This window comes from Diadema antillarum, unplaced genomic scaffold (assembly GCF_040938485.1).
Source record: "Diadema antillarum isolate AM-2024a unplaced genomic scaffold, OU_Dant_1.0 seq00001655_RagTag, whole genome shotgun sequence".
Lineage (NCBI taxonomy): Eukaryota > Metazoa > Echinodermata > Echinoidea > Diadematoida > Diadematidae > Diadema > Diadema antillarum.
The window spans coordinates 101,202-245,380 of record NW_027272356.1 but is presented as its reverse complement, the minus strand read 5'-3'; the positions used below and the strand labels follow the sequence as shown (position 1 = coordinate 245,380).

The 144,179-nt window shown below is 38.3% G+C and overlaps 1 protein-coding gene and 1 non-coding gene across 2 annotated transcripts; one reads left to right on the top strand and one right to left on the bottom strand.

Moving 5' to 3' along the window:
• Positions 1 to 1,849: 1,849 nt before the first annotated feature.
• On the bottom strand, positions 1,850 to 1,922 carry Trnas-gga (transfer RNA serine (anticodon GGA)). The gene has a single exon. It is a non-coding gene; the product is annotated as a tRNA-Ser (tRNA).
• Positions 1,923 to 27,491: 25,569 nt separating this feature from the next.
• On the top strand, positions 27,492 to 105,776 carry LOC139711406 (uncharacterized). Its single transcript, XM_071623291.1, has 3 exons — positions 27,492 to 27,979; positions 103,092 to 103,461; positions 104,266 to 105,776. The coding sequence occupies exons 1-3, from the start codon at positions 27,860 to 27,862 to the stop codon at positions 105,405 to 105,407; spliced, it is 1,632 nt and encodes a 543-aa protein (XP_071479392.1). The 5' UTR covers positions 27,492 to 27,859; the 3' UTR covers positions 105,408 to 105,776.
• Positions 105,777 to 144,179: the final 38,403 nt, after the last annotated feature.

Here is a 144,179-nt window from a genome sequence, read left to right as displayed (position 1 = left end):
TGTCTGTTCCGACTCTGTTAAGGACTTAGGAATGGTTAGGGTTAACGTCGTGAAAGGGTTTTAGGTTCAATTTGATGTGAGGTATAGGACTAGGGTTAGGGCTATGCTAGTGGGTAGAATTTATGTTTGGCTTTTCGTGCAGATATTTCACGGGGGCAATTATCGCAGGAGCAAATGGCATGGAACCAAGGCGTGTCACATTAAAAGTCCCATTTGGATTGCGTACATCTCCATTTGTTACGTCATGTAAACAAAAAACTACTTACTGCGAAATGCTACATCAACTTCACGCCATCACATTGAATTTGTCCCCCCCCCCTTCATTTTCGATGCTTAACAACGGAAAAGAGGAGGAGCATTTGATGTGCGAAGAACGGAGCAAACTCCTTATGCGAAGAGAGAAAGAAAAAGTAAGGTTGAAACACTTACTGATAGTATATTGGCATACACTATACTTTACCCTTGTCAAATAATGCATCCAAATAAAATGTCTGGATAGATTATCATGAATCTTAACATGTTTATCCTTCTCTTTCTTTCCCAGTCTTTATGCATGTTTGTGTGTATACAATGTGTGTGCGTGATTGTGCTTGTGTCCGTGCGTGCGTGTGTGCGAATTTGCGTGTGTGCGTGTGTGTTGGAGTGTGTATGTGTGTTTGTTAATGTACACAATTAAACAGGATTATTTTTCTCCACTTCAAGGTTTTAAATTATTGCAACTACAGATGTATATTGTACACACATCTTCTGAAGATGGAAATGTAGGCATGTTAGGTACGCCAGACGTTTACAAAGCATTAAACATTAACGAGAAGATACTCGATGAAAGAAATTACCGGTAAATTATGCATTTTCTCAATTACATACTGCCAGCTTTGGCATTGTGTGAAGGTCGACCATGACATTCTAACTCCCTTCTCCGAAGTGACTTCTACCCGGCTTACCGTCCGCTTCACGCGGAGGACCTGGAAACATCAAGCGTTCTTCAAGGTTGTAAAGAATTATTTATGAAGAAAAAAAAACGAACAAACGCGAGAGATGGAAACACAATGACGTAATAGTGACTGAATGAAAGAATGTTAAACTTGCACGTTGCCTTTCATCATTTTTCTTTTCTGATTGCCATATTATACATGTACCTTATATCCATCATGTTAATAGCGAGGTACATATTGTCAGGATGTGCTTAACATGACGAAAAATCTTTGTACGCGAGCAAGCGATTGATGGATCTTGCGTGTGTGATAATTTCTTGTCTTTTTTTTTTTTTTGCTTTGCAGAAATAAGATTACGGAGTATCCAAAATGGATACCTGATACAATGTCGTTATGAACTAATCTTGATCTCTGTAAGCCGGGCGGTGTACATTTCAGTAAGTGGGTTATTTCTTTACACCTAACACCGGTGGTTAAACAGCCCGAGGGAACAATAATTTATCCCTAGAAATATAGGAGAGGGAAAAAATATGACAACATGTATCACCTTTCATTTGAGCTGTAAGGATGACCAGTGGTAAAGAGTATAGGGAGGGAAGGGAATAACGTAAAAGAAGGCAACTGAAATGGGGCATGGCAGGAGGGACTTTTCAGGAATTTTCACTTTCCCGTTGGTCAAATGACCAATGACTCCCAGTGGAAGACTTAGTCTTGGATAAAGGAGACTTCTTTCCCTCGCATCTCACCTCTTAAAAACACCCACAACAACACCCCCATTCTATCCCCTCCAACAACTTGTCACAAATGCACTCACGAAGTTGCAACTGATTGACAAATTGCACTACATCGACGTAAATAAGCACTGAATTGATCAGTGTGTTAGTAGTAGCCATGATAAAAAATAATGGGCGTACATACTCGAGCAGGATTTGAACCTACGACCTCCTGATCTCCGGACAGGCGTCATCTCCACTAGACCACCGAGCTTCCGCCCGACAGCAAGTGTTGGTTCTATTCTTTATAGCATGAAGCGGGTACTGCGTAATTATGGTTCTATTCCTTATAGCATGAAGCGGGTACTGCGTAATTGCTGTCGGACGGAAGCTCGGTGGTCTATTGGAGATGATGCAAAACCAACCAGCTGACAAACCAGTGAACCAACGAACGGACAAACCAATCCACCACGCAAGCAATCAACTAACCAACCAACCAACCAACCAACCAATCAACAAACCAATCAATTAAATAACCAATCAAGCATCTGGCCAACTAATCAAGTAAGCAAAAAAACAACAAAAAACAACAACAAAAAAACAAAAACAAAAATCAACCAATCAGTCAACCAACTAACCACACAACCAACCAGCCAACAAGCCAATCAATCAATCAATCAATCAATCAATCAATCAATCAATCAATCAATCAATCAATCAATCAATCAATCAATCAATCAATCAATTAATATCAATCAATCAATCAATCAATCAATCAATCAATCAATCAATCAAGCAAGCAAGCAAGCAAGGAAGCAAACGTGCAAGCAAGCGACCGACCAACCAGACAGCTAATAACCAGGTAACTGAGGCAACTAGTCAACCAACCAGACAACTGCTCAACCAATCAGCCAACCAGGTATCTAGCCAGACAACCAACCAACAAAGCAGCCAGCCAGCCATCCAATCAGCCAGTTTGCCAACCAACCAGCAAACCAACCAGCCAATTAACTGACCTACCTACTAATTATCCAGACAACCAAGCAAGCAAGCAACCAGCCGACACACCAATTCACCAAGCAACCAACCAAACAAACAACCAACCAACCAACCAGCCACCCATCCAACCAAACAACCAACCAACCAACCAGCCACCCATCCAACCAAACGACCAACCAACCAACCAGCCAACCAACCAATCAATCAACCAACCAGATAGCCAACAACCAGGTAACCAGGCAACAAGGCAATCAACCAGACGACCAATTAACCAACCAGGCATACAACCAGACAGCAAACCAACCAAGTAGTAGCCAGCGAACCAACCAACTAGACCCCCCCCCAAAAAAAAAAAAAACAACAACAACAACAACAAAAACAACGTCAGCTAATCTACTAACCAACTAGCCATCCATCTAACAAACCAACCAGCCACTCAATTAATCTACAAACTAATCAACCAGACAAGCAACCACTCAGCCAACCAACCCACCCCCCAAAAAAAAAGCCCACTACCAATCAACCAACTAACCAATCAACCAAGCATCAAAATAGCCAACCAACCACTAAACCACTCAACCAGCCAGTTAACCAACCAACCAGCTAAGCAGCCAGCCATATCCTTGTATATGACATTTTTGAATTAGTATTTGTTATCTGACGACCAATGGAAAGTATTATATGATAAAATGTCTCTACCATTGTGCCAAGTGCATATATAGCATGAATGGACCACAAATACATGTTCAGTCAATGCATAGTCATTAATGCGACACATTAGTGAAATTTGATGAATATGTAGTAATCCGTTTATAGGTGTTGGGTTATTAACCTTTTGGTTAAATTCGTGTGCCGTCATGCACCGCTGGATATAATGAAGTCTAAAACAATTCGCGACCTCACACTTAGGCAACGATATGAAGAACATGTTATTGCAACGAATATTCAAAATAATTATCTTCTACCATAATGAAAGAGCACGTGATTTGCCTCTTCCGGAAGGTGGGATGAATGATATTACCCTTAACATAATTTGTATATCAGTAACAAGTTGAAGGTATACATTTTCTTTTCTTTAACCCATTCCTTACAGGAACCTGGTGACCTGCGTATTAAGTCTATGGGTATTTTGAGAACTAAGTATGGAACGGATTAGATAAAAGGAAACTTTATAGTAATCTGAATATATCATTTCTTTTGTACAGCGACATTCGGTCCTAAGGAATTGTAGGAGTAGTCTTCTTCTTCAGCCTTCTTTTTCTCTCGGTCTACAGTAATGTGAATGGAACAAGCGATCTTCCTCATCGAGAAATGTGACAAACGTAGCTTTTAATACTAATGCACCCGTTTCGTGCAAAATAACCCTTTACTCAACCTTTTTATATTCTTCTTTGTGTTTCCTAGATTTTAGGCTGCTCTACACAAACACACACACATGCACACGAACACACACACAAGCGAACGAACAAACACACACAGTACACAAATACACCACAAGAAAGGCACACCTTAACAGGGTCATACAAGACTACGCCGTGACGCAGTGAGGCAATGGGAAATGAACCCCCTTCTTCTGATTCTTCTTTTTCTTCTTCATCACTTTTTTTTTGTGAAGCGAAATCTTTTAAAGCAAAGCAATTTCGTACCTGCATTTACACATCTAGATTGCATTCGCAGCAGAATATACCAATCCCTTTCTAATCACGCCGTCGATTCTATTCGTCTATATGCTCTCACCTTACATGCTCTCTAGCTATCGTGTTTAATTTTCTCCCTGCACTATCGTCTTACTGCTCGTGGCCCTAACATGATGCTAGAGTCAGCATGCATTTCCCCCGTCCCGCCGGGGAAGAGAGGGGCATGTAAAGACCCACTCAGCCGTTCAGCTCCAAGCGATGGTTGGGGATGTAATCATTGTTTGTTTTCGATTCCCACTGTGACAATAAAGTGGAAAGTCATACGCCATCCGAAATATCTCCAGTAAAAGAATTACCGCTAAAATTAGTATGAGGGGGGAATGATAGATTTGAATTTGATTCTTTCCCTGGAAAGGTCTCTCAGGAATATAGTTTCGTTGAGTAGGACACGGAGTAGTACGAAGAGAAGAAATACAGAGAGAGAAAGAGAAGAAGAAGCGAGAGAAAAGGGACAAATATAGAGAGAAATGTATTTTCACTGCGAGAATCGCAGCTAGTGAACTTGAACTGGGGAGCGTAGAATGAAAAAAAAACAACAATATGTAAGTATATCTACACACACAGACACACACACACATATGTAATTTATATATTATATAAATGCTTATACATATGTTTGTGTGTGTTTGTGTGATATGTATCTAATGTGTATATATTCATATATATATATCTTTAGTCACTCTATCTACATGTGCTATTATATTGTATAATGGTGCATGATCTTCAATGCACTATATCAGATTATATGCACTACAAATACACGATTAGACCAAGTTCACTTTTATCTTACCAAGATGAAACATAATTGGAGGTGGGCTAGTTGTACATTGGGAGTGCATAGGATTTAGAAAAATAATGCATTTCAGGACCATTCAGGGCCGTTAACTACAACGAAATCAGTGAATGTCACACGGCACCAATTCGACCAATGACAAATCTAGTTATAAATATGTTACATATTATACATGAATTATTGTTTGAATATGATATATATTATATATTATATATAATATATATATATATATATATATATATATATATATATATATATATTGTTATTATTATTATCATTTTCATTATTATTATCATTATTATTATTATTACTATTATCATTATATATGTATGTACAAAGAAACACGTCATACGTAAGAGTAAATATCAAGACACAAATTGTAAGTGACAGGGGCTTGAGTAGCAGTACAGAACACAAGACCAAAGTAGACAAAGGAGGTAAAACCGAAAAGAGAAAACTCATATTGCCCAAGGTCAGGTTTTTTTTTCGACTGCTACAGTTTCTCTTTTTATTTATTACAGAGCTACACAAAAGATTGTCAATATCTCTATGTAATCGTCCTTGTTTCTCATCGAAAAACTGAAATAGGCAAAGATGAGTTCGTGTGTGTGTGGAAGGAGAGATGGCCAAGAGATGTCCTTATGATGAATTGATTCTAGCTTCAAGCGATGAAGAAGAATACACGGACAAATAAAAAACAACAACAACAACAACCCGAAATCCAGATTATTCCCTGGAGACCATCGGACATTCTCTTGAAGTTAAAAGATATCATGCTTTCCTGGCTCGTGAAAGTCTGCTGCGATATCTTTTTTTTTTTTTAGCTGTATTGAGATTACAACTTTGAACAACAAGATATGTGAGATGTCATTTCCATCATTTCTTTTAAACCTTCAAAGCTAGAACACCTCCCGTTTGAAGTGCAAGAAGAATGTACCTCCTTCCCAGCACGAAATGACTTTTACCAAGACAGAGACAGGCACACAAACTGAAGGTGAACATATTTCATGTTTCAAAATTTTGACAGGCAAATTCAAGCATGGTAGATGTTATACGACCATGCATGCAAACATAAACGATTAATGTTTATACAAGAAAATAATGGGAAGGCGTAAGAAATTGCCCCCATAAAATATTTTCTCTTTTTTTTCTTTCGTCTCATTTCAGGAACATGCGTCATGTCCATCCTGTGTGGACATCAGTGTATAAAGCTGCCACAAATTTCCCCAACACATTAGAGCACAGGCCGCAAAGTGGACGTCGTGTGGACGTCGTGCTATGCATGACGATGTTTATATTAGCTGCAACATTAATGGAAGAAAGACACATACATACGAGTAGATCACAAAACATTTGACAACGTGCATCATAAAGTTAATTAATCATAATCATCGTACACTAATCTAAGTTCTCGAAGGAGACATAAGGAAAATTAAAACAGCCGAGGTCAAACTGTAAGCAAGAAAAACAAGAACGTGACATGTGATGTTAATCTATAGTCGAGAATATGTACAAAGGAATTTTACCGCAAAATACGCTCATCTCTCCGAAACGTCAGAGCCTGAGGACCTTCAAAAATGTGAGGCATTTGTGCTAATTCGTTCCCTAGTATCATTTAGTAAAGTAATATATTTTTATTGAGGTTACTGAGAATTTTCTTTTTGACTTTATTGAGTTTGAATCGTGTTAGATGCCAAAGGAGGTTACGATGTATTTTGAATTGACCTTTTAGTGTTTGAAAATTGTTAGATGCTCAAGCTTCTGCTCCATGCCTGCCTGTCCGTCTCTCAATTCTCATACCGATTTCTTTATCTTTGGGTTTTTTTTTTCAGTGAAAGGTTTGGAGAGTGTTTAGTAAGTATGTGCATGTTTGCATCATTTTACCGTATCATCACTCGTGTGACACCTGTTGATATGATATTTAACCCATTGAGCGATTATAGTTCGTTATTACGAATGTTCTTTAAAACTTAAAATGAAAAAGGGTCGTCAATCCGAAAACGAAATAAGGTTCGTAATTGTGGAGGTTCGTTAGTTATACATTCTGTTTTCTTTTTTTTCTTTACTGATAAGCAAACCTTTGGAATAACGATTCTTATTTTTTTTTTTCAGATTAAAGAACCTTCAGAATAAAGATCCCTGTTTCATTTTTCGTCAGGAAATACGGAATTCATGAAGGAATATCGAACGTTTGGGATAACGAATCTTAATTCAATTTCGGATTAACAATCCTTTGGAATAACGAGCATCATCCGGTTGTACAAATAGTCAACAACAACAACAACAACAACAACAGCAACAACAATACTACTACTACTAATAATAATAATGATAATAATAATAACAACAATAGCAACAACCACAACCACAACCACAGGCTCTTCTGGCTATAAAGGTGTTTGTATAAGAGTTTTTCTACCTTTAAACTTGTCTTGCGCTTTCCCACGTGATTCCCTGACCATGAGGTCTTTGATTTGAGGTACCATGAGATTTAGGTGACGTCAGTCAACCATCTGCTCCGGTGTTCATTTTCCGGAAGGAACGGTATTGGCTGAAGGCAACGAAACTCTTTCTTTGTTTCAATATGTGTGTCTGTTTCCTTTATATTATGTCTTGATCGCTCAAAGCTCAAAAAGCATTTGATAAAATCTTCTTCCTTTGCCCTGGTTTTATGTTTCTCTGCACGTGTTTTCCAGGGTCACATCATAATTATATTCTATGAATTATGTATTCATATTTGTATGTAAGAATGTATTATTGATAGTGTGTTTGTAAGATATTGATATGTGTGTGCAAGTGTGTGCGTGTATGTGTGTGTGGGTGCGTCTGAGTGAGTTGTGTATATGTTTGCATCCTCCTAGCAGAAGGATATTTTGTTTAATTTGTATTTGCCCGTCATATTTCCTAGAAAATCAGTAAAGAAGCAGATGTCAGTGCTATGTGCTCTACCATCTCTGTAGATAATGATGGTAATAATCAGTCGCTTTGTCATCCCCGATATTCCCTAATTTTTAGACACACAAATGGGCTAACAGCAAAGTCAATTACCCTTTCTTCGTGTGTTTGCTTTTCCTAGAACTGTCGGGAAACTTACACTCGAAGAATTTCTTGCTATGCACACTCTGTTTTTTCCCCTAACATCTCTTGCGCAAGGAAACGGTGCTTATTTTGTTCAGTATCGAGTCATTGTTTTTCGTATTTCGTATGCGAGATGGTATATTCAAAGTTTTTAAGATTCTTGATTTTAATGCCATCATATCGGATTTTTTGACATGCATTTCATGAAATCAAGCGTTTATCGATTATGACAATGAATTTTACAAATTTGAATATCATTATAATATCATATTCATTGAACTAATGTCTGCTTTCATTTTAGGTGGTCCAAATACTGTACAAACATTATGATCAGATAAGTTTTTAATCTATGTATCACAAACCAATCTTTTTAAAGTTAATTTAACACAATTTAGGACATGAAAATAAGTTTGTGTTATCGGCGAAAATAAATGTAAAGAAAATAGCACTCACAAAGTATACATCATTTACATACAGAGAAGGGCTCCTAATACAGAACCTCCGTGAACACCACAACATTTTATAGAGTTATATTCAGAACAATAATCATCGATGGATACTATTGTTCTCTGCTTGTTTCAAACCACATTTAAACATTTCTCCTGATTTCATAATCGTACATCTCCCGACAATGATAATAATATTGATAGGATTGAATATCTTCTATAAATCTAACAGACCAACAACTTCCTCTTCTTCATACGCTATGGATGCATTATTTACAAATTCTAAAAGTGCCATATCTGCATTAAAACCTTTTCTAAAACCATTTCTTATTACAGCGCTATTCGTATCCAAAAAAGCTAAAGATATTTTATGAGCAACTTTTTCAAATGTTTAGAAAAAAACTAACAAAATTGAAATGGGTCTATGATTATACGGTTAAATAACATATCTTGAGAATTATCATATTTCATGAGATACCAATAGTCAAAATATCATTGATACAAAATATTCACTGAGTTCGAATGTTATTAGAATAATCTTTGCATAATCTCATCATACAAAACTCTATTTTCCTTTTCTTTTAGTTTTCCCTTCCTTCCTTGGCCTTACCTTTGAAGAAACTCTAAAGTCCATCTTAATTATGTCTTTATGATTGAAGAAAGAAAGCCAATCGATGCTAGAGTTCTGAATGTAAGTTTAAAGAATACCATTTACCCTCTGTGATTAAGATCTGTGATCCCATGATTCCGACCTTGAATATCTGCTTCGTTCTCTCTATCTCCCGCCCCTCTCTCTTTGTGTGTGTTTTACCGCCGTGATAATATTTCGCATTTATGCTTGTTTGATAATATCGACATTGATGGCAACTTTTAGATAACGACATTACACCGACATAAATGAAGGTCAATGATTTGGCTCAGTCGGAAGTGCGTCTGCCTTTACAACATAAAGACCCGGGTTCGATTCTAACTGAAGAATGTTGTGTGGGATCATACCGTCCCCTCTATAGTAAGAGGCAAAACTCTCAGCCTGTCCCTTCGATAGGACATATAGAATGGAGGTCTCGCGTGTGAGAGACTCACAACTCATGCACGTTTAAAACGAAACCTGCTTCATTCATTCATCGAAAAGAGCAGGGTTAATAACCCAGTGAAGTGGTCCCGCCTTACATGCAACTTGACCCCATGGAACACCAGCTAGTGCCGCTGAATAGGACTGTCTATCAACCATCTTCTCGGATGGAAATATGAAACAAAAACAAAACAAAAACAAAACAAAACTTATAACGACAGAAATTAAAGGCAATCAACAGACAAATTTGCGGAGAAAAATTGATGCAAATATTCATTTGTTGCCTCGTTTAAGTCTTTGGTTTCATAAAAATGCAATCCATATGAGCATTTTCTCAGTATAAAGTAAGCCCTAACTGTCATCACGATTATCAAAGAGAAAGAGCATGAGGACGTATTGTGTCAATAATGCGTCCAAAAAGGATCAATATTCTTGCAAGGAATACAGGTGGAATCTCTTCTTGACAGCAAATGAGACGCAGAGGCAATGGAAATAAACACAAATCCAAGTAAGGACTATCAGTGCTATATACGGACGTAAGTAACAATCTTCCCTCAACCAAAATAGTTCTTTGAGGGGGGACTTTTCTTTGCCTGAAGTGGTAGTATAATCTCAACTTGATTAGATTGCTATATCAAATCAAATCTTTCCCTCCTTTTTCGCTCTTCAAAAAGCACTCGTTCATTTTCTGAAAAGATTGAGAAATATTCAATGGATAGGAAAAAAGCAGATGATGTAATCAGGAAAACTTGCTGACAAGACATACATCCTGTGAACTACGAAAAAATGCAGTGTTCTTGGCAATGTCTAAGTGTGTCTTATGAAGTCTGAAATTCACTCTGTGCTTATAGTTTCCATCGTATGTGGTAAACATATGTGAAAATACCCAAGTTCTATTTAAAAAGTTATCAGAATGGCATACGTTTTTGTTTTCCTGTGAAATAGATGTTCTAAATAAAAGGAGAATATCTATGCAAGAAAGGTATAATTCTTGACATTACAAAAACAAATCAAACAGCACAATTTTCTAGGCTATTCAGTCTCCCTCCATGTATATTCTCCCAGCACAATTGAATAGTTTCAAACGCTTGTTTTTTTTTCACTTTTTTATTGTTCGCATTATTTATTAAGATAAAATCTGTGAAAAAAAAGAACCTGTAGATAGTTCGTTCGTTCGCATTTATTGTGCTTCTCAAATCAAATCAAAATAGTATTACACGGTTATGAAAATTTTAAATAAAACATAACCAAATGACAAATGAGAAGTACAAAGGAGTTGTGTACACTAAAAAATAATGATTATAAAGCTTTAAACATATGGTTGGATATAGATAAAAAAGGCATAACATTTGATTTAATAAGGAAGCAGGGAATGTAGGTCAAGTTTGACTCTCACAAAAGGTAGGTATTTTTAAAATTGCAAAAGTATGCTATAGTGCATAGAAGAAAGATGTTCATCAGTGAACATCATCAAAAGCAAAAAGAAACACGGTTATGAATAAATCATGAAAACAATGGAGTAAAAAAGAAAAGAAACACACCACACAAGTGCTTGACATGTTAGGATTCTGGATAGATACCTTAATTTTGCCGTATAATCCAATTTTCACGCAAAAAGACATTGTGGGTGGTATTCTTATTGGATCATATGAACTGTCCCCACGGACTATTAGGATTCTATCTAGCCTCTTTACAAGCGCGTTGAAATGACAACCAAACTTTAAATTCACGCAGAGAAGGATTTTCCGAGGTGGTTCTCGATCCCCTCACTGCTTATAAAACATAGAATAAATCGTGGGAGCGAATCTATGAATTCTCAATCTTCATTATCAGCTCTTGATCCGTTGAAGAGAAAATTTGTAAATTTGATAGAAATTTTCATATTACTTACATGCTAACGGTGTTTTTTTTTTTGTAATTGAATTCGGATGCTCTAATCCGAGATATCCAGAACAGAGCAATTAGAATAAAATATGGGACCCACCTTTTATTAGGATCGCTTTGTTTTACTTTGTTTTTGGATATCTCAGCCATTCAAAAACCGGTTTTCATCTAATAAACTTTAAATTCGTCTCAGAATGGTATGCTCTGTATTAAATGGTTTCTTGGTATCTCGCAAAAAGTTATAAGCCTAATTCTCATCCCCACCAATACTACACCATCAATTTCATAAAGCATATATTGTACATGTATAAACCTATTTGAAAATAACTAACGGAAAAATTATACACAACGAAGGACTGTCACTATAAGCGGATGCTTGAACACGCGGCAGCCCAGAAAACTTACCTATGGGGGTGGCATGTGTGGGGGTTAGGGAGGGTAGAAACATAGGGATACATATTTTGCTTAGCAGAATGGGGAAAATACCTAAACATAATGCATTAGGCCTTATATATATTCTAGTGCATAGATACTAATAAAAATATGGTAAATAATGATTATGATGATAACAGAGTGATGATGAAAAAAACGGCGATAATGAAGATGATAGTGATGATGGTGATGATGAAGGTGATGGTGATACAATTAAATGATAGGCACAGGAACAGTGTGTATATTTGCAGTAGTTTTAAAATTTTTAAATCTAATTCACAGAAAAAAAAATCTGATCAAAACAAATGTCTTTTTGGAATGAGCTAGCATAATTCGGTATAGAAATTCGGTATAGAAACCCATGCACGTAAAAGATCCCACTTTATTCATACATCTCAAAGAGCAGGGTGCTAACCCAGTGAAGTGGCCATCATCGACCAATACAAGAAAGTGACAGAATGATCTGCAAGCTTATTTTGGTCACTGTCATGGAAGAAAAAAAAAGACCTCTTTCATCAATTGTGACCCTGCATCTCAAAACAAACAAAAAGTCGGCAGACATGGATTTTTAGTTAAGGGCAGATTCTGAAAGAGCAGACTCTAAGCTTTAAAATGATGTATAACTCAAATCAAATGACTCTCCCAACCTATTTAGATATTGGAAAGAAAGCGCAAAATCTGAAAAAGGGTGAACCGAGAAAAGAGGCTCTGACGTACAGGGTCTATCTGTCTATTCAAGCGCTTAATCTTTACCAAACCGTGCTGGCTGTGCGATGAATGGGACAAAAAACAGGATGTAAATCATTGGAGTAACAACAATGAAGTGATTATTAGATTTAATTGAAATTGAGCATGCTCTATTGACACATTCTGTCCACTTACATGATAAGCGTGGTTAGACCCGAACTCGAGTTATCAGGGCCCTGTTTCATAAAGCTGTTCGTAAAGTTACGAAAGACTTACGAGCGACTGGTGATCAGTTCTGATGTGCTATACTTATCAGAATTTCAGTAATTCAGCACAAGAACTGATCACCAGTCGCTCGTAAGTCGTTCGTAACTTTACGAACAGCTTTATGAAACACCCCCCAGGACTGGTATTTAGTAAATTTACCATCGGCGGGTGTTTCATTGCAGCACTTAAAGTTTTGTAAACAGCAAACGTCGTGGCTAGTTATCATCCTTTCAGTATTACATGAGGAATCAGTGTATAGACCTTTTGGTCAACGTGCCGGTAATTTACTCACGATTTTATCAGTATGCGACTTGACATAGGAATAAAGTTGAAGCGACTGTAACTGAGAATAGTCATTCCTAAAGTGACTTTCATACTGGACCTGCGCAGTGTTGCGTAGTGTTGCGTACCGACTTCGCCGAAATAGTCAGCGTACACAATCATGAGAACAGAAAGCAAAATGAAGGAAGCAAACGATCCTATTAGAATGAAAAAAAAGAAGAATTTTTAGGGGCTTTCTCAGCGGGCTTGCGTAAAATTGCATAGCGTTGCACAGTTACTACGCCGAGCTTACGTTGCCCTACGCTGTGCCTACGCCGGCCTACGTAACAATACGGCCATTGGCGCAAAGGGGGTACGCGAGGTATATGCAAAAGAAAATCTCATTTTTTTTTTCGCGTACTTTCGGTGTAGAGGGCAGGACCACAAAATACGCATTTTATATGCAGTAATAATACGCAACACTACGCTACAATATCGCCATGCTTACGCACTAGTAGGTGCCTACACAACCCTACCCTAGTATACGCTAATGCTTAGCACGCAGCTACCCTACACCAGACCCACTAAAATTCATTCGATGCTGGGTCCAAGGAACTAACTACACACATCCAAAGTACCCATTAAAGCATAGAAATCTTGATTGGTGTACTCATGTGGGTGTGATTATACCCTCTTGATCTAAAATATAGCAAACATTGCCATGTGACAATCAAATGAGGTTCATAAGAAATTCGTGAGGAAATTCATAGATATTGTTTTCTTTTCCGTGTGTGATATATTCGAATTGTTCTTATCCTTTGTATGCAATGCCAAGTAATGGATGTCATTCCTTCTTTTTTTCTTTTAACCTAACATCAGCCCATCTGGCCCTATGCATAATATAAAGAGACGGAGGCTAGAACTTACGAATTGGTTAACTCTTAAAGGTGACACTGCTCCTGTATTCCGCGTCGCGGTGCGACTAAATTTTCGATGAAAAAAAAAAGGTTTCTCGAACCATTTCAAATAGGAGGAAAAAACATAGCGCAGATATCTTACAAGACAAGAACAACAAAAGTGCAGGCAGGCAAAATGAAAGCAAACGAGTGGACTACTGTGTTCAATATCCGTATGGATAAGCAAATATTTCACTGATTCGTAGTCCCTTGCCGAAATCCAAACCTATAACAGCAAAAACTCTTGCTCAATTTACGTCACAAATTTTGAGCGACTTCTAGGGAATTCAGACGCTGCCCAAGAACCAGATATTTGGCCCTTCGGTTGCTTATTCTCCAGTTGTCTCCGCGGATTTGATTCTGCGCTAGTTCGATTCGTGAAGGAAGAAGAAAAAGTCATGTTTCGTCATTCGTATATCCTGAATGCAATTGTCCTATCAGGTTGGCAACCCCTCCTGAAACAACAACAACAACCACTATATAAAATCATATAACAGAGAAAAAGATCATGATATCTTTCTCATCAAGGCGAACGAAATATATCTCCTATCGTAAAATTGAAAAGTATAGAGAGAAAGGGGGGCGCACTAAACCAAATATCGTGCAAGTTAAGTGCATGCCGAAAGAAGAGAGGTAAGGACCATGCAGACCAAAAGGGGGAAGAAGATTCATATCGGCTAGCTGTATCTGATGTTGCACGTATGTTTCATGTGATAAATTGCCGCCTTAGTGGTGTAGGGCATTGACACAAATGTTCTTCATTTAGACACTAATCAATGTCCCAATATGCTTGCCCCTTGTGAACCCCATTAAGAGAGAAAGTCAATTTTCCTTCGTCTAGGAGTACGACCCAGACTACATGGAATCCTTGGGGGCCGATTCATTTAGTGAAGCCTTACTGTTCACCGAGCCACGGCCTCATGTGATTGCACTATGCACCGAGAGCGAATTGACTCGCTGGCCTATAGGCTCTGGCAGTGTTTGAACGGCATGGACATCGAAAGAGACTAGACGTTCTACGAAGATTCGAATCTTGACTCCCACCCAACGTTTTACAGTGCTAAATGACGTCATGATCCCACGACATATCCAAAATCAATCACAAAGCAGGGAGAATGCTGTCTTTTAGTAGACAAGGATCAGGATTTTTCAACCAAGAGGTCCTAGGTTATAGACCTGCTTGGTGCTTGCACCCTTAGACAAAGGGATTGACCAACAACTTTTCCCTTCTCAACTAAAGACGTAAAAAGAAGCTACCTAACAACGCTTGAGCAATAATGGTGACAGGACCCTCTTGATTAGATATGTTAATTATAAAATGCTAACTCTGGGTTTAAAAAAAGAGGATATCTATCGTAAGCACTCTGTTGATGACAGATCGGTGGATAAGCTGGTATTCTGTGTCTGATGGTTTAAATCATATGACTTAGTATAATATTTGGCGGTAAGGAGTCATTGACATGACATTGAGACAGTGAGATGTTTTTTTTTGGTGCACGTCACTACTCTTCTTCTCTAATAATAGGATGATTGACGGTAATTAATGTATTGTTTTCCCGGTTTATGAGATTTTATAACATAAAAGATATAAGATTTTAGGTATTTGACACGGACTGAGCGTAATTAATTGATTTTTCTGCCTTTCTTTACCATTTGCCTCTTTTGAGTTGCTTGTACGTGGGTTTTGGCCAATATATCCTTGCAAGGGAAATTCTCTGCTTCTCTTCTCTGTGATTATAGGTTCTTTTTGTTATGTGCGATCTACTCGAAATAAAATAATTTGTCACCAAAATACACTGTTTGACAATCTCATTACAGTCTGAACTATTTCTTTGCCAATTTCGTCCCTCTTTCATAACATGCCATATGAGCAGAATACAAAATGAAGACTCACATAAGTATATAGCGCTTGTCCCAAATCCAGTATCCGTTTGAGAAGTCGTGTTTGTACCATGTTTCAGCGCGAATTACGTGATGAAGTCTACTGGTAATTAGCACCTTCTCTGTCGCTGGCAACTTGGAAGTATAAATGGGTATGTGGGTCAGTTATGAAAGCAATAAGGGTGTAGTAATGGGCAGCTCGCTGAGGCAAATTTAGACTTTGGAGCATGACGCCGGTTATTGGCATGAAAGAAGACGAAGAAAGAAGGTGACCGAGAAGAAAATTGAACAAAAACAAGATTCTCGACTCATATGCATTACGGATAATGGATGTTCAACATAACGAACTGACGCTTGCCGAAAACATCGCCGCGACATCGAAACCGCACATACATTACATACATCTCAACTTTCGGCACAATGTATATTGCTACCCCCCCCCCCCCCCCCCATCTCACCTCCCCTCCCCCACCACTTACCTTTTTTTTTCTCCTTCTTCTTCTTCATCTTTTTCTTACCGGATAGTATTAACCTAATGTAACGGACATTTTGAGTCGTGCATCGAGTGCTGCCATATAGAAGTATACACACTCACGGATATTCCCACATGGGCACACGAATATGGACCCAGGTACTTCTCAGTGGGAGAAGAAGGGTTTGCACTTTTTTCGCCGATTTCTTAAGTGCTTTTTCTTCTTCAACATCTGCGGTTCGCCGTCCTCTGTGGAAGCTAAATGGGTTTTAAAGACATTTGTCACTGTTTGTTGTCTTTGCATGTATATATACATAATCTATACATTGTTTGTATGTGACAGACTTCAAACAAAATGTGATGCATATTGCACGCATTAAACTTTTTTTTTTAATCTTTATTTGATTGCATACGGATAACACATGCTGCGTAGCACGCGGAACATCGTCATGATAAACACAGCACGACGATGCGTTGTGGCTGGATTAGCGTGATTAAAGCGCTCTCCTTACTTGTTAACTGAAATTGGCATAAAAATATATAAATTGCTTTATAAAATGAATATCGGGAGCATTGATAAAGCTTACTGTTCTATTACGTCAGAGTCTGTGATTTAGAAGGATTTGTCCTCTTATACAAAGCACTGCGGAGTCCTGCAGTACTTTATATTGCAGATATAAAGTATTACACATTATATTGCAAACTCCTTGGCATGTAGTGAGTTTCTTGAGATATACCATTCCTGTGACTGTCCTGTAATAAGCAAAGAAACAACAACAACTACAACGATGTTTTGAATGTTTGCCAGCAAGAGCTTGAAATGGAGCAAGCCAGCCAGTAGTCTGCATACCTCCTGTGATCTCTGCTTAACCCTTTGATGTGCCCAGTCCGCCGAGTTGTTATGCTTGACAAGCTGAGATGCACGAGCTGGCACTCATGGTCTAGTTCTCATGACTTTTTCCGTAATAAAAATCTGACAATTTTATCTCGGATCGGACAACGAAATATTACCACACGAAGTTCATTGCACCACCGGACAAATTGATGAAAATGGCATCATAGCACTGCCTTAACCCAAATAGATTCAGGATTGAGAAATAATTGATGGTGCTTCGATGGAAAGAGTAAGTCTGTGGGCGTGCCAAGTATCGTCAGCCGATCTGAACACTCGAAGGGTTAAGTGAGCAAAGCTCGATGACAAAGATTGTGAGGACGAGATGCTTACACAGATAGTCTTCGTAGAAATAACAGCCTGACATTTGCTCGTGTGCGGGAAATAATTCATTTGATTGGAAGTAATCCACGAAGGATATTGACTCGGGTTATCTACGGCCGTGATCGCGGGGCTTTGACGGGGTTGTGCCGGCTGAAAGCCACGGGATGTCCGTTGGGCTGTTTGAAGACATCCGACGGAAAGAGCTTCGCTACGTTCGTACGAACGATTCGGTCAAAGACTTGAAGAGGTTAATTGCTAGTTGATCCAAAATAAGAATTTCTAATAAGAAATTCGTCTGCCAACTCTACAAGAAAGCTTTTAACGACAAATCATTTGAAATCCCTTCAATATTAATACTTACGTGATTGAAGTCTTCTTACGAGCTGAACATGCAAATTAGGTACACCTGTGCAAATAAAATCAAGGCGTTGGCACTATTTTGCTCTTGTGTGCCATTTAAACCTATTAAAATGCTTAGTTACATTTTCATGTTCATATCGCTCTAGTGGATAGTTCACAAACACTCAGTCTGAGGTCTGAGGTTCAAGACCCTATTGATAATAGTACAAAGTGGCGGTGTGCCTATGAGTAGCATTATAGGCAAGACACTTTTCTTCCTACTTCCTGATCTGTTTGACCTTAAGCTGACGGTATCGTAGTTGCTTGCTTGCAAGTATGAGATCAGATTCCTGATAGTCATCATGGTAATGTTGATTTAACTGGATACAGTAGGACCTCGATTATCCGGCCACGTCGAGACCGCCGAGCAGCCGGTTAATCGATTTGGCCGGATAAAAGAGATATGCTCAAATACAGCACTTTCTATCAAAATCATGCTAGGGGTATCACATATGTTATTACAAATTCGCGAATTATTATGATTATCTGCATGCCATCGTCATGTTTCATACTTCAGAAATTGATACGAAAATATAAGTAAAATATTCCTTCATGCATTGTTTGTTTGATTGATATCGATCGACAATGGGATCGACATTGTGACTCGTATAATACTGCCGCTGCATTGTACTGTAGTAAGTGCTGTACACTCAGTGGCAGTAACGAGCGCGGCACCAACCTTTGACATCCTCTCACAAACTGACTTAAAAGTTAGAGTCCACTGCCATTATTTGAATTTGTCTCGTCGTGTACTCGCACGATAATGGTTGGACTAGTGTTTATTTTGAAAGAGATTTATGGCACTGAAAATACATGAAAACACACACACACAAAAAAAATTATCAGCAAGTCGACATCCGGATAACAGAGAATCCGGATAATCGATGGCCTGATAATCGAAATCGTACTGTAATTCACTCCAACAGACGCCCAAATACACGAAGAGTTTCCTTAACATGAGTAATCATGCGACTTCTTTTGCTTGTTTTATATTTCTGTTATATATCAAATGTATCCTTTCGCAGCTGATCACGTTTCCAAGAAAAGTGATTGTCTGTACCGCAGTGGTATACTGTCCATAAGAAACGAAAGCGGTTGTAGACAACATAGAATAAGCAGAATGCACGGGGTCAAAAGCACTTGGTAGTTCTGAGTGACCAACACTAGTAATTAGCGTATTGATTTACCTGTCATCTCCTAACTATAAGATTATATCATTCCCGTCGATATCATGCGTATTGCTCCAAGCATTGAGTAGTGGGTTTCTTGGAACTATCACAACTTAGAAACAAGAGTGTGGGTGTCAACGACCGTAAAAATGTTCCGTGGTAGTCATTTCTAGGTTTGTATATTTATAAACCTGCATGCATACATCTAATGATGTAGAGTCTGGAAATTTAAAGAAAAAAAATCTGATATTGTACTGAATGATAAAAAGAATGATTAATGACTGTCAGAAATGCATACTAGCTCAAATTATATTGCTTGTGTCATGAATATGCATTTATGTAAAGTAAGTATAACCTGTTCAGCCCGCGTGGGGCAGAGGAAGATTGGACACTCTTGGGACTATGGCGCTCGAGGGGAGGAATGAAGCTTCTTTGTTACTTTAAGAAAGTCTGGTATGGTCTTGATTGGTTTGGTGTCAGTGACGACATGTGTGACATGTTGAATTACCATAATCTTTTACTCACCTCCGTAATACTAGCACATGTTTTAAGAAAAAAATTTCATAGGTTATGCATAATGTATTATTTGCTGAATGGAATAGTATTACCAAAGATATTGCTAACAATATCACAGATGATAACCATCTGGGACTTGATATTGCAAGAATGATCTTATTAAACCTCATGCAGAACAATGTCAGATTCTGACCTTGTAATATCACGGTAAGCACTACGATTGCAAACCAACTTGAGATTTCATGATACAAAGAGAAATAGATCCAGAACAAGATAAAACACTCTAATAAATGGAAATACTTTTTTTTCATAGTGCACTGACCTGACCTAAACGCAAATGGAGGATGCCACGCTAGAAGTATTTGGAGTAGTGGGAGCGGAATTTTGACGCCACGATGTCAGCGGTGGCTTGGGTAGAGGTGGGGGGGGGGGAAGGAAAGGAACGAATATATATATATATATATATATATATATATATATATATATATATATGCCTACAGATTGATAGATAGATAGATAGATAGATAGAGAGAGAGAGAGAGAGAGAGAGAGAGAGACGGAGAGAGAGAGGAAACTGGTTGACTGAAATTATAGACCTACATACTTTGTACAAACGCAAAAAAAAAAAATGTATATTATATACACAGATAACAGATGCAAATGAAAATGTCAAGATCATTTTCGTTTACATCTCAAATCGGGAATTATTGAAATGAGGTATAGGCCGAGTCGATTTTGCCGTATTCATTGCAAAACCACCTCGCCCACGAAAAAGCAATCTGTTTTACATTAGTTTAGCCACACTGTATTATTCCCTCCCTTGGTCTGCCTGTGTATATGGATATCATTTACTTCTATATCTTTTCGTTCATCTTTTTGTGTATACTATACCAACTACATTTGCTCTTATCAGTATGTCTACTCGTCTGTTCACGTTCAATATCAAATTGTTATTGATATTCAAACACTTTCTGGCGTTCAATGATAAATTTTAACTACTGATATTTCTTATCGACAAGCGTTTACATTTCATTTGTTCATTTTTGCATTTATTTTGATTCATCATCATATCATTGAAAGTTAATTAACTTAGTGGATGCCATTGATTATGTAACTGACTGACGTGATGGAGTAGAAACATGAAACATGTGAAACTGTCGCAGTATCTCCTTTTTCTTGCATTGGGTGAGGCACAGATGTACCTCCCCAAGTTTGCTGAATATCCATTTTATAGATATCCTTTTTTTTTCTCCTCCCTAGCTTTGTAGTCGTATCAAAGTGAACCACAATATGCCCGTCGTTGTAACAATAATCATCATCATTAACATCGTCAGTTGTTTGCAAACCACGTTTGTTTTCATTTCTATTCTATTCAACTGCTGACCAAAGCTGAGAAATATCAGGACTGAGTCTTGTTACAATGGTATTAATAGCAAGTTTGATTTGACATTGACATGGTAGTGCCCTATATTTCAAAAGGGCAGTCACTTCAGTTTTATCCATGATCTTCAATGACCTTCTACAGGGAGTGTTGTTCGCCCAAATACTGCCAAGCGGGTACAAGATATGAATCTGATTGGCCGTGCTTGGGCGAACAATATTCTTTAGTAGATCATAAGTATAATTAGATTATAACATTTAATAGTACTACTATTTCCACTATTACAACTACTGATAATAATGATAGTAAAAAGGATAATGATGATGATGACAATAACAATTATAATAATATCAATAATGATAATAATAATAATAATGATAATAATAATGATAATAATAATAATAATAATAATAATAATAATAACTATTATTATTATTATTATTATCATTATTATTATTATTATTATTTTATTATTATTACTATTGTTATTACAATAATAATAAGAATGATAGAAATACTCCATTATAATAATGAAATTATATAAATGATTTAGATACGCCTGTGTAAAGAGAGATATGGATGAGCACTCTTGTCGGGGAGGGGGTGGCTAGAATTCAGGGTCAGATCCTCAACCACTATACCACAGTAGCACTCTAAGTCTTGATTTCTTCACTACTTAATTAACACCTTTACTGCCACGATTTGTCCGGGTTACGCCACTCCATCTGATCCCGACATCCACCAAAACTTAATCGTTTTTTTTCTCTCTCTCCGATAATAAATCCACTGCCTCGCGAGGATGCTGCGACACCTACACTGCCTTTACTTTCCATCAATCTCTTAAGGCTAGATTTTGAGATAATTTTGACCCCTGTCTTTTGATAAAATATGCAAATAACCGCATGAATCTCCACCACATTTCCAAGCGAGGCATCTCACCTAACTTGCCAAAAATGAAAAAATGTGTTTGCGACCAATATCGCTACCGGGTAAATTAAGACATCAATATAGCTTAGTTCTGCTGTCATCTCGTCCTTCTCCTTTCCCCCCGCAAACACACCAGCATACAAACACACCATCATACAAACACACCCACACGCAAACACGCACACACACACCCACACAAACACGCAAGCGCAGGATCTCCAAATAACTGTTATGTTGGGCAGAGCGATGGCACCTCGTTTCGCTTTGGGATACTGACGCTCATATCATGGCGCGGAGGAAGGCTCTCCGCGTCAGAAGAAAAACGGGGGAAAAACCGTGTAACTAGGCAACTTTATAAATGGCGCTGGGGATATATATCCGTCAGACAGCATCACCTCCTCTGCTCAAAGTGTGCCATTGATTTTCTGTCACTCCTCTTGGCTATCTGCTAATATTAATGGAGAGACTTGGCCAGAATATCCCTATTCATCGATTCGAAAATCGAGCCCGCGTTCGGAAACCGCCTGAGATAGCGACTTGAATAGTGGGAGAAACAATTGATACGTTATTCCATCTATTCCAGATACATACCCGTCTCGCTATAAGGTTATTCGGTCAAACAGCGGCTGGTCTTTTTCTGTGTCGTTTGACATTTAGGCACAAACTTGTGAGCAATGTGTCCCCCAAAAGGCACAAAAGTTTAATGTGCTCACTTTCATTTTGTTTAACACTACTTTCTAATGTTGACCGGGATTGCAAATCGTAGGTTTGCGGAGGGAGAGATATACTCAAGTCTCATTACTTTTAAGATTTTCAGTTTTATTGTTCGCAGCTGTTGCTTTAAAAAGGATTGCTGACATGACGTAACAATACATAAACAAACAAACACATACACACAAGCGCGCGAACACACGCACACATGCACACACTATTCTGCTTCATAATTTTATAAGTCGATAAAATGCATTTCATTTGTAAAGTTTCGTTACATCAAATGCTGGTCGGTGATTGATCAGAATGCAATCACGTGACTAATACAGCGGGGATCGACCCTGCAAGTAGTGACGTCACGTCGAGCAATTCAACTCAATAATATGACTTTCTGCCTATGAGACTAGAATGAAATAATGTGTGCTATGTAGACCATAATATAACACATTATTGTTTTTCTATTGTTGTAATATGATTCCTTTGGGAGTTTAATATTCCCCTCGAGACAGTGCTTTAAAATGTACAATGATTATATCATGGGGAAGAATTCCGTTGTGGTGGCGTCTTATGATGCTTTATCACATCATATATAAGAAGGCAATCTGTATGATATGTATGTTGATTTATAAGTACCCAAGAATGATTAGGCGATAAAATGATACACAATATATGTATATAAAATGTAAATCAAAGATCCTCATTTCTTTTGCAGATTATCTTAAGTTCAAGCTGCTGCTCATTTCCCTCTGTAATTTATGTTTGTTTGTTTTGCATAACATTTGAAATCAAGAAGATAAGAAGTGCAACAAAAATAAAAAAAGAAGAAAACGGGAGGGTCAAGAGTGGTCCAACAGTTTGCCTTCGTTAGAAGCTGTCTGGGTTTTCTTTTTTTTTCCAGGCATACAAGAAGAAGTTCACGCAGATTTGCATTTAGATTGGTTGATAAAACCTTTCGAGTCCCTTGGTACCAGAATCTGTTTTGCTAAGGAAATGGCGCGACAGACTGCACTTAAACAAGAGATCGCGTCCCTCGACCATTAACTCAGTGTGCAACTCTCAGTATGGGAAAACCACCTCACTTTACAGATTTGCACGCCGATGTTAGCAATGTGTTTTATTTGCATATAATGGAAATTGTGTATTTGTGTTTGTGTTTGTGCGTGTGTGTGTGTGTGTGTGTGTGTGTGAGTGCCTGCTTCCTCGTATTTTTTTATGCAATAGGTATTATACAAACATTTTCGCAAACGCACGCAAAGATTGCAATGTTAAGCAGATAATTGCTACAGCGTGAAATATATGCACATTAGAAGGTATAATTATGTGTGATGACATACATGTTATATGTTAATGTGAACCTTTTTTTTTTTTTTTCGGGACTAGAAATATTACCAACATCTCAAATTGGAAAGCTACTTTTTCCAACAAATTTCTGAATGCATTATAGAATTAATTAGTGTTGAAATTATAGGTGGGGCCTACCGGTGTTTATCATGAGAGTACCATTTGATATCTTTAGTAGACTAAGCTGTGTTTTTTGTAAATGATAAGATATGGATTTCCTGGCTACTTGTCATGTGATCGTAGACATGTTTTCACTTTATATTACAAACTCTCAATCTTATAATGTTATATCAACCATTTTCTTTCCTATCTAACTTTAATGAATATCGGTAATTTTTTTTCTTTTACTGGTGGACATACTCCTTCTTGAAGTATAATGGAATAAAATACAATAAGAAAATTATAGCAATGCTACGGCAGTGAGACAATAGAAACTGCAACAAGACAAATTTGTCAAAATTCTACGACGTAAGTCATGATATAATGATGATGATGATGATAATGATAACAAAAATAATGATAATAATGATAATAATAATGATAACAACAACAATAATAATTATGAAATAATAATGATAATAACAACAATAATATTAATAATGATAATAATGATTATAATGCAAATACTACTACTATTACTACTAGCACTACTACTTCTACTACTATTACTACTACTACTAGTAATGATAAACAATTTTTGGAAAGACAATAGTGCAAATTACATTAAAGTTTCTAAGCGCTGTTCCAAAACGAGAAAAGACAAATACATTATTGTATAAGAACACACAAAAACAATAAAGGAAACGTACTATACATCAGCCTAAAAAACACATCAGTAAATAGTTTACATAACAATTAAAATTACTTTACGTACAAATGAGACTACAGTAAAAACTTCAATATACCATTTCCAATAGCAGCAAAAGGGAATTTGCAAAAAGATCCGACAATCTGAAGTTATTAGTATTGAAATTTTGATCAGTCCTATTCGTTAACTTTTTAGTTTGGTTCGCTTGTAATTTTTAAGATTACACCTTTTTACATGTATGTATAAGAAGAGAAGGATGAGGCATGCATATGCATGGTAGAGTTTTTGTGTTGTGTTTGTTATGCTCCAAATTATTACCCCATGCAGTTAATCATCGATTGGTGAATTTCCAACAATTACCTCAATTAAGAATCAATTAAAGCTCACTTACGCCGCAAATTGTAATAGACCTGTAATTATAAGATGCTTAATTCATAATGTAGATTTATACTTCTATAGATATTATATTTGTTAAAGGAGAATCAGTTAAACGTTAGTTTAAAAAGAAATAGTAAAATTTTACAAGGACAACATTGAACATGCAAATAGTGACTTGATGATGTCAGCTTCACAACTTACCATGATTGTAGTTTGCAGAACATAAAGTCTTTACGTGTCATTTTCTTTTCTTTATTCAAACGCAGTTATGTCCCGGTCTACTATACTAATATATCTGAATTATCTTTATTTCAAAGTGATAGGTCTTCGATAACATATTTTACACCTATATAGCAGAGGATGTTTTCCCCCCGTAACGTCTTTATACACGATCAATGGAAAATTATGAGGTTGGAATGATAAACGCCAGATGAATAAAAAGGTTATGACATCATTACCTCACTAATTAGCATATTCATATCAACTGTTTGAGAACTGTATTGCAAAAATTCGTGAATCTTTCAAATTTCAGAATTTACTCACTTTCAGTGCCATTTTGATCAAATGTCCAATGTTGTGCTTCTACAATTTAACTCTTCCTTTTCAGTTTACATGGTTTAACTTTAAACTGGTCTGGAGATCCTCTTTAATGTTGTGTAATAACCTCCTTTTTGTAAAGCGCTGTAATATTGACATTTTGAATAGGGACAATCAAATATCAATCTTTATTATTATTATTATTATTATTATTATTATTACTACTACTACTTCTCTTACTATTATCATTATTATTATTATCATTATTATTGTTATCATCATCATCACCATTGTTATTATCATTTTGGCTATCTTTTTGTGGGTGTGTTTGTGAGTATGTATGTGGCTTGATAGAGTCCGATAATGTTAATATTCTGGCTACTTGAAATGAGATTTACTCATTAGCTCTGATGAGCGCTTGGACGGTAACCTTACACTTCAGAGTGCAACAGGGGGTAACGCTGAGGATATCCACAGCTTTCAAAAGCCTGCCTGAGACAAAGAATGCAAAGGCCTAAAAAATAGATATAACAATCAGGATTGAAGCTTGCGCCGTGATTGCTGATTATCGGATTACTGCATGACCAAATCACAAAGTCGGTGCACTTTAATGGGCGTATAGTCGGATCGAAACCCAAATAGCCGGAAAGACGCCCTTTCCGGTGCTTTCTACGGGCCACGTAAGGGACCGGAGACGCCAGCGACACGGTACTTTCACTCTCACTGCACCTGTAATAGCGACGTTTCCTCCTCACGCGGTTACGAGTAAGGGCGTCACAACAAAGGAGTATATCGATTTGTAATTAATCCACTTTACGATGTCCAAGAGAATGTGGTCAAGAATTGGCGCTCACCCACGCAAGACTGACCATCGAAATCCTCTTTCTCCTGAGAGGCGAGACAGCAAAGCCGCCGGAGGGTGGGACCATCAGCGTATAGTAATAGAGCACTTTTCTCTTGACGCCCCTCCCGTGTGCCTGAATAGGTCTTCTCGAATTCAGTCACAGAGACGTAGAGATTATCTCATAAATAAATCACTGCCTAATCTGACATTATACGAGCTTAATCGAACATGATTAAAAAAAAAAAACAGAGAGAAAGAGACACAGAAAGACAGAGAGACAGAGACAGACAGAGAGACAGACAACAAAAATACATACTGTAGATAAATAGAAGAACATGTAGATGTAATTATAAATATGCTAAGACATTGATACATACATACATACATACTTACATACATACAAACACATAAGCCATCATACATACATACATACATACATACATACATGTACATACATACAAACAGACGTAGGTATATGGCGAGAACGCATAAAATGAAGATTACATCATTGGACTGTGCGTTTGTCGTTCTGGCCAATGAAAAGTCAGGGTTCTGCGTCGTCATCAGGCAGCGCGTGTGTGTCTATAAAAAAAAACCGCCCAACTCATACCCACATTGATATATCATTCATCCCTGGCGAGGCATCAATCTCTTGCCGCGATTTTTTTTTTCCTTCAGTAGTGAAGCGGCCGTCGTACGCGGACACACACATTCTTGGAAGAATCCCGTTCATCCGTGCTTGGCAACACCGTGTGTGCTTTCACCACAAGCCAAGGTGGAGCACGCGAGCAGACGAGTAGAGACGTATCCACCACATCCGGCGGACCAGCCGGGCATCAGTCGGCTATTTACCCCGTCCACATCCCTATCGAGTATTCAGTTAAAGCGCAGAAGACTGCGACGTCCAGTGCTCAGCTATAGCTCTGTCCGTAGGACTCAGGCAACTTAATGTGTGTTTGGTAGATTTGAGTTAAAGAAGAAAAAGACAGTTGCGAGGAAGTTTCGTCTTTCATTTTGCCCTATTTATCTGTGGGTTGTTCAACGAGGAAGAAAGCAGCAATGAAGTTTCTTTCGAACTCCCTGGGACTTTTTCTAATCGTCAACTTGGTTTTAATGCTCTCTTCGGTGGCGCATAAAGCGGAATGTAGACCAGCAAGGGAAACCAGGGATACGAAAGAGGTAAGACTACTTCAAAATGTTCCTTCTGTTTTTCTTTTCTTTTCAGTTCATTATGTTATCCATAATGACTTCACTTCTTTGTCGATTGATTTAAAGTGACGAAAAGAAAAAAACCGCTAATGAATTGCAGCACAGTGTTGAATGTGGGTGGTTGTGGATGATTTTTTTTTTTTTTTGTTTCGCGCTAACTTACTACCTGCTTAAAGTCTGTTTACTCCGCGCACAAATCCACAGGTAGGTGAAAAGAAAAAGACGCTGGAACAGAGCCGAGAAATTGAATTAGCGTACGTGAGTGTAGGAGCGAATCCAGCTTAAAAAGATTATTTTCGAGAGATCAGCTTAAAGCAACTGCAGGCAGAATATGATTTTGTTTTTTATCCCGTTACACCCAGGGAAGCTATTTGAGCTAGAATTCCTCTGAACTTTCTCTGGGGAAAAAAAAAGGGTGTTGGGGTGAGTTTTCTTGTGTGTATCTATCGTGTTGGTTTTGTATCTTCTTTCTAACGGCGGTTTGGTTGTGTTACTCTCTTGTAATCGTAGTGGTCGTTTAGAGAATCGCTGCATAATTACCGCTCTCAGACCAAAGTCACATGTGACCCACTTATACATGCACTGCATAGTGATGGTATCGATGGTGAGGAAGGGGGTAGGGTACTCTTATTTCGATCGCTGCGATTGTATCAAGCAAAATGAATTGACGAAGACTACACGCTGAGGAGGGTCCTCTAACTTGAAATTAGAGATTACCAACTCTAGACATGTCTTCGGCCATACCGAGCTGATGACATTTCATTAAAATTTGAGAAAGATTCCGCTCACACAGGCAAAAAAAAAAAGAAGAAATAAAAAGAAAGAGGAAATTGAGATACCCGTATAATTGCTGCTCCAATATTTTAACTTCAATGTTCGTGCATGCAACAGTTGAACAGTTGATTAAAATCTGATGCGCATGATGATAGTTCTTTGATTCACTGTTGAAGCTTAAACTACATCAAAGGTCCTTTGAAGAGACAGGGAATAAGTACACCACTCTCCGATAAAGCTCTCACGATATTAAAGGATCGATTCGAGCAATTTTTCCCAGCTGTGGAGATTGTCCATACACATTATGCCATCTTCTTCGGATGCCTATAAGCTCTATACTCCCTGGTTCACAATGCAATCAACATCCAAGCTTAATAATGTTTCCAATAGACATGGAGACTAAAAAATTTCTTAGATGCAGCCCAAATCTTCTGCATGACATCTTGACAAGATGGAATAAAGTGTAGATGTTCGTCACGCCGAGCAACTCTTGTGAATGAGAGATTTCGGGACAGCCCACTCATCTGCGGCCGAGAATTTCGAGGCATCTTTACACAGAAATTCTGGAGCTGCTAGACAGTGCCAAGAGGTTTATGAGAAGAGCCGCAACGCGGACGACGCCGTGGTATTGTGGCGTCACCGTTTACTTAACACTTTCGCTCCTCTCCCCCGTCTTTCCCTCTTCATCCATCTATCTCTCACTCTCACTGTCACGCCATTTTCTTACCTTCTTCCTCTCCCCGCGAGTGTACTGCAAGGAAACCACTTCTAATAACTTCCTCGAGAAAGCGGAATGTCTCGATTAAGCGCGATGTGAAAATAATTGACTCCGCGCAAGGAGAAAATTGATTAGAAATCGAATGAAATTGATGCGACTGTTGAAAATCAGCACCAATTAGATGGCAGGCAAGATGGAGGAACACTGAACAGAACAGTGAGAGGGGGTGACGATAAAAAAAAAATATTTCTGTGTTTCTTATTTATTGTCAAACTAAAATTGTCATGAACTGGTATTTCATTTCTATTAAGTCAAATGTACTGTTTACCACTGGGAACAGTGATTTCAAAAATGCTCAAGTTATCACATTGATATACATATGTGTAGGTCAGTTGTGTCACAAAACATCCTACAATATGAAAATTTTGCAATAAAACCTAAAATATAAGGTGATATAACTATTTTCTCACTCAACCATAACTTATAGACGGCTTAGTCTAGACACAATTTTATCATAGCTATTGTTCACATTTTTTTACATTTAATAATACGTAACATTGATTAAACTGATTAAATGTTTTAACACTGTTTGTTTCTACCCCTCACTCACATTTTACAACTATTTTGAAGCACTGAAGCTGGTTTTTTGTTTCGTCTGCATATGGTAAATTGTGCCTTTAAGTGCATTCATGAATTTTGCTGGTTGCTTCGGACTGTTGGTAATGCTTTGTGTTATACTTTTGAAAGGAGCGTGTCGCAAGTATTCGTACATGAATAGGAACACACTTCCAGGATCAAGACCTTGGCACGAGAAATTTTATCCACAGATTCAAAGCTGCTCTTTGTTGTTGTTGTTGTTGTTGTTGTTTCGTGTCCCGCTATGTCTGCAATTCCCTATTGAATCAACAAGCAACGGTCCATTAGCTATTGCATGTGTTAATCTTCTGGCGTGAATTATTGACGAAAGGTAGCAGCATCAGGATATTCCCTGTGTATGTCAAAATGGGCTACAGACGGACAGACCCACGCCAGTGATTCTCTCTTTCTAATGGCCGGTGGTAGGGAAGGGCAATTATGGAAATGCCAGCGGCTCTTGCACTCTGGCAAAGAGGACTTGGAGAGAGGGTCGTGCGTTCTGGAGATTGATTTCAAAAGGAGATGATTTGTTTTGGTTTTGTTTCTGGACTCCTTTTTTTTTTCCTTGGGGGGGGGGGCTTGATGAGAAGAGATAGAGAGGGAAAGAGAGGAGGAAGAGGAAGAGGAGGAGGAGGAGGAAGGTAGAGAAAGCCATGGTAGGTGCTTGAGATCTGTCTAGTTTCCATGGTTACTGGATGATATCAATCCCCACAAACTTCAGAAGGCGATAGAATAACTAGTATGTGCGAAGATGTGACACCATATGGATTGCCCCTTCCCCCCCCCCAAAAAAAAAAAGGAAGAAGAAAAGGAAATGGGCACGATTGAACTGGTAGCTGACAATGACGCTAACTAAAACGGATATTGAAGAATTACAATTGAGACTGACTGTGTGTATTGTATTGTATTGTATTGCATTGTATTGTATCATATTGTTTTGTATTGTATCGTATTGCACACTGTATTGTATTTTCTGTCAATTATATACATACGTATATACAAAGATATATTACAAACATACTGATATCTAGTTCAAAGGAGGGATGACCCTACTAATCGCTGTATTGTAACAGCGCTATTTGACAGAGGTGTCCGTTTACTGAATGACTGACTGACTCGTTTGAAATGAAACAAGTGACGTTCTCTTCGCTTTTGAAATAAGACAGCTATGATATTTTTAGATTGCATCCACATGCTACAGTTTCTCTCAACTTGAAGTCTGAACTTCTGCTCGAGAAGAGATGGTGTGATTTTGATGTTTGTATGTTGTTGACCCCGAAAAGTCCGCCACTTCTTTTACGAAAGGGATCAAAGGAGGCGCCAACGTTTGAGTGTCATCCAGAGATGTCAAGTCAATCAAACCGAAACAAAAAATGTTGTCGTTATAGATAAAAATAAAAATGAGTTATCTGGCTGAAATAGCTTCGGAAACAGCTCTACACAGGTCCGCAATATACCACTTTATCCGGTCACTGCGATCTCTCTCAAACAAAATGGCAAGATCACTTGGATTCTACCGTGGCCTATATCTTTTGCCGAGAAATGTGCCTCAAATGCCAAAGCTTTCAGGCGAAAATGAACCGTCGAAGCTTGTCTGTGCCTGCAAGGGTGTGAGCATATGCACAAACTTTCCCCACGCACCCTCGCTTGCATCCATACTGGATGGATTTGAGGATTTGTAAATACGGCCAGCCATCTACATAAGGCAAGAGAGAGGAAAGGGGTGGGTAGGGGGGCTAGAGATAGAGATGGAGAGAGACAGGCATAGTTTGGAGAAGGGAATAGGAGGAGAGGGAGAGATACAAAAAGAGAAAGAAAGAATATGAGGGTGGGGGAGAGGGAGATCCAAACATATATACCGAAAAAAAAGAGATATAGAGATGGGAGATATAGATTTCCAAAAGAAGACAGTACATTTATGTGGGGACAAGGGACCGTCGTCATATACGTAGCTACGCCACGAGATCGAAAGATAGCGGAAGGGGAGCTCTCTTGAGTACTTAGCAAACAGCGTTAGAGCAAAACTGAGAGTAAGTTTGTGAGATTTAAGATGTATTGGGGGAAAGAGGAGAGAGAGGAGGGGGGGGGGGGGTAGGAGGACATAAAGAGGGAGAGTGTGTGGTGGTGGTGGTGTATTGATGGTAGGAAAAAAAAAGGGGGGGGGAGGTGAAAGAATGAGGGAGATGCACGGGGCGAGAGGAAAAGAGATACGGAGAACTTAAATACGCAACCTGCCGGGCTGATTGTTCGTACGCATTTCACGATTTCGCGCACGTATCAGATGACATGGCAGTGTTTGTACTGGAAAGTGATTTATTTACATTTTGATCAATTTCAATACATCAAGGTTGGGTAACAGACGGATGGAACGTCAAAATCGAAAAACGAAAACTAAAAAGTGCAAAGTCAGTCTTTTGGTTTGCCTATTTGTTTGTTTGTTTTTCTGCCAGATCTTATTTTAAATTTAAGGAGAATTCATAATGACTTTTAAGAAGAATTTATAATGGGGTTCATACATACTTGGCTAGACACAGAGCATGATGGAATGCCAAAATGGCGAGAGACAAGAAAGACCGACAACACCACATATGTGAACCATCGAGTGTTGACTCATGTCACCCATCCTGAATAATGATGTTCTTTCTATGAGGCACTGAGGACTTGGTTGAGCACATGAATGCTATTGAGAAGACGGCACTGGAGAACGCACATGGAGATGAATCAGTAACCACAATTTGTATACTAACAAAAAAAAAACACAACAACAACATAATGCATCCCTGCGCGTGAAATATTTATAGGACGTGATCGAGTGTGACATGTAAACTAAATAAAATAAACGTCAGAGATGAATAGAGAAATAATGCATATATTAGAATCGAATCAATAATCGAGTAGCATGTCTGGATCCTTACACAGTTATGTGATTTTGAGGTTATCCTAAAATATGAACCCATCTCCAAATCTAAGATAACTGAAGGTTAGAATCATAAAAGATCAAAATCTGTAATATAAGCCCGCCTTTATGAGGGTTTTGACCGATGGGCGATGAATGTCAGGATAGTTGGTATCGAGATCATTACAAGGCAGATTATATAACAAATGCTTGGGAAATCCTGGCCACAATTTACTGTCCAGTAGAAGGACGAAAGCAATCTCAAATTCACTGCTTCACATCAGGAACGTAATATGTCAAAGTTTCCATATGCATATTCGAGGCAAAGGAGAGAGAGACCCTATAAAACAAAGAACTCTGCTGACTTACTTATGGAACTACGGTTGGAATACATTGCGAGCGCTGCTTCCTTAACGAAATCAAAATGACGCGATTTTACTAAAGCAAAAGTACTATTCACCCTTCAAATATTTTCTTGTCCGTTACATCAATACGATATCCGAAGAAAAGAAAAGAATAATTATCTTTCTTTCATTTAATATGCCTTCTCCGCCATGGACTACTTAACATAACAATGTCGGAATTTCGGAGCTTGGGTATTTGTTCTATGTTCATCGTGTCACTGCCGGCAACCAGGGACAGCCTGGTGGTAGTGTCGCTGCCTGGAAAGCAGTAGATGACAGGTTCGAGTCCCACTGGTTCCTTTTTTCCGACATGTTTGTTAATTTACAGATCAGCAGTTGCGATCTTAACAAATTTAATTTTTTAAGGGAGACAAAGTGAAGAAACTCGAATCTGAACCTTCACCCCTCTGAATAATTATCTTTCTTTCAAAAGAAAAGAAATCCAAGAAAACGAAGACATCTAACAGAGTATGATTAAAAGCACCTGGCGTATTCCTCATTTTACTTTAGAAATCCGTTTGATTTTACATGCTGTTATTTGACTGTCACTTTGGAGATTCTCTCTCTTTTTGTTTCCATAATCGGCCGTGTAAATGTCCATCTATCCGCCTTTTATTCTAAATGCTAGAATCTTATTGACTTCAAAATGATTTGGAAACGCCGATCCAATTATTCATAGTCGAGACGAAAAGTTTATCTCCGTCATAAGAAAGTCAAGTAGCCCAGCACTATTAGGAGTCATACCAAACTTGATAAAAACTGAAAGTTCCAAGGTTGATCTTCTCATACATTTTACAGTTATTGAAATGATGTACCAAATTGCCAAACGCAAATATGCTACGAGGCGTTATCGATATGAAATGAGTGTCCAGTCCCACATGAAGGAAATGTCTATAGTGATGCCAACAAGGTGATAGACTGGCGGCTGAATAAAAGAATAACGAGGATGGGTGGATTTTATCAGGTGATGTGTGTGGACCCGTGGTTTCTCAGACCCAGAGTTTTTGAACATTAGGCTCATACAAAGTTGTAGTTCGAACCCACTCGTAGCAGCGGCTGCGCCCCTGGGCAAGGCACTCTATCCTCATTACCTTACCTAGTCCTCTGTCGATCCTGCCGTTGTTTGCAATTCAGCTACAAATATCCATTGTTTCTTTGTCTTTCTCTTTTTTTTTACAGCGGCCATGTGAAACACATCACAATTCAATTCAATTCACTTCAGTCCAATTCTGATTCAGTAACATATGCATTTCCCAAAGAATTCACGTCTGCGGTGCCTCGAACTCGTGGATATAAATCAAAGGACCTTGATAGAAAACAATGTAGAAAACATAAGCCAGAAGAGTTCATGTACAAGCTAGGACATGCGTGACTTAAATGCCAGGGATTTGAAATTAGAGGGATACCGTCTTTATCTATGTGAACAGGAAAGATGTTCTTTGTCAAGATTCCATTTGATCATATCTCGGATTAGGAACATTCCCCAGCCGCCAGCTCTCTAATAAGCCCATCAATTTTCTTCTAGAAACGAACTAATGTGTGTTTTTGAGATGTATCATTTTGTTATCGTGTAAACAAATTTTTTTATGTTTCACGAGATAATATCAATATTTTTGTTTTCATGAGATTCCTTTGTGGTTCGTATAAACACTTGTTCCATTATCGGAGTTTTCCAAAGCCTGTAAAATGCATAACTGCTTTCAGAATTGCTAGTTGGGAAAAGAATGGTGGGGATAATAATACAGCTTTAGACATGGAGCAACAGGCACTTCTTCTTCTTCAACAACAACAACAACAACAACAACAACAACAACAACAACAACAACATCAGCCTTATTGTGTACCTCTCACCCCTGACCCCGATACATTGGTATTGCAACAGTAATGAAATCTCATGATGCCGTGTGTAGGATTTTCAATTTTTATAGCACAGCTGTTTTCTTCCAGAGTGCGTCATTGATACAGGAAGTCTAATAGTAGTTCCTTTTACTCTAAGAAAGTGAACATAAATCAGATATCTTCCAATTTAAGTGCTTCCAACATATGATGAAGGCTAGTACGTAAAAAAAAAAAAAAAAAAACTCAGAAGAAACATCATTGATCTTGAACACTAGTATTGACTGGGGCTACCTCAAAACTGTGCTAGAATTTACCTGACAGTGCACTCCATATGCGCACTACCGACCAAAAAATCGCGATGTTTCGTGAAGCTCAAACTTCGCATGCTTTTGCGCAAGTGTAAACAGTGGAACCAAAATATCGCGATTTTAAAAATCGCGCTGTTAGTAGGTGTAATTGCGGCTAATATGGGGAAAAGGAATGCATATGTGAATTGGTTATGACGTAAGCATAATATTACATAAAACAAACAAAAAAATTATGATGAAGTGATGTTATCTTATGAATAAAGAAGTTTTTATACACATAGCTAGATTTATAGATAGATAGATATATAGACAGATAGATAGATAGTGTTACGGAGGTTAACTTGGCCTAACGAACCATCATAACCACCAAAAATACCCAGACTCTCAAACAAGGTGTTTGGTCGATCTCGGTCATCTTGTCGAACTCTTTATTTACATAATCTTAATCCGCGGAACAATAACGTGCCCAGAAATGATGGTACAATGCACATGTATCTATAACACTTCCCCCCTAAAAGAGTGCATTTAACATTTTCAACACAAATGGACTCTTACCTTGGCACAATATCTCCCGGACGTGCCCCCACTTTGTTACGGAGGGTTAACTTGGCCTAACGAGCCATCATTACCACCAAATATACCCAGACTCTCAAACAAGGTGTTTGGTCGATCTCGGTCATCTTGTCGAACTCTTTATTTACATATTCCTCCGCGGAACAATAAAGTGCTCAGAAATGATAGTACAATGCACATGTATCTGCAACAATAGATAGATAAATATATAGATAGAGATTGATAGATAAATAGTGGAATAAGAAGTAAGACAAAGGAACATACAAGGTACAAATAAAAGGACTGAGCAAGATGCCAATGGTACATAAAACACAAATGGGTAGTTAAAGAGAGAGAGAGGGGAGGGGGAGGTGGGAATTGTTAAAAAGAAAATGGGACGTGGGTCTGTTGTCCTAATTGTAATTACACGTGGTTGCATGTTTGGACGTTCCTGACAACAACACGCTCTTTCGATCAATGTCGATATTGATACCTGAATGATGCAACAGTTTGGCTCGCGCCTCAAAGGTTGAAATGAAAATTTGATGGCTTGAAAGACAAAGTCTGACATTTTCTGCTTATGAATTATTTTCATCAAGACCTCGCGCGAAGAAAGGAACAATGATTCTTGCTCTAGGACGATAGAAGAACTCAAAATTGTGATTTGGGAGACAGCAATCTATTGCCCGTATAAAGATCCATATACATTTGTAAGTGTAGGCACCGCAAATGCATCAAAGCCGAAGTTAGTACTGTGCTGTTGTTGTTGTTTTTTTTTGAGAGAGAGAATGCTTGTTTGTGCGTTTCTTTCTTTCTTTGTTTCTAGACAAATAACCTTATTTTCAGTGTAGATGGTTCAAAACTAGGGGGAAACAGTGATGATCTAGATATCAGTTTGCTTTAATGATTCGAACCCAGTGGGGAGATTATGTATCATCATACTTGTTTGTCATTTGTTTTATTTTACAATTTGTATTATCGTTTTTGTGGTCCCTTCGTTTGTATTGATAATTACTGTAATTTGTTCACCAAGTAATGGCAAGATCAATTTCTGGTTTCGGTAAGAATTGTACCTATATCTCTCCATATTCTCGAAACCGGTTAATATGTTTGCTGATGATATGTTGTTCTTCTGTTCTGGTTTCTACATTCTGGTTTCTACATTTAAAAGTAGAAATAGCTTCGGGAAAAGAAACACAACAGAATGATGACAGATTATGACTTTCTTTTCTTTTTCTCCAATCAAGAATTCTACGGGTTTTTTTTCTTTAAATTTCGTTTGACGTGACACTAAAACCGAATAAATTAACCATGTTAAGGTATACATGGTATATTTGCATGTCTTAGACCATTCTACACATCTTCTTTTCCTGTCTCGCTCTCCCTGTGTGTGTGTGTGTGTGTGTGTGTGTGTGTGTGTGTGTGTGTGTGTGTGTGTGTGTGAGTGTCACTGGCACATGATTTCGCACCAGAGAAACGTGACTTCAATTCATTAATCATCCCTGTCCCATTTGAAATGATATCAAGGAAAGAATTTGCAAATAAAAATGCATTCAGGGTGTTTTTTTTAGTTCAGATCGCCAGGGGGCAAATCTATATAGCTGGCTATTTAATAGTGAAAATGGAGAGCCATAACAATTAGTTGGGAGTGTTAGAGCAGAGCTATGGTCGGCTGGTAGGTTAGAGATACAAGAGGTCCAAAACACTTAGTAAGTGGCCAAATATTTGTCAATGCACTCGTGAAACATCCGAGAATTACTCGGTTGTGTTTTCTTTTGAGCACCTATTTTATGGCATAGCACTGATTAAAACTGCCTAATTTACCTTTCTTGATCGTCCTAGTCTTTTTCTGTCAACCAGTTTTACGACACTATGGGATTTTAGATTTAGGAGAGAAGAGTTTCAAGCTTCGTCGGCGCGAAAAGTACAGTGCTGTCGAGAAATTAGGCAGTGGCTTTGCCAAGCGGTGGAAGTTCAATATAAGAGACAATTCGATATTGGTCTTTTGGTGGTCTGCCAAACTGATTAGTCCCAGAGTAATGTAAAGAGATGACGGAAACCGCAACAAGGATGAAATGCCGGACCGTGATGATCGGAAGAAAAACACGGCCGGAGTCTTCTATTTTCTTTGACTATCAAGTCCAATTTTTTTACCAAGTCCAATTCTGTCAACTCTTATCACATCTAGTCAGAAAAGTGCTGGACACGTTGTACCGAGGGTTCTCGACGACATTTGGACGTATACAATATATCTGCATCTGTATGAGAATGTCTGTTGTCTGTAATCCTATACGTCAAGCTCAGAAGGAACGTTAACTTGATTTTTGTCCATCTGCAAAGTCATTGTACGACCGTTTATCTTTTTTTTTTCTAATTTCTCTCACCTATGTCTGTTTTGATTAATTTATCACTTTCTTGTCGTATCAATCATTGATTTGTATGCTTTAGATGTTTCGTTGTCTATCACTTCCAACTTAAGAACAATGATATTAATTATATATCATTTATTATCATGACATTATTGTGGTTATCGAAATTATTACATGGTTATTATAGCCATCATTATAATTGTAATTCGTAGATCGTAATTGCTATTTTCTTAATCATTCTTGCAATGGACAGTATGTCTTTTGTTTCATCGTTTTTTTCCTGATAATTTTACGACTGCTCCTAGTTGCCATTTTGAAGTGTCTCTTTATTCCTTTTCCTTCATATTTTGACATCTAAAAAACATCGTGGCCTTTTTAGATTCACATGTGACAAAGACAGAATGCTTAGCGTGTAAATACCCCGCCACTTTGTACCCTTTGCCAGATATTTTAATGGGTGCTTAGCAGAATCTCAACGTGCTTAGACCGTTGATTACACTAAGCCTTGCTCCAACTTTACAGGCCCCCAAAGACAAGTAGTATTTCCCCATCTTCCATTAAGACGCAGTTTTAAGCTGATGCATTAGCGCCTCTTCTGGAGCACTCACTATCAAATCGGAGCCTTGTTCATCAATATTCCAGTGAAAACAGAAACTGAAAAACATACACACACATGCACGCACATGCACGCACACAATAATCTCTTTCTTCCTCGAGTTGTCGTGGCATGTTTCACAAACACTCAAGTTATCGTTATAAGATGTTGCACCTATGTAGCGGACTCAAGAACAATAGCAACAGCAGTGACACCTACATGCAGGTAGTCATGGATGCGCCGAGTTGTATAACCAAGGAAGTAATATATCTGTCTATCAATGGGTGTGTGTGTGTGTGTGTGTGTGTGTTTGTCTGTCTGTTTCGCACTTGTCGATTATCTCAACTCCATATAACACTCGCGCTCTACTGTTTCAAGGACAGGTGGTTTTATGAGTTCGCAAGTGGGCGAGATGACACCTTCGAAGGGGCTTGATGCCAGTTATTAAGTGGTGTTTGGATGTTGTCAAACACCAAGCATGGCGAACTGGGGGGAGTCAAATTGTGTGTGGAGAGACACAAAGACGTTTGTTACTAAAGAAAGACAAATATACTACATATCTTGTCTGTTTGCTGCTTTTTTTTTACCCCTTCATATTTGGATTGGTTTGTCTTCTTGTAAAGAATGGGGGTGGTGTCAATGACGCAAAGAGCACATGAAGAAACCGCTTATAAAACCGCGTGGAAAGGAAACCCTTGTGAGATGTATGTTGTGACTTTTAATGTAAGCACACCTGCTTCCGAACATAATGGCCGAGGATTTAAAGCGATGAGTATAGCGACCTTTCCGAGCCGATGCGACAGTAACGTTAAGATCAGAAACGGTTCATCCTAGTCTTGTGCGGATCATAGGCATTGTAGATTAGCATAAAAGCCACATGAACCGACACCATCACTACCCTTCTTCTCCCTAACTTTACCCACGTCAAGTCTAGTATTCTAGACTTGTTCGTTCCAGTCCTCGCCCCGGTAAACACATATGTATCAGACACTGTTCTCACGGCGCCTGATCAGGCTAGACTATCAATATTTTCCTTCGCGTCCCGTTATGGACAGCCTCCAAGTTTTGTTACGGTCTATTACGTGCCGCCGTGTTTCGTTGCGTTCAGCCCGTTTTGTCTCGGCATACAAAATTCCTCATTAGAACCCGGGACTGCCGTGGCAAAATTTGTGACAGTTTAAAATCTGACACGGTCTGTCTCGTTTGACAATACCATCTCACCGCGTCGGTTCACGTCCATCCCGTTTATTCCACGGTGGCCTGAAACATGGCTGCCGTGATTGCCGGGAACGTGGTGTAAACGCAGCTTTAACGAGATGATAGGACAGTAAATGATGTGGTGAACGATGGCGTCTCTATAGACTGAAATATCAATTAGATCAGTGAAACCATAATAAAGATGAAAATGCAACTGATTGAAAAATAACCCTACATCGACGTTAATCAATGTTTAGTAGTAGCCATGATAAAAAAAAAAAATCATGACCATACATAGTCGGGCAGGATTCGTACCTATATCACCTCTTGATTACCGGACAGACGTCTTATCAACTAAACCACCGAGCTCCCGCACGACAGTCATAGCTGGTTCTAATCCTTACAGCTTACAGCCAGTACTACGTAATTATTTCAATTCAGAATTTCATGAATTTGAAAGATGACAATTACCCTTTTTTTTCCGATTTGCCTGAGGTAGTAATAAACGATAGTGTATAACAACGTTACCATTTTTATTAATTATTGGGTTCACTATATTTGAAAGATTAGGTACATTTTTTTTTTTCGTAAACAACTTTTACAGCCCATCAGTACAGTATCTGTGTAAGATGTTCTCTTTCATTTGTCTCTTTCTAAAGGGGCTTAAGAATTAAATTCAATCGGGGAAAGCCATAATGTCTAAGAAAATAATGACCTACTTAGAGTTTGGACTTATTCAAGTAAATACTACTATCATTACGTTTACGCATTATGAAAGCGTGGAAATTTCTGTTATGCAAAAACTAATCTCTGTAATTATACACATGGCAGTACATTTTTCATGTTCTTGAACACGAATATTGCAGTTTGTAGAATATACGTCTTGTACATCAAGGACTTTCAATTTTTGAAATAAAGGTTTAGTATGGTTGTATGTACAAGGATCAAGTACACATTCTTACAAACTTCTTCTGTAATTAAGAATGATCATACCATACTGTATCATATATGTATTACTAGTACCCTGATTTATGATTGATAGAACTTAATATCTATATATAATAAATTCCTATGTCATTTGAATTGTTATGTAAGTTATATACCTTTAAGTTTGTTGTAAAACCTAGAATTTTTAAACTTTTTTGTGTGTGCAATGCAATGATAAACCATCAATGTTTGCATCAATATGAAAGGGCTGGTGTACATGCCTATGTTTGTAGTTTGAAATTGCATGAAATTTGATTTGTTCATATTCAAAGATAACGCATTACATTTTGAACAGGTTAATATTTTGATCACTTTTGCACTTGAAATTTCTACCATGGCACTCAAATTTAGATTGGATTAGTGGAATAGCAGAATAGTGGTATCATCAGCAAAACTTGTGACTCTAGGAATTTGAGGTTCATTAGCAATGCCATTACTAAAGGTTAAAAAAAACCAACAACGTGGGGCCAAGTTTAGAGCCCTGAACTCTACATTGGATGTTAGTCAAAGATGAATGAAACAAATTGCTGTATATTAGACAAATAAAACGGAGGCGTTATAGCAACGCTGTTAATACCATGATTATCTAATTTATAAAGAACATTTTAATGATATGATTTTATGGCGTCAAATGCCGAACTCCAATCAATGTATACCTGAAAAGAAAATAAGTGTGTGATTTTATTTAATTGTACAAAATTCAATTGAAGAGTTCGTTCTATACCCAGATTGTAACATGTAACGAATATTGTTAGTCGTTGGGAATGATTATTTAATTTACCGAAGTTGTCTTTTTCAAATATTTTGGGATAGCAGGTAACTAATAAGATCTGTACTATGCCTGCGACACCCTCATATATAGCACTCATCCATCAAAATCTACTTTTGTATGCACACGTATTCGAAGCTATATTATCATGATGGAAAGGTTATCGTCACCATGGTCACCGTTAAACATTGTTGCGATCATTTAATAATTGCTTAGGAGAGTGTAGTCTGATGCTGGTCTGTACATGACTGCTTTTTTTTCTTCATTCCATTTAAGGCAATGCTGAAAACATTTTGAAAAGAATACTGATAGAAGATTGGATGCGACCGGATAGACAAACACTGCGATCGCTGTATTTGAGCATGAATGTCGTACTTATGGGGGTATTGAGGACTACTAGTAAGTGGATGGGAGTTAACTGGAGCAGGGCAAGGGGGAGTTGTGGTCGGGGTGTCGGTGAAGGGAGGGTATCGGGGTGATGCGGTGAGGTGATGACTGCGGTCTGCCGTAAAGGAGTGGCTGTCATAGAAATGTAGCTTCGCTGTCTTCTAATGGGGGAGGGTGATTTGTGCCTGCAGAAACAAAAAGCATTTACAGTACCGTACTACTACAAATTTACGTTGTCACTAGCAAAGGTGCGTCTGGGAACCAAAACATTTGACAGATCATGTTCTTCCTAATTGAATTTTTGATATCATTGATTTGACGAAAAAAGGAACAGAAGAATTAAAAAGAAGATGAAGGAAGCAAACAAAGTGATAAGCGAAAAGCAAAACAAGAAACAGAGAATTGAAATAAGTAGAACTAGGTCGAAATTAAAGGAGACTTTACCCTTATAGCAGAAAAAATAGACAATGAAGAAAACGAATCAAAACAAACATGATGAGGAGCTGCCGGAAGGGACAGTATACTACAGACAGGGCAGACGACTAGATTTCACAACACAAAATATAAAACAGTCAAACGATGAGAAAAAAAATGACAACAAGATTGCTGCACACTGCACCATTGCAGGAAAATTCTTATCGTTTAATACTTTGATCTGTTACTTCATTACCCTGCCCTGGAGATAATAGTAGGCGGAGGTAATGCTTAGATGGATAAAATCCCTGCCTAGGATACCACGGAAATGACTTGGGAGGTTAAAGAAACTGGGTGGCTGATTCGCCTTTTGTATGGTGCTCTGTAGACGAGGAGGAGGAGGAGGAAGGCTCAAAAGTAGGTTGAGGAGCTTGATTATGTGTGCATGTAAGAGCTTGATCAGTCATCCCTGCATGTGTAAGGTGTCGTGATCAGCACAGCACAGGTTCGTTGTGTCCATGCGATATAAAGCCGTTCCAGCCACAGTTTCCGTAATTGTCTTGTTTTGTTTTCGCCTTGGTTTATTTTCAAAGCATCTCTCTTTTAATCCCGCATAGAAGAGCTAAGGATATCGCATGTTCGCAGTGCTGTTAAATTTAAATTTCTGAGAAGAGGTTTTGAAAAGGAGCTCTCGTCGGCTTTAATGAAAGTTGCTGATATTCAAGAATACCAAGGCAACTTTGTCCTTTTCGCTGCTTGAATTTCACCCATTGCCCAACCGCCAGCCGTCTCCCGAACGGTAGCTTCGTATGAGAATTGACAGAATTAGGATGCCTGGCAACGACTCCCACTCGGACGGTTTTGAAGATATTATTAGAGAAAGCACTTGTGCTTATCGCTCTTGCTTTTATTGCATGCAATGAACATCATGCCAGTTGTAAGAACACTGCGAAATTTACTCTGAAAGGGGTGAAGGATGGCGTGGAATATGAGGTGATTTGTAAGCGCTCCTCCCCATCCCTAACAGAAGGGGTGTATGAAGGGGGCTGGAGATGAGTATTGGTGTATAGAGGGGTGATATTGGTGGGTGGGGTAGGGGTGGTGATCGGACCAGGAGGACTGAGAGAGGCAGGGGTATGCATGGTGTGGAGTTAAGGGGGGGGGGGGGGGGGTGGGGCATTCCAGACGATTTTCATAATTTCACATACTGACATAGTAAATCGATAGCTCCATGTAGGGATTCGTGGAATACGTTGTGGTCCTTCAGCAGAGAAACCAATACTCCGAAAAAAAAACTTAAACAAATTACACTGAACAGTATAGATGACATAGGAGTGTTTTACATATTGCAGAAATGAAGCAGTGTAATTCCATTACAATATCGCTTCCTTAACAAGTTCACCTATGTGTAAGAATCTATTCATACCTTCTTCTTTTGTTCTACTTCCTCGAGACCTCACCCATACATTCTCATGGTGGGGATGCCATGTCATTTTGAATCTCAGTACTCAGTATAACTGAGTTAAAGTTGTTCAAACGTAAAAGTCTGAAAAATCATCCGAAGGCTTTCTTTAAGGTATAGGGCCTATACATTATGTGGAAGATGAAGACCGCCCGAGATTGAGAGAGGGGTGCTTCGATACAGACTCTGAGGGGGGTAGGGAAGAGTATAAAAGACAATGACCGGGGTCAGAACGTTGAGAAGCCTGAGAAAAGCGATGGGAAGGGGTGGGTAGGGAGGGGGAGGATCACTTTTATTGGCTCCAGAACGAATTGATATTTCTTGCCGCGCCATAAAATGAAATGAATCCATTTCATCTAATGCGATGTGACATCGCAAAAGAAAAAGGAAAGCATGGTAATGGGGAGACAGTGGGAAGATACTTGCACTGCTATAGTTTGTTTTCAATGACGAAGAAACAGCTATGCGCTAGGTGTCTATACTTATAACGAGGCATTACAATTCGACGAAAATGTTCATTTTTTTTTAAATCCATAGATTATTAACTCGAAGTGTGGTTGATTATCATTGTCATTTTATATAGCTTCTGTTATCTTTTTTTTATTGTAAGAGATGTTACGTGGGTTGTCTTTTTCTTTTTAGTGCTTGATTGTTTGGTTTGCAGTTTGATTACTTCGTTTATATGCATGCATCTCACAACGGAGTTCAAATCGATAGTTTGTCATTCTTAGGACCTCAACGGCGAGCGGGCATCCGGATGAATGGGAGTTCTGAGTGATTGAAAGTTAAAGCAATAATGTCAGGCCTTTTTTTCGCACTACCTGCCAAGTGGTGACTTAACCATTCATCTACTTTACCGTAGAATGATGGCGAGAAACAAAGCAGATGCCTTTGTTTGTTTTTTCTCTTCTCTTACTCACAGTTTCCTTTATACTCTCCATCTCAAGAAGATTGTAGTTCCGGACTGTGATTTCTTCCGCGCCGTTTCCAACACGATCGGGAATGACCGCAACCTAAGTCCCGCCCAGTGCGAAAATCTCCGCGCGCCTTTGGTGTATTGATATGCACCGCAATATACTTGTGCGTATAGGCCTAAACAGTGACAAAGTTACCGGGAAATTGGTAGGGACACAGCGTCTTCTTCAGTTTTTTCCTCTTCTTCTCTTTCTTCTGCTATCATTGAATATAGCAGATTGCGATGGAATGTTAGTACAATATGTTGAGCCCACTTTGGTAATGTTCCGTCCACAAACTCTTTACCGATAGTGACCATAGACGTAAGGAAAACATGGCAAAGAAAACAAGCTTCATCGTTGCATAGTGAAACCCTCCATCCGATTATTGTAGTCTCTCTGCCTCTTTCTTTCTCACTGAAGAAAATGAAATAATATCTAATAGAATTTACAAAGATTGATCGACATATTAATTTAACCAACCAACATAAGATATTGTAAAGAATGTTAACAACAACAAAAAGATAGAGAGAAGGATGATATGAGAGAATAATAAGGTACAGATGTGACATACTATAGTTACTGTACGTAAGAGTTACCACGAAAAATGGTATTCCAATGACTGCATTCTTGCAACATTATTTCGCAGGTCAATAATACCACCTATATCAATCCGAAAATTGCATTGACTCACTCTAGAGCAAGTTTGAAATGAGATGTCTATTTCTTTCATTCAAGACTCTGTGCCATCGGCAACGTGCAGTCATGTCATTCGGGCTTCATTTCATTTTTTGTTTTTGTTTTGTTTCTGGCCTCAATTCTGGGACGACTGTGCACCAGAGGGAACCAGTGGAATTAAATTTGCGTTTCATTTCGTTTTGCCGTAATTTTAGTTCAGAGATTTGCGTAATAATTTGGGTCATACCGCAAAAAAAAAAGATTTTGCAATTTATCCACTTTCATATGATAAAGAATAATCAAATGGAAATCGGTGTTTCAATATCAAAACGCTAGCACACACACACACACACACACACACACATACACACGCAAATATACGCACACACACATAGACATAAACCCTCATACACAAGAAAGAAAGGAATGAGATGTATATTCATTTTGATTCAGTCTTTTCACTAGCAGCTAGGATAACGTGTGTGATATTTCCTTTCACAGGTGCGCGGTCTTTCCTTTCGGAACTCCCTGTACGTCTGTCTTATTTCCGTCACTCACCAACTGAACTAAGCAGCTGGATAGATCACGTGGTAGACGAGTATACCTTCTTCGAGTCTTCATAATCATATTCAATCTTTAATATTACTTTTCTTGGACTCAACAGCAGTTGATAAACTTCCATTGACATGGCATGGTTTTATCCATCTATTGCAGTTTTTTTTTTGGCGGTCCCTGAAAGAATTGGCCAAGAAACAACATCAACAACGACAACAACAGACACAAGCAAGCGAGCAAACCATTTAAGCAAACAAACAAACAAACAAACCTGACAAAAGACATATCTATTTATAGTCAACTGTCTAATCGTATCACGTTCTTTCCGTAATAAAAAACGATGGAGAAAGGCCATTTCTCAATGAGATGTATCATCTTAAACAATGACGTTTACCAAAACACCGACACCAAAACGCCAGAGGGTTCGTTCTTACTTTGTTTTATTTTGTGTTTCAGTTTTATCCCGTGTAATACCGAGTGGTAGGAGTAGAGGCGTTTGTGACGTCAAAGATCTTGAGATTTTAACCATTTTCATGTGTGATGTGACACAATCTGTGAACCGTTGCGCAAGGACAATAATATGAGCACCTATTTCGGGAATGACAGAACCTATCGCAGTAATGCCGTGTTTAATCACGATCTACAAGGGAAGGGTCAAAAGAATATGAAAGTAGATGACATCAAAGGCAAAAATTGTTCATTTTCTATACGTCATCAGCTGTCCCTGCCTTTAATTTCGTGACGTCCCTTGAACACGACGGCCAAACGTGTGATATCGAGGAACCACTCACACGTGACAGCTATAAGCTTTGTCTCTTTTATCCCGATGCCATCACGACTTCCCGTTCATTTCAAGAGAGGTGCTGTATTATTTTCGGATGACAAAAGATGACTCCAATATCCAGAAAGATGAAAACACCGAAAGAAATTGCGTCGATCTCTTTCAAACTTCCGAACGTGATTCTCATATTCCCTCCTTCTTCATTTCTTTTATTCATTCTGACAAATATGCAAGGCTTCATGATATTGCTTGGAGCAAGAAAAAAAATGTGACATAGCTCTCAAAGCGGAACGTGATGTTCATTTGATATGAACCAATCCAAACACCGCAGCAAAAGTCTTGTACTTATAACACGACGCTTTCTATGTACGAGACAAATCGGAGACTCATCCGTCACCGTGCTTGCCGGAAGAAAACGAGGGAGAAATTCTTTCTACGATACAAACCACACTCTGACGAATTGCTCAGGCAAACGCCCGAAATGCCGTAGACAAAGTGATTACCTGCACATCACACCCACACACTTGAAAACAAATAAAATTATATCTCCCGAGCTCTACGAAATGACGATCTCTCTGGAGCCCCCGGCATGGCCACTCGACGTAAAATGCCTGGGAACTCTACGGTGGAGGAGGAGAAGAAAAAGCAGAAGAAGCGGGGGTGGGGGGAAGGAGGGGGGGGGGGGGGGGGGGAGGAGGAGGATGGGGGGTGGGATCAAGGGGAAGAGAGTGCGCAGACTGGAGTATTCCAAAGCTAATTAACACTAATGAGTCTTTTAATCTCAAGCACACTGAGCACATGGGGGTGAACTGATCTGGTTTTGTGTGTGTGTGTCTGTCTGTTGTTCCTTGCATACCATCCCTTCTGACTAAAGTGGCACGTCCTCCTTTCATGAAGGAACAGCTTTTGACAGGGACATGTGTGTATACCTGCAGTTGATGACACTTGAACATGTTCTAGTGTCATCTCGGGGTGCGTCAAAAATGTCGTCGCCGAAGCCTTTATCCTGAAACGAGCAATACAGACGACCATCATGTCATTCCTTTGCTAATTTGAAGCTACATAGTCTAAGGTTCCAGACATATTTGCTGATCGGCAAGTGGTATATATGTTGCGAAAGGTGTTGCACATCCATTTCAGGCTTAAAGGAGACCTCCGGATGATTTTCAGACTTCACTTGTACATTTGAACAAGCGTAAATGAGTTATATTGAGCACAGACTTTCAGAATTTATCGTAGTTGGGATAAAGAATAAAAGTGTTTTTTTTTATTTCTAACAAATTGCAATGAACAAGGATGATGACATGGCAGCCTCACCATAAGAATGCATGAGGTTGGGCTCGAGAAAACAGAGCAAAAGAAGAAGGTATGCATAGGTTATACACAGGTAAACTTGTTAAGCAAGCGGTATTATAATGGAATTACACTGCTACATTTCTAAAAAATGTCAGCCTCCTATATCATCATCATTGTTCATTGCAATTTGTTTAAGGTTCTTCAAAGTATTGGATTTTCTGCTCAAGTACCACAATAAATTCTACAAATCTATACATGGAGCAGTCTATTTGTCATGTTTATAAACTACATGATGTGAAATTATGAAAATCGTCTGGAATGCCCCTTTAATCGCTCACGATGGTGGTCTCCTGCATTCATTTATCTCTGTTATTTACTGAAAAATATTACATTTTATATCTTAAGGCATGTTGCTGTATTTGTATATTGCTCAATACAATTGCTTATGTTTATCTTTCTGTGTAATGTTATATTATTCTAAGTCACTGCACTTGTTCTTTTTTGTTTTTGTGCTGAAATTTGTATTCATTTTGTATTTGATTAAATGCGGAAATAAATCAAATAAAACAAAATAAAAGATAAAGAACAGTATCCATTTGCCTTCACACACGCACACACACACGCACAGACACACGCACACCTGCCAACCAACTTCTAGCAAGTTATTTCGGAGGCAAATGACGCATTTCAAATTCCGTTTGACAGGCTCCGCATAACGGCCCCTTGTAGTACTGAACTATCATCCTGTTGTTGGGGCTGTTTGACAACGCATAGCATTACAATATCAGCAGCGGAATTCGCGGTAAAGGATCGCGATCATAAAAGAGGGGCTTGCGATAACATGATGAGAATATGGTAAGCAGTAGGACACGAATTATCACTTTAATCGGGAAAGAGGAGAAGCAATTTTGAGGAGATCACAGAGGGAGTTATGGCCTTGATGTTGGTTCGCCGCAAACTGTAACTGGTAAGATCGCGACGTTCGAGAACGGCGTGTTCAAGCTTTTCTGCAATCAATTACAACCATGGCTTGCGGGGGAGAAGAGCGAAAGATAGATAGATGGAGAGATAGATGGATAGATAGATAGAGAGAGAGAGAGATAGATAGATAGATAGATAGAGAGAGTGAGAGAAAGAGAGAGAGAGAGATAGATAGATAGATAGATAGATAGATAGATGGAAGGAGATAGAGATAGAGAATAATTTTTGCAGGCATGACAAAAAAAAAAGACTATGAAGCCTGATAATGAACCTGTTAAGAAATACCAAGAAAGTTTATTTTACCGGCTCTATTCTTTTTTCAACAAATTTGTAGAGTAAAACAGGACGAGGTTGAAAAGAATATTATAATCAATAATCTGCTTTTCGGCAAACACGATATCCTCCATTATGAGAAAAATGTAATGCAAATCTCTTGGTTGTTTCATATGTCTTTTAACAATACCTTAATACCTGTCGCTATCGATGCATTTCAAGCGGTATTCAGTTTATGAGATTTGCGGGGCGAGATTAAAGTAAATTGCGCCGCTCATTCTTTTATGAGTGTGATGATACAGGGTACAGAGAGAGAGAGAGAGAAAGAGAGTGCGTGTGTGTGTGTGTGTGTGTGTGTTTGTGTGTGTGCGTGTGTGTGTGTGTGTGCGTGTGTGTGCGTGTGTGTGTGTGTGTGTGTGCGTGTAAATGTGTGTTTGATTCTGTGTAATTCCTTTTATAGTATTTGCCTTGTATGAGCCAATGCTATATTCAATCGGAATTATTCTTGGGATTTGCGGCGCGAGATGGAAGAAAATTGCCAGGTTTATTCCCGCGTGAGTATGCTAATATTTAGAAAAAAAATGAGGGAGAACAGGAGAAAGAAGGCTGTGTGTGTGTGTGTGCGTGTGTGTGTGTTTGTTCGTTTGTTTGTTTGTTTGGGTGTGTATGTGTGTGTTACTATAGAGTACTAAGAGTGAGTGGTCTAACTGCCACGTCAGAATATCGACATCTTTCGACTGCAGTTCCCTGAGAGATCTCGCGACACTATGTTATGCCATTATCAGTCGCAATGTCTAAATTTCAATAACACTCCATGGGCGGGTACGACAAGAGGAGGGGAACGCAGCATGGTCTCCAGAAAGAGGAGCTGAAATGTGAAAGGTAGACATGGAGAGATCATTGTTAACATAGATTGTAAAGAAGATGCAGGAAAGAGACCCTAGTGAAAATTATTGTCGACACTCTGGCACGGAAGGGGGAAAAAATCCATTGCATTCTGAACTCTCACTCAATCCTAAACATCGCAGGGAAAATATGTTTGTTATGAAACATAATAGTGATCGCCAGTTACTTAGACAAAGAAAGGGGAAAATAGAGAAAACATGATGCCTTTCTTCTGGAGGTAGAATTGAACATCGGTTAGTTTTCCAGCGATTTCAGTCTCGACGGCTGAGCATTCTTGTATAGCGCTGTAGTGCATTCTTAGGGATTCTATCAATTCTCCCAGTACATAGAATAGATAATATAGAGATAGCTAGAAAATATTATAGAATGTGAACTATCACTGTTATGTTCCCCTAGTGATGAAAGTGGTAGAAATAACAGCCCAGTGAATTGTGAGTTAAGTGACTTGGTTGTAAAGTAAGAAATCTGATACCTGCATGCCAAGAGATCTCAACCAATAGGTATCTCAGCAATCTCATGTAGAGGTTTTTTGTGAAGCAAGGTACTTCCCAACGTTTTTTTCTCCATTTTCAACGAAGGCCTTTACTATGGTGTATACAATTGACCTTTTGCATTTAACATGTTTAACTGTCTGATCTCGAAGGCTGTTGCCTGGAGCTAATCACAAAGGATGTTTTTACAACATGTTTGAACCTGGGAGATTTTTTTACACAGTTTTTTGTGATTTTTGTTTAATATGATTGTCGCATCGACATTCGAGGTGATGGATTGTGAATAGTTGACGAAAGGTAGGAAGGATCAGATATTGTTTTGTTTGCATGTGTTTTGCTGTTGTTGATGCTGTTTGTTTGTGATTTTCTTTTGCTGCGATGATTTCTGATGAGCTCGGGAAAATGACAGACAAAAAAATAAACACACACACACACACACACACAATGTGAGGAGCTGTGAGAGAGCTTAAAGCTGTACGTATCACAGAATGCGTATTGGGGAGAATATCAGAGGTAAGGGGGGGGGGGGGGGGGCGTAGTGCGAATCTGCTATCGAGTACCTTCGGATCCTTGTCACGAATGGTTACAGTTCGTTATTCCACAGATTCGGCATTCCGAAGACTTGTTAATTCGAAAATGAAATAAACGCTCTTTATTCCGAAGGTTCGTTGATCCAAAAATGAAATAACGTTCGTAAATCCGAATGTTCGTTGGTACGCAATTCATTTCCATTTTCAGATAACTAAATTTTTTGTCATTTACGGATTAACGAACTTTCAAAATAACCAGCCTTCGGAATAACGAACTGTAACCATTCGCGACAAGGATCCCAAGAAATAAGGTTCGTTTATCCACAAATGAAAAGAAGGTGCGCACTTCCGAACCTTATTTCATTTTCGGATTAACGAATCTTTTAATAACGAGACCTATTTCATTTTTGGAATAATGAATCTCCGCAAGAACGAACCCTCGGAATAACCCCATACATGTTTAGATAAACGAACCATTCATGTTGTAGTTTTGAGATTAACTGACAAGATAGGAAATGTGTGTGTTTCGGGATAACGAGTCTTTCGAAAAATAATCGTCACGAATCCGTCACGAATCACCGACGTCCTTCAAAACAGGATGATCAGTTTGTTCGAATAATCCCCAGCGTGCAATGGCCCGAGACGGGACAATGGCGGGGTAGCAATGGCCCAGGATGAAGGGTTCACAAGGAGGGAGTGTGACAGCTTATGGTATGACACTCAGTTGCCATGACAACTGATTGTTATTGATTTTCACACCGTGGGCAGGGGGATGAAACGTATTTGGTTATGAGAATTTCAAAGAGACATTTGCCCAGGGGGCTAGCCATTATCCATCGGAATCGATTAATTTCCTGAGGGCGGAAAGTCAAATAAAATTGATGCTCTCAAAACAAATTGTACAAATCGTTTTCATCGCGCTGCCATGAATTATGCGGAATAATATTGCAGCTGTGCTCGTATAAGTAAGTCGTCGGGATTCAAATTTGCAGAATTATAGGCACAAGTCAGGCCAGTACCGGCGGCTGATCGATTCCAGTATCATATTTTCTTTCCAGCCCCGAGGCAAAGGTGAAAATTCCCCTCCATGGTGTAATATCCTTTTGTCTCTATTGTTTTGTTTGTCTCTTTCATATAGAACAATACAACAAGTTTATATCTATATATATATATATATATATATATATATATATATATATGATAATCGTATTGAAAAGACAATGAATAATGATTGATCTAGAGAGAGTTCCGTTTCTGTCTTCAGATTAGAAGGTCAGTGCCCACAGGCATCCATAGTGTCGTCTGTAAGCACCGCCATATCTATGAAGTGACACAGTAAAAACAAATGAGAGACAGGAAAATTGAACCTCACCCAGTTTTTTGGTGTCGATTCAATATAAATCTGTTTCCTTTCTTTGTTTCTTTCCTTCTTTGTAATTTTTCTATCTCCATTGAGACAAAGTTGTGGATAAAACAGGAGGGATGTCCACGTTTTGCTACGTGGGAAGGAAATCAATACTGACGAAACATTGACAAAACCCGCAATGATTATTACATGAATCACATTTTTTCCGTCTGCTATCTACCTCCAACTTATATATAATTTTGATTCTTTTATTTGTGATATTCTGTGATATTCCGACGTAATTGAAATTAAAATTGTTGACCATAATGCTACTAAACGTCTGACTCTGGGTCTTAAAAACATACTGAAGGACAATTTGTCCAGAAAATAAGTTGAGTTAAGCTGCACTAAATGAGCAAGACTCCATCTTGCTATCCCAGTTTGGATGCACAGATTGCCACTTCAATATCTCTACATATGGCGTCGTAACTGGACGCTGCGACAACTGGTTTCGATAATCAGAAAAAGAAGCATGAAATGAATTGCTCCAAGGGACCCCGATGAGATGCATATCTAGATCTGAATTATTTATCAAACATTTAGGTACTGTGGCATTGGTGTGGCTGGTTGAGAAGTGTGTTTGGTTTTTTTTATCTTCTATTATGAATGTCCATTCATCACGAAGCGACGTTTACATGGATTATATAATTCAAGATGCAAGGAATCGCTCTGAAATGAAATGGATCTTAGGACTGCAGCCTCAATGTCTAGTGGGCAGTATTATACGTCTACACCAGAGAACAGCGACAACAACAAGGACAGACAATAAAGAAATGAGATCAATTGTAATGTAACAGATATGATACGCGCTTTTGTCATTCAAGAAACCTTCACAGACAGATGCACAGATAAATAGATAGATATATGAACATATCGAGAAATAGATAGATAGATAGATAGATAGATAGATAGATAGATAGATGAATAGATGGATAGATGGCTATATAATAAAGGATATATATATATATATATATATATATATATATATATATATATATTGCTTTATATCTCATATATGGATTACTGAGTAACTTTATAAAGCACCTCAAAATAGAGAGTAAGAACATTAAATCAAGCTTATTTCAACTAATTTTTACTTTCAATATAATACTGTTTCCTGAAATTGTACACTGCATTGAAAACTGAAAATTGCAAAACCACCATCTGAAAGCTTATTTGCAGTAAAAATGCAGTAGCAACGACCAAAAAGTCGGGTATGATTCTGATAATCTTACTTTTCGGTCCTCAACCCCTTCCCCTCCGCAACCGCCCGCAACCAAAATCATCCACCCTAATATCAACGGTCCCCGAAGTGTATGAAGTCAGTTCAATCTCCTTTTAGCATCGTGAGAGGGTCTCTGTTCAACGACGGGCCAGGGCGGCGTCCTCGGTCTGCAACCATGGCAACGCCCCGCCCCCAAATGGGTTGTTGATTGGGGTTCCCGCTCAGATTTGAGCTGTACAGTAAACACACTTTACACCGGAAGCCATGCCCCCTTGAGCACACGATGACGTTTCTAGGCAAGCCAATCTAAGCCACTTACTTTTTTCTGCCGATGAATTTTCTCTCGCTTCGCCCATCTGAAGCCTTGTGGAAGACTTTCTACGCGAGAGTGACATTTAAGATGACTCTACCCCGTGGGCCTATTCCGGATTTTCTTTAGTTTAGACAAACCAAGGGAGCGGTTACCGAAGGAAGCTCGATATATCCAAATGTATTGATGAAGTGATCTTTTCAGGCGATTTGAAAACCAGTCTATCCAAACGATAGTGCCGAGGAGCATAAACGCAAGACTCTCTTTTCTTTTTAAAGGAAGAGCCATTTAACTGATAATTGCTTAATTCTTGATTCCAAAAACAGCGCCTCTAATCACGAAAAAAAAATCCTTCTGGTTAATCCTGTTGAAAACAACAATAACAACACAACGGCAAGAAACTTTTTTAGACTTTATTTAAGATCCAGCTTTAGCATTTTTAGTAGGAGGTTAATTCCAAAGAGAAGTTTTTGGGTACGATTTTCCCAGCTGTACGCAGCTGTAATATTCCTCTTGTGTGTTTTTAAATATTGCAATATCTTTCTCAGTGCTAAACTGAAGGACGATAAAAACAAAGACCGATTTTACCGTTATGAGGCCACACACACATACATACTTACAAATATATAGGTACAGGTACCACTTGACAGGGGCACGAATTATACAACTGGTATGTCACGGGATGGATTCTTTTAGAAAGACGTCAATAATTTTCGGTGTATTTGTGGGATTTGTGATTCCATCACCACATTCATCAACGTTTGCGTTCAGGCTATGTCAGCGTAGAGTATGATTATTAATCATATCGACCTGCGGCATTCAAGATGAAGTAAATCTTGTCTGGCATCTCAACTTTTTTATTGTTGTTTTGTTTTGTTTTTCTCTCTCTCTCTTATGTGTTCAATTGTGATTGTTGATGTTTATCTCGATTTAGGCAGGGAGCGCATTCGAATAGAATGCCCTACATGTTTGACCATGAGCACTGATATGTGTCAGTGCCATTCTCTTTTTATTCCTCAGTTTATCGACCAGAAATATAGATTCATTCTCATCGTCCAAAATTCTTATAGGAATATACACTATCACCAGGCTATCCCTAGTTGCCGGTAGTGACATGATGAATTTAGATACCAAGATTCTTTCAGAATGTGCCTGAACTAAAAAAAAAAAAAAAAAAAATATATATATATATATATATACATGTGTGGGTGTGTGTGATGCAGGGTCACACTTTATCTTGTTTTCATAATGTCCTTTATTGTTCACGAATCAGAGCTTCACAGAGTATGTCATGAAGGGAATAAGACATACGCTTTGGCAGAGGTGATGTAAAGATGTTTTTAGTGTGTCCCTTTTAGAACATTCCAGCAATGATATTTATTCTAAATGGAAGTCAACTAACTTTTAGTAAAGCCAAACATTTGTTGCAGGAGCTAAATAGACGCCTAATTCAAGAACATGCGTTACGCGCAGCCCTTTTTCAAAAATCTTGAAGTAGATGTCCTTCTCGTTTCTAATGTGCCTCAACAGCTCGCTCCAAAAAAAAAAATGTCGAAAAACATCGACGGTTACGTAACAACAACGTGCTATTACTTACTAAATGACAAACTGTAGAAAGCACGGAACCACACTAAAAACGACAAAAGTCCTCTAAAAATCGTTCCTATTGCGGAACCTCATTGTCACCAAATGAAATCCCTTCAGAATAATTATGATCGTTATATGCCAGTCGATATCTTCTGTATACTTATTTACTTAAGTCTCCCGTAGCACTGATTTCTGCAACAGGAAATTTCCCGCCATTATAGGAGAATCTTAAACAGAATCCGCAGGATCTCTTCCCTCGTCTCTGTATTAGGCTGTCTGTCAGTTTGTCTGTCTGTCTCTCCGTTTTGTGTCTCTTACTTTCTCTTTCTGTCTGTCTATCTGTCTGTCTCCTTCATCATTCTTCTTACCACGTCCAGTATCCAGTTGCCTAAGCCGCAATTATGCTGATTAACGACTAATCGGAAATCTGACCCAAATATGCCGCTTTGCTTTCCACCGGACGATATTTCCTGCTTGTCATCAATTCTGTAAACAGTCTCTCGCTGTCCACCGCCGCGACGATGTTTACATCGCTTTAAATCAGTTTCGTTTGGCGGGAACGACATCCTCGGCCCATTGTTGGCCTACAACGGCACACAATATTGGGCGCATTCGCAAGGAAATGGCGGGGCGGGCTAACCGGTAACTTTGGCGCGCTTTAGCTCCCTCTCGCTCTCTCTAACTGTAATAGAAGAGTAGCTGCGAAATAAACTCTGAGGCTGAATGGGAAATGTTAGACTGCAGAAGTGGCGGTTGAGAATAGAGAAGGAGAGTTCGTTGCAATCAGGTTTCCATCTGGAGGGGAAAGATAAATCGTGAGAGAAATCAGGAAGAGGGGAGTTCTCCAGAAATTCACCCGGAAAAAGTGCTGGTTGTATTAGATGCAAGCAAGATACATTTTTTGAAGAAGGTATGTGAGCAGGGTTAACCGGAGGTCTAGAAGGGAATGTATAGGTGTGTGTGTGTGTGTGTGTGTGTGTGTGTGTGTGTGTGCGTGTGTGTGTAGTCAGTACAAGGAGGTGGGGTCGTGAAACCTCGATATGATTTCAGTAAGATAGTGTTCTCGAAGCAGGGGGGACGAAACTCTATTTGAACATAATTCACCGGGTATGCCATTAAGCTCCAGGAAAAGAAAAAAAAAATCTTCCGCGCAAAAGAATATGAAAGAAAAGATACTTAAAATGAGAAAAAGAATGACAAACGGATAGAAGGATAGATAGATTAAGAGATGGATTATATTTTGATTGAAGAATTTGTAGATATATGAGCAGACAGGTGATGTGGAGATATAGATAGAGAATAGATAGGTGGATTAACTTTGATAGGTGTATGAATAAATGGATGAATTCATTGGGATATGGATGAATAGATGGATTAATACTTACGTGCTTAAATAGATGGACTGATAGACATATGGATAGACTGATAAGTAGACAGACATAAAGAAAAATAAGGAGAGAGGGCAAGGAACGGGAGTAATCTATTGATGAAGACCGACAGACAATCAGACGGAGACGGACAAAATCAAGATATTTGCCGTTTGTCGATTCTCAACTTTAGTAACAGTATCGTCAGCACCTGTTCGTTCAACTTCGACAACATCCGTGCAGTGTAAAAGCAAATGAATCATTGATATATTGACATGATTCTAAAATGCAAGACCTGAATACGGGAATGTCAAGCTTTTTTTTATCGTACGTACTATATGGAGGTATCAGATAACAATGGCAGCAAACAAAATACGGTACATAGATGCATGTACCTACATCATAGTATTACGTAAAGACACAAACTGCGAGTTTGATGCATTGTTTCACAGTTCGCGTAAGTGGCAGTCAACCAAAATGTGACCTCAAATTCAGTGGAACGACAAATTCGAAGAATTAAAGAACGTGGATGGAGGGGGGGGGGGTAGTATGTGTTAACTCCCTTTCTTCAATTAAGGCGTCTCTATGGGGGATAGTAAATCTTCCAATTAGATCACGTGACATGGTAAATTGAATCTAACGACGCTTGCGTTTGTTGCCCTTTTTCTCTCTCTTTTTTCCCCTTTTTTTATGATCGACTTTTCCGTGAACTACGAAAGAAGCCCGCTCAGCGGAGCGCGAAACTGAATATGCAAAACAATCCCGTCGCAGGTACCGCACTTGTATTATTTACGTAGCGCCTCATTATAAGTGACTGCTTGGGCATTATACCGCCGCACACTCGGTAGGCTTCGTATCGGATGTAAAGTAGAAAACATGGAAATCGCTAGCTACAATCACTCACTTGGTATTCGCACGCTGGTAGTTAATTTATCTGTGCCCGGCATCGAACTGTCGTGAAAACGGAGTATGTCTCTTTCCGATTATTGCAAATCGTACGTTCATATCTAACACTGATTTCACGTGAAGTGATTTTCTTTTACCACTGACATTCACTGCTTCATGAGGTACTTCTGATTCGTGTCAGAATTCTGTTTTAAAGATGCGTTTACGACTTTATAAAATGTTGCAATTAACTTTCTAAAGCAGTACTCTGTAGGCTGTCATCCCACTCTTTCTTGTTTGTTTGATTGTTGTTGTTTTTTATTAGCTTCCTTCTTCATTTAAAAATGCCACCCTGGTCCTCTCTGTACAGAATGGTCTGAACAAAAATATTCCAAAGCATTGTGCGTATCGCTATACCTCCATACCCCTGGCTGGCCTCTCTCCCGCTCTCTCTCTCTCTCTCTCTCTCTCTCTCTCTCTCTCTGACACTACCGACCGAGTTGGTTCAGTCGGTAGCGCGTCTAGCTCACGATCCTAAGGGCCCGGGTTCGAAGTCTGGACTGAGCAATGTTGTGTGTAAGCATACCATCCCCTCTAGCAAGAGGCAAAACACTCTGTCCCTCGGATAGGACATAAAATGGAGGTCCCGTGTATGAGAGAGTAACAACGTATGCACGTAAAAGATCCCGCTTCCTTCATTCATCGAAAAGAGCAGGGTGTTTAACCCGGTGAAATGGTCCCGCTTCACATCCAACTGGACCCCATGGAAGACCAGCTTAACGTAGCTGAATATGGGCTATTCAGCCATCCTTTTCAGATGGAAAAATGAACAAACATACAAACAAACAAACATCTAAGCTTTCCATCTCTTTCTCTCTCTCTTCCCTTTTTCATACTAATTTATCTTTCGATAGTATAGTCCCATCTGCTGTGCTCATGTCTACGTTACAGATTTACAGATTTTCCTGTGAGTGTTTCGCTACGATGACTAGCGACAATGACGAACTGCAAACCTTTACCATGTTGACATCATTTTATATTCATTGGGCGTTTTGTTTCCCTCCATAAGATTTGTCGTCGTTTCACGGGAAAAGAAAAGAAACTAAGCAGAATGAAACACTGTAATGCAGTACTAGTATTTCAGTGACTTTGTCAGTTTATTTCATTGCCAGTGATCAACGCTCACTATTCTCACAGACCCAAACAAACCTAGGATAGAATGATTCACTTGACAGGGATTTTGTAATGGATGTCTTTCCCCAGATGTATATCAGTGCAATTGATTTGCTCGTTACGTCAATTAATTATCTCTGTCTTGAACGGAGACTTGTCATCAGCATTGTTATAGCCTTCTTCCCAGGCTTATGTTGTGCTTCCTTGTGATGCAATGTTCTCATATCGAAATGATGTTGACATCTGAAGCAGAGCACTATAAAAGTGGCTCGTGCATACGGGCATGCGCACACAGACTCACGAACGATGAAGTAATCTTCTGCGTCGTTAAGTGCCGCGTAGATAGCTAGAGTGACTGAAGCCCAAGATAAGTAATAAAAACATGTGGTGCGTGTTCTCGCAATTTTTAATACCACGGTGCTTAAGCCTATACTGCGTGTGCGTGCTAATGGTTCGTCCGTGGGTTCCAGTGTATCACTGAGCGGCGAATGTTTGCAAACGTAGCAAATATTACGTTTCATCAGGATTGCAATCAACTTTGTAAACAGTTGCAATCAAAGTCGCACAACAGTTTTCATTCTCACATATGTTTTTTTTTTCTTGTCGCAAAGAAATTTTGAACATTCGTCAGCTCAGTAAGATCAGCAAACGAACTGTATAACAGAATGTGAAATAAGTGTATGTACCTTTTGAGATGTTCTTAACTACATGCATATAACTTTCGTAGTAGGCCTACGTGTAAAGGTGTTTTTCTTTTTTCTTTTTTTGGAAAGAAAAATAACAATCATAATATGCACTGAGCAGCATTCCTGAATCTCGACAGTTTCTGCTATTCTGTTATTGTATCCATTCTGCTTCCTTGAAGAAAGTTTCCGAGGCAGCTTTGAATATGCAACAATAACATTATTCAAAAGAAGCTGATTCCCGTCGACAATGAATGAGCCCTGCATCTCTTTTCTTTATTTTCTCTTTTTTCTGCCTACAAAGCCGGCTTTTTATTGTGATATCTACTGGAAGCTGGCAAGAAAAGGCAGTAATCGTAACTTTAGATCTATCGCGCTCGTATCTATGTCCATTTCAAGTGTAATGGATAGACATTATGATCTTCATCTTTGATAAGACGATACATGTACTATTCCTAATAGCAATAAAAAATCACGCATCAAAATGCCACCAAAGAACACGAAAGCAATATTTTTTTTTTTTTTTTACAGGCTTACGTTGTGCATGGCACAGTATGGCAAAGTCTCTTTTTGAGAAAAATAAAAAAACTTAAAAAGAGTTTTAACTCATCTGGCGACTAAGATGTCTTCTCTCAGAGTCTTAGTGAAAGTTTCTTTCTCTCCCCCATTATTCAGAAGATGCTGTCTGAAACGACCCAAACCTTAAAGACCTGTTATTGATCCTTTGCACCACCAGGAGGGATTAGGAGGAGGGTAAAGGATTTCCCTTCTGAATATTGATGCTTCCTACCAAAATGCCTGTCTCATAAATTGTCTCCTGTTGCATTTTCTTTTTATCCTTAAAAGACAATGAAGTACTCTACCCTTCCTTATTAAACTTTAATGGCGAATTCTTCAGCATGGTTGCAATCTACACACTGCGCTATTTGTTCTTTTCTTTTTGCTTGCTTCTCGTTAGTAAGGATTTTCTGGTGTCGATCGAGGGTGCCGCCATGGATGGTAATGAATCTGGACCACTACTCAATGCTCTTTCGTTGTCTTTGTTTGTTTACCTAACGAACTTTACGCGCCACATCCGTCAGTGCCCAGACCGGCGTTAAGAGGTACTATCATAGCTCATACTCGCATACATGATTTTGTTAGGACGTGGGAGCCACCCCCCCCCCCATACACCATTCATGCGAGGTAACCTTGATTTGCCTAAGTTCACCTTATATGTTCTTATGATAACAGTGATCGAGTATTGAACAAAAGAGCCATTTCTACGACAAAGACTTTATGAATTAATGAAATAATCACAAAACAAAGAAGAAAACAAGGAAAAACAAAATTGTGACAATGCATCGCACCAGTTGACATAAAAATATCTTAGCACACTTATTCAAACACGCACATACACACACTTAGCATTATATATATATATATATATATATATATATATATATATATATGTATATATATATATCATATATATAGACAGATAGATAAATAAATAAATAAACAAAAAGATAGATCGATAGGAAGGTAGGTACATAGGGGTAGACGCATGTGTGAATGAACGGATTTGTACATGTTAACCGTTTCACGATATATATATATACATGTATTTTTTTTTCATATTTGAAATATTAAACAATTATAAACCAAACAAACACGACCATGCACTGTTCTTTGGTTTGGTCATTCTCGTGTAGCCTCGGGTTCGCTGCTCTCACGGGAGGGTCAAGTGTGTTCTGACCACCAGGCATTGACCCCTCCAAGACCAAAACAAAAAACAAAAAACAAAAAACCTTAAGCCTTAGGATGAGGGTGAGAGCATGATGAGAGTACTTTTTTTTGTCCAGGCGTCAGAGCAGCCACGGATGTGCATGTACACGCTAGACTTTCTCTTGGTGCATAAGATTTACAGCAAAAAGAGTTGTACACGTGATTGCATTCCTCCCTTGCACACACATACGTGAAAAATGAGAGTGATCGGAACCCATCAAGAGAACGAGGGGGGGGGGGGGGGAGGGGAATGGGAGATGAAGAGGGGGACAGAGGGAGAGCTAGGAAAGGCAAGAATTCATCCATCTAGGTCAGATTGAACGAACCAAATTGACGGAATTGGGATTAACGTATGCATATATCAATACTTGAAAACCTATAGGGTGGCGCACGTTGGAAGCTTGGAGTCCAAAAGTGCCAGTGACCCCGCCCAGGAACCCCGGAACTTCCTCAATGATTCGACGATGGACGATCGTCTGGGAAGGGTGCGACGACTTGGATCGCGAAGTGGGATGGGTTGCAAGGAAGTGAAGGAGAGAGCCGATTGCGATAGAAGCGGGAAGGATAAAGCTCCGTTTTCGACGATCCCGTTATAGAGAGAAAAGATGCAATGATTACAAACTTCTACCGCTGTCAATGGCTGTGTTTAAAGAGAGATGCTGAGGAGAGAAAGATATATGTGTGTCCGTGTACGTATTTATGTTGCAGTGATATATACACACACACACACACACTTTGTATGAGAGAGAGAGAGAGGGAGAGAGAAAGAATAAGAGTTACAGACCTCCATTTTAAAGGCATGAAACAAGTTCCGTTGAGAAGGGGTTTCAGGTTTTAAATTTCTCTTGATGATCATTTTTAGAGATAATGAGAAGCTACTTATGAAACATGAAAGAGCATATAATTCTAAGAGGAATTCCAAGTTTATTTCATGAAAATTAGTTTTGAAATGGCTTAGATATCAATGATAAAGCACTCCCAATAAATTTATTAGGATTGCCTTTAAGTGTTTTACTAGAGCACTCTGTTTTTGGATATCTCGGCCATTTCAAAACCAACTTTCATCAAGTAAAATTTAAATTCCTCTTAGAATTGTATGCTCTTTGACATTTCATGAAGTAGTTTCCTTGTATCTCGCAAAAAGTTAAATGCCGAATCCTCACCTAAACCAATACCATACCACCCCTTTAACATAATTATGTGTTATAATACTAGAACGACACAGGCCATCAAAATATTTCTCACACCTATACTGGAAAAAATATCTTCTTCTCTATCTTTCAAGTACCATCCACATTCCCATTCCCTCTGTCTTACACTTTTTTCTTTCTTCTTAATTTGCAGTGATATCAAATGTATCAGATTTTTCAATTTTCTATCCTTTCTCTTTTTTTACCTGTTAATCTGCCTATCTAGTCCTTCCTGTCCTTTTGACATTCAATTTTATCTATCAATTTATTCTATCGTATTATATTTATTTGTGGTCAATAACAATATTTTCTTTAACCAGAAATAAGAGCCAGTTTCTGCTTCACACCCACACGAGTTTATTGAACTTTTGAAGCTGTTTGTTTGTTTGTTTGTTTGTTTGTTTGTTTGTTTGTTCATTTCCATCTGAGAAGATGGCTGGATAACCCATATTCAGCTATGTTAAGCCGGTCTTCCATGGGGTCCAGTTGGATGTGAGGTGGGACCACTTCACCTGGTTAAGCACCCTGCTCTTTGCGATGAATGAATTAAGCGGGATCATTTACGTGCTTGAGTTGTTACTCTCTCATACACGGGACCTCCATTTTATGTCCTATCCGAGGGACAGTGTTTTGCCTCTTGCTAGAGGGGATGGTATGCTTACACACAACATTGCTCAGTCCAGACTCGGGTTCGAACCCGGGCCCTTAGGATCGTGAGGCAGACGCGCTACAGACTGAGCCAACTTACCGCCCTGATCGGTCACTAGGGAGCTTTAGATTTTCGTGACGGGGACGTTCAGAGTAAAAAAATATATATATATATTCTGAGCATGCGCAGAAGCGCGCGTCAAGTCGATCTACTACGTATTTTTAGCTTGCGTCGTCTGATTTTTTCACTACGCGTTCTGGGCTATTTTTACGTCCGCTCAATTCACGACGTAGAGAGCTACTTGATGCACCGATCATATGGGGGCGCCATTTTATTTTTTATACATTGCGTCCCAGCGTAATCTAAAGCTGTTTTTCAGCACGACGCAGGGAAGAGGAGAACGTCCAGCTCAAGCGTCGTCTCAAACGTCCGCTCATCAAATCTAAAGCTCCCTATTCTGAACCAGAGGGCGTACCTCCCATATAGATATTACAGACGCAAGCAGGCGTGTATGATAGGTGCCTTTTATCATTTTACAGATCAGTGTACAGGCCGTACTGCATAATATGTTAATATTCCACACACTTCAGCACGACTATAAGGCACGCACGGAATCGTTCACTTCAACTTTAATGAGTGTAGATTGTGCAGGAATGGGGAGATTCTGCGAAGTGTAAGTAAGTCTGTAATTGACGCTGAATTGTCGACATTTATCCAAATGAAGTCATTCAGGTCTACTCAGGTCTACTTTATTTTGATAAAAAGACAGTTTGTATTTTTTTTTAATTTTTAATGCCATTGAGAGCTTCATCTTGTCATACTCTATTCCTGTTAAGTACCTAAAAATTAATGAAATAATTATGAACTCGCACATTACAATATATTGCCGTTATAGGTTCCATCTATATTTAATTACAGCTAATGTAGAATTCCAATGTTTCTATCCTTTGAAATAATATATCTTAAATGTCTTCAGTTTATTCGAAAAATTGACAAGGAAACAATGACAATTAAACAGTTCGAAAAAGGACTGTATCACTTTTTAATGATTTCACATACCACGTTAGACATGACGATATTATGAAATGTAGTTAGGTTATGGTTGAGATTTGCATTATGATAGTATTTTGTTTTAGTTAAGTTTTTCTGACAAAAGAAAAGGAAATTCCACGGAAATAAAGATCTTCTGATCTACATCCGTGATTTCAGTCAGCAAGAACAAACAAGCAATCAAGCAAAAAACAAACTACTGTTTCCCTTTTTTCTCACTGTGTATTTGAAACTATGTCATAGGCAAGACTTTTCTGAGAGGGTTCATAAGACATATTACATCATTGTCATTTTTTTTTTGTCCATGGAATATGAAAACTGGGAATTCAATTTCCTATCAGCGAAGTTGATAGGGAATTGACTGGAAAGATAACACACACACCACGTTGACAACGAAAAAAATCCTGACTTTTAATTAGCATTCTTTAAACATTTCAATTAACAGAATTTTCAAAACTACCCCATCTCTCTTTCCCTCTCTCTCCCTCTCCCTTTTCCTCTCCAGGTCTGCTTCTCTCTCTCTCTCTCTCTCTCTCTCTCTCTTCGAGTCTTTCTCCTATACCAACGGACAAACATTTCCCGGCCGCTTTCCCTAATATCTCTCAATTAAAATCCCAATTTCAATTTCACGCATAATCCGTCGCGGAACCCTGATGGGCAGAAATAAAGGAAAGGAAGAAAAGAAAAGGAGAATATGGAATGTTAGCAGATGGTTTTCTTCCATTTTTCTTCGAATCTTTGCGCTGATAACATTGTAAAAGATGAGCAGCACGAACTGCAAAGCAATGTCCGCTTTGTCGGCAAGAAAGACATTGTACTACAGGCACGATCACAGGATTGGTCGTAAAATAGTGAATTACTCAAGACGATGGTGAACAAATAGGCCCTCCTGCACTTTTTCAGGTTTCTTCTTCAATCTAGCCCTTGTTTATTTTGCTCTCTCTTTTACCTGATTTCTCAGATTTCTCAAAATAGGAGATTGCTGGAATCCGTATGGTGTGATTGCCTTGTGGTGAAGAAATCCATTCGTAAAGAAGTCTGCAAAAAATTGGGCTGCACGTCCATGATTTAGTTATTATTTTTATGTTCTTCTCATCATTATTTGTGCGATGGAGACAAAAGCTTTCGTTTAATTCGAAAATCACTCGAAATCTGAAGTTATTACCACGGGACACTGTTTTATCATGATCATGCGGTTTAGATTCAAGGGAAGGTCTTTCGTCACTGCAGGTTACCAAACTCGCAATGACAAAATTGAAGAGCAAGGTACGGGCACACACACACACACACACACACACACACACACACACACACACAAAGTGGGGAGTAATAAAATCTGATATGTTCTTTTGTGCTTTATGTCTGAAAAATTTTCTTTTGTTAAATCATCTGAATACAAAGCCATCGATGAAATGTGATTTAGCGAAATATAATGAGAAAAAAGGGTGTAGCATGTGCAAAGTGAAGCAAAAGTCATCAAATTAACGACACACTATAAACAACGATTAAAGGCACTGTTTCCCCATCACTAACCGCGAAAAGGAAAGGAAAATATATCGTCATCAGTTCTTTTTGTTATTCAGTATTAAAAACTTATGACTGAATTGCAATTTAAAAACTCGAGATTGCAAATAAAAAGAGAGAGAGAAAAAAGGTCATAGAGAAAGAGAAGTTTAGAGAAAGAAAGAAAAATGAAAGAAAAATCAGGAAAACAAACAAATACAGCAAAATATATATAAACTTTTATCTTCAAGTGACGTCAATGGTTCCGCCCACACTAACAACCATAAGATATCTTAATATTAAAAAAATTATAAAATGACAGAAAGCAAAATAGAACAAAAACAAAGAGAATAAAAGCCTTGACTCATACCTCCATCCTGATCTTCCAACACGCTGAGTGTGCCCGAAACAGTTTCGCTTGCCCAGTTTGCTTACCAAAATATCTGGTTTCCTCTTTGATCGTGAAGGCCTCTCTAAACGGTGCCAAGTGATACGATACATACATACCCAACAATACAACAAGAAATTGAAACCACATAAGGGGGCTTGGTTCGACTTTTAGTCGCATACACGTCTAATATATAGATATAGTTTTAAAGTGAGCATGCTAGGAAAACTGGTTTATAATGGTGAGAAACATTACGCTTAGAATAGATGAATTATTTTTCATGTCTCTTTTTTTCTCTTTGCATAATATGAACTACCAAATCGACAAAGTATTAAGGTCGCTTTGCAATTCCTATGTCACAGTCGATTGAGCCACAAACAAAATGCTGGAAAGATATAAAAATATAGAGAGGGGGAAAAAGAGTAAGGATACAGAGAGAAAAATATAAAGAAAAATTGAGAGAGAGAGAGAGAGAGAGAGAGAGAGAGAGAGAGAGAGAGAGAGACTACGAAGAGGAGTATAGATGGATTGAATAAGAGATAAAAAGTGATAAGTTACAGGAGCAAAAGTTAACCCGCCGTTTTCTCTCTCAATCCTGGAAGCAATGGAAGTTTCCTTGAGTTGATCATAGCACATAGTCGGAGATGATGTTTCAATTTGACGTCATTACATTCAAGTAAGTAAGTAGAGCGACTCTAAACAAGTATAGATTTTAGAGCTTACTTCTTTGAAGAAACGCTGGAGAATATTATGTCCTAACTGTTATCCCAATCTGTGTCGCCGCCAATGAAATGTGGTGGGTGCTCTACTTGTGTGTTACGCCATGCAGGATAATGTGCGTGATAATCCAATATTAGTATCACATTAACGTGCTTCCAGACAGAAACTACCAGCTTAACAACAACAACAATACAAAAAAGGACAATTTCGAGTCTACATTGTGTTATTTGCCAGCCATGCGCTCAAAAACAAATCACCGAGTGCCTGGCAGGCGGCATCGCTAAATTTAACCTAAATATGACAATATTATGTCCTCCATCGACAGTGATGAACAAAATCCACTTTATCATATTGGCTGTCCATCACGGGATACGATTTAATTTAATACTCTGCAGGGCGAATCTGTGTTGAGGAGACCCTTTTTTTTCGTATCAGGATCCTGAAGTCCGTCCGAAAAACTTTAGCGACATTATTCTACTCGTTAACTCCTCAGAAAGCCAACGTGTCCAGCTTAATTCTTTCGCCCACCCATTCCGCGTTGATACTCTCGGACGAACAAGAGGTGACATGAATAACCCATGAAGAAAGATCTAATGGGGTGGAGGAGGGGAGGGTGGTGTGGGGCTTTCGATTCATACAGCCTCTCTCATCCCCCCGTTGTATCCAAGGGGGCGTGTGTGGAATGAAATGTTGGGTACAATCTGGCGTGTTTCTGAGCTGGCTGACATCAATCACGTCATTACTTCCCTCTGTAATTGTCACTTTTCGTGGCGCCAAACTCGAGGAACCTGCCGATGCGAAATCGGACAAAATAAAGATGTATGATATACATCTAGCGCGTTTCTGTTCGATATCGCTCTCTTTTACGTGACTGTATTTGAAATGACGAAGAGAGGGAAGTCAAAAGAAAGAAAGATAGAAAGAAACGCAGTTCAACTTAGCTCAGATCTGCCAAAACAATCTCGTCAGTACCCTTCATTAACGTAAAATGCAAACCTCACTCTTTATTACTTCATATTTATCATTGCGAATAGCAAAGAGCAAAACATTAGGGAGTATAAAGGAAACAAATAGTTTTATGTATAAGACCGATGCATTTTCAGTAATTCAATTCAATATAGTATGCATAAAACATTATTGAAAGTTGATGTTTATCGTTTAATATTTGTGGGTTTAGTTGGATTTCTTGAAGTGACGTGGAATGGGCATCACTCAGTCTACATAACCGTATTATGTCAATTCCTGATAGGATGTAGTTTCTTTTTATGCCTCCGCCACGAAGTGGTGCCGGAGGCATTATGTTTTCGGGTTGTCCGTCCGTCCGTACGTACGTCCGTCCGTCTGTCCGTCCGTCCTTCCGTCCGTCCGTCCGTCTTTCCGTCCGTCCGTAATGAATTTTGTGGACAAGGTAACTATCAAAAGCTGTTGAGGTATCCTAATGAAACTTGGCATGTATGTGTATTAGGTGGTGAAGTTGTGCCTATCAACTTTTGGGTGCACGTGCTCAAGGTCAAAGGTCAAAAGGTCAAGGTCAAATACATAAAATTTCACTATTTCCACCATATCTATGCAATGCCTGAAGATATTTTCTTGAAACTTAGTGTATACATGTATTACCCAATTTAGATTCTCTGGTGAAAGTTTGGGTCATGAGGTCAAAGGTCAAAGGTCAAAAGGTCGAGTAAAAGTATTAAAACTTGGAAAATTGTTCAAGGTATCTTCATGGAACATAGTATATACATGTACTGACTGGCAGTGATTATCTAGAGAATGTAGGGTTCATGGGGTCAAAGGTCAGGGGTCAAAGGTCAAGTGCAACACTTCAAAATTTTACTATTTCCCTCATGTTCATGCAATGCCAGCAGGATTAGTATTTTTTTTTACACTTGGTGTATGCATGTGTAACCTAATAGAAATTCTCTGGAGAGTTTTTTTTTCTTTTTCTTTTTTTATTGCCTCAAAGGTCAAAAGGTCAAAGATCAAGTGAAAGTGCTGAACTAACTTTTTCCTCCATATCTCGGAAGTGGCTCAATTTATCGTGAAACTTACTGCATATCTATGCATGTTCTTCCTGAAAGTGATTATCTTATGAATTTTAGGGTCAAAGGCCAGATGAACATGGTAACAAATACTATTCAGTACAGAAATTGCACTTTTTCTCCATACCGGTACCATGAAAATTACTCATTGCATTAAATGTATGAATGGGTCAAAGTCAAGTTAAAGTCCTTAAATCCCCAAATACATGCTCTCCTATTCATCCAATTAAACCAAGGTCAAGGAAGGTGAACATTCAACACATTTGTGACAAACTTGTCATTTCAATATTTTGCCAGTTTTGTGAAAATGTAATCACACATTGTCCACATGAACTATCTAGACCTATTAGGAGAATCATGCATTATGGCGGAGGCATACCAGTCGCCATAGCGACATTTCTAGTTTTTATATAAAAGTAGATCACAAACTTGTATTAACAATTTTCCTTCCTGTTGAATTGGTCTCTGTCTCTCTCTTAATCTATGTATCTATCTATGTATCTATCTGTCTACGTATCTATCTATTTATCTATCTATCAATCTATCTATCTATCTATCTATCTATCTATCTATCTATCTATCTGTCTGTCTATCTATCTGTCTCTCTATCTATCTATCTATACTATATATCTATATAGCTATCTATCTATCTATCTATCTATCCGTCTATGTATCCATCTATCTATCTATCTACATATATATATATATCTATTAATCTATCTATCTATCTATCTATCCGTCTATGTATCCATCTATCTATCTATCTGTCTATCTACATATATATATATATATATTAATCTATCTATCTATCTATCTATCTATCTGTCTATCTATCTATCTATCTATCTATCTGTCTATATCTATCTATCTATTTATTAATCTATCCATCTATCTTCTGCTTTCTTTCTCTGTCTATCTCGCACTTGTTTGCCAGATTACGACTGGTATCAAATACTTCTTTCATGTCATGGCATTGCTTGTGGTAAGAGATTCAATCTAGTCTGGACTCGAAGGTTTAAAACAAACTACAGAAAACTGCTGCTGAATGAAAGAGAATGGCTATAGCTCATATTTTGTCCTCCCCGCTCACCATGAAAATCACGATCTCCACTGGGAATTCACGCAACACTGCTTCAATTACCGCTGGGCAATCTCAGCTGCCCCGTAATATTTTGTCATCAATTTAAAGTGAAACTTAAGAACTATGGAATTCAAGTCATTAAAAACGCTGCGACTCAGCAAAAAGGATATCTTTCCCTAGTTGTTTTGTTGAACAGACAAGGTCTCCCGAATATTTCTCTGGAGTATTAATGTGTATTAATTATCTTTTGAGAAAGTTCTTTGTGTGTGTGTGATATGAGTTTCGATGTGAATGAAAGCAGTGTTTCATATATAATAAAGATAAATAAATCACCAAACAAACAATGGATTCATGAATTATGACGTCTTGAATTCTCCGGGGAGACGTATACCATGTCTTTCTTGTGATTACAGTCAGGCGATTCCGTCACTATGGCAACGGTTTGTCTCGCGGGAAAAGAGTTCCATCGTTGAAAGGACGGTTGCACTTCATTCCAGTTTAATGATCGGAGCAATAATATTATTGTCTCTTGCAAGGAGTAAATATTTTTGACTGAGTATTATTTATAACGGGCAGTAGTCAGAAAAGTCGAAAACAACGTTCTGCAATGAGTCGTAAGAAATCGAAAGGGTTTGATAATCTAATATTTAAAGCAGACATCACCACCGATCTCCAGTTTTTATTTTGTCAAGTCCAGATGACATTTAACTATATTTGACCAACATTGATTTGACCTACATTCATTATCTTCATCAATTTTCATTTACCTTTACAGTATTACATTACCTTCATCAGTTTCGGGTGACTACAAATCTAGTCGATTTCTCTATGGATTCAATGTAAAGAGATCAGTTACGATGCTTACGTGGTATATATGCAACACGAGACATTGTTGAAAACTAAATGATAGAAAAATAAAGAGAAACTAATTTTCTTTACTTCTCTCACAAAGTGATGCATACGCAACCTTGACATGCACATTACATTCGCATCTAAAATGTAAAAGGATCCTACATACATTCATAAATGCTACATCATAATTGTCAATCAATTCTGAAAGTCATTTAAACAGTAGGTACGAGAAAAGCAAATGTATTTTTATCCCCTTGTCATCATGGAGTAGATCCATGTAATTGTTTTATTTTTTTTTTCATTTAATCACCGATTGCCATTAGTCTCATCTAAGAATTGGGGCACAAAATTAGCGGTAGCCTTTTGTCGAGTAATCACCTGTCGGGTGAGTGGTAGGATGCAGCACGAAGGCACAGACAACGATCATAATACAAATCATCTAGGTCCGTAAATGATTTTCCCGCCATGCATGACAATCGTCTGTACAAGAGAGACCTGTCGTATATGTGTCCACTGACAGATTCCCCGAGAGAAAGGCTTTGTTCAAAAACCATGTGCGTAGCGGTCACCTGTCTATAAACGCCACCTTTTTTTGAATGTTTGTTGTTGTTTTAAATCTTTTTTAAATTGTACATTCTGCATTATCAATTTTGACTAATGCTAGTCACATCTCTCCCACCTTTTCCGTCTCTTAGGCATGAACTATAACAAAATATGACATCTACTTGGAGGAAAAGAAATGCACACGGCAAACTATGGCAAAGAAAATGTCTTTCACCTCCATTGTATTTCGTGTATTATGTAAATTGCCACTATGATGTATATTGCTACTACACTATACACGCATCATAGACACAAAATTGTATTTCTGGGTCCTGTTTCATAAAGCTTTTCGTAAAGTTACGAATAACTTACGAGCGACTGGTGATCAGTTCTGATGTGCCATAATTTAGCACAAGAACCAATCACCAGTCGCTCGTAAGTCGTTCGTAACTTTACGAACAGCTTTATGAAACACCACCCCCCCCCCCCCCCGAAGTCCATATCCCTATAAGTCGGCTAGGTTTAAGGGTGTTTTTTTGTATCAGTGTCTATTGCAGCCATAACTGAGGGTTTCAGCTCGCTCTATGTTATAAATAGTGGATTTATGCACTGACATATTGATGCATCTGGCTCATTGCATAACCCATTGAATCATTTTTTTCTTCTTATGTTAGAAGTCTCCCTCCCGCAGAGTTAAAATGTTTTAGAATAGAATAGGTCTTTCTGTTATCGTCAATTTTTGAAAATGTTGAATACCAAGAGGGCAAGAAGGTGATAACAGCTGTTAAAGGGAATTGAAATAATGACATTTCAAAACAACCACTGACTTCCTTAAGGCTTATCCCTCTTGCACCGAACGCACACACACACACACACACACACACACACACACACATACAGACACAAACACATACAGACGCAAATACACAGGCAAATAAAATCAATTAGTAATAACGAAACAGAAAGAAATAATGTTAATAAGAATCCAGACTGAGAGCTACGACTAAACGGGGGCAACACTCGTTCGATCCTCTTCTAGAGCGTCACTGCCCTTTTGCAACGCACGCCTGGCGATCGCTCCGCCACGCGAGTGTAGGCCACCTGGGAGCCGAGAGTCCGCCGGTAGGGCAAACAGGATGGGCTGTTTCTGCCTCGTTAGGGGAGCAAGGGGGGAACAATTCCCTGAACGGCCTTTAATTAATTACATTTCTTGGCCAGAGGGAAAAACAATCGTCGAATTTCTTTTCTCGGTACGACCCGCAGATCCCCTTATTATTCGCTTGCTATGCCTTGACCGCATGACAGCAATATCATGAAGTTGTTGCCATCAGGGTTGAACTCGATTGAATTCTTTCTGTTCGGGGCTGATCTTGACGGCTCATCTCCTTGAACATACAGAACAGTAAAAGAAAAAGACAAACAAACAAACAAAGGAACAGCTCCAATTGCGAGTTTGACTTGTACCAATTAAATGATACCATGATTTGTTTAAAGGCATGACTCAACAATATAATAATAGTGTAAGCTATCTAATTATCTGCTGGGTGTAATATAATAGTTTGTTTTGTCTTTGGAGACTATCTGTCCATGTCAATGTTTTCATATTTCTATCTTCTTTTTCATCTTTTAACTTATAAAAATGTTGAAGTGATATAAAGCTGTTTAGACCAAAATACAATGGACACCAGAGATTCCTTCTAATTGTCTAGATTGAGTTTGTTCTGATTACTGTGGTTCGGTTGAAAAGCCGAATTGTCTCCTACCGTCGCTATTCCTAATTTCATTAAAGTGGTCATGAACGTAATCTAATATGTTAATTAGTTTATTTTGTGCCCACTGTCTTGTCAGAATGTTCAATCTAATCTCTGATCAAACTTCTGCCTCACATATTTTCTACACTCTGGGCGAACGGCTGGTTGCCGGGCAACCGTAACGCAGCAACCTAACAATTTTCGCCGGAGTATCGTAATTCTGAGTGTCGGCGACTGCTATCATTTGGGCTGGCTAAAATCGTATATGCGCATGGTCATCTTCTTTTATGCTCACGCACGATTTGTCCACCCAACCCTGTTAACTTTGATTCACTCTGAACCCTGTTATTCTAATAATCTTCCAAAGAAACAGAGAGAATATCGACTGCTGTCTTTAGTTATTACTGTCTACGCGTGCCGTTCAATGTTAATGAACACGCTAAGAAAAATACCGTTAAGAAAACCGCACCACTCTTGCGATACTGCAGGCAAAAAAAAAAAGTCAAACAAACAAACTTGTTCTTTTATTCATCTAGTTGTGTCCTGTATTTTGACAGATATGAAGAGAAGAAGAATGAAGGAAGAAGAAGAAGAAGATTAATCGACAAACCCTAACTTTCCTTGATACACTTCCATTAATGATTGCATTTCCCTAAACTAAGTTATATTTATTGTAAAAAAAAATAGCTTCATTGATTTCGTATGTGTGTATATGCAAATTTCATAAAGCACTTTATACTTGTTGGAAATTAAATAAAATGAAAGGGAATGAAATGAAAAGAAGGAGAAGAGAGGAGAGAAGAAGAAGAAAAAGAAAAAGAAAAGAAAACCTCTGATATTCCATAGTGCTGAGACATGCGTAATTTCATCATTTTGTTATATTTGTTATGATGTACAAGTGGTCTCTCCCAGACACACACGAGCGCATACATATTATGATCAAATGCAACGATACAAGAAAAATGCATCAGAGTTATTCACCGTTTCAAGCATTAGAAGTAGAAGAATCACATGGCAAAACTTGTATAACAATGAAACAAAAAGTCTGTAGTTTCGTGAACGTCTGGGTAAGTTTACTCTATTTCTATTCTAAAATAGACGAAATCGATATTTGCTAAACTATACGAACTCTTTCTTTTTTTTCCTTCACGTATATTGATATCCGAGGTCCCAACTGCAAATATGTCACGCCACCTGCTTAATTTTTTGGACGTTTAGAATTGTGATGATGTCTGTGATATTAGTTACCCCAGGCTTTTGTGTTGCTTTTTCGTTTTTAGGAAAGGGAATGTTTAGGCTTTTGCTATTATTCTTCTCTTTCTGCCTGTCTGGCCTGTCTGTCTCTCTCGATATTTCTCCTCTTCAACCCCACCTTGTGTCTGGAGTGCGAGGCGTAATTAATAAGTCTCTATCACTACCATGACTACTAGAAAGATTCCACCGGCTAGGTTATGATGATTAAACACTCGACGGTTATCGATTCTTCCATCTCCATCACCACTTGCCTGTCTCGTTTGTGTCCCTAACCTCTCCTCCTGATCACCGGAGAGGCACTGCGTGCCGATTTACGACCGAAGTTAAGCGCTCGCCAAAAAAAAAAAAAAAAAAAAAAAAAAAAAAAAAAAAAAAAAAAAAAATTGCGAAATGTGCGTCGCGCTCTTACGAATGTTATGTAACGCGCAAACATGACAATCGATCCGCCCTCGTCACTGCATTGTCTGTTGTTGTTGTTGTGTTTTTTTAATTCTTAGATTATCTTCTGAAGGCCTCGCCCCTTTTTGCAAATTGAGTTTCCATTACTGGACAGTGGTCTTGAACTGAATTACCCCCTTGGCTATACCATGGCATTAGAATTGTGGAAAGCAGGAGAAAAAAAAAACCCAAAAGGATTCACTATTCTATTTTCTTCAATTGTCCCTATCTTTACCCGATAAAGCCTGGAAGAATAAAACTTAACTATGTAGGCCTAATTGACACGAAGCACTTTTCCTGTTAAGGTTATTGTGCTGCCCAACTCTTAAAAGCACTTTGTTCTACTTAAGAACAGTCTGCTGAAAACAACTAAGACATTTGTCTTTGGTCAAAGACCGCCATTAATCTTTGACGAGGCACCTGCCGCTTTTTTTTTCTTTGGATCAGACGTCATGGAAGCCACAGCCATATTAATTATAGACGAGGTCAAGGGGTCAGCTTCATTTCACCTCGGGATGTAGGCTAACCTAGATAAGAGATCATGCTCCAATTGAACAAACACCGAAAAGGGGAGAACAGATTTGTTTGACACAGATGTTGCCTTTATCATAATCACCTTTGTACTTCTTTATGTGTTTTTAAATCTGAATGAATTGTAAAAAAAAAAAATGTAATGTATTTTCTTTATTATCAAGAGAATGATGGTGATGAAGTCGTTCGTTGCACACGAGAAGTTTGTGGTTGTTTTTAATCGGGTTTTATCAACTGCATGAACTAAGGATGTAATAACTTTAAAAGTACAAGCTAGATTTTTTTTTTTTAAACGATCATGTTTTTCAAATTCATGAAATTCTTCCGTCGAGATGTCTTCATTGCAACTGATTGACAAATTGCCCTACTGTACATCGACATAACTAAGCACTGAATTGATCGGTGTTTAGTAATAATCATGATAAAAGAAATAATGGGCCATCATGGCCCATGATGGCTACTCTTGTCATGTAAAGATCGCGTTTAATGTCTATAAATTATCGCAGCTACAACCTTCTTTGTGACGTCATCACTGTGAGGAATGGTGACACAGAATGATCCTTTTTTTTCTTTCCCGATTTCATGTCTGAAAAAAGGGAAAAGAAAGCAACCACGTGTATGCAGGTCAATTACAGATTCGTGACATCACCACTGAATCTAATTTGCACAAAGATGTAGCCACATAAGTAATCGAGAACCATGTGCAGTCTTTAAATTCCACAACGCCTTGGATATCTAATATCTCATTTTTACACAGTTTCTATCATTTTTTAAAATTTGATTTTACACTATATTATAGTCATGGGATGGAATTGAAAAGTTTTATCTCAAATTATGAATACCGTTTTAAAGCATTTTAATGTAAGTCCATCATCAGATAGATCAAAACTGCACTTTAAGGTGAAACACACGGCTCCTGTCATATAAATCTTTTCATGTTTAGCTTGTTTGCTAATGTGTGTCTTCATTATATTCTTTATTCTTTATTTATAAGATACATTAAAATTCTTACGTGCACATCAAACTAATCCACATTTGCTTAACACAAGCAGCCTGCTGATTGCTGTTCATCACAACTGCTGCACAACGCATTACTATTCATCGTGTCATTCCTGTTCTTGTGTTGGAAAAGAAATTAAACACCTCTGGTTAACGTCTTCTAATCAGACGCAATTGGAGTTCACTGAGAGTTCAATTAAAGCAAAGAACATCTGAATGCGTGCTGCTAATCAAGCAGCAAACAGCACGGAATTGAATAAGCCTTACACGTTCCAATAGCCGTGAACATAGCTATTGCGACATTTTAATCTCTCACATTTTTTTTCTCCCACCATGGCTTAGGCAGAGCCCTCGAAAGGATGAGTGGGGTTATTGAAAAATAAGTACGTGGGAATGCGACGAAGTGTCCAAAGCATTAATATCGAGATTGTAATTGGGCAGAAAGCTTTTTCCCGTGTCCCTCCCTCCCCCCCCCCCCCCCTCTCTCTCTCTCTTTCTATTTATCTGTCCCCCTCTCTTTCAGAATATGCAATAGACCTTCGGCTGTATATTCTCGAGCATGTATGCCACGTAAAATACGTCAATCACACCTAGCATCATTTCCGGATAAATGCACGTGTTATCACAAGCATCATTCTTCCACAGGGGGTTTATTCCATCAACCGCCTCCCCCCCCCCCCCCCCCCATCTCCACTTTGCTGTATAAATATTCCCCTTTTCCATTCCCCCGTCATATATACGGGGCAGAAAAGTTGCAACATACGGCAATGTTACAAGTGTCAAAAATACGTGCGTACTTTCTCTCCAACTAGTACTATTTTGCTTCTTTCATTAACAATGTCTCCGGGCAATGTGATGTTTGCCTTTTCATTTGAGTTATTTTTGTGATGTGTCTTCAAATATTTCCACGTGATCTTTTTATTGGTTTTGTACTTTTAGAGCCCCTTACTTTTCATTTATCATCTTTGGTTTGTATGCCTTGTGGTTGTTATATTTTTGGCTGGTTTCTTGCCCTTCGTGACCTGTGATCTTTTCACACGTTCTCTACCTGACAGAATGATCTCAGCGCTATACAAAGTATCATCTGTTTGATATCCGTTCTTCTGAATTATTTCATTGAACCACATAGGTATTTTTTTTTCTAACCCAGGTATTCTACAGAGGACTCATGGTATACTCTAAATAATGAAATGTCAAGTCAACATTTTAAATGTTGTCATTCATCCAACCTTTTTATAATGTTGAACATTCAAAATGTTGTGTTTTCTATTTCTGAACTGGTAGTTCAACAATTTGAGTATTATTATTAAACATGTTGAGTGTTAAATTCAACATTTAACAGAAGGTTTTAGGAGTGGCGGCATTCAAAAAGTTGATTTACCATTTCATTTTCAGAGTGTATGTATGTGTGTGTGTTGGGGGGGGGGGGGTTGCGAGACTGCATCCTGTACATTCCCCGCTACATGTGGGTTCACTTTTCATTAACCATTTGGGTTAAGTAGAATATGAGGTGACTTTGAATTGGGATTAAGTTGGAAATGAAACGTGGGAAAGTAAAAAAAAAATGAACAAAAATGAGATTTCATTCCAAAGTTCCAACCTTTAAAAAGTTGTCATCTCGCTGTGCATGATCTTCGTGAAATATAAGCCTCGTTCAGGTGTCAAACACACGCAGCTTCAAATTTGATGGAATGCGGCGACAACACCTACAGATTTTAAGTCAAGCTTAAAGTGCCGGCTCGAGGAGACTGTACATTACAATATTTAGTGTGAGATGCTCGAATCAGGTTAAAAAGAAAGAAACAAACGCACAAACAAACAAACAAACAAACAAATAAAAAAAAAACTAGTCTTTGCCGGTGCGCAGCAGTTTACATTTTCCACCCACCATCAAATGTGACTCACAGCAACACACTGTGCGATTATTGGTTTAAAATTGTTGTGTTTAGAACATGCTCTTGTTATAAAGGTTGACTTGGTTGAGCGATAAAGGCTCAGTGCTTCATTGGTTGTTGGCTACCATGGATGTAACATCCACTTCCAAATAAATCCAAAGCAATTGATTAAAATAACACGACAACTGCAATGATGGTGCTGTTGCGCACAAAAACTGGAATTTGCAATGACGCACCCATGATGAAAATGTACTCATACGGACTTTGGACACGGCGGATGTAAACGAGTCTTTACTTCCTCAAGGGGGTCTAACGTATTTGAACATGGAAGTGCAATCGTAGTTAAACCACAGGCTCACACCATCAAATAGATATGCACAATATACTATTTGTCTTTTGATAACTGTGATATAATCACTCAGCAAGGTTCAGTAGCCCTGGCTGCACTTAGAAAAAAGAACAAAACAAAACAAAACAAAACAAAAAGCCTCAAAACAGCAAAAAAAAAAAAAAACCTTACGTTATTAATATCATGTGATGTCCGGAAACAATTGAGTGAACAGATAGTTATACAAAGTGAGCGAGAGAGAGAGAGAGAGAGAGAGAGAAAGACAGAAAGACAGACAGACAGAGACCGACAGACACGGAAACACAAACGGACAGAAAGAATGATGAAGAGGTACCGAGATTTGGAGATGATGTCCATGAATGACTGAGAGATAACAGAAAAAAAAAATAAGGAAACACATACAGAGAGAGATCGTGAAAGTACATTGCGCAGCGTGCGTGATTTGTGTGCGTGTGTGTGTATGTGTGTGTGGATGTGTGTGCGTGCGTGTGTTTGCACATAGTACACAAGCTCGCATGTATCGTAGTAAGTTCTGACCTTGCATAAAGAGGACAGAATGTCAAAAAAAAAAAACACCTTTACGTTGGACAAGCAAAACCCTCTGAATGGTACCTCGACCTGCACACGGCATGTTCACATCTTCCCTAGATCTGCGTTGGATATACATTCACATCATTCTGGTAGTAGGGGTGAGAGGGAGAGTGTGTAGCATGCACCTCTAATCCGAAAACAGGTGGAATGGTATTTGCTAAAAGACAAGAAAATTCCAGTGCTATTCTAATAATAATAATAATGATAATAATGATAATGATGATAATAATAATGATAATAATAATAATAATGATAATAATGAGAATAATGAGAATAAAAAAAAAAATATCATTGGCAAATGAATTCCGAAAAAAAACGTGATATTCTTGAGAAGAAGAAGGGGGGGGGGGGGGAAGTGTGCAATCAGTCTTATGATTATTACCCCTCCAAAATCTTAAACGGCAACTACACACAACTTTGAATCTGACTTTCATAAATGACGCAGTGCCAATGGTACTTTGGAGAAAAGGAGGGGCGTTATGCGAAACGTGTAAAATCTTTCTTGTTTAGGTCAACGTTTTAAAGAAACCTATACCTTTCTGGTTGTCTTATTCTACTTCATCGCAATCCAAGAAAGCCGGCATGAGCATGATGGGAAAGTACACCTTAAAATCTTTGAATACTTAAAAGTACAGGACGAAGTTTTGCTGACGCTGTTATTTGACCGATAAACTGGAGCACAGCTATATCCACTGCGTATGAAGTTCAAATGAAGACAAATAATTAAACACTCCTTTGAGAATTATCAACTTCAGTTGCGACCCATCACATTTCGGGACTTTGTCGGGTTTGCGTTATGATGGGTCCCATGACTCGGAAAGATTAAAGCAATATTTCAATGAACGTAAATTCATCTACTACTCACTCAAAATACAGGTGCTTTTCAAACTTTCACTACCCCCTCCCCCCTCCCCCCCCCCCTCATCCCATCGACACACTATCAGACTGACACCCAGTGAAACATTTACAATATCCAACTGCTTGTGTGAGTGTTTTCTTTCTCTCTTTTTTTCCTTCCATTTTTCACTTTCTTTTTTGATTCACGGGGGCTATGCGTAGTCGTTCCCTTGCCCCAAGCGCATTTGTGGTAAAGGTTTAGCAGGGTGTAAGGAGAACATAGGCAAAGTTTCAAACAGAGATGGGTGTAGGTGACATGACTGCCGAATGCTTGGGGTTTCTTTTTACGGCAATTACTCTAATTGGCAGGACACTGCACGCAGGCGTCTCCTTTGGGCGTGAAAGATTGAATTTCTGCTCGCGTCCGGAACAAATTCATCGTGACTGCAAGACTAATATGGCGGATTAAATACCCGACAGAAGTGTCATGCTGTCGTCAAAGCGAAATCTGGAGTTTTATGTTTGTTGGGAAAAAATGAAAACACTAACTCTTGCAATCATTATAACTTGAGAAAGGTAAGAGAAAAATAAAGACAGAATGACAATACTGAAAGTCAGAATGCTTTGTCAAATCGTTTTCAACAGTCAAGACAAATTACAAAAGGATGGAAGCGAATTATTACCTACAGATAGAAATAGATGAAGAAAGAGAGAGAGAGAAATTAGAGAGAGATGATAATAAAGAAGAGATGACTAGAGAGAGAGAGAGAGAGAGAGAGAGAGAGAGAGATACAAAGAAGGAACGAGAGAGAGATAAAAAGAAAGAGATTGGAGACAGGGATATGTTTCATTGGTCTACGTATTTGATTTCCTTCTGTCCCGTTCTATCCCTAGTGATCAGCTTCCATCGGGGGAAAGCCTGTTGCTTGGAACGAAAACATTATGACCTATCTCTTCTGCCCTTACTTTTGCCGTTTTATTTCATACGCAGCACTGTTTCGAATTACATCGTCTTCTTTAGTTAATCACATTCTAATATCAATTACCGACCTCGGGAAGGGAAAATTGTCTATGCTTCGTCAGCTTGTTGCACAAATAATCTCCATTTACCAATTGACATAAACAAATCACAATTGAACCTTTGAGACACAATAGCTTGAGAAGCATTTATTCTTTCTTTTTTTTATATTTAGCTTCCTCTTTCGTTGACAAGAATGATCTCACAAAAGCAAAAATCATTAGATAGAAATGTTTTCTCTCCTTTCTAAGCAACGTGAGCCTCAGATAGATGTCTCGTGTTTGTTTTCATTTTATTTTTCATGTTCGTCATGTGCGTCAGCTGAAGACGCTTGAAAGATACTTTTAAAAATAGTTATCGAAACCGTTTGAACTATAATGGTGCTACTTTATCATTAATTTTAGATTTGTGACGTGGCAAGTAGCATTGATATCAAAAGTGAAGCTGTAGGGTATTAGTGAGGGATTTAAACACAAAACGAAAATATTGTCTGGAAAAAAATAAGGTGAGAATCTAGCGGAAAGCTCTTTCTTTTTTTCCTTTCATCAAAATGGGAGTTATCGATCATATACTATCGTCGATCTTTTTCCTATTGACGGAATTCTCGATCACTAATTCAATTCTGAGCATGAGGAAGAGGAGTGCATCTACATTTTCCAACAAGAGAGGCGCATCCATCAACTACGCCCAGGCTTTGTCAAAAATGGCTTTACTTGGTTTCCTTGACTAGAATAAAAGGTTGATTTTACAAAAATGAGAAAATGAAATCCGTTACCTCCTTCAAAATTTGTGAGGTCTACTATCTATTCTTTTTTAATTTTTACACTGTATATTGGTTATGATATCGCATTCAACAAAATACGTTGCAAGTGATTCTGATCACATTTGTGTTGAAGTTTAACGAACCACTACCCTTTGTGCGGAGTGCCCGTTATTGGTACGGAAAAGCCGCATAGCGCTGCATACGATGTGCAAAGTCCATGCCTTACAATAGCGCAGAAAAGGTTAAATAAATCTGTTACATCATCAAAACGGTAACACGACATTTGCTCCTGCGACAATTGCTCCAGTCTTATTTTCTCCAAGGACTTATAGGGTTGGACTTAGGATTGTGACAGGGTTTGAGGTTTAGTGTAATGTGAGGATTTGGATAAGGATTAGGGTTATGTTTATGGGTAGAATTTATGTCTGGCTTAGTGTGCAAATATTTCATTGGAGCACGAGCAAAAAGGAACGTATCAAAAATACATGTTTATATCGTCTATATATGAATACACCATTGTCACTTTACCCCTTTTATTTCTTGTTGGTTTGAACTTACAAACCTCAAAACTTGACAAACGAGATTTGCAAAATGTAGGCCTACATGAAAAAAAAAAATGACGAGAGAGATGAACAGATTTGCAGAATGTATATGAACAGATAATGAAATTGATAATACTTTTAAATCAAGAGCTTACGTCAGCAGACGTACATAGCTATTTGTGGCTCCCTTATTGTTTACATGACCACTGAAATGATCAAAGACCGAAGTAAATGAATGTAGTGCCAAATCTGGATGACAACAAAGATGACATCTCTATATTGTTATATCCAGATGGAGAATATCAATGTCTCACAAAAGTTTTAGGTGTTATCATAGCTGATACTAAGAAGTGCGTTTTACACTCCATTACCATCATTCAACCAAATTTGACGTGTTTGATTACAGAACTCTATAGTGCCTGTTCAACGAGATTGATTCATTTAATTTCTGGTGCTGGTTGTTATACGTTGTATGTCAAAGCGAAAAAAAAAATGAAATCCCAAGTTGATGTTTCTGTGTTTTTTTTTTCTATTTATCCATAAAGACCATAATCATCTATTAAGAGAGTGTAGATGGGATTTGATTTAATTGTTTGTTTCTTTGCTTATTGCTGTTACTTTTTTGCATACTTGTCCATATGCTGACACCGTACATTTGCATTTTATTTCGGAGTGAAAGAAGAGGGATAAACCAATATAAACCTGACTGAAGTTCGCCATCCCTTACAAGATTAAGGGGTCGGGTTCTACTAGGGCTAGGTGATCTAAAATAACGGTTGTTTCTATCCGTCTATACTATCACCTTCTATTTTGTCGAACTGATCGTACTTTGTTCCCAGACGATATTAGAATTTCGCCTCCCAAGAGGTTGGCTACAGAGGATACGTATATGTACATGTTTGTTTCTTACAAATTACGGCTATATTTGATTTTAGATGAATTATCAAGAGGTCTCTAAAGATGTCACCTTCTAAGTCATGTCAGTTGTACATTCTACAAAATTTATAAATACCAGTTCACCCTCGAAGAGACTTTACGGAAACTCGCTCAAAATGATGTCGTTCAAAACAGTTCTTTCAGATCTTCCGTATGACAAGCAGATGAAAATTCTGCAAGGTATAGCATTGTAGGTTTGCACCAAAGAGCACAATTGCTAATCCCAAAATGAAAAAAACTCCCTCTTGGCATTTGTTACTGTTACTGTTGATGCTGAGTTTTTGTTGTTGTTGTTGTTGTTGTTGTTGTTGTTGTTGTTGTTGTAGTGGTGGTAGTGGCGGTGGTGATGGTGGTTGTGGTTGTTGTTTTGTAACGGAATACTGTAACCTTGATTCACATAATAACAATGTCTCAGTCATGTCAGCACAAACTTTATGATACTTCATTCCTTTCTGTAAAATCACAGATAAAAAAACAGCAACAAAAGTGAACAAATTTTTATGAATTTTCGGTACAACAGTAGTGGGCTAAAAACTGTGTTTTTATGCCAAAAGTGTTGACTTGTGTCTGCTTCTGCCAAGATATCCGATCACTGTTTCTCTTTTTATAGCGAATACTTCCGTTCAGTGGAATGCTGACGTCATTGTAATATTCCCATTGCAAATTGGCAAACACGCGAGGTAGGAATAATTCAAGCCCGTTTGGATCAGAGGAACTAGTTTCCATGTTTGAACATGTCTTTTGATTTATTCCCTAATATTCGCGATAAACAATCGTCCCTTCAGGAAATGTTTATTCCTAGCAGTTCCGATGATTTATCGTTCTTTGTCTTGATGTCCGTCATGAGAGTAAGCGGGAAAGAAAAAGAAATATTTATGGTTTATTTTCGTTCATCATCATCAACATCTTTTTTTTTATCTTTACGACGGGTGTGATAAAAGGGAGCGCGTTATAGTTTGAAGCACCTGTTCCCATTCTGTGACAGCAACCAACTTTTTTTTTTTTGTATTTGAGTTGAATGATCATTGTGAATCATTCTTCCATTCATTATGGTTTTATAGGGGGCCGCTGGGATGCGCGTTTATCTTATCGCATGCTCCTCGCAGATGGTAATCTTAAACACGAACAAATTTACGACAATGGCATATATTAGGGTAAATATATACAAGTTTGTTCAGCTTTGTCGAAGGCGAGGGAATGTTTGAATAAATGCATTCCAATCCTGGAATAAAAAAAGGCATGGATTCAGAACCTGGCGGACATAAAACAAGGAAAGGACAAAGTAAAAGAGAGAGAAAAAACCCAGAGCATTGCCAAAACGGGAAATCATCTTCACGGTAATGGGTGTGCTTTTAATGGTAATCAAAATGTGTGCGTGCGGCAAATTTCAAATGTTATGGTGGGAGAAAGGTGCGGAAAATAAAATGCCACATTTCTTTTTTCTTGAAAGCGAGCTTAGGAATCGCAAGAATAATTGAAAGAGTGAAGTGAATGTCCTGTCCCATTTTTAAGGCGAAAAAGACATGTCATTTTGTCATATCATACGTATTGGAATTCGCTATTAAGTAACGAAGCATCAATCAACACACTTTTTCTTTTTTACACCAGTGAGATATACCGTGTTATGCAAATAACAGGAACTTAAAAAACGCTGGACTTGTGCCAAATACAACTCTCAATATACACCGTTTTGAACTTTTCAATGGAATATCTCAGCTAAATTATAGATCACGTTCGTGAGCTTCGTCAAATTATATTCAGTTCTTTTTTTGATCAAAGAAAATTCCGGTACCATTAACTTCTCTACCAAACTTCTATGGTATTCCTCATAATATTATATAAAAAAAAAACGTTAAAGTCTATATAGATAGTGGTGTGTGTGTTTTTTTTTTTAGCAAAGTGTCATATTCCCTCTTCGTTACCATCCCTCTCTAACTCACTTGCGCGCGCGCTCTCTCTCTCTCTCTCTCTCTCTCTCTTTCTTCATAGTAAAAGCAATCTTGAATATTTAAATTTCTATAGAATATTGCTCATATTATGTGGAAATAATCGGAAAAAATGCCGAAGAGCATTAGCAAACGAAAAGAAAGCACATTCCGAAAATGTGTTCATCGGAAGAGGAGAGAAGAGGAAGTAGAAAAAAATACCAATCTCGTACTTGCCCCCGCCCCCGCACACACACATGCACACACACACACACACACACACACACACACACACACACACACATAGTGATGCACATGCTTATGTACACACGAAGACACACACACACACACATAAGCACTCACACACACACACACACACTCACTAAAATACCTATTAACATCTCCTGCTTGGATGTATTGGGACAATCAAAATCTGGCAATCGCTTGTGAATCATTTTTTTTAGTCGTTCCAACTTCCAAATACTGAAGTAGCACATTGATACGAGGGAGGAAAGTTTCAGAGATTTAGTTTGATTCGGTCTCTCTTTTTTTCACATACATCAGAGAGAGAGAGAGAGAGGGAGAGATGAAACACTGTCGCCACTCGGTACGACAGAGCGTTTTGCCGTACACCCCGTCTAAACAAAACGTTCTTTCGAATCGAGAGAAGTGTAAATCACCCTAAATGGACGGTTGCATCAAAGTCGTTACGCTTTCCAGGCCATTTTTGGCATTTTGTCGGCGGCCGAGTCGAGTGTTGTGCGCAGACACGTGTTTATCGGCTCGGTAGGGAGAGATAGTTTTGGGGAAATGAATGAATGGGAAGCTGAAAACAAAATGACACACTGTATTACTGTTTTGATTCGTGGATAGAGACTCGCAAGTTTTCATCGGAAAGGAACTGGCAAATAAGATTGTATTCGAAGCTGATTTATATGTCTGTTTGTTTGTTTGTTTGTTTGTTTGATTTGACAGTTGTAAAGCGCTTCGAAACATGTATTAAGCGCTATATAAATATTTCATATTACTATTATTGTTATTATTATTATCGTTATTATGCTCTTTAGGCATTTTATGTTGTTATGAGCAACATTGTCATGAAGCTAGTGAGAGAGGGAGAGATATAACTACATACTTAAATGCATGCATTTATCCAATTCAACTCAAATCTTTTCATTCTTTTTTATTCTACAGACCATAATGTAAGAAGAAAAACAAAATACAATTTAATGATCTTGAGTACGCATTGGTTGACAGCGAGATGAAAGTTAGTGGCCATTATCAAATGAAAAATAAGAGATAAAGGGGTCCACTTAAAAGCAGTATATGAAGAGCTTGCTTCCAAAAGGAGCTAAATCCATTGAAAAGTGATGGATTTAGCGCCTTTTGGAAGCAAGCTCTTCATATGAATTTATGTATTGTGGAAAACTCAAGCAATCGACGTAAAAAGCATTTTAACTACTACTACTACTCCTACTACTACTACTACTACTACTACTACTACTACTAGTAGTAGTAGTAGTAGTAGTTGTAGTAGGAGTAGTAGTAGTAGTAGTAGTAGTAGTAGTAGTAGTAGTAGTAGTAGTAAAGGAGCAGCAATAGTAGTAGTAGTGGTAGAAGTAGAAGTAGAAGTAGAAATAGAAGTAGAAGTAGTAGTAGTAGTAGTAGTAGTAGTAGTAGTAGTAGCAGCAGCAGTAACAGTAATATGCTAGTAGCATAAGTAGTAGTAGTATAGTAATAGTAGTAGTAGTAAACGTAGTAGTAGTAATAGTAATTGGAGTAGAAGTAGTAGTAGTAGCAGTAATAGTAGTAGCAGTAGAAGAGGTAGTGATAGTGGTAGTGGTAGTAGTAGTAGTAGTAGTAGTAGTAGCAGTAGTAGAAGTAGTAGTGGTAGTAGTAGTATAGTAGTAGTAGGCCTAGTAGTAGTAATAGTAGTAGTAGTAGTAGTAGTAGTAGTGGTAGTATGAGTAGTAGTCTGGTAGTAGGAGTAGTAGTATAGCAGTATTTAAAAAAAAAAGTCGGTGATGGTATCCGCATACGGCCAGGTCAGACCCCTCCCCCCCCCCCCCCCCCCCCCAAAAAAAAAAAAAAAAAAAAAAAATATATATATATATATATATATATATATATATATATATATATATAATACACCGTACTAATAAAAATCCCCATGGGGTACTCCCTGTGGAGTTCCTGTGAACTCTCTGGTGAACTCCCTGGTATCCGAAATCAGTCCAAGCCACCGTCATTCAGGTAGGTTGGTATCTTCATGCTATGGATCTGCCATTCATGCTGTATTGAGGTCACATGACGTGTAATAGCTAATTACAATAGCCGGACCGGTGCCGGGCGTTGGTGAATCACTGCGCGCGCGACGTCTTGGTCGACTGGCCATCGGTCAAGCCATAGCGGTCACCAACAGGTTGTAGGTCATGGTCACAGCATGTAATTATAGCCACTGACCCAAAACTTTATCCGTTCTGATTCATCTGTTACGTCAGTTTACGCGGGTTATAGACTATGTTTTTAACGATCGTTAAAGACGAACTATTTCAAATTGAAACTATGTTCCCACCCTTCTATATTTGCCATGCCATCCTATCGCATTCTCTCAAAGTTGAATGTTTGGGGGAGTGCTGCAGATATTATATCCATCATTATGACTCTCAAAGAAGTATGGAATTTCAGATAATTTTATTGAGATCTATTCCACGTCGTAATGTAAACGCTTTATAAATTGTAAAGATAACTAGGTTGATTAAAGAGAGAAAAAACTAATACATGATTCGAATTCAGTAATTACTAGGAGACGGGTTTAAGTAAACTCACACACAAACACACTTACAAACAAACACAAACACATACATTCTGCCATGATTCATATCTTTAAAAAAAGCAAAAGCAAGGTTGAGACATTTTCTCGTTCTGATAATTTAATGCAAATCACTTCGACGCATATTCCTCCCGTGACGAGATTTTCAATTACACTGTGACTATTTTTTAATACCCGAAGGCTCTTGCATGCAACGAGCCAAAAAAAAAGAAAAGAAAATGAAGTCCATGATTAAAATTCACTCACCGTGATTACGAATTCAGTATTAACAGACCGGCAAATGGCAACAATACGACACTACTTGCGTTGATTCCCTTGTAATCTACTGGGAGACAATTACGTCACTCACTCGAAACCAAATTATAGATTAAAAAAACAACAAACACGTAGCTTATCTTTCGATCTTGATAAACGGAATTGCATTGCCGCAAATAAAGATGATATGACATTCTTTACCGGGGGTGGGGGGGGGGGGGAATGAATCCAAAAACTGGAGGAAAACGGTTGGAAATTAAATGGTTAAAGGAGACCTCCGGATGATTTTCATATTTTTTGCATTTGAACCACTATGAATTAGTTATACTAAGGACAGAGTTTCAGTATTTATGATAATTGGGATGAAAAATAAGAATATTTTCGAAATTTATAACAAATTGCTATGAACAAGGATGATGACATGGCAGGTTCCCCATTAGAATGTATGACTTGGGGCTCTTGGAAGCAGAACAAAAGAAGAAGGCATGTACAGATTATACACAGGTGAACTCGCAAGCAAGCGGTATTGTAATGGAGTTACACTGCTACATTTCTGGAATATGTGAACCTCCTATGTCATCATCCATGTTCAGTGTAATTCGTTTAAGGTTTTTCAAAGTATTGTTTCTCTGCTCAAGAACCACAATAAATTCCACAAATCTATACATGGAGCTGTTGATTTATGTACTACATGATATGAAATTATGAAAATCGCTTTGAATGTCCCTTTAACACCACAAAGTTTTAAATGACTTAATTAATTATTCTGTTGACAATGACTGAGAAGATTCTACACACTAAGACGATCACGTGGTAACATGAGTCATAATGCTGTTTTTTATTTTGTTTTTGTTTTATACAGTTTTCTTGCATGCATATAGATAGGAATAATTATTTTACAGTCAGTCACTATAAGGAAACCGTAAAAAAATGGCTTTTGGTATAGTCATGTAATTGAAAAATAAGCGTCGTTTTTCTTAATAGTTAAAGAAAAGAAATCACGGTTTGTATAATTGGTTATATTCTATCTATGTTTCCCCTTTTCCCTTTTTTTCTAACTAAATCAATTTAGGAAATGAAATTTCATATAGAAGGACAATATTGGTAGAAATTGAATTAATGTAAGCCGCATGACACGGGTAAATTCATACTGGCAGCGCAGGTATGCCTTCCTGCCAATTTGGTGCACAGTGCAGTTATAACTAAGAACAGAATGAAGAAGAAAAAAAAATCGGGATATGAGACGTTGCAGCGAAGTGTGAGCTTAGCGCCTAAAAACCAATCAAGTGTGTGAAAGTGCTCAATATGCGCATCAGAGCATTACGTGTGCTATTTCCCCACGCTTGAAAAATGTGTGATGGTTGTGGTAGTGGTGTTGTGTGTGTGAGTGTGTGTGCGTGTGTGTGTGTGTGGGGGGGGGGGGGGGGGTAGAGGATAGGGGTTGCCAATGGCTTTAATACCTCCTCATACTTATATTATTACGACAGACGAAAATGGAATGTTTTCATCAAATAGATAGGTCAGAGCGGAGATGAGGACCTCCAGTCCTGCAAATCAATTTCTGAAGCATTTCGTGTGCGATCGAGTGCATCGGAGGAAATGGCAACTAATGCAATATATTCAACGACCCCGGTGTATGTGTGCGTGTGTTTGTATGTGTGTGCGTGTGCATGTGTGTGCGTGAATGTGCGTGTATGTTTGTATATTGTGTACCCCTGGTTTGTGCACATTATGCATAAATATGACTGATGGAGACGGAGCATTAGTGAGATACATACAGGTGTGAAAAAATACACTTCCACAACTAGAATTGGAGACCTATGTAGAAGGATGAGTAGGTGTCCCCATGCTGTAAACTCTTGAATTGTAAATGACCGCGTGCTGAGAAAGCTTAAGATACAGCGACAATATCAACGGCTTTTACGAATCAAGAGAAATCTAGATATGAACGGCTGCAATCACCTTTTGATGCCACGTCGTTTGATAACGGGATTGCCGTTGTGATTTTTCTTTTTCTTTATCTCGTGGTTCCTTTAAATTTAATTTGATGAATTTTTAAATCTTGTTTAATCTTGATTTGTGTAAGTTACGATGATTAAAGCTACTATTTCTCCACCGTTCATCCCGCGACCTAGTATCAAAACGCCATGATATGCATTTGCTGAACTCGTCTTTATGGTACATTGAATTTCAAAAGTGCGTTAAAAATCTTCGCCGGGATAGTTCGGATCACTTAATTTGCATTGACGTAAGGCTGATTAAAAGTGAAAGCTGTAGGCGAGGGATCATCTTTCTCAATTCGTTTTTAGCCAAAAACGTATGGAATCACACGGATATTAATTGACACAATTGAACCTTGTTCACACTTGGCATTATAGCACCATCATTACCAAATTTGAAAAGGGCGTTGACTTCTCTTTGATGACTAATAGCTCTGATATCTTTTTTTTTTCTATTAGAATGTCATTTTGCAATGGTGGGTTTCAAGCGCACGGTACACCTTTCTATGTACAGTATTTTTCCCCACCAATTTATAAGGATTAGGCTGTAGATTTGCCTGGCAATCTCTGTTATTTTTGTCTTCTTTTCTTGATATCCACTTCATAATCTATGCCCATTTCTTTGCAGCTCATGTATGATATAGCTAATTGTGTACTATTTCTATCAATTTATTATATCACTGATTTCATTCTTTTCTTTTGTAGTAATTTTGTCCCTTTTTAGCTGGATATTTGTCATATCTCCGTTTGGTATCTGCGTTTCTTACGCCGTTTCAATAATCTCAAACCTTTCAGGACGATAAGGTGTTTTTTATTTCATTCAGCCACGAAGTTTCTCACTCATTATCGCATCATAATTGATTTATTTGCGTCCGAAATCTCTGCTTGAAGGGAAAACGAATGATCCAACACGCTTTGTATTGCATTTTCTTCCTACTGCAGAATCGTACCATAAATATTCGAAAATCCCTGCAGACCGGATTGGCCGAAAATACCCCCTGATTATTAGCTTCGCTTCGATTCTGTGGTTGTTGTTGTCATTGGACGCCCGAGCTAAATCATTTCTCTCTCGCCTTATCTCTTATTTCACTCATAAAGTGTCTTTGTCGAACAATTTCGTCCTATTTCCATTTTTTGTTTTACCGCGTTCCTGCCGCACTTCTTTTTATCTAATCACTCTAATACAGCTGTCAATCAAAGACTTAAAGTCCTTCTTTTGGAATTCTGGAGATATGATCTGAACATAAATCTGAAAATGAACTATCTTTCAATCTCTCCAAGCTTCCCATCATTTGGTTGTCTGTCGGTCTCTCTCTCTCTCTCTCTCTCTCTCTCTCTCTCTCTCTCTCTCTATCTATCTATCTATCTATCTCTCTCCCTCCTTCTATCTATCTATATGTCTGTCTTTCTCTCCCAACTCGGGTATCTGTAAGTCCATCTATTAATTTCATTTTCATATCACACACTCGTACTGTGTGTCATATCTTGTATGTCGTCGTCTTCACAATTATATGATAAGTAACCATGTATAAAGAGTGTACAAGCTGTCGCTGGCATTTCTCGCTCGCTTTCATACGTGGTGTCTACTGCATAATTTCACTTGGCGGATTCTAGCCCCCGCTCTCACGAAACGACGTGCTAGTAGAACTGTCAATGCGATTCTTACGGCCATGATCTCTACAGGTGTTGAAGTATTGAATATTCTCAAACTCATCCTCTCCATCAATGTCTTCCGCTCTCTATTCCTCATCATCTAACTTTATCTCTCTCTCCAGTCTCTTCGGTGCAGTGTCTGTCTTTATTGGTCCGATACTGCGTGTCATCCCACTTTGAGAGACTTGCGGTGACCATGGTAACGCGGGGTTCGTAGGTGGCCCGGTTGTTTCAACCTTCATTCGCTGCCCACCGGGGTACATTCGAAAACCACGAAATAGCGTCCGTCGTGGTGTTCAGCGAATAATGTGCATCGAAGCGTGCGATCATCGGTTAATGTCGACTGCAGTCGAGATTCTTCGGCTTTGTGTGTCCCTTATATCTACAGTATAGAGATCAGTGACAAAACTGTACACAATTCGTTACGGAAATTCTCGAATATATCCGAGCCGGACCTGATCTACCACTCCATGGTATCCCCAGACTATCGCGTCTTTAATGCCATTGTGTCTCCTCCAGAAACGGAGAGAGAGAGAGGTTGGGGGAGGAGGGGGGGGGGGGAGGGGGAGGGGGTGGGGGTGGGAGATGGAGGGAGATAGTCTTAATGCGGTGTGCAGGGGAGCTATTAATGTCGACCCGTCTAAGGAAGATATGGAACGATACATCATGTAGGTGTAGATGAATACATAGAGAAAAATGAGGAAGGAAAGATGGAAAAATAGACTGGTAGATGGATGAAAAGGGAAAAAGATGACTCTGGAACGAGTGTCGTAATCTTTAAGTCACATATAGGGAGGGCCAAAAGTCATATTTTTTTTTTTCAATGACACATTAATTTGTTGCGGCTCATCGTAGATTTTTTTTTCATTGTGCTAGAGATTTTGGTTAACCAAAAACTTTAACACCCCCCCCCCCCCCCCCCCCCCCCACACACACACACACATACAAAACGAGTGAGGATTTGCTGGCTGTGTTGCCTGGTGATTACATTATTTCAGTGTTATTTCGCTCATGCATCTGCAGCGGAGAAAGTATGATCTAAGTATAGACGATTAGACAGGGCAGAAGAAAAAACTACCAGCATCACCAACCAGGTGATGATGAACAGTGAAAGTGAGGACCAACCATGGCAGGAATCTTCCTCCGTCTCGTAAATTCGGCATGAGATGGTTGGCAAGTTAAGTACAGCATTAACAAATGTTGACGATGATGATAATAATAATGATAATAATAATGTTAATAATGATAATGATAATAATGTTGATAATGATAATGTTAATAATAATAATAATAATAATAATAATACTATACTGCTAACAATAATGATAATAATAGTTATAATTATAATGATAATAATAATAATAATAATAATAATAATAATAATAATAATAATAATGATAATAATAATAATAACAATACTGATAATGACAATGTTATCAATAATGATAAAACAAGCCACAACAGGCATGACAGGAGTGAAGACAACAAATAAGATTAAATCTATCAGCAAAAGAAATACAACGTTACCAAGTGTTTTTGAGCGAGAGAGCAATATCTTTCTCCATAGATTGATCGTGCGACTGCAAGCATTGTTGACTTTGATTAATGAAATACCCCGACAAATGACCATGATAGTACGGACACTGATGAATGTATGTTAACAACCTCATCTTATCACTGGGGATAAGATTGTACCCACCGAAGGGTGACGAACTCCAAGCCAGACGAAGGACATTAAAACCCACATCATCCGTGGAGCAATGAACCCCTCTATGCGTCATCCTTGGCACGTCCATTTTGCAAGATCAAACACCATTCTTTAGTGTATTCAGCTGGCCCAATTACGTTTGAACTTTTATACCATGGAGTCATGGCAGTTCAAGCTGTGTGTGCTGGGAAGGAAGAAACACTAAACAAAGAGCATAGCGGAGCATTCTTTACGTTCCAATAAAAAAAAAAAAAAACAGGGGATAGAAAAGAAAAGGGGTATATGATGCATGTAGGTCCTAAATTGTCCCACAATTTTCTTCCTTTTTCAGGAATATCATATTGACAAAAACGTTTGATAGCTATGATATTTCAGATACATTTATGAAGCGGTTGTATGATCTTGCAGTTAACAATAATCACCAAAGGACAGATGCCTCTGAAGAGATTTACGAATCTCAAAGGAATTCAGTATTGAATTCAATTCCAATGCTATATTTATTTTCTTTACTGCTCTTCTCCTTTTCCTCTCTCCCTATCTATCTATCTATCTATTTATCTATCTGTCTATCTATCTATCTATCTATCTATTTATCTATCTATCTATTTATATATTTATCTATCTCTCTCTCTCTATCTATCTATGTATCTATCTATCTATCTATCTATCTATCTCTATCTATCTATCTATCTATCTATCTATATCTATCTATCTATCTATCTATCTATCTATCTCTATCTATCTATCTATCTATCTATCTATCTATCTCTATCTATCTATCTATCTATCTATCTATATATCTATCTATTTATATATTTATCTATCTCTCTCTCTATCTATCTATGTATCTATCTATCTATCTATCTATCTCTATCTATCTATCTATCTATCTATCTATATCTATCTATATCTATCTATCTATCTATCTATCTATCTATCTATCTCTATCTATCTATCTATCTATCTATCTATCTCTATCTATCTATCTATCTATCTATCTATCTATCTATCTATCTATCTATATATCTATCTCTATCTATCTGTCTATCTATCTATCTGTCTATCTATCTGTCTGTCTATCTACCTATCTATCTATCTATCTATCTATCCATCTATCTATCTATCTATCTATTTATCTATCTATCTATCTATCTATCTATCTATCTATCTATCTATTTATCTATCTCTCCTTTCTTTTTCTCTTTGAATCTTTCATGGTATATTGTTTTAATGCACTATAATTTGTTTTCTTGGCAGTCTGAAGATAGTAATCACATATAGCACATCTAGTGACCACTCAACTGTGTGTATTCAAGTTATATCCGCAGAGATGGCTGGTAATCGAAAAGGAAAAGAAATAAACGAGAGGTTTATTGTTCACAATGCTTGCTCGTTGTTTCAGCGGAAATTGTCTGTTGGTCAGTTTTGTTCTTCGTCAGCTTGGTTATTTGAGCCTTTGTTTTGTCGATGATCGTTCTCCTCCGCTCTAACCAAGGAGAGTTGAGTTCCCGTCGAAAAGCGATACCAGTCATCCATCCCTATACCCGAAAACCTACGTGTTCACTTACAGATAATTTATTGACCATTGCACCGTTGTGTTACGAACGCTGCACAGATATCTATTTCAGATTGTAAACCGAAGCACGCGTGTGCGAGAATTTAACTCTTTCATTGCCCTTGGCAATCGTTTTGAATGTAATGCAAACGACATTTTTAGATAGCGGTTCAGAAGGGTTAACTGTAGCTGGGAGGGGTTTCTGCGTTTCTGTATCACATTAGAGGCTTTTATGTATTATTTGGAGATGCGTTCACTCCAAGGACGATGGGGAGATGTCTTCTCTATTAACATATATCTCACGTGGTTGGCGTCTTGTGATCCAGTGTTGGGGTTTAAAAAGGCATTTCTATCATGTTGTGATTGAATTTATCATTCATCATTCATTTGAAATCATAAATCCTCCAGGTATCAAGTAGTCGATACGTTGTACTTAATACACAAAAACAGATGCAGATGGGTGGGAGGTTTAGTTTATATGCATCTATACTACTTTGGCTCCCGGGGTGAACGGTGTTACCGCAATTTGGCGGTGATAATCAGATAATGATGGTTTATAATAATAGATAATATACATAAAAATGATAAGATAATGATAGCATTGTATAACACAATGGTAGCCTGCTCGTAATAGCTGTTTAAAAAACACGAAATGACAAATGTGGTAACAATGATAATGATTACAATCAAAACTATAAATGAAAAATGTATAGATAACCATGTACGTATTAGCGCCAAAGAATGTCTTTTCGAAGTATTGCCCTATTGCATCGAAGTTATTCATTAAACTTCCCCTATTCGAGATAAGTTGCTCGCAGCTAGAGTGACCGTATGGAGGATTCTACTTCTTCTCCTCCTTCTCCTCCTCCTCCTTCTTCTTCTTCTTCCTCTTCCCCTCCTCCATCTCATTTTCTTCTTCTTACTTTTTCCTCGTCCTCCTCCTCGTCCTCCTCCTCCTTCTCCTTCATCTTCGTGAGGTCGTTCATCATCAGCATGAGATTTTTCTAATTCTTCTAAACATTTATAGTGATTTAAACATGCATGTTGTGAATGACATGATTGATTTGGAGTCTGACAAATTTGACAAATTATTCTGTAAGGGCCAATCCCCCAAACTTGAGCGATGTTATCGCTCCTTCGTGCCCCGTGGCGGAGAACAATATTCGACACCATTTTGAAATGTCAGTCACGACGAATCTAATGTCTTTTTTTTTCTCGGTCCCACGCATCATTCATCATAAAATAGACAACCACTAGTGTAGAATCCGATGTTTCCAGTGTGTTACAACCATGTTTTGATGTATAACGATGATTTTGCCTTCGGCTGATGCATTCTCTGCAAAGGAATGCGGTTGAAAAGATATTAGTTTGATCCATGCTGATACGGCAGCCGATTTTTTGTTTCATGAACACAACGTTTCAAAGAGGTCTGACTACCATTTAGCCACCGCGGTGCACCGTCTTGCATCGAGATGAACAAAATTGAACTTGGAAGATTTACGTGCTATATGGCTAGATGTGATGTTTGGCGCATGTTTACAACAGAATTCATTTAATATCGTGTCAAATGCAGCTAGATACATTCATCACAATCTTAGCAACATACAACCTAACGCTGTTCACTTATTTCATCATGTTAAGGCTGATAAGGGGTCATGTAAGTTATATAACTTACATCGAAAACAACTATTTCTAAAACCCCCCGTACTTATCAAAATTGCACTCTCAATGCCAGACAAAGCAAAATAGAACCTTTTCAATGATACCCCCTCATCTATTGTTATTATTAAAGATATTACTATTGTTATTGTTATTACTAAAGATATCCCATATTTTCTTAACAATTTCTTTGATTTTAGTAGGTTTGATCTTTTATATCTCAAATTCTCTCTGAGTTTGGAGACTCTGAAACCATTTCTTAGCCATGTTAGCTGACTAACGAATGAAGGTGCTCCTTGTAAGACAACAAACGAAAAGAGATTCAATGTAAATATGAAGGAGAAGTCTGCGCTCATCTGAAGAATTTCTCTCAATGATAAATTGCACTTTACTTCGAAAAAAAAAAGAAAATGCGCTTTCAGGATTTTAACGCTGTCTGCATTAAAACACCAAGCATTTTCTTATCATGCCGCGGGCAAAACAATTATCATATTCGTCCCATTCATCTTTTTTCCTTGGCATCAATGTCCTTATTCATTTTTTTTTTTTGGTTTTTTTTTTCTTGTCACCACAGTTGCAGGTCACCAGACCTTATAGGATTGTTCTCTAAGTTGGCAGAAAGGATGAGAACATCACCTGTCTGTTCTCTTGTTGTCGCACTGTCCGACTCTCCTTTGCGAGAATGCACTTTAAGAAGCTGCAAATGTTACGAATTTTGCAAAGAGCTTCATTACTGAGATTTTTTTTCTCTATATCCTTGCAAGCAGCACGAAAATGGTGTTCTTACAAAACTACTGTGAGAATAGAAAACACAGGCTTCTTCTTTGTCTTTTCTTTGAGAGAGAGAGAGAGAGAGGGAGAGAGAGACACATACAGACAGACAGACAGACAGACAGGGGGTCTTCATTGTAGTCTTGATATATACTACATATTTTTGTATGATTTCAGAATACATTATCAAGATTTCTGTCGGTAAGTGCAAACCATTGTTCAGACAAAAAACAAGTTGTGAAGTAGAAATGGGTGTCAACCTTAGACAATTAGATCATAAAGTTTTCGAGAAAAATATATTTTCTTGGCTGAAGTATCAGATTATTTGAGAAAACGAAATTGTTGATGACATAATTAAAGCAACAACGCAGGCATATGTGGTGCTGCGAATGTTATTCAGTCACTGTTTATTTCTTGTTCTCGGAGCTAGGTAGATTTAAGAACAATTCTACAAAACGAGGTCTAAGTTGACTTTTGATAAATATATAGCGAGAAGGTCCATCAATGTCGACAAAATAGCGAGAAAGTTTAAAACTTTCAATTAGTATCGTTTATACCACAGAAAATGGAGGAGGAGGAGGAGTAATATCATCCGGCATGCATTGCCCCTATGATAGAAATATTAAAATATTCCTGATGATCATTCTCAATAATGTCTGCGATCACACGTACAATTGATTTGGTGTGCGACATTGCTGGATCCAAACGAGATGCCAAATGCACTTCATTCAGAATTCATCGCTCTTTTTTTCCACTTTGTAAGATTGTGCATGTCACATTCCTGTCTACATGTTGTAATATCCAATTGGTGAAAATATTTTTTACCGAGTTGAAGTCAAGAGCTGATCGTTTCGGCGTGGTTTCAACTTCGACTTTGCTTGACGTAAAGTGCATTACGTTGGGCAAACAGACTAGGGTGGGATTGGTCCAAGGAGAGGAATGAGAAGATCTCTTTCAGTTTATGTCGAAAACGACGGGGAGATCGGTAGGGAAGGTGACAGACACTATTTCAGTGTTTCGGTGAAATCAAATCGTCTTTCGCTTCCTCTCCGAGATTCGGTTCCGCCACTTTACCTCGTTTCTCAGTGTGTCCGTCGTGGAGGATTTACCGCTTTCGTGCTCTTTGGAGAGAGCAACATTATGATCGCCATCACCGACGCCAACATCCGCCCCGGGCTACGCCGGCGGAGGGACGCGGCGGTCAACTATCGCTCTCGCTGTAAGCTTCTCACTCAAGAAGAGATCGAGAGAAGGTCTGGTACTGTTCCTCAGATCGACAGCAACCAAAAAACACGCAAAAAACTTCTCAAAACTATTTGTTAGTGAAGAGCAATCCTCTAGAAACAGTCGTGATAGCGTAAAACAAGCACCTTTATATTTTCTTTCGCCCCCCTCTCTCTGTCTGTCTATCTATATATATCTGTCTATATATCTACATTTATTTATTTATATATTCATGTATCTATCTTTATATCTATCTATCTATCTACAATATTGCGTTAAACAAATACATACTGATACTGAACGTTTTCGCCGTGCACTCTTCGGAGTAGAACCGCACGTATGAAACAAGAAGCGCAAACATGACGAATGGTTTGCTCGTTTTGTATATATTGTTATGTTCGCGCTTCTTGTTTCATACGTGCGGTTCTACTCCGAAGAGTGCACGTCGAAAACGTTCAGAAGCAGTATGTATTTGTTTCGCGCAATTTTGAAGTTTTGTACCACCAAGCATCTCTTTGTATATCTACAATATCTATCTATCTATCTATCTATCTATCTATCTATCTATCTATCTATCTATCTGTCTTTATCTCTCTCATAATTATTATTTCAGTCCAGTTACCCCTTTATTAATCTTTTCTATCATAATTTCAATCAATCTCTACGCTCTAAGAAAATAATATGTTTGACTTTGCACCTTTAAAGGCGCTCTTATAATGCTGGTCTAAAAAGTTACACCAGAAACGTGCTCCCAGTGTACATTGCTTATATGTGCAAAGATGAACTGTGGTTTTTTTTTTTTCTTAGAGTGTAGTGCACAGTCGAGTGTCACTGATGGCGATGAATAGGCGTGCCATTGCAGCCGTTAACGTTATGATGCTCTGAAGACAATGTTTCTTTCGCAGAGAACAAAACTGGAAAGTGTGGAATTTCCCTATGAATCTGTACGGAAAGATCATAAGACTTTATTTATTTATATACTAACCGCACGAATTGGAGACCACTGATGCTGGCGACACCCACGACACACACCACTGAATCCCAATCTGAACCTGAAACCGAAATCTTCCACGCAGTCAGCAACCAGCGGATTACTTCGAGCAATGCTTGGAGACACTGCACGCAACGAAACGGAAAGAGTCCCTGAGGGATGAAATATACCGCGGGGATACCGAACTATTTCAAACTACTCATTTGGCCTAGATTTAGCGTATAAATCACCGCAGTCCTGTCTGTTCCTATCTTCTCACTATGTGTGCAATTTTCCACCACTTGGATGACACATGCAAAAAAAAAATGTCATACTTCTACATCGTGGTAAAGTCACTGAAATACCCAAATGATTAGCGACGTTTAGATTGATTCCTGTACCTGCATAGTTATATGAATGTTTGTTTGTGTTTTATTGTATCATAATAATGGCAGAGTTGGCATTCTTCCCCATATTGTATCGCGGCACAAAACACCATCCTGTGAATAGTCACTAATTTAATTTCATTATTTCATGCGCAGCTACGCAATCTCCTGCTTGGCGAAATAATTGTTGTGCTCATGGGTAGGAAGAAAATTGAAAATTCTTTATGAAAATAAAAACAAATCAGTAAATCATCTCGGGGAGTGGTTTCAGTCATAGCGTTTGGAACCGTTTGGAAGACGGAAGTGACTCTTGAAATTGAATAAGTAAACGCGTCAAATTATGTTGACTTGGAAGCACTTCAAGGTTTCTCTGCAAACGGTCTTGATACTTCAGTTGTGCTTGTGCGTTGATGTGTGTTGACTGTGAGTTTAATGCGCAGCAACAGCAAAGTAAAAAAGGAAACAAAAAAGTGTTGATAAAACAATCTGAACGCCATAGCAACTCATTTATTTGGACCTAATATTCACAAGAAGCGTCTTCATTAAAGAGTGTAACAACTAAGATAAAGGGGAGGGGGGCAGAGAAAGAGAGAAAGATCACTGAAACAAATGCGATATCGAGATATTCCAATGGCACTAGTGACGTATTCCATTGACTATAAATGATCGCTTTATGTTTAGTTGTGAATTGTGTATCGTTGTAATATTCTGTAGTTCAGGGGACTGCATTATATACGTTTCAAGTTTGCCTTTCAGTAGCTCCTCCATTTCCATTTTCAGTCTACTATAAAACAAAATGTATTTGTGTATGATATCATGTTACATGGAATGCACTGTTATTTTGTCGGGTGTAATATACATGTATATTGTTTGGAATTATGAATGAAAATGAATGAATGAATAAATGAATGAATGAATGAATGATTGATTGAATGAATGAATGAATGAGTGAATAAATGAATGAGTCAGTGAATGGATAAATGAATGAATGAACTAATGAATGAATGAATGAATGAACGAATGAGTGAGTGAATGAATGAATGAATGAATGAATGAATGAATGAATGAATGAGTATGAGCAATGTTGGAAACCATTCAGTAAATAGGCGGCTTGTTGTAGATACGTTGTAGATATACAGTACAGACAGAGAAGAGAGAGAGAAAGAGATGGAGAGATGTGTATAACTATTATTATGCAGAGAAGAGACAGACAGATGTATATCTCCTTCTTCAATTAAACGGATATACGTCATAATCCAAATTCTATGAATAACAAACATTATCATGGCTCACCAGCGACGCCATTGCACAGCGTACGTGCCATTGGTTTTCTTTCGACTCTCTTGTTTTCCCCCTCCCCGCCCCCTAATTTTTTTAGTGGCATTACTGTATCATGTTATCAAGAAAAAAAAACAGGGGACAAACCTGGTCATCTTGCTGTGCAATCAATTATTTATCTCTCACGCTGCTTTATCTCTTCTTCATTCCGTGTTTCCATTAAACAAATCAGTTTGTCATTCGTTACCCTCAGCCTAGTGGTTTTCTACCTCCCGCTCTCTGCTACCCAGGAAGGTGTGATTCTAATTTCCTTTCCCATTTCGTCTCATTATCGCGTTTTTCTCCAGTGATAAACTGGAGCGATCTGTTACCTCCGGGATTTTTTTTTTTCCGTGGGACATCCCAAATTACACGCCCGCCTCCTTCTCCTATCTCGTATTTTGTTGACCTGTGACAAACTCCACCGATTTGCCAAGAAGGGAAAGTAAACTTCAATCCAGAGTTCTGCATTGGATCAAAAACCTTTCCATCTACATGCTTCTGTCTCCTTGTGCTGATTGTTCCATTACCTGATTGATTCATTCATTACAATGCTTCCCTCCTTGAAAGGGGAAAACAAAAAAATTGACTGACACAGCTGAAGCTCTGAAGACGAGCAAAACCTTAAATCAAAGTGATAACATGCAACACTAACGTGTCAATTGGAAAACCGTTAAAATATTTTGTAAAGTATGTATGGTCGTCATCTCTTTGCTTTCATAGAACATTTCCCTTTTTCTCATTTACATCGCAGGATCTCGAGCAAGAGGAGGACAACCTGATCAACGCCCTCGAAAAAGTCCTCACCAAGGAACCTGTCGATGATGACGAGAATGAGACCGACAACTCCGACAATGATTCGACAGAAGATGCTCAGCCATCTGACAGGGAGCTGTCACAGCTGCTCTCCCTGCTACGAGAGGATGTCGCCGCCGACCAGGAGAAGAACGGGAAAGGCAGGTCGGCGTACACGTTTTACCCTTCCGTGACGCTCTTCACAGGGGCCTTAGAACCTCTCGCCACAGGCTTCCTTCCAAACCGATATTCCTGGCAGAAGAAAGGATTCATGGGAGGGGCCATGGAACCACTTGGCGCCGGATTCATGAAAAAGAGATTTAACGAAGGTATGAGGGGGGAAAAGAACACATGTAAACAAACTTTGATGTTGCATGATTTGTTGATACGTGGATGGCATTATTGTGACAACACTTTGAAGTAAAAGTATTCTCATGTGATGTAATTCTACATTTTAGAGAGGAAAGGATGTAGAAACTCGTCAGACAAGGGATTGCGATTTTCAGCTGCCCTGTAAATAAATAAATGATGACGGGCATGATGTTATCGTAACTTTTTCATCGTGTATTTGTTCAAAAAGAGAACTACTAGGTAAACTTGCAGAAGATTTATAGCTTTGCAGTCTCCCTATCGACTCACACACACGAACACACACACATACATATTACATACAAACAGACACATACAGCATTGTTCGTCAGCATACATACATCATTGTAAATAACGAAAACATAGAAAATATAAAGAAGAGATTAACCACGGTTGAGCAAATGGAATGTATTAGTTATCCGATGAACAATATACTTTGCCTTTATGCAACTGAATGACAAATTGCCCTACATCGACGTAAATAAGCACTGAATTGATCAGTGTTTTAGTAGTAGCCATGTAAAAAAGTCATGAGCGTACGTATTCGAGCAGGATTCGAACCTGATCTCCGGACAGGCGTCATCTTCACTTGACCACGGAGATAGTGGAGAGGATTTTTTTTACCATGACTACTACTAAAACACTGATCAGTGCTTATTTACGTCGATGGAGAGTAATTTGTCCATCATTTGCATAAAAACCTCTCGATGGCGGAATTTCATGAATTTAAATATTAAGCTTTGTCTTGTTTGCTTTCATAACAGGTGCGCTCGAGCCTCTCAATGCTGGTTTCTACTCAAAAAAGAGGACCGAAGAGAAAAGGTCTTTTGGAGCCATGGAACCTCTCGATGCGGGATTCTACTCCAAGAAAGATTTTAGTGGTGCCATGGAACCACTCGATGCCGGCTTCTTCAAGAAAGGTTTCGGCGGAGCAATGGAGCCACTGAGCTCAGGATTTGTCAAGAAAGGCTTCGGGGGTGCTATGGAACCTCTAAGCTCTGGTTTCGTCAAGAAGGGTTTCGGAGGAGCGATGGAACCATTGAGCTCTGGCTTCGTCAAAAAGAGCTTCGGTGGTGCAATGGAACCTCTAAGTTCTGGGTTCATTAAGAAGGGCTTCGGCGGTGCAATGGAGCCTCTTAGCTCTGGGTTCGTCAAAAAGGGCTTTGGTGGTGCAATGGAACCACTTAGCTCTGGTTTCATCAAGAAGGGCTTTGGTGGTGCAATGGAACCACTAAGTTCTGGGTTCATCAAGAAAGGCTTCGGTGGCGCAATGGAACCTCTTAGCTCTGGGTTCGTCAAGAAGGGCTTTGGTGGTGCAATGGAACCTCTTAGCTCTGGTTTCATCAAGAAGGGCTTTGGTGGTGCAATGGAACCACTAAACTCTGGCTTCATCAAGAAGGGCTTCGGTGGTGCAATGGAACCACTAAACGCTGGTTTCATCAAGAAGGGCTTTGGTGGTGCAATGGAACCACTTAGCTCTGGGTTCGTCAAGAAAGGCTTCGGCGGCGCAATGGAACCATTGAGCTCAGGGTTTGTAAAGAAAGGATTCGGTGGTGCAATGGAACCTCTACACGCAGGTTTCGTCAAGAAAGGCTTCGGTGGCGCAATGGAACCGCTGAGCTCTGGTTTTGTCAAGAAAGGTTTTGGCGGCGCCATGGAACCACTAAGCTCTGGATTTGTCAAGAAAGGTTTCCATGGAAGTATGGAACCGCTAAATGCAGGTTTTGTAGGAGGTAAGAGGGACTTACACGAAGGTGCCATGGAACCTCTTGCCTCAGGTTTCATGGCTGGAAAGCGAGGCTTCGGTGGTGCCATGGAGCCGCTAGCTGCAGGCTTTCTAAAGGACAAGAAAGATCTCAATTCGGATTCCGCAGAACCTCTTGAGACGGGATTCCTTAAGGACTAAACTCACCCCTTCTTCTGGACGTTGATATTTTGTTCTCGGATTCCAGCTGATTTTCTGAATGCATAGCATATTTATCTCTAAAAAAGGGTAAATCTTTGAATAAGCTAAACATGTGGAAAGTATTTCTTACATTCTACTAAAACAACTAAAGAATCGGCGTCATTTTGGATGAAACTACATCATCATTAAAAAAAAAAGATGTGTGAGCCATAATTACCGTGATGTCATGATTTTTTTCCTAGATGTACTCTTTACTCGCAGACTTCCATGCTTGATAATTTACGTTCAGTACTTTGGCTCGTATGTGACTCTTTATTAAAGTCTCATAATACGAAAAAGATACAATGAGTATACTCATTTTTTTTTTTGAGGGGGGGGGGATGAGGAGAAAGGTATACTACTTGTGATTGATGCTTGAAATGCATTACTTTGTTCGTGGTGGGAAGGGGGATGACGTCTCCACCAGTCGCAGCAATTTCATTTTCGCCTTTTTCCCCCATCAGGAAGATGTGTCCGAGCAGAGAAAATACTATGTTTTAGAAGAAGATTACAATTACGAGGTGGATGAATATTGATATGTCTCCGGCATAGCACACTTCGTTCACGAAGAGGACCATCGTGCGTCAATGCAGGCTGCCTGTCGTTATAAAGTTTGATTTCTTTATAAAGTTCGTCATAAGATTTAATACGTGTCACATTTATTTACAATCGAGTGTCAAATTTAATTCTGACTTCACGATAGTGAGCCAAAAAATAAAAACTATTTACTTCTCAACAACTGGCATGTATCTAACACTCCATGCATTGTCTGAAACACTATAACTTTCAAATCAAAATTCTTTTGGCGCTATGTGAGGTGGCACAAGGTTGAGGATCTGATTTGTAATTTTGTCTGTTTATTTATCTATTGGCTACTACCGTGTTTAGATTGCTTTCAATTGGTTCTTCTAAAGAAACCACCATGCTCTCTTTTTTTATTCAATCTACATGTTTCTCCTAAATCTCATTGCAAAATACTTTACGTCTGGAAATATTAAAGTGCGTGAAGTATAATATCTATACCTACGGAAACATTCTCTGGCCATACGGGTATTCGAATTGAATGTTGGATATGATGAGAAGTGGCAAGGAATAACTGTAGGATATCCCAATCTATGGATAGCTCACAGCTTCTCAATCTTTTCGGAAGACCGGCCATCTACTTAGATCTGTCTTGTACAATCAGCATCATTACTTCATGTCCAACCGCACGTAGAGCTCTCAGACTTCAAGAGTGCAGGGCGATGGCATATAATGCCAATAGAGGGCGTTGAACAGTGCCGAGAGTCGATCATGTGGTCAGAGCTGCATATGGGGGAATTCTAATGTTCGGCTTGCACGCAAGAAGGGAATAACGCCAACCAGAATTAGTCTCTTCAAGCATTTTGAACAGGTGGCTGAAGGCACACTGGCAGTCCTCCTGTGCGGCTGAAAATGTGGTGACATTATACAACTACGATATATTGTGAAATTGCCCAGTCCTTTGTTGTGGCTTTTTCTTTTTCTTCTTCTTCTTTTTATTCGATGTTCGTCCTTTTTCCCCTTCATCCCAATGACAAATAATGAAGGCCAGTGCGTAAAGATATGCACAAATCAAAAGCGTAATTTTGTATCCATGGAAACTATTCCTTCCGTCTCTCCATTCCCACCCCCTCCCTTCCCACTATCAAGAATAAAAAGTACGATGAATAGATACAATAGATACGTTTTTTAAATATTTTGAAATATATTTTATCACTCCAATGTCAGTGGATTCACAAAGCAAAATTATCATGCACTAATCGTTATCCTTTATTTTTCAAAGGATATTTGAAGAATGACATTATTTTTTAATGTACGTTATTATGATTTATCTGCGCGGTATGTTCACTTTTACAGGAAAGAAAGGGGATAGTACTCATTGGAAGAATTTTGTTACATGTTCGCATCCAAGATTAAACCTTTACTCTGTGTGTGTGCTTATAATTATGTTTACTTTTCGAATTATTGCTTTTTGAATGAGAGATAATGCACTTTTCGTTAGATCAGCTCGTCTTGATCAAGTGTACTGATGCAATATTTACGAAAGCCGCTGGCATGGCAGTTTTGTGCGCCTGACTGTTCTTAGATCCTTCTGTGTGAATACTACCGTAGATTTTAGGAAGAATATTCCAAGAGAGCAGCGAGAGAGAGAGAGAAAAAAATGTTTCCTTTTGTGCGACTTCTCCTCCAGATTCGCAGAGTTTTAGGGGGCTAGTGAGAGTGTGTGTCTGCTACCGTCGGTAGACGGGAGTCTTTAATGTCCATCAGCTCTTTCGGTACTAAAACACTGCTGTATTCACATTTTATTCTTATTGTTTAAACATATAGGGATTCTGACGCTTGAAGGTAAAGAAAAGTGACTGTTTGTGGAGAGCACTTTATGCGTGCCCCAAGATATTTGGCGGTAATACTCGCTTCCATGACTATCTTGGTTGAAAGAAAAAACCAAATATAGGCATAATACTGTATCTATTAACACTGAAAATGCACAGACTTACAGTAACTTGTTCGTCATGTAACATAAGTGACTTTGAATCAATAAATCTATCGAAAATACTACTTCTTAAATTTGAACAGGAGTGATGGTCTTTTTTTGTGAACCTTGCGCATATAACGCATCTTACACACATACAGAGAGAGAGAGAGAGAGAGAGAGAGATATCATATATTTATATATATATATATATATATATATTATAGTATAAACATATTATACATACATATGTATATATATATATATGCATATATATATATATATGTATTATATATATTATATGATATATCTATTCTTGATATATCTGTGTATATTTTACTATTACATCGTCGTGATTCTTCCATAAGTTCAAGACGGACAAGAATGTCAAGAAACGCAGTAGTAATCAACTAACAAATAAACAAACCTGTCGTATTCAAATTATTGTCAGGCTTTAAACTGGGGCAAATGGTGGTTGTTGTTATACATGTTACTTTTTATTGTTAAAGGAAAAATAATATGACTCTCTCTCGAATGGAAAGCAAAATATCCAATTAGACAAAACATTCAAATATAAATGTATGCATATGTATGACAATCAATGATCATCATCCAGCTAAACGGATAGATGATATGTTTTTAGAAGAGAAGAAACACACAAAAAAAGAATACATAAGAACGAAAAATAGTCCAAAATCGATTACTCTCGTCTTTATCTCCATATTTGAGAGTGTTTTCATGGCAGACAATTTTACTGTTTATGCCATATCAACTTTTTTGAATATAACTAAAGTTTTATATTGCTGAATCAGTGCAGACGTCGTTAGTCTTCCAAAGATCTTTTCAGACTAGTCTGATACAGTAAAGTTCGTTTAAAATATCTTTAATTTATTTATTGGTCGTTATAATTGCATCTGCCAAAAATGTTTATTAATTACCTTTGAAAACATGACCAATAAAATCATTATATCGTATTTCAAGATCTACATCCAGTATAGTATCTTTTTTTAAAGATAGAAACATGAATATCAAATAACTCCATCCCCCCCCCAAAAAAAAGATAAAGAGGTAAAGTCATAAAATGCCAATGACTTTTTAATTTACAAAATGATCAAAGATTTCTCGTTCATGACCGAATGGAGTTATGTAACCTTTCCAGCTTTGAAACCATGATATCGGACTTCTCTTAGTTGGAAATGCTCTGATGAATCAATGTGTTTCTTATTTGCTACTCAAACTGGTCTTATGTTCATATTATTCCCTCTTTGTGAGCGCATTTGTTTCGATCCAATACTCTCTCATTCACTGGTCATTGGGCCTATAATCATGGTATAACAGTCACGAATATTAATACTACATATTATAGGGCTCATACGGGTAAATAATTCCTCATAGAGACGTGTGTTAACATTCAAATTTCAAAAAAATTCTCTAAAATAGGTGGGAAAAATGAGGTGTTTCACCTTCACTAACCTGGATAAGTGAGATATACCCTTTTATCCATCAAATTCCCAAGGCGGGTTCTTCAGCTCAAACTCTGTCCAAGGGTCAGCAAAGCGAGACTACGAGTTCTTTTTACTCAAAAGATCACCTATTTTCTGTACATGCACTCAATGAAATATAGTCCGTTCAAGTTCCATGAGAAAAGCTTTCATCTTCCAACCAAAATATAATTGCAGTTTGTAAAGGAATAGGGGTTATTCATACTCAATATCTCCAGCTATTCAGTTTTTTGCCAAAGTGCATTATTGATTTTTAATTAATCTTTTTTCTTCATTCATTTTGGTATCTTTGGTACGAACTTGTGAAGGGGTCTGGGACATTTCATTTTATTTACAGGTGTGAGTCCTATAAGATCAACCGGTGTCCAGTCATTCCATTCGGAGACCAAGCCACAAGAGGGCGTGCTCGTATAATTTGTTCGATTAACATTTACATCCATTTCCCAAATAGCGCACAACAATTTTTGCAACAAGTAATACATAATTATTACAGGACTAGGATAGAGGTTGCCAATTTGTTGAATTGAGCAAGCGCAATTACTATACACAACCTAACGGGTACAATCTAAATGTATACATAACGTTTATATGACAAGATAATGCCTGGATTTAAAAAAAACACACAACAAAAACAAGGTGATATCAGTAAAATTAGATGTCTCTCACAAATCGTTCCAGCGTGAGGAACCTACTGAAAAGCTAATAAAAATTGATAAGGCAGCTCGTATAGAACAAGCCCCAGGGACAGACAAAGAGGGAGAGAGAGGGGGGGGGGGAGATTGAAGAGGCAGGTAAACCGAGAGAAACGTGGAAAAAAAAAGTAAGGGCAACGTTCCAAGAACGAGAAAAGAAATGGATATCAATTATATATACAATTATTGTGAATGTGGACGGGCAGACAATGTTATTTTTATTCAATTTGCTATTTCATTCAATTTTATTTTCTTCATTTCTGCATTTTTAACAAAGTAAATATGAAATTACAACAAAAAAAATCTTCCAAATGTAATCATACTTTGAAAAATAATACCCCAAAAAACTATATCATAAATATAGTACAATACACTAATCATGCAATTAAAGAATGATTCATTACGAAACGAAATTACAATCTATTACAAAGAAACTTGTGTACCATCATTCATCAATTTAGTTGTGACTTGTTGTACCTGTATTCATATTGAAAAATAGGATGTAACCCTATATCACAAAACCGACAAAAGGAAGCAAGACATGGATTTTCGTTAAAGGGCAGAGACTGAAAGAGCAGACGTAAACTTTAAAATGTTGCATGACTTAAATTCAAATGGACTCTCCTAACCTATCTAAATATTGGAAAGAAAGTTCACACTCTGAAAAAGTGTGTTCTGGGAAAGAGACTCTGAAGTATAAGGTCTATTTACGCGCTTAATCTTTAATACCAATATGACCAAGTCGTGCTCTGTGCATCGAACGGGATGTGAAACTGCATAGTAAAGACAATAAAGGGATCATCAAATTGACCTGAAATGAAGCATGCTTCACTAACACATTCTATCAAAGACGTATACTTTCAAAGCAATAGCGTAATCCTTTCAAAAGTTATTAGATAAGTGAATAGTTTGTACAGGGTTTGTAAGAAATGAGAACGGGTCTCTAGAGAATGCCTAATCACACTCTTCTACACAAAAAAGTGGTCTAGAAAAACCGAAAAAAAAACAGTTCTCCATTCATTTTTAATGACCCCAAACTATAAAATAATGTAGGAGAATTTCTGATCTTTCAGAAAACAAGAAAATTCCAAGATTAAATATATATTTTGTGTCACTTATCATATTTATCACTTATTTTGAGTCGTCACGTAAAATCAGGGCTTTCGACTCCGTAGGGGTGCGACTTTTCGTTGGTTTTGTGATACACGGTCACATATAATAATAATGCAATGCAATGTGAAGACCTTAAAATTATTCAAAACCATGACTCAACAAGACTCGAGAAACTCAACGTCATGATCAGTAACCTGACAGAAAGTAGGATATAGAGCGTATATGGGGTCGTCCCACATACAGCCCATAAGTTATGCAGCTCACGAGTCATACAGCCCACGAGTTCGACATTGAGAAGAGGTCCATGAGTCATACAGCCCATGAGTTTGACACTAGGTATAAACAGCTCACGAGTTCGACAGATACAACACGGGGCTTAATGTGTCGGTCTTGTGGGCCTTGTTAGCTCAGTGTCGAACTCTTAGGCTGTATGACTCGTGAGCTGCATAACTTATGGGCTGTATGACTCGTGAGCTGTATAAGTCATGGGCTGTATGACTCGTGAGCTCTATGACTCGTGGGCTGTGTGACTCGTGGGTGTCTGTCTCGTGACGTGCACCGTGTATTATGTGTGTGCATATTTTAATATCATGTGTGAGTGGTAGGTAATGGTATTCACATTCCATACTACACCAACACTGTCGCTATATATATATATATATATATATATATATACATATATATATTTTATAATGTATATATATATACCCTGTATATATATATATATATATATATATATATATATAATCATATAGGGACATTATCATGTATATATAATCAGTGAAAACAAAAGAGAAAGAATAAGAAGTCATATCACTACTCCACCTCTCGAACATTATTTTCGTTACTGATTCATGTCTCAGACTTTCATCTGTGCATAAACATTAGATAAGATAGTTGTTCCATTTTGGCGGATCATGTGAACTGTTGATTGTGTCGATGACTGAGCAGAAGTGGCAATTCTGACAAAAAGACATCAAAGTAATGCAACGTGTGGGACTGTAGCTAAGCAGCACGTAACCGCGTGATTTGACCCGGCGGTGACTACTTCAGATTCAGAATACCCAATCAACGGTGATCAAGGTTTTAATCTATATATTTCCGTAAGTTACTGAATCGCGGGTTTCACAACTTTGGTTCTAGATATTTATAGAACATGGGTTTTTTTTTTGTGGGGGGGGGGGGGTATGATCACTGAAGACAGAATTTCGAGCAGCATGACGTTTACAGGGGGTACGTTTAAGGGAAATTTTATATGTTCCAGTGGTGGATCCAGAAGGGGACGCACCGGGCGTGCGCCCCCTTTTTATTTGTTGTTATTTGTGAAGTCGGAACGAATTTCTAAGACCTGACAAAAATGTGAAAGAATTTTATGAGTTTTGAGTCTGTAATTTGATGGGGAAAAAAAATCAATGTCCTTGCCTAGTTCTATCCTTAAACAAATACGCGGTGGCTTTAGTTTGCATTTCATTTTAACAGCAGGCCGTAAAAGAGACTAACGGCGAGGTGAGGGATTAAAACAAAAAAGGCAGCGAGCGCCTGTGTGTGTGATACCACTCGCTGTGGATTTTACACTCGTCCGAGCCTCGCTCGCCATTTTCCACCAACACTAGCTAGCATTCAAATAAATTGAGCCAGATGGAATATAAACCTAAGCCAAGAGGCCTAAAAAAAGGCTATTATTGATATTGGCTTCTGAATTTGACAAAGAAACTTGTCGCCCATGTCGCGACTCATCATGCACGTGTACCGATGTCGCTCATAATCGTTGACAAGGGCTTCATATCTTAATCATTAAACTGAGCTATTTAAGCTGTACTTCCAAACGAATTCGGCAGATGAAATGTGGAAATTTATGTTTTGATAATGCACGTGATTCCGTCTCGTGAGACAGGTATTAAGTTAATATTTTGCAGTGGAATTTATGTGTAATCACAGTGATCAAAATGAACTCCCTTAAAATCCCTTGAGAATATAACATATCCCAAAACCTGCAGTAAACTGAAAAAAAAATCAAGCTTTAATTAACCGAACGAAATTCATCATTTTTTTAAAAACTTATCAACCTACCCCCCCCCCCCTGTAAAAAACAAAAATAACCATATGTGAATATTGTCAGAACAAACCGTATTCCTGCTTAACCCTCTTAACGTGCACACAATTTACTATACTATTACCCAACTACATCTACCTAACCCCACCCATCACACACTTCTCTACATAGGCACGTACACACATATAAAGAAAAAAAATGTCTCACCTACCCTGCTCTTCTCATTTCGAATGTTGACATACATTTCCTTCTATTTACATTGCCTGCGCATGTTCTATTGATTAGTTTGAGCGGGAGAAAAAAAAGATGAATTTGAACTTGAACTTGATGTGAAATGTGTTAAAGAGGCGATGTAATGGACATGAATGAGGTTTTAGTGAAAATATGAAATGAGCTAAACAGACTTAAAGTTAAACTTAATCATGTCGAATTGTAAATAATTCATGATGTTGTATACATGAACGTATGTTCTTTATACAGCAAAAAATGGCATGCTCCTTTTCGCACATTATAGTCAGTTTTAACATGCGAGGAGTCATTAATTCGTCACTGTGTAATGAGGGAGTAATATCACATCAAGAAAGCGACGAACGCTTGTGGGACCAATGGTGTAGCACAAGCCGAATCCCAAGCCCGTCAGCCATCGAGAGTCACTAGTGATTACCCTAATTGTAAGCCGGTATTAAGTGTACGCTGAGTGCAAGGACAGGCCTGGCTGTTAATTAATTGCTGCGCTGCTATGGATGGACAGGTCTAAGTAATAATTTCCCTGCTACCGTTAAAAAAAAAAAGCATCATTAAATACAAACCTCCGTACATGAGTACCCTTTGAATATAAAAAAAGAGAAAAAAAGAGGATAAGGCTGTTTTTTTCTTTGTATCCATGTCACGACACGGATTTTTTTTCCCGCATCAGGTAAGTTTTTTTTTTCATTCAATTTACTCATTCAATCTCCCTCTCTCTCTCTTCCCACCCCCTTTCCCTGTTCAACTCCAATCCTTTTTTTTTTCTATCTACATGGAAGTCTAATCCTCCCTCTTTCTTTTTCTCTGTCTCTCTGTCTCTGTCTCTATCTCACTCTCAATTTTTTTTTCTATCAGTGGAGATCTATCCCCTCCCCTGTCTCTTCATATATTTTTCTTCTCTCTCGTAACACGCTCTCCCACTGGTGCGCTCTCCTGTATGCAAGCTGAACTACCACTTTCACTGTGGACAGAAACTTAATGGCAACATGCAGTTAGACGAATAAGGTTTTATTTTCAGCTACTTGAAACCAGTAACTGCGGCTTTTTTTAATCCACATTATGTACTTTCTGCTTCAAGAAATTTCTGGATTTAAATAGCTCCGTGGGACTGATAAGATTTTTTCTTCCCTTTTCCTTCTTGTTCTTAACATGCTCTTCATCGTGCAGTTTTGTTTTAGAAGGCTGGATTTGAGATTCATCATCACATCAAGTGGTTGGGAACCAGGTCCCCTCGCGTTCGAACGTTCATGGAATTTGACATGCTGAGAATACAGACGAAAGAAGCGTGGTTCTCCATGGAAATAGTGTCAGCAGTGGTCGGCGATTTCGTCCGCACTGTTTGAGTAAGGTATATCAGACAATCTTCGGAGATGCACTTTCATATCAGCGGACATTTTCCGTATTGTTCGACTGTATCATCCTGATGCGAAACGATACGACAGCTAAATGGTGCGTGATTGCACGGCGACCATAGCTTTAACGGTTTTGCCTCACGAAACGGCGGTCGACGTTCGCTTCCACTTTTAACGAATGCAGCATCTCTTGCTGCACTTATAATATCTGATATATTCCGTATCGCTCGTGCCCATCAATGACATACGAAATTAAGCGATAGTTTAAATCATGCGCTCTTGGAAACGTATAGGTACATCATCGCCCGTTTGTGGTTCCGTGATTCTCAACATTGATAGCTACCACATTTACAGTGTTACGAGTCTAGAATCATAAAGAGGGCTACAAAGTGATCAGGACGGTACCGGAAAAGAGTTAGTATGATTAGACATTACTTATAGTCCGTATCTTTCATCCCTTTCTCTTTATTTCATTGTCACTGTTGGAGGTTTTGTTGTGTTTTGTTTGTTCATTTTTGGGTTTGTTTGGGTTTTGTTGTTGTTGTTGTTGTTGTTTGTGTTGTTTTTTTTTTTTTGCTGCTCGTTTTGCTAATACTCCTGTAGCCACTTGAATTATTGGGTGCAATTCACAAACTCGACACCCATGAGTTATATACAGTCCACGAGTCATACAGCCCACGAGCTATAGACACTAAGTGAACAAGGCCCACGAGATCGACATCAACTAAAATAGATCCAAGAGCTATACGGTCCATCAGACACTAGGCAAATAAGGTCCATGAGCTCGACATCAATTTAATAGACCCAAGAGCTATACGGTCCGGGAGCTAGGAACTTGGCATATAAGGTCCATGAGTTAGACACTAGGCAAAGTCGAGGCCCACTAGCTCGACACCAGCCCCCCCCCCCCCCAAAAAAAAAAACAAAACAAAACAAAAAAAAAAAACAAAACAGCAGAACACGAGCATTACATCACGGGGCAAACTGTACGTAGTATCGAGCTCATAAGCTTTATTTGCCGAGTTTCGAGCTCGTGGAGATTATTTTCCTAGCGTCAGTTCATGGGTCTGTTTTACCCGAATAGTGTCTTGCTAGTGGGTCTGGGTGCACGTCACGAGACCGACACCAACGAGTTATACAGCTCACGAGTCATTTAGCTCACGAGTCATATCACTCACAAGTCATACAGTCTATGGGTTATACAGCTCACAAGTCATACAGCCCATGAGTTATACAGCTCACGAGTCATAAAGCCCATTAGTTCGACACTAAGCTAACAAGGTCCACGAGACCGACACATTAAACCCCACGTTGTATCTGTCGAACTCGTGGGCTGTTTTTACCTAGTGACGAACTCTTGGGCTTTATTTGCCTAGTGTCGAACTCGTGGGCTGTATGACTCGTGGGTGTCGGTCTAGTGGGATGACCCTTGAGTCTGTTTACTTGATGTCTAGGTCGTAGGCTGTATGTCTCACTCGTGGATGTCGAGCTAGTGGGATGACCCCGAATTATTTCAGAGGTTTCTTTGACAGAGACGAACGTGCCTCTCTCTCCTGATTTCTTCCTCTCTCTCTTATGCCTCTGCTCTTATACACACAAATGCGCACACACATACACACACACACACACACACACACACACATATATATACACAAGAACGCATTTAACAAAATGATTTTCGATCATAGAAAGTAGTCGCTGTTCCAGTTCCTCCTTTGCCAATAAAAACGACGGCACACTTTATTCAAGCCAAGACTACCTATCATATCTGTAGAGTCGTACTAGCTGTATAATCTTACATGAGGTAAACTGTGATCCTGTAGGGTCTACTACATTCAGTCTAGCACACTTTCACATCATATTGGTCAAATATCACTTATTTCGTGGCAAAACAATAGTTCCAATTTCCCCGTATGTATAACCTCTTCTTAAAACATGTGTGAATTCAACTGATAATTTACTTATAACGGTTATCCCAATGTTAAATTTCCAGCCTAATCCAAATTCAACTTACTATCTTTCCCCTACATGTTACTCGAGGCATATTTCCAACATCGCAAAACTATTCCCAGACAAGTAAAATAAATTATAGTACTAACAGAGTGCACTCAAAAACTGCAGCGTCGCAACTCCTTTCGCACTGGATTGTAAGTACGGTTGTCTCGAGATCAAACGATCTTGCTCCCACAAGGTATATATTTTTGTTTAAGTACTTATGCATAGTGTGATTTATGCACGTAACTCTCTTTGCCCCATAGTGTCGTGTGGCATGATGATTCGCCTTGGCCATGCGAAGCATTGCAAGAGGGAACGTTCATTCTCTTCATTTATGCGAAGTTTGTTTATTGAAATCTAACCATCTTCTTCAGTCCTGATAGATCCCAGGAAAGCGGGGCTGACTGCATTCTGCAAAGACTGTTCTGCTGCGCAATTTGTAACCACTAGGACTGCGGTTTGTGGAAATTAACTGGTAAGTATGAACAAAATATAGGCCAGACTTAAGAGTACATCTAATTCCAGTTTTCCTAGTCTAGTAAACAGCTGATAGAGAACGCACTTAATTTGTGCAACTCATTCTACTGACTACTCAAGAAGAAGAAGAAGAAGAAGAAGAAGAAGAAGAAGAAGAAGAAGAAGTAGTAGTAGTAGTAGTAGTAGTAGAAGAAGAAGAAGTAGAAGTTGTAGTAGTAGTAGTAGTAGTAGTAGTAAAAAAAAAACAAGAACAGAGGAGAAGGGGACAAGAAAAGAATCAATGAGAAACAATAGTGACTGACCCTTGACTGAGGGCATTTTTAAAGCCAACCGGTGGTCCGAAAATCAAGACTTTAACTAGATCATCTTGAAGCAGTCTTGCCGATAGTATAGCTTAGAAAGTTCTCACCGGATCGAGTCCTTTTTTAAGTGAGCTGCGTTCTTTTGCTTGATTTTACTCTTTAGGGTATTTAGTTCAATTTCTAAGAGTTTGTCACACTCATCTATACCTTTTCAGTGACACTTGGAAAGTGAGACATCCGAATCTGTGAAACTGCCGAACAGACTATAACCTACCATCATGTCAAGTTTATCGTGGGGAAACAACTGGACGTACAATTGTTCGGAATATCCATTCGATTCATTCGGATCTGTCGGATGGGATTATCTCGATCCACGTGACGCTGTCAGCATCATCGCTATCACCTATTTCACAGTGTTGATCATAATGGGAACGCTAGGAAATGGTTTAGTCGTCGCTGCGTTCATATCACACCGCCCTCTACGAGAACACCCAATGAACATCTTCGTTGTGCAGACGTCGGCCGTGAATCTCATTGTGTCGGCGTTGATCGATCCATTTTACATAATCACGATCTTCATTCACATCGAAAACAGGAAACTGATTGAAATCATAGACTTCTGTGCTCTTTCCCTCATGCACTGCGCCAACGTAATCTCCATGTACAGCCACTGCGCCATTGCGATCAGTCGATACCTTGCCATCGCTCGCCCAAAGACAACCTATCGGAGATGGTGTGTCGGTCGCAGTAAGGTGGCCTTGGTTACCGCTGGGATCTGGTTCGCGGTGGTTGTGACTACTCTACCGTATTGGTTAGTAGTGTTCTACGATGAGTACCAAGTACTAAGAAGCACGATGATTGACCATGTTGACCGACTGCGCGTCTTTGCATACTCTTGCGCAGGTCTCTGGTTCCTTTCTCTCATTATCGTTCCCATCATGCATTGCGCGACCCTCAGTAAGGTTCGCTCGAGCAGACGGAGGGTTGAGGAGCTCCAGGATTACCCGCGCTCAACGAACGAAGCACAACCTGGCCATCGAGAGGGGGCGACAAGCCACTCGGATTTAGGAAATACCTTGGTCTCGCCGCATGCCGCACGCCTATCCATCAACTCCAGCAACCAACCCGACGGCGAGGATGCTCCAGCTCGTCAACCAAGGAATCAGCGATCGCCAATCCCGAAGAATCGCCGGAACCACGTCCCAGCAAAACTCAACATTGGCAACGGGGAAGCGCTCATAATCAAAATGATGATTCCGACTTCCATTGTCCTTATGATTTCGCTGGGACCTGAACTCGTGACTTTTACGTCATTAGTCAAAAAGCCCTGGCATAATTTACCCCTCTTTGCGTATTTTATTCCCATATACGCTTCCGTGATGCCCTACATCGTTTTATGGAGCAACCGCAACTTCAGATCTGTGGTTGCGAGACTGTTACATTTAGGAAGTCTGTGTAATGCAAAAGTTCAACCTGAAATGGCAGTGTAGTTCTCTTTCTCTCTCTCTCTCTAATCACTTCAAATAGATTCTCTTCTGTGAGTACCCATTCTTCTGATTTCCCCGGTGATCATACACTATCACAAGATCGTGTAGAATAACCAGAGTACGGTGGTTTGGAGTGAAACTGTCATAGACATTTAAAGGGGATTGCTAGTTACTGATCAGTGGGAATGCTGGGAGATGATAGTTCCAATCTTTGTGGGATTCAAGTAAGAGTACATTATATATCTATTGTTGTGTGAAAATTATTTGCTTCAGAACGGTCTCATATTCAAGTAATGTGCAGCTTAATGCCCCGTCACTGTACAGGCATGCTAGCCTCAAGAAACATTAAACTGCACATTGCTTGAATATGAGACCATTCTGAAGCAAATAATTTTCACCCAACAATAGATATATAATGTACTCTTAAATGAATCCCACAAGAATTGGAACAATCATCCCCCAGCATTCCCACTGATTCCCACTGATCAGTTACTAGCCATCCCCATTAAACATTAACAGGCTGACCTAGGACAGCACGTTTTTGATATTCTTGAGAACTCACGATAAAATAAAATGAAATGTTTTTAGAAGATGGTGATGGTAAGTCCATTTAGACATCCGTTTCACCTACATGACATCTTAGAGAAAATTGTATTTAATAGACATGATTGATTATCTATGAACTTATTTATACAAAAATAATCATGCGGATAGCTGTTTCTCCCTCCTGTTCTGTGCATTCGTTTAGAACGTGCAATCAATTATAACAAGATCGACAACAGAACTTATTGATCAGAGAGCGCTCGTGCTGTTAATGTTATGAAATATAATTGACTGTCACGTTTTTGTCAATCTTATTGATTGTGTACAGATAAAACGTTAATATACAACATCATTTTTTTATGTCCTGATCGGAGGCTGCCTGTTTAGCATTCCTCCCCGTTTGCAGCATTTCCGTATACCATGGGCGTCACCAGGGGGGGTGCGTTGGGTGCGAACGCACCCCCCTTCAGACCCTAAAAAAAAAAAAAAAAAAAAAAAAAAAAAACTTCAGTCTGCGAGCGACCTCAACGCCGGACACTAAATGATTATTATTTTTTATTTTTTTTTATTTTTTTGAAATTTTGCATTGGGGACAAAAACAAAAAAAAAAAAGAAAAAATCGTGGGCAAAAGCAATTCGCACCCCTGGTTCTGGCAGCACTGATTTTATACATAATTATCTAATAGTGCAAGTGTATTCTATACAGTGTTGACTATATACATAGATTTTGGACATCCTTCCCATACTTGGTCACTTCGACGCCACCTCGCTGGTCATACCTCCCCAGTCATGAACATAAACCGACACCCTTGACTACCAGTGGCGGATCCAGGGGGAGGGGCGCACCGGGCGTCCCCCCCCCCCCCCGCCCCTCTTAATTTCCAAAGCGAAAAAGTATAGCTACAAACGGCAGTTTTTGGACTGTAAAATGTCAAAATTTTCAAGCTCGCTCGCTGGCATTTAGTCGTAATGCCATTCTCCTGGAGTTGCTGCCAGTAATTGCCGGCAGTTCCACCCGGTGCGCCCCCCCCCCCCTTACTGCAAAAAATATAGCTACAAACGGCAGTTTTGGGACTGTAAAATGTCACAATTTTCAAGCTCGCTCGCTCCGCTCGCTCGCATTTAAATTCTCCTAATATTGCTGCCAGTAATTGCCAGCAGTTGCGCCGGTGCGCCCCTCAATTTCGAAAGCAAAAAAAGATATAGCATCAAACTGCAGTATTGGGACTGTAAAATGTCAAAATTTTCAAGCTCGCTCGCATTTAATCTTTATGCAATTCCCTTGATGTTACTGCCAGTAATCGTCCAGTTGCGCCCGGTGCGCCCCCCCCCCTTAATTTCCAAAGTGAAAAAATATGGCTGAGAACGGCAGTTCTTGGACTGTAAAATGTAAAATTTTCAAGCTCGCTCTCTTCGCTCGTTCGCATTTAATCTTTATGCAATCCCCCTGATGTTACTGCCAGTAATTGTCTGCAGTTGCGCCCGGTGCGCCCCCCTTAATTTCCAAAGCGAAAAAATATAGCTACAAACGGCAGTTTTTCTACTGTAAAATATCAAAATTTTCAAGCTCGCTCTCTTCCCTCGCTCCCATTTAATCTTTATGCAATTCCCCTGATGTTACTGCCAGTAATTGTCTGCAGTTGCGCCCGTCGCACCCCCCCTTAATTTCCAAAGCGAAAAAATGTAGCTACAAACGGCAGTTTTTCTACTGTAAAATGTCAAAATTTTCAAGCTCGCTCTCTTCGCTCGCTCGCATTGAATCGATATGCAATTCACCTGATGTTGCTGCCAGTAATTGCCAGCAGTTGCGGCCGGTGGCATGCGCTCCACCCCCCCTTTAATTTCCAAAGCGAAAAAAATATGGATAAGAACGGCAGTTTTTGGACTGTAAAATGTAAAATTTTCAAGCTCGCTCGCATTTAATCGTTATGCAATTCCCCTGATGTTGCTGCCAGTAATTGCCAGCAGTTCCGCCCGGTGCGCCCCCTCCCTTAATTTCAAGGCGAAAAAATATGGCTAAGAACGGCAGTTTTTGGACTGTAAAAATGGAATGTAAAATTTTCAAGCTCGCTCTCTTCGCTCGCTCGCATTTAACCTTTATGCAATTCCCCTGATGTTACTGCCAGTAATTGTCTGCAGTTGCGCCCGGTGCGCCCCCCCCCCCCTTAATTTCCAAAGCGAAAAAAAATATAGCTACAAACGGCAGTTTTTCTACTGTAAAATGTCAAAATTTTCAAGCTCGCTCTCTTCGCTCGCTCGCATTGAATCGTCATGCATTCACCTGATGTTGCTGCCAGTAATTGCCAGCAGTTGCGCCCGGTGGCATGCGCTCCACCCCCCCCTTAATTTCCAAAGCGAAAAAATATGGCTAAGAACGGCAGTTTTTGGACTGTAAAATGTAAAATTTTCAAGCTCGTTCGCATTTAATCGTTATGCATTTCACCTGATGTTGCTGCCAGTAATTGTCAGCAGTCCCGCCCGGTGCGCCCCCCCCCCCCTAATTTCCAAAGCGAAAAAATATGGCTAAGAACGGCAGTTTTTGGACTGCAAAATGTAAAATTTTCAAGCTCGCTCTCTTCGCTCGCTCGCATTTAATCTTTATGCAATTCACCTGATGTTACTGCAAGTAATTGTCAGCAATTCCGCCCGTTGCGCCCCCCCTCCCTTGATTTCCAAAGCGAACGAAAAAATATGGCTAAGAACGGCAGCTTTTGGACTGTAAAATGTAAAATTTTCAAGCTCGCTCTCTTCGCTCGCTCGCATTTAATCTTTATGCAATTCCCCTGATGTTACTGTCAGTAATTGTCTGCAGTTGCGCCCGGTGCGCCCCCCCCCCCCTTAATTTCCAAAGCGAAAAAATATAAAGTGTAGCTACAAACGGCAGTTTTTCTGCTGTAAAATGTCAAAATTTTCAAGCTCGCTCTCTTCGCTCGCTCGCATTGAATCGTCATGCAATTCACCTGATGTTGCTGCCAGTAATTGCCAGCAGTTGCGCCCGGTGGCATGCGTTCCACCCCCCCCCCCTTAATTTCCAAAGCGAAAAAATATGGCTAAGAACGGCAGTTTTTGGACTGTAAAATGTAAAATTTTCAAGCTCGTTCGCATTTAATCGTTATACATTTCACCTGATGTTGCTGCCAGTAATTGTCAGCAGTTCCGCCGGTGCGCCCCCCCCCCCCCCCCTAATTTCCAAAGCGAAAAAATATGGCTAAGAAACGGCAGTTTTTGGACTGCAAAATGTAAAATTTTCAAGCTCGCTCTCTTCGCTCGCTCGCATTTAATCGTTATGCAATTCACCTGATGTTACTGCAAGTAATTGTCAGCAATTCCGCCCTTTGCGCCCCCCCTCCCTTGATTTCCAAAGCGAAAAAAATATGGCCAAGAACGACAGCTTTTGGACTGTAAAATGCAAAATTTTTTTATGCTCGCTCGCATTGAATCGTTATGCAATTCACCTGATGTTGCTGACAGTAATTGCCAGCAGTTCCGCCCGGTGGCCCCCCCCCCCCCCCCCCTTTATTTCCAAAGCGAAAAAATATAGCAACAAACGGCAGGGTTTTTTTTTTTTTTTTTTACTGTAAAATGTCAAAATATTAAAGCTCGCTCGCTCCGCTCGCTCGCATTTAATTGTTATGCCTTTCTCCTGATGTTGCTGCCAGTAATTGCCGGCAGCTGCGCCCGGTGCGCCCTCCCCCCTTTATTTCCAAAGCGAAAAATATAGCTCCAAATGGTAGTTTTTTTTTTTACTGTAAAAGATGAAATCCTAGCGACGCCGGTGCCCTTTCCCCGCTTGGTTTCCCTCAACGACAGTAAAAGTCTAGGGATTGAGAGCTTCCTATATTCCAAATGTCTGTCCAAAAAAAATCTTGTTACATTAGGGTCAAAACGCACCCCCCTCGAAAAAAAGCTGGTGACGCCCCTGTATACTTACAATATTCTGTAAACTTACCTTGTATTATGCATTGTGATGTCATTTATGTATTCAATTTCTGTGAAAAAAAATATTTATATGTTTCTGCCGGAAATGAAAAAAGTAAAAGAATGAATAAATGAATAAATGAATAAATGAATAAATGAATAAATGAATGAATGAATGAATGAATGAATGAATGAATGAATGAATGAATGAATGAATGAATGATACTTACATACATACATATGTATGAGGACTAGATAGACTTTGGATGATATTAAGTTTAGAGTGCTGGTGCATTTTTGCGAATTCTTTATCATTTCAGCTATAAAGGCAATAAGATACAACTGTTGTTGTTGTTTTTTTTTTTCAAATGGCACATCAAGTTGCTGAAAGCACCGCCACACCGACGGACCAATAATTCATGTGTGTCATTGACAGTAGAAATCCTATTTGCATGGATTCATGTGCGACATCCGAGTTGAGATTTGTCCTCATGCATTCATATTACATCATATGTTATTAAAAGAGCATCGGATAGATGAAACGTGTTTGTTTGCTTGTGTTTGTGTGTGTGTATGTGGGGGGGGGGGGGGGGGTTGACGGGCTTTAGGAAAGGTGGCGGTCTTTAAAGGAAACCAAAACCCAAAGAGAAATGTGGATTGAGTGAAAGCAGCAACATTAGTAGAACATAAAATTATCAGTGTACGTTTGAGGAAAATTTGACAATAGATGCAAAAGTTATGAAATTTTAAAGTTTTGGTGTCGGAACCACTGGATGAGGAGATTACTTGAGTTTATGACATCATGTGTGGACAACAATATAAAGAAAATATGAAGAAAATTCAACATGCTTTACCTTTTGTAGAGTAATGAAAGAGCACTTGACTAACCGCTTTTAATTACAAAGCAGGGGGAACAATTACTGCCCTTGGCATATGTCAGTATCAAGTTGATGGAATGTGTAATTTCATGAAAATGATTTTTTTTTAATTCTCTTTATATTTTCTTTATTGTTGTACACACATGACGTCATGAACTCTAGTAGTCTCCTTATCCAGTGATTACAATACCAAAAATTTAAAAATTAATACCTTTTGCATCGATTGTCCAATTTTCCTCAAAAGTACACTGATATGTTCTGCTAATGTTGCTGCTTTCACTCAATCCACATTTCTCTTGGGGTTTTGGTTTCCTTTGATGCTGTTTCTATGAGATCAAGCCGGAGATTGTGTTCATTAAATAGGGGAAATAAAGTATTTCTTTTTTCTCATTTCCGAATGGAAGCGTGGAAAAGGTGTATGTGTATGGGTGCCGGGTTGTTTGTTTGTTTGCTTGTTTGTTTGTTTATTGTTTGTTTTTCGGGGATCAAGGGATTATAGACTTCCATCCCCACTTATCTCCAACCCTTGATTTGGAGCCCATGTATTATGATTACTATTCTAGGTTTAAATAGTCAAATACCATTGACGAATTAGATAAACGAAATCAGAATTGACAAGTCTCAGGTTTTCCAAATAGAATGAGCAGAACAGATTTCCTCAAGGTAACGCTTGAAATTCTAAAGACGGACGGATGTGACGCGTGTTTTGGACAATGGCAATTACAATTTGATAATGACAATGATAATGAAAATTGATTTCCCTTTGTCACTCAGATTTAGGGTCTTTGAGAAAATCAACAATGTAGAGAGCAACAAGAATATCAATAAAACATATTGTTGAACAGTTGACACATATTTACATCACTTACAAAGCAACGATAAAACAATACTATTCACTAATCAGTCGTACGTATGTGATTACAGAAAATTGTAAACTAGAGAAGTGGAGTTGATGAGTATCAAACATAGGCAGGTGAGTTTCAGGAAATCAGCGGAAGGCTATAACATATAAGAATTCTGCTAAACAGTTCGTAACACTTTTGTTAACGAATCTTGTGGCAAAAACAAAATCAACTCTGTGATATTACTATTATTCTGTAACTAAGTAAAACAGAACAAAACATTACAAAAACAAACAGACCTAAAAAGTCAACCCAAAATGTATTGATTGAAAAATCATGGAAATGGTGAAAAGTAATATGCTCATTGGGGGAAAACGCTCTGTGATATGGGCTGGTTTTATACTGCTTTGAAATTCATCTGCCAAGATAAACTAATTAGTACATAAATTAATTAGTGAGAAGGAAAGAGATAGATATTGAAAGTACTTTAACTGACCCATTTGGTTTGAAACATGATTGCTGTGATTATACAAATATAATGTTCTAACTTCAGGCTTTGAAGTCGTATCGAGGCTTTAATGTTACCTTGGCATAAACCAAAACTAATAGGATTTCAAAACCCTTTGGATAGAGCATTCCGAATAATCATGTGCCTAAGATCAGATCATGTCTGAAATGATTATATATCGTAAAATGAAGAAGATGAATATACATACACAAATATCGTGTGCGTGTGAGTGTAGGCTAATATGCATGGTGTAGGCCTGTGTGTGTTTGTGTGTGTGTGTGTGTGTGTGTGTGTGTGTGTGTGTGTGTGTGTGTGTGGGTGTGTGTGTGTGTGTGTGTGCGTGTGTGTGTGGGCGTGTGTGTGTGTGTGCGTTTGCCTATCTATGGGTAAAAATATGATGGGGCTTGCAAGCGTGTTTAAAGTTCAATACATTTCACTTGGACATGTCAAAATGTAATTTAGAAGAGAAATTGTTGCGACACGGATTGTCGCCCCTACACGGATTGTCGCCTCCTGCTCGGGGCGACAATTCGTGACGGGCGCTGGCGGCACGGATTGTCGCCCCCGTCACGGATTGTCGCCTGGCGACAATCCGTGACGCTTGTGCAGTTCCCAGTTTTTGACCTCGAAGGCGACAATCCGTGTTGGCAAAAAATTGTTGCGACACGGATTGTCGCCCCGTCACGGATTGTCGCCCCGGGCTCGGGGTGGTTCCTCCGGTGTTAAGCTTTGGTGGGATGGGTATGACTGGTAAGTTATGCGTATGTGTGTGTGTGTGTGTGTGTGTATTGTGAGCTGCATGATATGTGATGTGTATGATTTGTTGTGTGTGTGTGTGTGTGTTTGTGTGTGTTTGGAGTATAATAATACGTACAATAATAAATGTAGAAATTGTGCATGTGTGGTGGTTACATAGTGGTAGTGGTTTGTTTGTCTGTGTGTATACGTGTGCCTGTATGCTTACGTGTGTATGTGGAATACAGTGGCGCTACTGTGGCAATACAAACGCCTTCAGAGTGTATGAGCACGTGTTTAAAGAATTCACACCAGCGTTGATCTAAAAATAGTATGGGTGTGTCAACCAAATATCAGCGGTGAGGCGGGCTAGGCGAGAGAGAGAGACCGAGAGAAAATACATACGAGGGAGGTACCCTCAACAAATGTTATTTGTCTTTGTTCATTTTTCCCTGCAGTCATTTTCTTCCATCAGTCTTATAAACTAGAACGTCCATACCACTATTCTTTGTCCCAGAATAGGTTTGGCATGCTTTATGCATGAGCGAATAATTTCCACACGCCGTAAAAAATTTGTCAATCGTTACTTGATTTTAGCACAAACGAACTGCCATTGCACACCGCTAATACATACGTAATACAAACAAACACCAACAAACACTCAAACAAACCTCATAATGCAAACAAACCAACTCAACACTTTTTTCCTTGATATTTATTGATTTCATTCAAATCATTCATAAATCGACCCATTCTGGGTGCAACATGAACAAAAAAAGTTACAAATGGCAATTCGAAACAAAAGCAAATCCATTTGTCAATTTACACCACAAATAATCTCACTTCAACATAGATAACTCGATTATAGACCAACCCTACTAATATTTTCTTCACGAGAAAGTTTTGACATGTATAGGGCCCTACCAAACCTACATTCCTTGAATATATTGGTTTGGATCATGTAACACCTTCTTACTTACAAGGGCATATACATAAAAAAACACACAAATATATTACACAAATCTAGAATGAAATCAGTCATAAAAAACCCCACCACCCCCTCCCCTCCCAAACCGAAACAAATCTAGGGCCTACATCTATCCTAAATATTAAATCCTACCAACATCCGTCTTTCCATTTATAACTATCCTTCTTCAAATCCAATCCCCAACCCACCAACCCCTGATTAAACAAAACCTAAATCATCCCACACCCACATTCACCGACCCAAATACATAACACACACACACACACACACGAAGGTTCGTTATTCCGAAGTTTCGTTTTTTCCGAGGCTTCATTTGTCCGAAACACACAATTCCCTATACCTAGTGGTTCGTTGATCCAAAAATGAAATTCGGAATAACGAACCTTCGGAATAATGACCCTTCGGACGAATGAGCCTTCGGACGAATGAGCCTTCAGAATAACAAACTTTTGCAATAACGAAATGTAACCCCCTTCCCACATACCGACGCACACCCGAACCGATACCACATCCTTCCTGATGAAACGATTTCCCAATGTTGATAAATAAGACATAATGGACCGTATGCAGAAAAGCAGCATCCGCCCGCACGCAAGCTCCACTCCGAATTACTTAATCTGCCAAACAAACTCATCAAATTCAAAGCTGCTGATAAAATCAATATCAATGTTTATGCCAGCAACAGCTTACTAGGTATCCCTCCCCACGCGCAGCTAAAAAACACATACGCAAAAAACTGACATAATAAACACATTCTTCCATCACACACACACACACACACACACACACACACACACACACACACACACACACACACACACACACGCACACGCACAAACGGACACTAAATGTGCACGCGCACATACACACTTCCTTGAAACCTCACCATGACTTTTTACATGGCATGTTTGCATGGATGTAGCCATGTAAGTTATGTGTTAGTATTTCAGTGATTATGTCCAGAACGATATTACCCAGCAAAATGTGCTTCGAGGGCGGGCGACAATCCGTGTAGGGGGCGACAATCCGTGTAGGGGCGACAATCCGTGTCGCAACAGAAATCGAATTTGCCGGTGAGTTTGCAAACACTGTGGAACCGTTAATGGCAGGCAGTTAATAAATGATCGGTGCGTGGGAAGCCCAAAGGTCTTTTGCCTACATCAAATCCGACATGATTGATTCATAATTTGTGTTTTTCCTCTTGTTAATTTGCTTCGATCTACCATTCATTATTTAACTTAAGTGCTCTTAAATGCAGCTATGAAGCTATGAATGCTTAATAGCAGCAGTGTTTTTGTGAAATTATTTAACAAACACACACGTACACACTCATATACATACAAACACGCATGCATATAATTATCGACACAACCATCACTCATTTGTAAACACACATACACTGCCTATACAGACCTTCAACTATAAAGGATTATGGGGGGGGGGGAGTCAAAATTTTAAATATTGAATCTTTTTTACGGAGTAAAAAGCAAAAAAAAAAAGTAGGTAAAAAGCGGGGTTGGGCCAGGGAGGGACATGGCTATAGGTAGGATTCTTTTTTTTTTTTGGGGGGGGGGGATGGGGCAAGAATACTTATAATTTTGGAGAGTGCATAGGAGGGAGATAAAACGGACCTAACAGGGGAGGGCTTGGGAGGGCTTGCTTTTGCATTTTTAGAATTGAAAATCAACGATATGATACACACGTTTGGTACTTGCAGTAGATTTGGAAAGTTTTCTATCAAGACAGTAAATTGTTTATTTATTCAATTGAAAAAAACAAACAAACTAGAATCTGTAGGCTAATTGTTACTTGATATTTCTTTTTATTTTTCATTTACTGATCAAATTATTTAAAAAGTGAATTTCTAATCACAGCGACCAATCGGGCCAGGAGAAGGTGTAAGATTTGGGACATTTCCCTCCCACGCCAGTTGAGTGATATTTCAAGAGTTGCAATGTAACAATCTGGTGCACGCTTTTGGAGCAATATTCAGACCAAATATTTGGAAAATGTTCAATATGAAAACTAAAAACAATACGTTGGACTTAAGTGACAAAAAAAAATAACCTCTCTTTTTTTTTTCTTTTGTGATTTTTTTCTTTTTATATTATACAAATAAAAATAGATTTTGGTCAAGCAGACCAAAAACAAGAGACACTTTCAATATTGCAGTTTACTCCCTACTAGTACACCCCCTCCCCCGCCCCCATAACAAATGAACGAACCAAAAGTCTCAAGGTGGAACCCAAGTGGAAATTTGTAGTTTAAGTTTTGGTGTTCCTTTTTTTTTTCTCTGTCTTTTCTTGGGTCTTCTTTTTCTTTACATTTCTTTGTGTGTGTGTGTGTGTTTGTGTGTGAAGGGGAAAAATTGGGTAACACTGTTGATTGCAGACTCTTTCTTCTTTTTTCTTTTTTTTTTCTTGACTTCTTTCTTTGTCTCATTCAGATCAACCAGCTGCAGTCAAGGTGGAGATTTCGGTCTCTCTGTTTCATATAAGCAAACCAACGTAGAGGGCGACACAATGAAACGAACGCACCGCTAACATTCATGCACAGGAAAGCACTTTTTGCCTGCTTCATTTTGCTCCTTTAGGCCCAATGTATGTGTGCATGAACGAAAACAGTTTTATCTTGCGCGATGTATTTCAACATCAGGAAGCATCATGACAACACCAGCAGCTAAGAAAAAAAGAAAATAAAAAGAAATATACGAATAAATTGTAATGAATAGCAAATCGAGTTTCACATCGGTATTTACAACATCTGTTAAAGAAAAGCAATACAATTTGTAGACAGAAGTTATAGGCAATTTCCAAACACCAGGCGATCAATGAAAGACCTCAGTTAATATTTGTTGCTTTCTTGTTAGAGAAGGCCGAGCAAAAATGCATCACCAATCGGATATAAGTTACAAATATCACGTAAATGTTTGTTCCTTTCGATTTTCGCAAATCTTTCACTTTCAATTGGTAAACAATAGCTAACAGGTCTATGATTAGTACGAACGATTTATCGGCGGATATGGTTTTAAAAAGGCCACCTTGTATAAGCTTCGCCGTCGGAATCTTGTTATATATTGCTTTGCTTCTGTGTATTTGTGCTTCGGAAGCCCACAGAGACACTTGATTTGTTCTTGTTATTGTGTTGTGTGTGTTCTATGTCACTCTCTGTTAATGCCTCTGTACATTCTCACTTACCTTATTCTGCTTTTTCTCGTCTCACTTTCTTCTTCTCCGCAGCGATCTTCTGCTTATCGTGATTTTGACGTCGTTTATGCTTATAGATTACTCCAGTGTTTTGCCTCTTTCTGGCGACTGGTCATTTTCTTGTACCATCCACTTATCTACGATATCCTAGTTTTGCTGATATCGCAGACTTTTGTAATCTCGTCTTGTATCTTTAGTTATGGCTAATTTTCTTAATGCTCCTTTTAATTCCGTATCGAATGATGACTTTTTTGAATTGTTTAGGAACACCAGTTTAGACTCTGACCCTGTTAGCGGGCTAACCAACACACGACCCACCCCTTATGATGATTTTGTTACCGAAAGCCTGAATACAGCAGCTAGTGAATTGCCTCATGATTTTAGTAATGATCCCACTCAGAATATGTTGTGCAATTATATCACAGTGAATCAATACAAAGATATGATTCACCACTTCTCTGAGGATACGTTTTCTTTATTACACTTAAATATAAGGAGTTTGAATAAACATTTTGATGATTTAAAGTTTTTATTAGAATCTGATGAAAGTCAGTCGTTATCGGTTATCGGATTAAGTGAGACATGGTTGACTTCCAATGCAGGAAATTCGTTTGCAATCGATGGTTACAATTTATTTGTTAATAATAGGCCTGATAAGAATGGTGGGGGTGTTGCATTGTATATATCATGTTGCTTTGAAACTATTGTCCATGAAGGTATTTCTAGAATGGACAATGTTGTTGAATCTTTGTTCATAGAAATTCTCATCCCAGGATGTAGAAATCTTATAGTAGGCATTATATACAGACCTCCTAACTCAAACGCCAATGATTTTTTTAACGTATTACTCAGATTTGGCAAAATCACATGTTTTCCGAAATAAGGATTGCTTTTTGCTCGGCGATTTTAATATTGATTTGCTGAAGTCTGAGCATGACAATATCTCTAGTGATTCTATTCACACACTTCTATCCTCATCCTTTCTCCCGCTTATCTCCAAACCCACACGTATTACAGATCGTTCTGCTACCCTCATTGACAACTTTTTTTTTGTAATATTTTACCCCTCCCCGATTCTTTCATAATTCTTTCAAATATGACTGATCATTTTCCAATGATGACTTATTTTACTCTTAAAACATCATCTTATATTAAACCTCTGTCATTTCCTTTGTTTAGTCGTAGAGTTTCACCCGAAAAGCTAGCTAGTTTTGATGTGGCTCTCGAGAATGCTGACTGGTCAGGAGTGTTTGGTAGCGATGATATCAATATATCTTTTCATAATTTCATGGAAATATTTAATAATCATTTAGATGATGTAATTCCAAAACAAAAAAATAGAACAGACTAGAAAAAAAAACACCCAGGTTACCTTGGATCTCAAAATCAATCCTTCGTTCAATTAATAGGAAAAATCGGTTGTATTATAAGTATAAGTTGGAAAAAACTGAGCGATCGAAAAATAGATATACATCTTACAAAAACACTTTGACAATGATTTTACGTTCTGAAAAGAAAAGATATTACTTCAAGCAATTCTCGAGATATAGGTTTGATATGAAAAATACTTGGAAAATTCTGAAACAGGCCATGAATGTTCCGAGTAAACACTCTGACATTGACAAAATTAAAGTGAATGATGAATTGATTAATCATTCGCTTCATATTGCAAATATTTTTAATTCCTATTTTTCAAAAATAGGTGAAAATTATGCTCAAACTATTCCTGCAACAGAAACTCACTGAATTTTTAGGTCAGATGAACTCTGATTCCATATTTTTTACACCAACTAATAGATTTGAAATTATTGATATAGTTTCCTGTTGTGAGAAAAACGAAGTTCTGGTTATGATGAGAAAGATAATTTCATACTTAAGGGTGTTATTTCCTCGATTGCTGATCCACTTGTTCATATATTTAATTTGTCAATCCTCAACGGTGTGTTTCCGGATAAAATGAAATTGGCTAAAGTAATACCAATATTTAAGAAAGGTGATAAACTTAAAGTCAGTAATTATCGCCCAATTTAATTATTCTCTTCACTGTCTAAGGTTTTAGAAAAACTTATTTATAAGAGAATTAGCAATTTTTTGAAGGTACATGAAGTTTTTTACGAACTATCAGTTTGGTTTTCGTGAGAAACATAGTACTTCGCATGCTCTTTTATATTTCGTTGATAGAGTAGTTCATGCCATTGATAATCATTCTCATTTAGTTAGTATTTTCTTGGACTTCTCCAAGGCCTTCGACACCATCAATCATGACATTTTACTTTATAAATTATCGCATTATGGAGTACGTGGGAAGGCCTTGGAGTGGTTCAAGAGTTATTTGTTCGATAGAAAACAATTTGTTACAATTAAAAACAATGATTCAGTTATCAGAGAAGTCAAATGTGGCGTCCCACAGGGAAGTCTTTTAGGGCCGTTATTGTTCATTATTTATATCAATGATTTTTGTCATGTATCTGTTGATCTCTCTTTTATTCATTTTGCAGATGATACAAACGTATTTTTTGCCCATAATGATATTGATTTTCTTGTTCACAAAATTAACATTGAATTGAATAAAGTAACAAATTGGGTCAGAGCTAATAAGTTATCACTTGATGCTCAAAAAACGAAATATATGATTTTCAGCATTACTGTTGATAGTTTAAACACAAATATAGTTTTAGATGATTCTCATGTACAAAGAGTATCAAATATTAAATTCTTGGGGGTCATTGTAGATGATAAACTTTCCTGGAAATCACATGTTGATAATATTTGTAATATAATATCGTGTAATACAGGTGTTATTAATAGATTGAAATTTCATATTCCACAAAAACATTACTTATGTTTTATTCGTCGTTGATATTGCCTTATTTGAATTATGGAGTTTTAGTATGGGGCAACACGCATTAGAATTTACTTGAAAGAGTGTCCCTCTTGCAAAAGAAAGCCCTCCGCATTATCCGCCATTCCCCTGTACGTTCTCATACAAACACGTTGTTTATCTCTAATAAGCTCTTAAAAATTAAAGATTTATTTTTGTATAATTTAGGCCAATTTATGTATAAGTATTGTAACAATTTGCTTCCATCTATTTTTAACTCCATGTTCCTAAAAAACCAATCATTTCATGAATATCCCACTAGGCGTTCCAATGAATTTCATTTACCCCTCTTACGCACGATTCTTGCTAAAAATACACTTATTTATATCGGCCCAAATTATTGGAATTCTCTGAATCATGATATAAAAAACGCCCCATCCATACATTCTTTCAAGAGGAGACTGAAGTCCTTTCTATTGCGGTCGTATGACTTTGCAGGACACAACTAGCCATTTGGCCTTCTTTCTCACATACAGACTTACTTTTTCCTCTTTGAAGAATAAATTGTAATCTTTTGGATGTCTGCTGCTATCTACGCTTTCGCCAAAAGAGTCAAAGACATGAATGTCTGTCTTATTCCTGTTCTCACGTCCCTTCATTTCCTTGCTTTTCTCCTTTCAGACGCTACAATCACTTTTTTTCCCTCCACAACCATTATCTGTTTCTCTTGATACGCTTTTGTCGAAGATCGCTGTCTCTGTTGTGCATTTTCGTTTGCTATTTTGTCTTCTATTTGTTAATCGTTTCCATTCCGTTTTGTCCCGTACAGCCTTTTCTTCAGTAGTTGTTTTGTTGTCTAGTCTTGTCCTATGTTGTTCACGTCTATGATAGTAAGTGTATTTATCTGTGAATCTAGTTCTCAGTGGGCTTCCAGACTTCTTCCTCTTTTTTTTTTCTCCTCTCCTTTTGTATTTATGATGCTTCAATTAATCTTTCCATTGATGTTATTATTCCAGAGGGGCCCACATTCTACAAGCTCTGTCTTTTTAGTGAGTCTCTCCATTTTTCGCACTTTAAGCAAAGTTACACATGTACTTTATTTCGATCACTTCTGGGTTTTTTTTTACTACAATGTATAATTACTATAAGGTCCTCCTCAATTGTTTTACATTCTTTTCGATACATAATGTTCTGTTTACCTTATTCTCTGTTGTCAAAAGAAGTGAAACTTATATGTTTTATTGAAAAATGAAATAAACTTTGAATTGAATTGAAATATAGAAGTTATGCAGTATATACACACGGGAATCCACCGTGCTTTGATCTGATTTTGTTGTTGTTGTTGTTGTTGTTGTTGTTGTTTCTTTGTTGTTGTTGTTGTTGTTGTTGTCGTTGTTGTTGTTGTTTTTTTTTTTTAAATAGAATTCACCTCCGGAACAGAACTCCAGAGTGTCATTTCAATCATCATGTTAGTTTTATTACTAATTTCCTACAAAATTGTAATTTGAGTAAAGAAGTCGTCATCCGAATCGTGAAATTTCTCCCAGGCGTTTCCCCTCTTAGTCATTTCACGAATACCTGACAATTTCGATATGAGTTACTTGGGGAATTTTGGCAGATAATCCGTTACTGTGTGCCATAATTATCTTCGTGCATGTAACAAAAGATCCAGATCCACATGAATCGAACAATCAATGATCAATCTTTAAAGATTATTGCCATGGTTACACCATAAACATTTCAAAATTGGTGGAACTCGCCCGCGAGGCCGGCATTGTCGCACGCGGATCGTAATCCCTAAAAGCTCCTGATAACATATGACAGCAAATAATATTCAGGGATCGGAGAGGTAGGACACAAGTGGAAATCGAGCATAAAAATTGTGCTATCATTAATTTGACATACACGCACACTGTGACAGCAAACAGTATAATTATTCCATGTGTCTACATATTTGCAGTGTGTGTGTGTGTGTTTGTGTGTGTGTGTGTGTGTGGTGTGCGTGTATTGTCTGAGTGTTATTTAATAGTAATTGGTGATTACAGTCGTATCTGTTCAAACTCATGCTCTTGTTTTATTTTTATTTTTGATATGCATTTTCTTGGAAAATTAAAGTTTGAGTGATTTTCGTGATGGATACAAGTTAGTCATAATAAATTATTTTCTGTGATCTTTGCAGTATGAGCTACCCGCGTTTCATATTTCTCCGACATTTTTTTCTTCCTACGACAAACTGAGACGGGATTAATGAAATTTGAATCACCTCACATATAGCACTCTAAAATTTCTCGACTATAACTATGTTCTAGCTGTCTCGGCAATGATATACACGTGATTTGGTATAAGATGTATAGCAAAGTTATCATGCTTACAAGTAAGAGTGATGTTTGTTTTATTTATGTTTATTTCATCATAGTGATGCTGCTTGTGTTGTTTTTATGCAATGAGTTCGTTCGTATACCCATTTTGGAACGCATATTCATTCTTTATAAGTCATACGATTAATATTAGTTTCAAGTTGACATGTGTTATCTTCATTAAAAACCTTGATTCGGGCTTACATGAATTTCATTTAATTACACTAGTAATATGTCACAGTGTTAATGAACATTTGAGTTAGCTTATACGTCTGCATGTATGTATGTGTGTATGTATGTGTGTGTAAGTGTATGTGTATCAATGTGCATAATATTATATGAAGAGTTTGTTTGCAAAAACCGATAAGTCCATATTTTCCAAATGGAGATATTTGCGATTAAAGGTCAAGAAAAATAAAGAGAATAATAGGAAAATTTGTGCTTCTTTTGACCATAACTTAAAAAATATACCTTTATAGTGACCAATATATCATTTAAAAGGTATTGTTTTGTACTTTATGACTGAGATCGTACTTCAAAATCTTAAAAAATGGACTTATCGGTTTTTGCAAACAAACCCTTCATATATATATATATATATATATATATATATATATATATACATATCCATTCTTTTTTAAATTCTGCATCGGTTCTTTTTTCTTTATTTGTGTGTTTGGTACTTGGGCTAGCTTATAGGCACTTTTATAATCTTCTGTATATGAATTGATCTTGTATTTATCCCACACAATTAGAGTTATCATTGCATTGAGTGGCCAAACTTGCTCCTGAATGTTGCAATTAGGTTACTTATTCCAATGCGTTCTTTTACCGATTCTGTAAATATTTGGTTGATACTGCATAACTATGAGGGTTCCATATCCTACAAGGTTTGCTTTTAATTGGGACCCTAAATTTCCATTCATATCCTTATTTAATTTGCACAATGTATAAACAATTATGTTTTCTTCATTTTGTTACTCATTATCTCATGTATTTGGTTAATTTACGTTTTTTACAATTGTAACAAATATGTTCTGCTTATACATTGTATATATATTTTTTCTGTTTATTTGATGGAAATGAAAATAAATTTGAACTTTGAACTTTGAACTAGACTTCTTCCTTCAAGTTTGTATAATTATGAAACTTTATTTGTACGTGTGTTCCTATTCATGCCTTTGATGTGACGCAAGGAATGAATGAAATTAAGAACAATGTCAATGTCAATGCCAAAATTAATTTTGATATACATGTAAAGCCGAAGCGCAGCAGTAAAAGAAATTCAAAGTAAACCCCGAACATGCAGGTTTGATTGACGTGGCACAATGGATTAGGCCACGCCTCCTTTCAAGAATTTATTACAGATTCCAAAGTACCGTGTGTAAAGTCCGATCATTTCGATATTGAACTGCAATCATCATTTTAATTGTAATTCTCTCGTGCGATGCCCACACGGCTGGCCGATGTATTGAGTTGTATGATTATGCAATGCAAGTGTAAGAATAAAGATACAATCTAAAATATGTCTATGCCGAATACGTTCAAGGTGGAATCTCTAATCAATATCACTCAGCAAGAAAAGAAAGTAAATACTTTTTCCATCACATATTTTTCATAGAAGATATTAGTAAAAATCGTTGTGTTATATAACATGCTAAAGATTATTTGATTGGCTATCAACCCAGTAGGTTGATACAAAGGAAAATTTTACTAATGAGTGAACACATTCGTTTTTGTCTTCCAAGGCACAAAAGTAAAAATTGCAGAAATTGACATTTAGTTATTCATTTACAAATGCCCTTCGTGATAGCATTGATAACAATGGATTAGTTTAACACAATGAGAGACATGAATGAATAGCACAAAAATAAGTTTTTGCTCCACTGTATCTCTTTATATCCTCAAACAAAATTAAATTGGGAAACAAAAGGAGGGAAATAAGAGGTCTTTGTTTTCAATACTCAAATTCAAATGTCATACGGAGTAAACCGCAAAGGTGATAAAATGGAAAGAATTTCTGTATTTCATTCTTTTAATTTAGGAGTTGAGAATCAGTGACAAAAATTCAAGAAACAAATATCAATTTTAATTTTCTTAATTTGAAATAACATTTCGAATTTCTACCATTTTGTTGATATTGTCTCTTTTCTAATGTCATTAGAATTTGGATTTAACAGAAGATTTTTTATTTCTCCATATTTTTTCTTACTTTCTTTAGCTTTTGGGGCTACAGAACACATTACAAAGATCAGTGGGTGATTTACACGTATGCAAATTGATTTGTGTTTCTAATTCTTTTTAATTTGTCTTTTGTTCTCATTTTTATACGGATAAGCGTTAACGCATGAAAGAGAAATTGTCCAATTTTGAAATGTTTACTTTCGTGCCTTGGAAGAGAAAAACACACTCACGTGAAAAGGTTGCCTTTTAAATGAACTACCAGGTTGATAGCCAATTAAGTTTCCTTTAACATGGTATATAAAAGTCAATATTTAGCCGAATATGCTGTGAGAAATATGAGCTTAAAAAAGTGTTTCCTTTTTTGTTTTTACTGAGTGTATATCTATTACTGAAAAAATAGATATTTATATATATATATATACATATACATATATATACATATATATATAGAGAGAGAGAGAGAGAGAGAAAGAGAGAGAGAGAGAGAGAGAGAGAGAGAGAGAGAGAGATGATAGATAGATACGTATATATTGGATTTCTTTAGACACCAGGATAGGAGCGCGTTAATGTATTGTCTCATGTGAAGTCATCATGGCTAATTTTAGATAACCACATTTCAAAGGATGTACTCCTTTTTGTATGAACAAGGTGCCACCATTAACAAAATCTTACCAAAGGGAAACAAACAGGAAAGTAATTTCCGATATATACTGAGAACTGACATGTGGACGCGAGTCTGATGCCATATCGTAGTAGATGTGTAAGATTCTCCCTTTCATTTTTCTCCTTGTTTATATAGCCCATTATAATCTTTATATAGTATGGCCGGGGAATTTCAATATTATGACTGGTTTAATGAATATCAGAGGAGACGCAGATGGCATAATTGGTTTATCTGCTGTCTGCTGCAAATTCCGTTTCATTTTTCAATTCGCACTTATTCATAAATGAATGGACACAAATAGATTGGCAGGAAACAATGCAGTCATTTATGTGCACCGAAGGAAAATTCATTATAGAGGATTTTAGGATTTGCGTGTGGTCACTGTACTATTTAGATCTAGAGATCTAGAGCGTAGTCGTTCATTTGCCAGTTGCTTTCACGCTATTAACCTGTGTGGAATTATTGATATCGTGACGAAAATGAAACCAAACAAACGTGTTATTAGCTGTTCTCTTAGAGGACGGGGTACGTTGTGTCGATCACTAATGCCATTGGCAACGGATAAATGACCAGTGCAATTTCTTGTTTGTTTGTTAGTTAGTTTGTTTGTTTTTCAGTGCATGAATAATGTGGTAGTGTGAAATCTGATCATTCTTTCGTGACTACAGTTTCACGAGGAAGTGAACAAAACAGAGATGGTGGAAGTGAACATGTTTTGTGAAAATGAGAAAACATGCAGAAGAGCGGATGAAACCCGTGACCGTTGACTTTTGTTTTCATTATAGTCTACAGGAAGTAACGAACAAGACAAACCAAGGCTTTTCTGATAGCGTGCTGCTGTGTTGTCAAACAGTTCGACACGTAATTGTGGGAAATTCCGTAGTTCAAGGAACGTTTTAGATTAGCTTACCAAGGTAGAACGAGAGTGGAAAAGTAATACTTCCCTCCAGTGTGAATAGGAATGGAGAGTTATATTTCTTTTTCGGGCCTTCGAAAATTTACAGACTTTGAATTGATGGCTTTGAAATAAAATGAATTACACACAAGTGGAATGTCAGTTAACGTTATATCACAAAGTTATTGCCAATGGTTAATGGAATTTCATTGATTCGATTAACTTTACAATGAGAATGACTCTTCAATAATCATATAGCATAGATGATTGATCTGGAAAATTTTAGTTTCGTTATCTTATTGTCTCTTATTAAGCCGTTTTGGAACTGTTCAACCGTTTATGGAAATGTGATTGTTAAGTTAAGGATAAGATGAGAATAGAACGTAATGACTGGTTAGATGTCGTTTCTTTCGAAGCTACGTTTGCCATCGCCGTAAATTATTATGTTCTTTTCCACGAAAACATTGATAGCATATAACTATACCCCTATCATCTGGTGGTATAACTGAACGCATGCGCAATGTGACGGCGAATGTACTGTGGTACTGTGATGTTTATCGCCTGGTAAAACCGAGCTACAGCCCATGCAAAGCATAATACTGATGACGCAGCGGACAGCTGGACAAATGGACATGTGTTCTTGGAACAAAACATCCGCAGCGGACGGTACAAAAGCCGGTGGATGCACCTGACCGGTTTATGTGGGCGTTTGATAGCAGCAATTTCGATCTTTGCATTTTTTTTCTTCGGAATATAGAATAAAGTTCTGGATAACCAATCACATATTTAGCACTGCAAGCTTGGCAAGGAGATATACCAGCAAGAAGAGCTCCGTAGTGTTGCACTGTTTTTAACGTTTCTTTCGCTGGGAGGGCGAGGAGAAGAAACATGCTCCTAAACAATGAGGTAAGTGCTGCAACGATTAATGCTTATATTATTTACATTTATGCTGATTTTCAGTTGTTCTTTTCCTCCTTTTCAATTTCGCTTTCATTTTTTCTTTCTTTTCTTCACTCACTTTCTACATAATAATCTGTGAGTTCTTTGTATGAATAATGCCGCTGGTTTGTTCCCTTTCCAGAAAACCACCAGCCAAGTAAGTTTAAGGTTTATCTTCTAAACTTTCAATGCCGTGATAACGTACATAGAATCAAAAGTAACCGCTCATTTTAAACACTAAATCAACATACACATAATGGTCAACAGTAAAGATTCAATTGCAATATGCGTAAAGAGTAGACGTTTATATTTGTTTATGTTACCTAATAAGGTGGTGCATATTAAGTATCTTATGTTTCTTTGTCATGCATTCCACAAATATAGTAAAGCCTATGTACATTTCAATACGCCATCCTCCCCCCCCCCCCCTTTCTCTCCCTTCCGGAAGCGGTGTTATAAAATCGATTTCCCCAATGGTTTCATAACCCGACACTTCGCATGAACCTCTTTATGTGAATCTCTCTGATGTCTGCTAGAAAAGGGGATCAATCTAAGAACAAAGACTCCATTGATGGCCTTTGTGATGTCATAGATGACTTGAGCATGTCTTCTATTGTGAGCGGCTTATGACGACATCTCGATCGGTTCTCCGAGGTCAGCCCTTTCGGGCGTGATAGGTGTAGGTGTAATCTCCCTTCCAAATAAAATATATCGTGATGTTCATAATCTTTATTACACTTCCATCCTTTTGCAAAATGAGGCTGAGTTTGCTCCCTGAGAAACGAAAGGGACCCTTTATTTTGAGTGCTTAAGATGACACCTATATCGTCTCCATACGGGAGACAAGATTTCTGACTGTATAATCCCAGTGTGATAACGCTGCGATTTATAGACTCTGACACTCTGTGACAACGCTGTGAAGACATGATTATCATTATTATTTTTTTTTTTTGGGGGGGGGGGGTGGGAAGGAGGGGTCGAATTGACTACTATGATCATCATTACCAGGCGTTATAATGCATTGGAGTCGTGCAGCATTTTGCTCAACCTATAGAATTATTATTTTATGCTATACCGGATCTCAATGACACTTGACGCACTACTGACTCTGGCAACCGTTGTCAGGGAGCAACGAATAACAACTTTCCGCTCTAACTGTTTATTTAATGGTGATGCCGAGGGTGGATAGACTTCTTGGGAGAGGGTAACCTATTAACTCTTTACACCATTGCACCTTGTCCTCCTTTGGATGTCTTAAACAAACAAAGATATTATCAAAGGGCCTATGACATGGACGTATACTGAATGCATTTGCGTGTCATAGGCCCTTTCAAATTCTTCGAGGAGGGTAGACATGGTAGAGGGAGCATGTCATGTTGACTTGTGTTTATTCATAATGACCTGATCATCATAATAACGTGGCCTAAGGCATGTTACTATCAAAACATTAATAACAATATATAGATGATGGCTGGCGGGGGAGGGAACATACCGAATGTTCCACCCGAAATAGCATTTCAGACCCCGAGGTGGATCGTTTGGTACATGTTCCGGACAACAACAGTCATCATCATTTATATTATATGGGTTAGTCACAGTTTCGTACGCATTACAATAATCGGTCATCTGTTTTTTCACATTGTATGGAATAGACAAATTTATCCTACGGATTGCGTGAAAAATATGATCGTTCAATCGTTTGGTATTGTTTGTCATTTGTTACGTGAAAATGTTTCCCCATGGGAGAACATTACAAAAATGTTCTGCCCATGGGCGAACATAACCAATGTGCCTCCAACACGTGACTGTGTTTAGCCAATCACTAACCGGTATTTGACTAACCCATTTAATATAATACAATGTATAGAAGCACGCAACTTATGCTCAGTCTATAGGAACGGTTGCATTTGGTGTCTTCTTGATGTTCATCGTATTAGTAATTTAGCCAGTAATCGACAGATAACGTCATGGAAGATTCTTAGTAGTTTGGAAGGTTTCTTTGTGGGCGTCTCCAAGTAATTTAAAGATAAATAGTAGAAAGATATATAAAACATATGACCCATGTTTAGACATTCCTTTGGTCCTGGTGATGATCAGAATGTCAGAGTGTTATAAATCAGCACAAGTCAACATGTGTTTACTGTTCATATAGGTTCTTTTAAGTCTTTCGTATCAGATAGGCATGAATACCTGCCTAAAGATGTGTCTCTGGATATGATTCGGTTGGATAGTCTTCGCTGTGCTAGTGGTGGACAAGACGAACTGGCGCTGACACGTGAGTCGGAAATTCGTGCGGTGCGTTGCTATCCACGTCCTCGAATGAGACCGTTGACCCTCTGGATGCTACATTCTTTATTTCTTGTCCATAGGTATGCATGTACAATTTGTGCACATTACTCAGTGGGACAGAGAGGGTTTAAGATGGTAGAAAGTTACACATACTGTCGTACAGTCTAATGCTGGGGTTATTGACGGGAATATGGCCTTCAGAAGTGTTATGTGGTTGACACTATATCACCACTACTTGTAGCAAACAAAGTGTACTTCGACATTCTTGGAAACACTACGTCTAATCTCCTCATTATGTTGAGCTTATTAAGTTAAGTCCCCGACAGTGTTGGTAGAAAAATCGTTTCATCGTTGTGCTTTGAAGTTGTTGGTTTTTTTTTCTTAAGGAACTGTCCATATTGCAAAAAAAAAAATCAATTGAAAAACTAATAATGCCAATGTTTCTAGATGAACCAGAACTGTTAGCACAACCCACTTGGCACTACTGGACATTATTCTATTATCATCCTAATTCTGATTATAAGACGGGCAAATGTAAACTATCACTTAAACTGAAGCCAACTACAACACCCTAATAATGTCGTTGTTGGTATTGTTATTTGTCTTTCTTATCTTGTCATGTTTTCACTGTAAATAAATGACTGTAAATTTAGACGTTTACCGCCTATGTGATGCATTCTGCATTACCGTATAGTTTTCAACAGCCATCATGAAACAAAACAAACAAAATGGAAACAGCAGTCTCGAATGTAACCACTTATTATATCGTGGTTGTTGTTTTTTTTTTTTTTCTACTTCTTTTCACAGATTTTAAGCTTTCATACCAAGTGCTCGGTGTTTAGGGACACTTTCTGTGATTGCTTTTTTTTTTTGTCATGCAAAACGAGACTTTCTGTATAGAACCGTCACACATGACCTTAACCTATAGTATCGTTTTATTATCACTAAAACAGCTACTATTTTCCTTATTATCAATATATTTACCGTCATAATTCGAATTGTTAATGCAATTTTCGTTGAGTGTGACCATACACTGATATGGAATTGCACACGATGTACAAAATTACAATTCTCCAATCTCACATAGCCGCGTTACGGACTCCGTCGGAGAATACTGGTGCGGTGTATATCATCATGGTTGCAGAAATAATATAGCACTTAAAAATTATTGCAATACAGTGCATGGCATTGGTTTAGAAAGCCCCCTCTCTACAATAGCTGATGCTCATGGCTACATTATGTTAATCAATTAC

Excerpts from the sequence above, each read along its gene's own strand:
- LOC139711406 (XM_071623291.1), top strand. The coding sequence starts at position 27,860 with ATGAAGTTTCTTTCGAACTCCCTGGGACTTTTTCTAATCGTCAACTTG. Across the intron at positions 27,980-103,091 it reads AAACCAGGGATACGAAAGAG|GATCTCGAGCAAGAGGAGGA; the intron begins GTAAGACTACTT and ends TTTACATCGCAG. Across the intron at positions 103,462-104,265 it reads GAAAAAGAGATTTAACGAAG|GTGCGCTCGAGCCTCTCAAT; the intron begins GTATGAGGGGGG and ends CTTTCATAACAG.